We start from the raw sequence: 144,179 nt of genomic DNA, 5'->3' as shown, positions 1-144,179 counted from the left end.
GCCAAAGCCAGGAGTGGATTGAGCAGAAGATAGAAGTATAAGAGCTTCCTATATATTACTCATTCCTTTAGAAGCCATTCTTGGCTTTGTCTCAAAAAACCACTCCAAAACTGCAACAAAAAAGTGGTGTTTCCACAACGTGGGGCCTTAGCTTTATAAGCAGACCAAATTATGTTTCTTGGGAATAGAGTATGATTAAACCTTCATGTTTGGTATGCTTGGGCTTGTAAAAGTTTGTGATATCACACACCATTCATATCAAACCTATATGAGGTACCCACCTATGCTGAGTTCACACAGAGTTTTTTGGACCAGATTTTGACGCAGAAGCCGCCTCAGAATCCGTGTCCAAAAAATGCCTCCTGTGGCTAGCCGCAACTGGATGCTGATGCAGTACACCAGCATCCAGTCGCGACATTCTGTTCCGGATTAGGCCCAAATGAATGGGCCTAGTCGGGAGAGAGTCTCGCGCTGTTTGCTGGTACAGGTCTTTCTTATTACATCATTTTGTTAAGCATTGTACTTTTTATACTAAAATGTAATATGGTTGTCTTTGGCTCTAAACAGCCTCACAATTCCAAGTAAATATTGCTTATTAGAAATAAGGAGAAACAAAGTCCACAGCGCAATATATGGAATTGTGCAAGGGGATATGTATGAGTCCTGGGCCTCTTGCTGCACGAACAAAACCCTTCCGGTCTAGGCAAGTATGCATGCAAATAGAAAAAAGAAATTCCTGCATGTCATGGTTCACCATGACTAAGAAGCAAGAGCTTTGAAACGCATAGGTGTTTTATCCTTGTGTGTCTCATCCTGTGCTGTCATCCATCATCATGTCTCTAAGTTTTTTCATCCATTTTGTATTTTTTGTATCTAGTGCCACTTTCATGGACTTTTATGCATTTTATTAAAAGCTAAGTTTTCATTTTGACCCGGACCATCTGTTCCTGGACTTCCTTTTTTCTATTTGCAAATATTGCTTAGGCTTGTTTTCTTTTTAGTTGCAAGTTGTGCATGGTTTTGGTGTATCGTTGTCACATGTACCATAAAGTGGCTGGTGGTGGTAGTTATTTGTGTAGATGAGGGATTGTAGAGGTAACTTCACTGCTGTGTAGCCTAGTGTGATAGATGAGTTGGAAGGGAATGTGGAAGCTGAGTCTCCCTTTTATGGTTGTATCCAGGGTCACACATGCTTATGTCATTCGAAGGGTTTATGGATCCTGACAGAATTGGTCAGTATCAAGTTACAAATATTTGTTATTGTAGTGATACATGACAACGTTAGACATTTTTCTCTTCTTTATGCACCTCAGTTGGGAACTTTAATGTAACTTAATGGCGCATGTCATGTTTTACAGTGGCTCATTTTATTACGTCACGTACTTGCTACGACTTTTCTAAACACTTTTGAAAACAATACAGTGAAACATAAAAAGTATCTAGAGCTAATGCTTCATGTAGTTAAATACAGCTAAAAACCGCTGTGGAACAAAACTAAGTGAAACCACACTGCATTTTTATCTCAGCATTTGTCTTTGAATTTCTGTGCTTTTTTTTTTCCCACATGTTAGGGCTCCTTCACACGGTGTAAGCACTCGGCTCATTCCGAGCCGTACACGCGAGCGCTTCTAAACACTTCCCATTCATTTCCCGGGTTTACGCGCGCTCCCATTGAAGTGAATGGGAAGTGTTTAGAAGCGCTTGTGTGTACGGCTCGGAATGAGCCGAGCACTTACGCCGTGTGAAGGGGCCCTTAAATATATAGGGAATGCTCTCTCAATTCCACAGCTAAAACTAACATGCTGTGTGTTTAAAAAAATGTGTGTATTTTTGGAAATGCAGCTTTTCCACAGTTTTATTTTTCCACACTGTGGATGAAATTAAACAAAATCTCATTCAGTTTGCAAATACCGGAAAATATACTTTGTCCCCACAAGGTGGTTGGAAGTTAGAGATAGCCAACCGCCGCTGTTAACTGAGAAGTAAAAAAAAGTCGGAAGGCGAGAAGTCAAAAACAAAAATTGAAAATCGAAAAAAAATGCACTTTTTACATAATCTAAAAATCTTTTTTGAGCTTAGAATAAGAAATTCACTTTTTATTATTTACCATGGAAAGAATCCAAAGAGAGCGATTCATGAAAGACAAACCTTTAGACCTGGTCACAAAGCACAATTTTTATGTAATATAAACCATATGACTATAAAAAAGCAATAGACGTTTTATCATTGACCACAGAAAGAAGCCAACAACAATATTCACAGGAAAAAAAACATTATTTTTTGCTTTCAAGAGGCCTGCCCTAAATGTAACCTGCACTTTGATAAATGAAGGTAGTTCTGCTGATCCCAACATACATGTCAACTGTGATTGCCAGGGAGAATTAAAGGAGGTTACTGATGCAAGAAAGAACAGTCATGTGGAGAAATATTGAGCAACCTGTACAAGAATACAATCCAATAAGAATATCCTTAGTTTTTAATCATTATATATGATCTTCATGCAGTCATTGGACTACTGATTAAAAAAGAAAAGGAAAATGTATTCTATCAAACTCATTTCCATAGCCGTCTTCGATCTGCTGCGAAAGATCTTCTGGGGATCCGTCATATTTCCATACTCTCAATTAAAGTAGTCTCCCAGGATTTCTCTATATTGGCATTTATTCATCAATCAGTTTAATTTATCACATTTCATATTAAGCAGCCAAAGATAGAATAGGAGTTCTCATGAGGACGACATCAATTCTAAGTATCTCCAGTGCCGCTCATTCATTTACATTGCAAATTGAAATAGAGATATTTGGAATTTTCTGGATCACGTCTTCTAGTATATATGATGATTAAATTCAGGATAGTTCTCTTGTACATGTATTATAAAGGTCTGCTTGTGTGTAAGGGAAATAGGGCCCCTAAGTATAAAGTCATTGTTCTATAAGGATAGTACAGTATGTCGACAATTGGAATGTTTTCCATTTATCTGTAAAGTGACGGTCCGTTAGAACTTATGTCCGTAACTTTAAATCATATCATAATACATTTTTATCAGTTAAAGAGGACCTTTCATCAGATTGGGCACAGGCAGTTCTATATACTGCTGGAAAGCCGACTGTGCGCTGAATTCAGCGCACTATCGGCTTTCCCGATCTGTGCCCCTGCTTTACAGTCAGAAGGGCGTTCCTGACAGTGAGTCAGGAACGTCCATCTCCACAGCAGCGCTGTACAGTGTGAGCGGGGAGGAACGCCCCCTCCCTCTGCTCACACAGCTTGTCCATAGACGAGTATTATCAGGAGGGGAGGGGGCGTTCCTCCCCGCTCACACTGTACAGCGCAATAGGCGCTGCTGGGCAGAAGGGCGTCCCTGGCTAACTGTCAGAAACGCCCTTCTGACTGTAAAGAGCTACGGTACCAGGACCAATAGCGCTTTACCCGGGGCACAAATCAGGAAAGCTGATAATGCGCTGAATTCAGTTATTACAGTAATGTAATATTTTATTAAGGGAGATCTGTTTCCGTCACCACTTATTAAGAATCTTTCCACCTTCATATCTTCAATATGACTACTGTTTAGATTTCATCTTCTTATCACGCCTCACACACAAAGCTATGTAGAGAAGGGAGGGGTAGAACAGGAGGCTGCTTATGACTAGTTAATTGATTTACTGCATTATTCTGTGCACTATAGGGAAAAGAGGTATCATGAAATCCCAATATCCAGAAAAGATCCTTTTATTAATCTTCAAAGTCACTTTGCATTTTGGGGATGACCCCCTTTATCATGTGTATAGGTGCACTAGTAGCCTGTTATCTATAACCTAGTAGTGTTAAAAGAGCACAGAGTAGCAGATCGTAGCAGCAGAAATTACTTGAGTGTCTTTTCTAGGAGCCACTTCTCTCCTTTCCTTTCTTCATAGACTAATATGTAGAAACTAATTCTGCATGAAAAGTGAAGAAGAAAACCTATTTCTATAAAAAGATTACCATTTACAAATGCAGTATTACAAAGTTTCATTTATGTTCTGTTCATTTATGAAAACTTGTTTATAACTAAAGGCGTTCTTTACTTTTATGCAATTCCCTCTGGAACGTGTTTGTTGGGATTAATATGAACCCTCATTGCCGTAATAGTATGGCGCTGTAATGCCACGGGCACAGGAGCTGTACCTGTGGCAATACTCCCAATATTTGTCTGTATTGGACAGCTGAGGTTTTAAAAACCCACCTTTTAATTGAAAAGATACATAACATAAACCAAAAAAATTAAAGGGGCTCTATCATTGGGAAAACTCATTTTTAACTAATCCCATACTTGTATAGCCTTTAGAAAGGCTATTCCACACCTACCTTTTGTACATTAATCCCCTCAGTAGTTTTTGAATGAGCCTGCTTTAATTCATATGCTAATTAGCCAATAACGAGCACTGGAACGCTTTCTTTACTGCCCCCTCATACCTCCATACAGTATGTGCCCCCTTTATTGGTCCCCACACAATATACTGCTCCCTTTACTGGCTACCTGCGAGTGACTGTTCACTTACTCATCCCTGCTCCTAGCCATACACAGGAGCCTGGAAGGGTAAGTGAATATTGGCCATTACCTGCTGGGGTTATTCAGTAGGTAACACTAAAACACAAAGCAGTGGCGGACCAGGCCCCCTAATTTTGTGGGCTCTATAGCAGTCCTAGCAGTAGTTCCACTCCTGATATGGTATGAAGTAGTTACAGTGCAATTGGTGTTATGTGCTTGATGATGTAACAGCACTGACAGAAGGGTGAGGCAACCCTCAGTAATGTAGGACCATGCCGACATGACATTAAGTAAGAGAAAGCTATATTGCTTCCAGCACCACATGACCAAGTTTTGCATCAGCAATTTTCTACACATCTAAAAATAAAAGTTTATTAATGGGTGACATATTTTTAGATAGAAAGAAGAATAATTACCATTTTTAGGTCTCAAGATAATACTTCCTTTTTTCAGCTGTAGGGGACATTAAATGCCCTAACCCTAACCTCCCGCTAGTGTTGTCTGCAGACAGCCACAATTTTATAATTGTCATGCAGAAATATGGAACTATGGAAATTCATCCATTATAAAAATAGATACTAATAAGTTACATTAGGAAATAATAAGCATAACATTTTAGACCTATTTTATAGTAGAAAATATTGCACAAGCTGTTCTGTAGACCATAACTGTATCCTATATACATCATAATCATATCCAGGGGTGCCTTCACAACAGGAAAGTACAATACCCCTATTGAACTCTTTAGAGTGATCTGTATTTAACATTGTTACGATTCAACAGGCAACAATTATAGTTTGAATTTTCATTGATTCTCAAAAAAACGAGTGAATGTAAACAATATTAATACAACTAATCTATTCTTAATTATTAGCCTCTGATTTAAAGGCTATGGTCACATTTGTGCATGAAAATTCAATAAACTTATATCCTGCTAAGTTCCTGGAGTAAAAAAAAGTTACATGTATTTGTTGTTTTTGCATTGAACATCCCTTCAGTAGCTCCTATTTACAACGTCTTCTATGGTCAGATCTTTAGCTCAGGAGCGTTCCCTAGTACTGGTCACTTGATCTCTTCTATGTTTCCATTTCAGTTCCACAGTTTCAGCTCAGCTCATAACCATGTGTGCACAGCTTTATGTGACCGCACACTGTCAATTGCAATTGTGAATCTTCATTTTTTCTTGTCAGCAGTGTCATTTCAACTGCTGCTTCTTTATACCTGTTTACCTGTATACCTGTTTACTTACCGTATTTTATGGACTATAAGACGCACATTTTTTTCCCCAAAATTTTTGGGGAAAATGAGGGTGCATCTTATAGTCCGAATGTGGAGGCTTCCTGCAGCGGCAGGAGCGTGGCAATGCTGCAGGCCCCGGCACCTGTGCCGGCGTCATAACACTTCCCGGCATCCGCCATTCTATTGCCAGGGAGAGTTTGATGCCGGGTCTGTAAGAATAATGGCGGCTGCTCTGCTGCAGAGCGGTCTCCATAGCAACCGGGTCTCCGCTATATGTGGAGGCCCAAAGCTAATGCCCGCAATTAGAATGCATTCTAATTGCGGGCATTAAAACTTAATCCCCCCTTCCCCCCAAAGTGTAGAATACCACCCGGGGCCGGTCCCTACTGGTTCCATACCTTTAAAGTTGCAGGTCGGCTCCTGTGCGGCGAAGTCGCAGGAGCCGACCTGTTCTGGTGACAGCCGGGAGCCTACAGAAGGCTCCCAGGCCTGTCCTAGCTATATTACTATTGCAGCTGGTCTATGACCAGCCATAATAGTAATGTAGAGAATCTCCCATAGACAGCAATACACTTGTATAAAAGGGAAGGAGGAAGGTCCCAACTGCGTGAGGTCTTCTGACAAACTGTGATGAGAACAGGACAGAGCAGCTTGCAGTGTATAGTAACACAGGCAAGCTGCATGAGACAAACTGAAAGAATTTTGTTATGCAAACCAATCTGAAAAGTGATATTTATTAAACGGTAGGAGCAAAAAGAAAAGTAGCTGGTAAAGGTGTGCATAGCCTTTAATATCTCTATAACTATAAGAGATCGATCAGGTGTCATTTTACCAGAAAGAATAGAGCCTTTTTAATGTAGCATTTTAGATCAGCGGTTCTCAACCTGTGGGTCGCGACCCCGGCGGGGGTCAAACGACCAAAACACAGGGGTCGCCTAAAGCATACCTCCCAACCATCATGGTCGGTGGGAGGTATGTCTCGGTTTCAACTTATCAGCGCTCGGAGAACGCTGCGCTGCAACTTCTGCAGTATAGCCGCGATGTGATGACGTCATATCGTGGCTACAACTATATGAGTAAGCGAGACTGAGCGGGGGAGCGTTGGAAGGTGAGTATAAGAGGTTTTAAACAGTAAGGTGGAACATAATGAAGGAGCAGATGAAAAGGGGGACGGCATGACACTGGAGGCAGAGATGGAGGGACATGAAACTCTGGGTAGATGAGGGGGGGGGACGGCATGACACTGGAGGCAGAGATGGGGGAACATGAAACTGGGGAACAGATGGGGACATGAAACTGGGGGAAGAGATGGGGACATGAAACTGGGCAGATGAAGGGGGGGTACAGCATGACACTGGGGGCAGAGATGGGGGGGCGGACATGAAACTGGGGAAGAGATGGGGACATGAAACTGGGGGCAGATAAAGGGGTTATATGAAACTGGGGGAGAGATGGCGAGGGGACATATAATGTCCGGGTGACTGTAGAGGATTATACTGTGTTGGAGCACATGAAAAATTTATGAGAATGGGCGGAGTCAACATAAAAGTGGGCAGAGCTAAATTCACCGCTGCGCGCGCCACATATTTTCTCCCTCTTTCTAATCTTCAAAAGTTGGGAGGTATGCCTAAAGCCATCAGAAAATACATATTTCCGATGGCTTTAGCCACTGAGAAGCCACACTACTGTCTGCAGCAGCGCTATTCAGCTGGAACACACACCGTTATGGACGCGTGTTCCAAACTGAATGGAGTCACCGCAACATGAGCAACTGTATTGCGGGGTCACGGCATTAGAAAGGTTGAGAACCACTGTTTTAGATGGTGTCGGCATCACAGGTTGCACACGGAAATGTCAAATTTAAACACAACCTTACCTTTATTTAACTGTAAAAGAAATTGCTTACAATTCATGTTGAAACCAGCAGAAAATACACTCACCGGCCACTTTATTAGGTACACCATGCTAGTAATGGGTTGGACCCCCTTTTGCCTTCAGAACTGCCTCAATTCTTCGTGGCATAGATTCAACAAGGTGCTGGAAGCATTCCTCAGATATTTTGGTCCATATTGACATGATGGCATCACACAGTTGCCGCAGATTTGTCGGCTGCACATCCATGATGCGAATCTCCCGTTCCACCACATCCCAAAGATGCTCTATTGGATTGAGATCTGGTGACTGTGGAGGCCATTGGAGTACAGTGAACTCATTGTCATGTTCAAGAAACCAGTCTGAGATGATTCCAGCTTTATGACATGGCGCATTATCCTGCTGAAAGTAGCCATCAGATGTTGGGTACATTGTGGTCTTAAAGGGATGGACATGGTCAGCAACAATACTCAGGTAGGCTTTGGCGTTGCAACGATGCTCAATTGGTACCAAGGGGCCCAAAGAGTGCCAAGAAAATATTCCCTACACCATGACACCACCACCACCAGCCTGAACCGCTGATACAAGGCAAGATGGATCCATGCTTTCATGTTGTTGACGCCAAATTCTGACCCTACCATCCGAATGTTGCAGCAGAAATCGAGACTCATCAGACCAGGCAACGTTTTTCCAATCTTCAATTGTCCAATTTCGATGAGCTTGTGCAAATTGTAGCCTCAGTTTCCTGTTCTTAGCTGAAAGGAGTGGCACCCGGTGTGGTCTTCTGCTGCTGTAGTCCATCTGCCTTAAAGTTCGACGTACTGTGCGTTCAGAGATGCTCTTCTGGCTACCTTGGTTGTAACGGGTGGCTATTTGAGTCACTGTTGCCTTTCTATCAGCTCGAACCAGTCTGGCCATTCTCCTCTGACATCTGGCATCAACAACGCATTTCCGCCCACAGAACTGCCGCTCACTGGATGTTTTTTCTTTTTCGGACCATTCTCTGTAAACCCTAGAGATGGTTGTGCGTGAAAATCCCAGTAGATCAGCAGTTTCTGAAATACTCAGACCAGCCCTTCTGGCACCAACAACCATGCCACGTTCAAAGGCACTCATATCACCTTTCTTCCCCATACTGATGCTTGGTTTGAACTGCAGGAGATTGTCTTGACCATGTCTACATGCCTAAATGCACTGAGTTGCCGCCATGTGATTGGCTGATTAGAAATTAAGTGTTAACGAGTAGAGATGAGCAAACACTAAAATGTTCGAGGTTCGAAATTCGATTCGAACAGCCGCTCACTGTTCGAGTGTTCGAACGGGTTTCGAACCCCATTATAGTCTATGGGGAACATATACTCGTTAAGGGGGAAACCCAAATCCGTGTCTGGAGGGTCACCAAGTCCACTATGACACCCCAGGAAATGATACCAACACCCTGGAATGACACTGGGACAGCAGGGGAAGCATGTCTGGGGGCATAAAAGTCACTTTATTTCATGGAAATCCCTGTCAGTTTGCGATTTTCGCAAGCTAACTTTTCCCCATAGAAATGCATTGGCCAGTGCTGATTGGCCAGAGTACGGAACTCGACCAATCAGCGCTGGCTCTGCTGGAGGAGGCGGAGTCTAAGATCGCTCCACACCAGTCTCCATTCTGGTCCGACCTTAGACTCTGCCTCCTCCAGCAGAGCCAGCGCTGATTGGACGAATTCCGTACTCTGGCCAATCAGTGCTGGCCAATGCATTCTATTGGCGTGATGAAGCAGTGCTGAATGTGTGTGTTTAGCTCAACTACACCGGTGGAGTAGTTGAGCTAAGCACACAGATTCAGCTCTGCTTCAATCAGCGCTGGCCAATGCATTCTATTAGCTTGATGAAGCAGAGTGTGCACAAGGGTTCAAGCGCACCCTCGGCTCTGATGTAGCAGAGCCGAGGGTGCACTTGAACCCTTGTGCACCCTCGGCTCTGTTACATCAGAGCCGAGGGTGCGCTTGAACCCTTGTACAGCCTCGGCTCTGCTACATCAGAGCCGAGGGTGCGCTTGAGCCCTTGTGCACACTCTGCTTCATCAAGCTAATAGAATGCATTGGCCAGCGCTGATTGAAGCAGAGCTGAATCTGTGTGCTTAGTTCAACTACTCCACCGGTGTAGTTGAGCTAAACACACACATTCAGCACTGCTTCATCACGCCAATACAATGCATTAGCCAGTGCTGATTGGCCAGAGTACGGAATTCGGCCAATCAGCGCTGGCTCTGCTTGAGGAGGCGGAGTCTAAGATTGCTCCACACCAGTCTCCATTCTGGTCCGACCTTAGACTCCGCCTCCTCCAGCCGAGCCAGTGCTGATTGGCCGAATTCCGTACTCTGGCCAATCAGCACTGGCTAATGCATTGTATTGGCGTGATGAAGCAGTGCTGAATGTGTGTGTTTAGCTCAACTACACCGGTGGAGTAGTTGAGCTAAGCACACAGATTCAGCTCTGCTTCAATCAGCGCTGTCCAATGCATTCTATTAGCTTGATGAAGCAGAGTGTGCACAAGGGTTCAAGTGCACCCTCGGCTCTGCTACATCAGAGCCGAGGGTGCGCTTGAACCCTTGTGCAGCCTCGGCTCTGCTACATCAGAGCCGAGGGTGCGCTTGAACCCTTGTGCACACTCTGCTTCATCAAGCTAATAGAATGCATTGGCCAGCGCTGATTGAAGCAGAGCTGAATCTGTGTGCTTAGCTCAACTACTCCACCGGTGTAGTTGAGCTAAACACACACATTCAGCACTGCTTCATCACACAGTAGAATGCACTGGCCAGAACTGATTGGCCAGAGTACGGAATTCGGCCAATCAGCGCTGGCTCTGCTGGAGGAGGCGGAGTCTAAGGTCGGACCAGAATGGAGACTGGTGTGGAGCGATCTTAGACTCCGCCTCCTCCAGCAGAGCCAGCGCTGATTGGCCAAAGTACGGAATTCGGCCAATCAGCGCTGGCCAATGCATCCCTATGGGAAAAAGTTTATCTCACAAAAATCACAATTACACACCCGATAGAGCCCCAAAAAGTTATTTTTAATAACATTCCCCCCTAAATAAAGGTTATCCCTAGCTATCCCTGCCTGTACAGCTATCCCTGTCTCATAGTCACAAAGTTCACATTCTCATATGACCCGGATTTGAAATCCACTATTCGTCTAAAATGGAGGTCACCTGATTTCGGCAGCCAATGACTTTTTCCAATTTTTTTCAATGCCCCCGGTGTCGTAGTTCCTGTCCCACCTCCCCTGCGCTGTTATTGGTGCAAAAAAGGCGCCAGGGAAGGTGGGAGGGGAATCGAATTTTGGCGCACTTTACCACGCGGTGTTCGATTCGATTCGAACATGGCGAACACCCTGATATCCGATTGAACATGTGTTCGATAGAACACTGTTCGCTCATCTCTATTAACGAGCAGTTGGACAGGTGTACCTAATAAAGTGGCCAGTGAGTGTATATTGTATACTTCCACAGGTACAGGTGAGTGTATAAAGGTCTGTAGATGCCATATTACAGCTTATTTCAACGCAGAGTCACATGGTGTGGTAATACTCTTATGTGCCAGAGGCATTATATAATAGTCTTTTCTGTTATTTCTTTTTCCGCAATGTGTGGATGGGATTAGCCAGAATCTCATTCATTTGCTATAAAAAGCAGCATTTTTTTCTGGCACATTTCTGAAACAGCCAAATACACTGCGTTTCTGTAATGTGGGGCCTTAGTCTCAGTTCAACAACAATAAAATGGTACGCTGCACAGCCACAATCTTCCTTGTCCAATATTGCACTTTTACTTTTCAAATTTGCGATTGACATAACATAAAAGGGACATTTGCTCAATGTGTATTCTTGGTCCAATATAATCCTCCATAAGATTCAGGAGTCACGCTAGAAATGAAAGGATGTCTCATGACCTAATGACTCAGAACTTAATAGGTTGCTATATATATATATGCTGCAAATTAAACAAAGGTATCAAGAATAGACGATTTTATGTTTTATGTCCTTGATATAGACATCATAAAGAAGTAAATACTCGTAGAATGAAATCTTCAACTTAATTAATGAGGAAATTCACGGCAGCTTGTCTGGGATAGAAACAAATAGGTCGACCTCTTCAATTTGTAGCATTTTCTGCAGAGCTAAACAACACTTCTGGCCCGAGACATTAATGTCAGCAGAAAGAAGCAGGTTGATAATGTGCATTGTTTTTTCAATATTACAACAGCCATAGGGCAGACAGCCCCTTCATGTGACAGACTTGAGAGTGTTGCAGAAAAGTAATTGAGTTCAAATGATAAATTGGCTTCATGTTTCAAATCAACTTGTCGTCTTGTTCTCACCAGCAAGGTGTGGGAGTCAGAAAAGATTGTTTTTATTAAGCAGATCTATTATTACTTCCTACACACATATGCCCAACCCGACTTTATATTATTCTAGTATTCTGTGTCAGGGGTACTCAACATGTGGCTGTCAGGCACTATCTGACAACTTCACTATTTTTTACTTTTCAGTCCAAACTTTCCTTGGCTTCCGTGACATTTTGAAATCAGTTTTTCCATTGACACTTCTAGAATGTGGTGTAGAAATAATTAACTGTGGAGCAAATGTATACGGTACGTAATATACTGTAAAAACGAGGTCGCACACGGGCAGTTTAGATGTAGTGTTTGCATTATTTTCTAAGAAAAAACAGCAGTGGGTCCTAAATAGAAGAAAGGTATTAAATAAAGATGCAGCAGATTTGATGCAGAAATTTTAGTGACTGTCACATATCATAGATGAGGTTGGCAAAAATCCAGGGACAGACATTGCAGTGTGCTCATTGTTATCCAGTAGCTCATCATAAAACACATACAACTCCCCAAAGGTCTATTCACCTGTTGTAGTCATATCACAGTTTCAGAATTTTTATCAAATCACAAAACCGTAAATTTAAGACAAATGTTTGAGACCAAAATACACTTTTAGGTTAAGGTCCCACGTAGCTGTGGATAAAACCACAGTGCTTTTCACAGACTTGCTGTGACTTTCTGCTTTTGTAGGTATACTTGACATGTTGCAATTTCCAAAACCACAACAGTTTTGGAAATCACAGCGACTCTGCTGCTCATATTTTTCTGCACTGTGTGGATGGGATTTGCTTGAATCCAAATGTAAGTTTCATGGAATTATATCAGTCTCGACAGTACACTTATCAACACTGTCCATAAGATAGAGGATAAGGGTCAGATTACTGGGAAGGGGGCAATTGCTGGGGAAGCAATTAGGAGAATGGCCCCTTCAATCCTCTTATGAATGACTACCGTATTTTCCGGCGTATGAGACGACTGGGCGTATAAGACGACCCCTGATTTTTACAGTTAAAATACAGACTTTGGGATATACTTGCCATATAAGAAAATAATGATTGGTCTTAGTTTGGTGCCATCAGCTGTACATGCTAATACCACTGTAAAACTGGACTTCTCATGCCCTGTTGTTTTAATTAAAATTGTTTCATGCACTTTGTGCACAGGTTTGGCATCCATGGATGGAAAGAGACACCCACAACATGCTGGATTTTTCATTCTGATGTTGGAAGGCATTCAAGGTCTAAACTAATGTGATGGATGTCAGAAGAAATACTATAGAAAGAAATAGGATCAACTCGAATTTCAGATCTCGCTCCTGCAGTGAAGCTATGCAAGAAGAGAAAAAGGGGCGGGCCAGATGGGTGAAGGAGGCGTGGTTTTCTAAGCAAACTTGAAACCACACCTCCTTCACCCATCTGTCCCGCCCCTCCTTCCCTTCCTGTGTGGATTCTTGCAGAAGCGAGATCTGAGAGGCAGTGAAGGAGGGGAAGGTCAGACGCGAGAAGGAGGCATCGTTTTCTCGGCAAGCTTGAAACTACGCCTCCTTCATCTGTCTGGCCCGCCCCTCCTTCCCTGCCTCTCAGATCTCGCTCCTGCAATGAAGCCACACAGGCAGGGAAGGAGGGGCAGGCCAGACAGTAGAAGGAAGTGTTTTTTTCTCGGCACAGCGCTGCTCTCCTTTTGCCATCCCCCAGGCTTTCAGGACACCTCCAGTAATAGGATACAAGGGACAGAGGGATTTCGCTCTGACTAGACCCGGCGTATAAGACGACCCCCGACTTTGGAGAAAATTTTCAGGTGTTAAAAAGTCGTCTTATACGCCAGAAATTATGGTGTATATATCCACTACTAGCTTTGGCCTCAAAAAATCAACAAAATTGGCAAAAAAAAAGCAGCCTTTCCAAAACGTGTAGCCTAAAAGAATTTTTCTACCAAACTAACCATATATGCATTTTAGACAATGAATGTAAAGTTTTTTTGCGAATATAAATATTTACAAACATTGCAGTTTTATATATTTTCTCTTAACCATCTGAGTGGTCACAGTCTTTTGTGTTGATCGGTTCAGAGTGAATGTGACCATGAATGCAGGAACTCTCTATAGTCTGCCACTTATCAGAATCCCAGCCATGATTTCCTTATTGTGCTGCCAGGATATCCTATCATGCCTGAACACAGGAACAGACAGGAATGCTGCATGCATGAGTAGATAACCCGGCCACAATAGGAAAGTCATGGCTGGGTTTCTGACAAGTACCAGACCATAGAAAGTTTCTGTATTTATGGTTGTATCCATTGGCAGCCTCAAGACTGTCACCACTAACATGGTCAGAGAGGAAATACTTAATTAGAGAAAAAAAAAAAATTACTTATATTTGCAGAAATGTTTACCTTTATGTCTACAAATTTAATTCTGGTTATGTTCATGGGAAAATCCAGGTAAAGCTAAATTTACAGTTGCGTATTCTGTCATGTACTACAAACTAAAATGAATGTATTTTGTATTGCAAACAGTAGACTGCTTTGATGCTTTTCAATACAGTATGGTATCCTAATGTATACTAGCCTAATATGCAACAAAAATAAATGTTTTTGGCATACATTTAGTATAAGGAAAATTGACATTTAGTTATTTAAGTTTAATAGGGATGTTGACACATTCTCTGAGAGATTTTACCAATGAGTACATGGACAGTACACCAAAACTTGCAGTCCATGGTCATGTGATTTATGGTCCATGGTCATGTGATTTATGGTCCATGGTCATATGATTTATGGTCCATGGTCATGTGATGAGTACATAGGTGCACAGCTAATTATAGTCACAGCACAATAATCAGACATCTGCCTGGTAATGAGCTGTGCACCTGTGTGTGTCACATGACCATGGACTGTATATCACATGACCATGGACTGTATATCACATGACCATGGACTGTATATCACATGACCATGGACTGTACATCACATGACCATGGACTTATTTTTATCTAATGGAAGTAAGCAGAATAAATGATAGTAAGAAGAGATCTAGAAAACCGTAAGGAATTGATACAGAAAGTATATTGGAAAGTTGTACAGTTTTTATAACACAAACAATAAAATTTGTCTCTCAATATTGAAAGTGGCCACTTCTTTAATAATTTACTGATAAATGCCTCCAAATTTTGTGTTGTAAATGGCATGAAGCATTGTATAGGGGATCTAATATACGTCCCCGTCTTTCCTAACTCATTCTGGTTTTAGCACCACACAGCTTTTCCTTCCATTTTTGCTAACTTTTCTTTTACTTATACCCTTGCTACATTGTTGTTGTACAAGCCAAAATATGTTTCAAAATAGACCTTGGCCTCCAAACACAGAGATAAAAGAGATTCTATCAGTTTACATTATTAGTATGGAGTCAGATGACAGTGAGTAATGTCGGCTGTTGCCAGAGGAATTCTTCTGTGTATAAATTCTATTTTTCTCCTTGAATGTGCTGTGCGTTTATTCTTAACATTCAATGTTATTCAACAAACTGAAACTTTTTCCTTGTATGCAAAGTAGCAATATGTCATGATCTATTATTATAAGCAACGGATAATTTATAACATTTGATGAAAAGAAGTTGTAACCTTTCCCATTGTAAACGGTAACATGTTCTGGATTTTAGTGGTTACTGGCAGTGGAAATGGAAGCTAATTTCAGTTATTTATATAGTCCTGAAATATGTGCTACCAATTTATTGCCATCTACCATAGACGTATTGGTTAAGCAAATGATTCTTTTTGGAATCAGCAGCCCCAAATTTTCTGGATGCAAAAAACAGTCCATGGTCATGTGATGGACACAAAGGTGCACAGCTCATTACAAGACAGATATGGGAATACTGTGCTGTGATGGTAGTGAGCTGTGGACCTGTGTGTCCATCACATGACCAAGGACTGTATATCACACGACCATGGACTGTATGTCTATGGACTGTATATCACCTGGCCATGGACTGCCCATCACATGACAAGGGACTGAGTTTTATCCAAAAAGTAAACAATGAATGACAGCAAGCAGGGATCTAGTTAGTGAGGAAATTAAGTTAGTTAGTGAGTAAAGTAAGTAAATTGTAGAACATTTCCATAATATTCCTTTATTACAAAAGATTAACCAAGTCTACTATTATGGTATGATTTTTTTATGCAGATAATCCTTCAAAAGACTACCTTCTTGAGAGCAACACCCCTAAAATAGACCAGATTTTCTATAATAAATGTTTAGTTCTCATATTTGCTATATATTGGCAGCCATATCTTAACCAAAAATAAATTGCAATTTTTGTTGGTCACCGTAAAGAGCTTTCACTGTATTATGTAATATAGAAGACATTAATGGAAATGCTGGCCTTTCTTTTTTCACATATTATATGAACAAGCCTTTATAGGTAAAAGGGGACACGAGTTCAATACATCATTCTCGGGGCAGAAAGGTTCTTCCAGTTGTTATATTTGCTGAGCCTGCAAAATAGTTTTGAAGATTCTGGCCAAATTATACAGAGAAATGAAGAATATTACTGCTATCTTATTAGAAAAATCCAGGGCTACTGTTTTTCCAGCTCTATGAAGTAGAATAGGCCATTGATATAGAATGGTTAGGGAAGTAACTCTTGACACTCCCACCAATATGAAGAAGCTCCAGTGCCCAGGTGAGAGCTGCTGCCTCTAGATTGCTTAGACTGCTCCATAAAGCAGGATGCCATACATATAGTAGTCCCGTTATGCAGGATACTGCGCTCATCTGAATAGGACGAGGCTGAACTACCCAGCCAGTGCTAAATGTATGCTGTGGTGTGGTACGGAGCAACGTAAACCATAAAGAGCCCTCAGAACAGGACTTTAAGTGGAACCCTAAGAAGTTTGAATAAGCCATAAGCCATATCATCTGTATTTCTGTCTAATCATTCTAGTTATTGGAAATCTTAGACCTTAGATCCTCTTGAGAAATGGCCACAAGAAGTTATGAAAAAACAGAAAACATCAGCAAAATTGGCCTCTATCCCAGAAAAAGGTTCCAGTTGCCAACATTTCTCATTGTATCTAATTTTTCTTCTGAAGATTTATTTTTTAACTTCTAAATTACTTATGGATTTTGGCATGAATTTTTGCACCTGTTTTCTAGGAACAGCTTGGCTTACCTTCACAGTCATTATATGCTTTGGATAAGGGTTGTTTAGCCAAGATTTCTCTGTTTAGATCCAGACGTTTTCAGTATTAATGTATTCACTGTTTATTATTGCAGAATGTATATGGAAGTTGTAACATTTTATCGAACCCCTAAAAATATACTCTGAACAGCATAAACAAGAACAATCAAATGGCAAACAAAGCTAATGGAGTGATAAAAGAACAAGCACCAAGCCTCAGTAATCTAACTGTGGAAAATGTCAGCAAACTAGAGCTGGAATACCATTCTTATGATGGTGAAAGACGCAAGGTAGAGGAATACATCAGACAGAACCAGGAGTTAAAGGAACTAAAGAGGGGTACAGGACTCGTCTCTCCTAAAACCCAAGAGCAGGATTTGGCAAAAAGTGGCACTAGCACAACAGTGGAAGACCCTTGTGGATACGGTGGGTTACGTTTTGCTACATAATATTTCTAAGTGTTAAAATTCATATGTTCCATATAAAATCAACTATTAATATAGCCCTTAAAGAGGTATTCCCATGAACATAATCATATCTATATTTGTAGATAATTAAAAGTTAAACATTTTTGCAAATAGAAGTAATTAAAAATTCTGCAAAGTTTTAAAGATTTACTCTAACTTAGGGGCCACACGGTGGCTCAGTGGTTAGCACTGCAGCCTTGCAGCGCTGGAGTCCTGGTGTTCAAATCCCGCCAAGGGCATAAAACCATCTGCAAGGAGTTTGTATGTTCTCCCCGCGTTTGCATGGATTTCCATCCCATATTCCAAAAAAGACATAATGATAGGGAAAAATGTACATTGTGAGCTCTATGTGGGGCTCACAACCTACATTAAAAAAAAAAAGATTTTCTCTAACTTTCTTAGTGGTGACAGTCTGTTGTCATGATCAGTTGCCAATGGTTATGACCACTAATGCAGAAACTTTCTATGGTCTGGGACTTGTCAGGAACCCAGCCATGATTTTCTTATTGTAGCCGGGTTATCATGCAGGGACACTACATGTATCAGAAGATATCCCGGCCACAATAAGGAAATCATCGCTGATTTTCTGACCTTAGGGCCCGTTCACACGGAGTAAACGCGTGTGTATTGTGGCAAAATACATGTGTAAAAATAACACTCCCATTGACTTCAATGACATTTTTTTACACGTGTAAAAAAACACGTCAAAATACATGTGTAAAATGTCATTGAAGTCAATTGGAGTCTTATTTTTACACGTGTACTTTTTACACGTGTATTTTGCCAACATACAAGCGTGTTTACTCCGTGTGAATGGGCCCTTAGAAAGTTCCTGCATTCATGGTCGTATCCATTGGCAACCGACCAAGACAACAGACTGTGACCACATGATATTTAGAGAAAATCTTTAAAATTCTGCAAAATCTTTAATTACTTATTTGCAAAAATGTTTAACTTTTAATTATCTACAAATTTAAAAAAAAACTATGTATATGAGAATACCCCTTTAAAGATTGCTCTATATCTTAGATAAATGTATACCAAACCCATTGATTTTAGGGTGATCAGCAGGCAGTATGGGCTCTCAAAAAGTGACCTGAATTAAACATAGAACATAGAAATTCAGTATTAACTATAATAATAATAACCTCTCCATTTTCTGACCTATTTGCCACTTTTTATAAGATTAATTTATTTATTAAGATGCAATAAATAGTTTTGTAAGTATGGTGGGTATGTCCCTTTAATGGCTACACAGATTCATAAACGCCTCCCTAACCCTTATCCATGTATGCCATCATACAGCATATTTTAGAAAAAACACTTTGAACAACTCCTGCATCTTGTATAGAATAATCTGACTCCCATTGGGCATTTCTTCAGCATCAGCAGGCAAATGTTCTGTGATCGTGCAGTCATTGCCTCCCATGTAGGCCAGATCGACATCTTTGCTGCCAGCCGCCGATTACTGTGTATGCACGTTTACTGATGGCACATATGGATATCTCCAGGAAGGTCTCCTAGCACCTATATAGCAGCAATAGTAGTTTATGGGGTCAAAACCACTGTTTGGTCCGCTTTAACACACGGCACATTGAAAACTATCCCACATTACTGTATTTTAACAAATATGCTGTTCAGCTAAAATATATAGCACACGCTTAGTTCAAAATAGAATATTCCATTAAATACTTTGTGTGACTGAGCGAACTACTGTAGCAAGTTTTATAAATCACCCATGTGACACCAGCCTTGAGGCAGAGCTGTGACCTACAGTAGTCCTCTAGTATTATTTTACTGCTTAGTGCCTCATGTACTATGCACTGATAAAATAAAGGTTTCCCCAGGGGAAGGCTGTCAAGTAGTTAGAGGCCGGTTGCCCTGGGGCCACTTGATTTTACAAATGAGGACCTGCTCTTCCAGTTCTGCGTACTGTCTAAGCCTGCAGGACATACACATTTGAATGCTTTATAACTAGCTATATCTAAAATTTTTCCAAAAATAATATATTATTCCAAATACGAAACCAGTCCCACAGTAGCATAGACCACAATTTTCCACAGATGCTCTTTGCCAGCCATGTCTCCTTCCTTAAGCCTACACAGTAGTACTGTATATCAATGTATTGTCTGAAGACTTAAGTTCATTCAGACGACCGATGGTGAAAACGGCTGTGAATTACGTCCATTTTTCATGACCGTTTCACACCCAAGCGACAGCCTTATTCACGGCTCATCATTTTCATGTAAGGAGGTAGCCATAAAAACAAAAATTGAAGAAAGAATATGGAGCATGACCCATATTTTGAAGGTCTGTTACAACAGACTGCCTAAATATTGGTCATGTGAATATCCCCCATTTACATAAAAAACGTCCGTCACACAGCAGATTATGATGTTCGTGTAAACATAGGCTAAGAATATGTCCTTCCATATATTTTCTCTTGGGTTAGGAATCCCAAAATTTGGTCATCTCAGAATGTTAAAATAGTTTAAAATATTAACAATGACATACAAGACTGTCCACAACTTGTCACCTTTCTGATCAATCTTCTTATACCTCCTCACATCTCCCATCCTTACAAAGCCCTCCATCATCTCCCGCTACTATAACTCATCTGACTGTCCTCCATGATTGCAGCCACCAAGAGCAAACTGTAAAACCAGAAAGTGGGCATGCATCTTTTTTTACATGATGGTTACATCTATTTGTATTTTTGCCCAGGTGACAGAAATGAAGAACGAACAGAATTTCTACCACCTAAGTGTAGGTATGTATATTACTATACTACTATATTACTATGTATATTATTCACTTTACATGAAGTATGCTCATATTGTAAATAACCTTTTATACATTATTGGGTGAAGGAATATTTACATAATCATTCGTTCCTGTGCCCTGTGTAAGTAAGTATGGAGACATTTTACAGACAGAGGCCAGAGATAAAACACCATGGATTGGGGTGTCACTATGGGGCTGATTTATTAAGACAAGTAATGTCAGCACAAGAAATACCAGTCCAATGATATCACAGCTATTCAGCCAGTATGGATGTATTACATTAAACATAAAACAGGCCTAGACATACAGCATCAGGTATAAACTGAATTGTACCTAACTCAATGACAAGTACCTGGACTTGACTAGGGTACAATTCAGTTTGTATCTCATGCTGTATGTCTAGGCCTATTTTATCTATTCTTTTACCCCTTTTATTACACCTGTTATGGTACTGAATAAATGTTATGTTTAATGTAATATATCCACTGTGGCTGATTTATTAAAACTATTGCTTTTAGTGCCAGAAGTATTAAGAAGATTCAGCCTCTAAATTATACAGGAAGGTTCTGTGCACCAGAAATGTAATCTATGCCAATAATGAGTTACAGTAAATCTGATGGGCCAAGGTTTCCCCTCCAAGGCCTGCTTTAGATTGCTACCCCGTTATACCCACTTATTTTGAAAGTGATGAGCAGTGCAAAAGTGATAAAAGCCCCACTTTTTTCACAGAAAAATCATGTGCATGTTAAAAAAAACTTGTGACTTTTCATGCCTTGTATGCAACAAAACTGGTGTTCAGGGTTTCTCTCTGGAATCTCCTAAATGTGCAGGTCATTCATAGTCTTTCAGTAATTTGGGATTGACTTACCCTTTGTTCACATCTGTGTTAGTATTCCGTCTGGGGGAGTCTGCATGGGGATTCCCCCGAATGGAATACCAAATGCAATTGCAAGTGCTGTGCAGTGAAAGCACATGGACTCCATAGACTATAATGGGGTCCATGTGCTCACCATGCCCTGGCTGCACGAGTCATGTGGACAGGAAAGTAGATTGTGAACTATTTTCCTGTCCACATGTTCTGTGTGGAGATCTGGTGGCAAGCACACAGACACCATTATAATCTATGGGGATCCGTGTGCTTTTACTGCACAGCACTTGCAACTGTGTTTGGTATTCCATTGGGGGGTCCCCATATGGACTCCCCCGGACAGAATACCAACGCAGATATGAACCAACCCTAAGCGGATGATGTGTTAACTCTCTGGAGGGAAGTGGGGAAGGAATATGGTGATTTTCTTCCTTTTTAATTATTCTTTTTATTGCATCTTATTTTTAGATATGTCATTTACCCTGTTTTGTACTAGTTGTACCTTTAATGTCTTTTCATTAAAATGTGTTCAATAAATAAGATCTGATTTAAAAATGTAAAAAAAAAAATAGTAAGCCTGAAATCTAAAATAAGAGACACCCAATCCTTCTCTGGGAGACATTGGGAAAGACCCCCATACACATTAGATAGAGTAGTCAGCCAATCACAACTAACGGCTATCTCATGTATGGCCAGATAAACTTTGTAAGATTTGATTCTTGTAATTTAAGAAGCTTCTGTAACTATATGAAGAACATATTTGAAGGCTAGCTACAACACTAGTGTTTCCAAGCAGCAAGAAGAAGCATACTGTGCAAATTCATTATATTTTCTGCTTCATATATATATTTTTTCTTGAAAAACAGCACCAATGATAACAATGGGATTGGTTGCCATTTTTGTTAAAATTGATATTTTAACAAAAATAAGGCAGTAAAAACCACAAATAGATTATAAATTGAAGTTGTCTTATTACCGACAAAAGACTAGATGCACACATGCTGTTCTTATTGCGTTTTTTCATAAACACACATAGAAATTGCTAACCAAAATACGCCTCTATAATAGTAATTCTAGAACAGGTTTATACAAAGCAGTTCTTTACAATTTTACTATAGTGTTGAACAAGGTTTCTAAAAATCCATGGACACCATTCAGAAACATTACTAATCGTATGTATGAGGCTAAAGCCACGTCAGAGCCACTTTAACTATGGTTGTAACACTGCAGCCGCACCGGGCCCTATGGTTACAGGGGCCCCCCTCAGCTGCCTAAGGTCAAGCGAGACAGTCACAATTTTCAGGTGCTGTCCCGCTGTTTCAGGCGTCAGGCAGTGATTTCACCTCAATCTGTGTCCATGACACAGATAGAGGTTGAATACTGTAGTGGAACACGGAGCTATCAGCTTCATACTCCATCATTCAGCCTTCACTGATAATATTTGTGGCGGGGACAGGGAAGCGCAAAGATTGCCGAACATTGCAGTTGGAGCCTGCAGGTCCATGGGAGTGCAATTCAGTGAGTATTCATTTTTTATTTTTTATGTGACATTGGTGGTTGAGGGGGGAAAGTAAGTTATGCGGGGGATTATTGGGGGGCCCACTTTCAAAAAGTTTGCACACGGCCCCCAATTTATTAAAACGTTCCTGACTCACATTGAGGAAACACAGCATTTTTTGTTGCCGTTTTTGCAGCAGTCTTTTGAGTTAAAGTCAGGAGTGGCTTGAAAAGTATAAAGGAAGGAAGCACTTAGACATTTCAATTCTGTTAAATGCATTCGTGGGTTTGGCTCAAAAAAAAAAATAACACATCTGCAACAAATAAACTGCATTTCCGCATCATGGGGCCTTAGGGTCAGTGCACACAGAGTTTTTTGGCGCTGATTTTGAGGTTGAATCCGCCTCAAAATCAGCCTTCAAAAAAAGCCTCCCAATAGAACTCCATGAGCAATTTGCAGCATGTCAATTATATCTACGGAAACACCGGCGGCTTTCCCATAGATATGTTAAGAGAAAGTCCGCAGATGAAAACTCTGAACTTTCTCTTAAAAGCGCTGCGGAAAGAAGCGCAATGCGTTCACGCAGCGGTTCTTCCCGCAGTGCTTTAGTGCTGTGGATACGGCCGTGGGACCTTAGCCTTAGGAGGCTTTTTTTTGGAGGCTGATTTTGAGGCAGATTCAGCGTCAAAATCAGCAACAAAAAGCTCAAAGTGCACTGACCCTTAGCCTGAATCTGGTAGCCTGAGTAGTGGTTGCACTTGCCTCTTCAGTTAGTTATTAGAACTAAAAACAGCTGAGAATTTGCTGAACAGACTTTTTGGCCACAAAAAAGTGCAACTCAAGAATCTGTATTATCTCTTTATATAATGTTGAGTTATGTGAAGTGTTCCATAGTAATTGCAATGTTGCTGTTTTTTAAGAAAGGAAACCTCTCCAAAATCTGAGAAAAAACTGATGACAGATGTAAGAAAATTTCCTTGCAAAAATGTACAGACACAGACAGAGGATGATAGGCATTATGATGCAAGCACTAGTGAGAATGGTGAGTGGGAACCCAGAGTATTCGTTATTTCATTCTATGCATTTATTGCAATACAAGATGGTTAAACTATTCTCGCCTTACATTACAATTTACAGGTTTTTTTTTTTGGTTTTTTTTTGCGCCTGCCTAGTGTGTGGCTGCATGTGTTTACAGCTGCTGAAAACTAAACTGATCTTTCTCTATCCCGTCCTTTTTTCTTCACTTTTTTCTATTACTATAAGGAGTATTAGTATAAGAACTTACCATGGGCTGGAATTTGATGCAGAAACTCTTATAAAGAAATCCTTTTTGAGCCTTTTTGTCTGAAGCATGCCTCCACACAGACAAGGAAGACTGATTTACACTAAGGAGACACTATTACATCTTAGAAGCATGCTGCAGGACAAGCTACAGGGCAAGCAAGCTCTTACCATCCCCCACGAACTAATAAGGAAACTTAGAAAACGCGGAAAACGAGCCGGCATACTGAGACGCGAAGGAAAAAAACGCAAAAAGCATGTGATCCCGTCCATCATTATGGGGAATGTGAGATCAATTGTGAATAAGATGGATGAACTGACAGCACTGACCAGACATCAACAGGAGTTTCGTGAGTGCAGTATGATGCTGTTTACAGAGACTTGGCTTACTGAAATCACTCCGGACATACTTGCCTCCGTGGAGGGCTTCAAACTTCTTCGGGCGGACAGAACACTGGAGAGCGGTAAGCGAATAGGCGGAGGGATTGCAATATTTGTCAATGAGAGATGGTGTAATCCAGGACATATTGTGGTTAAGAAACAATTGTGTGGAAAGGATATTGAACTGCTAGCCATGAGCATGAGACCTTTTTACCTGCCAAGGGAACTATCACATGTTATCGTACTAGCTGCATATGTCCCCCCCTCTGCTAAAGCTGACGCTGCCTGTGAAGTCCTCCATGCTGTTGTGAGTGAGCTGCAATCATCTCACCCCCATGCCCTGCTCCTAGTGTCTGGAGACTTCAACCATGTCTCAGCATCCACTCTACCAGGCTTCACACAGTATGTAACCTGCCATACAAGGGACAACAAAACACTGGACTTGCTCTTTGCTAATGTGAGGGATGCATATAACTCATCTGCCCTACCACCCCTAGGCAGATCAGATCACAACCTGGTACATCTGCGACCCACATACATTCCACTGGTGCGCAGAGAACCGGCAGTTACCCGTACAGTGAAGATTTGGTCAGAGGGAAGTGTCGAGTCTCTAAGGGACTGCTTTGATATAACTTTATGGGAAGTGTTTCAAGACTCATTTCCAGAGGACATTGAGGGACTCACACATTGCATAACGGACTACATTAATTTCTGCGTGGACAGCACGGTACCAACTAGAAAGGTGAGGTGTTTCTCCAATAACAAACCATGGATCAACTCTGAGATTAAAACTCTCCTCAAGGAAAAAAAGAGAATTTTTAGGTCTGGGGACAAAAATGGCCTGGGGGCGGTTCAGAAACAGCTAAGACAATTGATCAGAGAAGGGAAAGCCAACTACAGGCGGAAGATGGAGCTACAGATGGGGGAGGGTAGAATCTCTGAGGTGTGGGACAGCCTTAAGGCAATTTCAGGACACAAGGAAAAGACATGGCATCGAACAGTAGGGGACAGGAAGTGGCTTAACGAGCTTAATCTATTCTTCAATAGATTCGACTCCAAGCAAATGCTCCCTCCACCAGCATGTCAGCCAAGCCCCCTCTCCTCACACACCAAAACCCAACCCCCACCGAACTGAGGTCAACTGCAATCTGACTATCTGATCCTGCAGGAGTCTCAGGTGTGTAAGGAAATGAAGAATATTAGAGCAAACAAAGCGGGGGGACCTGATGGTATAAGCGCAAGAGTTTCTTAAAATGTGCAGTGACCAGCTGGGTGGCATTATTACACACATGTACAATATGAGCCTGAAGCTGGGAGTAGTACCTCAACTGTGGAAAACATCTTGCATGGTATCAGTCCCAAAGAAACCCAACCCGATGGGCTACAATGACTACCGACCAGTAGCACTGACATCACACCTGATGAAGGTCCTAGAGAGACTGGTCCTGACACACCTACGCCCCCTAGTGAGCTCCGCTCTGGACCCCCTCCAGTTTGCCTACCGGCCAGGCATTGGGGTAGATGATGCCATCATCCACCTTCTTCATAGAGCTCTCTCTCACCTGGTGAAACCCGGGAACACTGTGAGAATAATGTTCTTTGATTTCTCTAGTGCTTTCAACACCATTCAGCCAGGGCTACTGAGGGAGAAGCTGAACCTTGGTGGTGTGGACCATCACCTGTCCAACTGGATCCTAGACTACCTGACAAACCGCCCTCAGTATGTGAGAGCCCAGGACTGTGTGTCCGACACTGTGATCTGTAGTACGGGGGCACCACAAGGTACAGTTCTTGCCCCATTCCTCTTCACACTGTACACTGCTGACTTCAGGCACAACTCATCCAGCTGTTACTTACAGAAGTACTCCGATGACTCTACTATAGTCGGCCTTATCACTGATGGCGACGATAGGGAATACAGAGACTTAAACCGGGATTTTGTTGAATGGTGCCAGCAGAACCAGCTCAGGATTAATGCTGGGAAGACCAAGGAGATGGTGGTGGACTTTAGTAAAAGGAGAGGTGCTCCGACCCCGGTGGAGATCCAAGGAACATGTATTGAGATAGTCAGGACCTATAAGTACCTGGGCGTGCTCCTCAACAATAAACTAGACTGGGCTGATCACCTGGAGGCGCTGCACAAAAAGGGCCACAGCAGACTCTACCTGCTCAGGAGGCTGAGGGCCTTCGGAGTCCGGGGGACACTTCTTAGGGCCTTCTTCAACTCTGTGGTTGCCTCTGCCATCTTTTTCGGTGTGGCCTGCTGGGGAAGCAGTATATCAACCAGGGACAGAAATAGACTTGACAGGCTGATCAGGAGGGCCAGCTCTGTCCTGGGGAGCCCCTTGGACCCAGTACAGGTGGTGGGTGACAGAAGGATACTGTCTGTGGTGACCTCCATGCGGGAGAACAAATCCCACCCCATGTATGGGACCCTGATGGGACTTGGCAGCATTGTAAGCGACCGTCTGCTTCACCCCAAGTGTGAGAAGGAGCGCTATCGCAGGTCCTTCCTTCCAACCGTGACCAGGCTGTATAATCTACATCAGACCAAACGAAGATCACTCCGCACAGAGAACTAAATGATTATGACGATGACCATGAGGTCTTCCTCTTTCTCTTCTGTTTTTCCTTAGCTGCCAGGGACTCCTAGTATATCTTCTCTTCTCAGCTTATCTGTGTCTACGTCTGTAATATATTACTCTGTATTATCCTGTATCTGTATTACTATGCTGCTGTAACACGCTGAAATTTCCCCAATGTGGGACTATTAAAGGATTATCTTAATTTTATACTCAGAAAATTCTTCAAATGGTGAAAAATAAATTGACTGTGGCAAAATATTTCTTAAACATGCCACAAACACCCCATATCAGTCACTCCTTGTGCAAAAGGTTGTAGGCTAGGACACACATACAGTAGCTATTTGAGGCCTGGTTCACATCTACGTTCGGTATTCCATTCTGGGAATCCATTTGAGGACTCCCCCCTGAAGAAAATACTGAACACATTAAAAAGCAGTGAGCAATAAAAGCACATGAATCCCATAGACTATAATGTTTTCCGTGCAGTGGTCGCAGAAATCATGCAGAGATAAAAGTGCTGCTTGAAGTTCTTTTGTCTAGGCATGATTCGTGCAGACACTGCGCGGAAAACACAGACTCCATTATAGTCTATGGTGTCCGTGTGCTTTCATTGCTCACCGCTTTTTAATGCATGCACTATTCCTTTTGGGGGGGTCCCCAAGCGGACTCCACAAACAGAATACCGAACGCAGATGTGAACCAGTCCTGAGTTCTATGTGGGATCATTCTTTACTACTTTCTAATGCTACACTAGGTACACTAGCATCACCTAACTGCTGTTCTGGTAAGTCAGAGGCAGAGCCAGAACAATGGCTAGTCGGACCGCAAATGGCACGTGTGTAGTGTTTCCATCACTTTGTAACTGTAACCGGTGGAGGAAAAAGTCTGATTTTCATTTGGAGACTGCAACAGAGTCTGAACCCGCTATAGATGTGAACATAGCCTAATACCAGCTACAGTATAAGAACTATGTTTAGACATCAGAGGAACTCAAGTAAGGATTTTGTCTAGTCAGCATGAGCCTGAATAAAACTGCTACTGAGTCTTATCCGAGTGAATTTTTAGTGGAAGTCTTCTAATATGTGATAAACTGTAGAGGAATTGCATACGTTTATAATTTACATAGCATATATTTATCATATGTGTTACTATATTTTTTCCTATTATTCCTGCTTTTTGAGGTATGTGTGATGTTTAGTTATGTGTAATATTCTCTGTGTCCTTCATTTAATGAAGCAGAAAATGTCATTTCTCTAATGGAACCAATTTAAGCCTATTTACCATTCCTCGCTTTCTCAGGAGTTCAGTGGCCCAGCCAATATGAATAATATTAGTCAATGTCAACAGTTTCATTTTATTTGAAGTACATTTGGCTGCACAGTGAAAAATTTTTGGCTGTGTACCAAATGTCCCAACTACATTGTTTGTTTAGTATAGCATAGTACTAAATTGTATAGATTTCAACACCTGGCTGTAATCTCAAGTAGTACACAATACACCAAGTACAACCAAGGCTATGGACCCACAATGATGCTTTTTTCTGTCTCCTGGTTATGACGAAGAAAAAAAAAAAGTTAATCTGCAACAACAACAAAAAAAAAGCAGCCGTATCAGAACTGGACCTCAGCCTACGGCTAAGGCCTAACAGGACAATTCACAGTTATAAAGCGCTGCAGGATAAACCGCAGCAGGAACGCATTGCGGTTCTTCCCACAGTGCTTTAAATAGAAAGTTCACAGAGTTTTCCTCCGTGGACTTTCTGTTACAATTATATCTACGGGGAAGCCATCGGCATTTCCGTAGATATAATTGACATGCTGCAGTTTCTAAAAGTGCGCTGGTTTTGGAAATCGCAGCGTGTCCGCGTTGTGGTTTTTACTGCAAAGTGGGCGTGGGAATTGCATGAATCCCATCCACTTTGCAGCTATTGTAAAATGACGTGATTTTTCCCGTGGCGTTTCCTCCGTGTTTAAATCGTGGCATTTCTGACCTATGGGGCCCTGACCCAAAAGTTATTTTTTTGGAACTTTTATATTAAGCTCCACTTTCACTTCTCAGCTTATTGGCATCATGTTCATTGGTCATATGGACATGCTTTAGCTTAGACACATTCAAATGAATGGGCCTGAGCTGCAATTCCAAGCACAGATTCTATACAATGAACGGCTCTGTGCTTAGTAAGTTGTGACGAGGCCACAGCAATCAATATAATAGTCCCTGACAACCCTTTAAGAAAAAAAATTACCACATTTTTGTATTTCTTAACAGATAAGAGTGTAGATACCATGCCAAAGGCCAAAGGATGTGTGCCATCTCTCACTACAAACTGTAATATTACCTAACAAATAAGGGATCATATATCCAATATAGGTTATGTGGGTGTACTGGAACTAGAATCACAAGCAGGGCCAGTGTTAGACAAAAGTGTAGCCCTAGGTAAAATTAAAAGCAGGGCCCCAAATGCTAACATACCAATAACAATATTATATTGAGTGAATTATGAAGACAATGATGCACTTCCAGGGTAGGGTCTTAAAAGCTCACAGGAACAAAAAAGATTAAAAAAATAAATAAATGTTACCACTATACACACAACTACTCAACAAAACATATAATATATATATACCACTAGTATCAATAATGCACAATATACAAGTCTCAGATAGTAAAGTACATCCACATCGTGGCTATCTCCATTACCACTACATAGAACACAACAAAATAAAAATAACCCCACGTTTACACAACCAAGTTTATTCTGGGATTCCTAGCATTATAGCTATTCATTGCCTTACTATATTCACTACAGGACACTATGTCACTGGACAGCAGGGACACTTAGCATCATAAATAATTATAATACTAAGAGTCAAACTCCCGGCATAATGTTCAGGCTGGTAAATCCACCCAACACACGGATAGAGCTTCACGGGTAAAATTCAGTCATGTGAATGGGGGGGGGGTGTCATAGATTTCAATAGTATCAGTGTGCAGAGTATACAGTTGCAAGCAAAGTCCCCAAGCTGAACCATCAGGCCACAAGCCTGGTGCTCTGGATCCAGGGGGTCCCTTTGGAGATAGGGTCCTTCGTAGTTGCCCAGGTCGTCCCTCCCTTCCTCATACATACACGCACACAATGTCGGCCCTAGCCAATGATTTACTTATGTAGATTGTATGCTTTGTTAAAGCTAAGAATTTATAACATAATAATATGCATGATGCAACTGGAAGTGACCACTTGGCTAAGGCTTGTTTTTCCCTTCACTACATAACAAAAAATCAGACATCTCTACAGGAAGAAAAATAATTAATTATATGTTTCACTTCATGAGTGTTAAAGACATATTATTTAGCCTCTACTCACCTTCAACGTGTACACATAAAATTAGGCTTCTAAGGGCAGCTATGAATATTCATGAGCGTTAATTGGGGAATGAATATCATCATTACTGACATCAATTAGGTTTTTGCTCAGTAATTGGCTGTAAGTAATCATATACCATCAGTAGTGTTACAATAAACTGTGAAAGAGAAAATATAATAACATGTATGACCCAGGAGAAAGAAATGTGCATATGAAATATCCTTATATATGTGTTTCTAAAAGTTTTTATTCATTTTTATTAATAAAGTTTTGGAAAAAAAATTATTTTAAGTATATATATATATATATATATATATATATATATATATATAATTTATAATATAATTTGTATTCTTTATACAATCGTTTGGATGAAATAATGAGGCTAGGCTAGGTTCACATCTCCATACGAGACTCCACTGCAGATTCCACTTAAAATCTGCAAAGAGAAAAGTCCTGCAAGGAGGAGCCTATAGTCTATAGTAGAGATGAGCGAATCAATTCTTCAGAAGAGGTATTCGATCCGAATTTCAGGAAATCTTCGATTTACGTACATCTAATCAGCAGCCGGCCCTGTGATGTCACAGCCCTATAAAAACCAGTGGCCATTTTAGGTACAGTCGGATACAAGTTCATGGAAAGAGGATTAAAAGTGTAGGGAAAGCATAGAGAGGAAATAAAAAAAAGAATTTGGTGGGTGGGAGTACCAGCAAGAATCTGAATACACATTGCAGTGCTCACTGCTGCTATACTGCTGCTCATTACTCATACCTGTATGTTCAAGGTGGAACACAACAAGCCTTTTACAGTGCATTACAGCAAAAAAAAAAACAAAACTGTGAATTATCATCCACTAATATCTGCACTTATCTATTCTCACACCTTTTTATAGGTGTTTATTATATGGGGCTTATTCACTGTTCATTCAAAACATAACATTACAGGCCATTTTTCAGTATTACTGTACCAAAGAAAACAGAATTCTTATCCAGTAATCTCTGCAAGTATCTATTAGAATGCATTTTTAAAGGTGTTTATTAGTGGGATACGAAATTGGTGGCATATTAGTCATTGTGTTCAGAGTATACAATTACAGGCCATTTCTCAATACAGTTGTGGCAAGAATCAATCATTCTTAGCCACTAATCTCCACAGTTATCTGTCATTCTTGCACTTATTTAAAACCTTAGGAGAGGCAGACATTTTTCATTTTTGTGTTTTCGTTTTTTACTCCTTACTTTCCAAAAGCCATAACATCGCATAGTGAAGAAGCAGCTCATCAGCAACTAGACACAGAGCAGAACTTAAACCAGCAGGTGGTGGCATACTTAGAGTGCGCCCTGCCACCTGTCGTGGAAGATGCGCTGGTCTTCTGGGTAGCCAAACTGGATTTGTCGCTGCAACTGGCCGAGTTTGCCCTGGAAAAGCTGTGCTGCTCGGCCAGTAGTGTGTCATCAAAGTGGATGTTTAGTGCAATGGGGGCCATAGTTACCCAATGAGAACTCACCTGTCCACCCAAAATTTGGAGAGACTTATCTTTGTGAAGATGAATCAGGCTTGGGTCAGCCAGGATTTCCACCCACCAATGCCTGATGCATCAGATGACTTGATCCATGCTGCCTCACCACACTCTGTCACTGTGTCACTATATTGCCTCCTAAGGCTGTTGCAACCTCCACATTATATCACCTTGCCACTCTGTGGTCTGCTCACGCTGCTGCCACCTCCGCACTCTGCCACTGGGTCACTGTATGGCCTCCACATGCTGCTGCTGCCTCCTAATCTACCATTGGGTGACTTTATGGCCTTCTCACGTTGCTTCCACCTCTACACTCTGCCACTGGGGTCACTGTATGGCCTCCTCATGCTGCTGCCACCTCCACACTCTGCTACTGGGTCACTGTATTGCCTCCTCATGCTGCTGTCACTTCCACACTCTGCCACTTGGTCACTATATGGCCTTCTCACACTGCTGCCGCCTCCTCACTTTGCCACTGAGTCACTGTATGGCCACATAAGGCTGCTGAAATCTCCACACTTTGCCATTGGGTCACTGTATGGCCTCATCATGCTGCTGCAATCTCCACACTCCGCCACTGGGTGACTGTATGGCCTCTACACGCTGCTGCCACCTGCTCACTCTGCCACTGGGTCATTGTATAGCCTCATAAGGCTGCTGCAATTTCCACACTCTGCCACTGGGTGACAGTATGGCCTCCACACACTGCTGCCGCCTGCTCACTCTGCCACTGGGTCATCATATGACTTCCCCACTCTGCGTCACCATGTCACTATGACACCCTCTCCTCTCTATCAGGGGGGTGTACTTGTATAAGCATATACTAGAACAGGTTCTGTAGACATCTGTGTGGAATCAGCAGACAAGGGTGTCAAAGGAGTGTGCTATTTTATGCTAAAGTAGGTTCTTGAGCCTCTGCATGGTTGTTTATACCTGGCTCTAACATCAACGTGTAAGGCTGAGTTCACACTTGAGTTATTTGGTCAGTTTTTGCCCCTGTATCTGGCCAAATAAATTAAGAGTTCTAAGAGCGAAGCCTGTCATATGCATGTCATACTGATTCACTGCGTTGTTTGACTACCACAGCAGACTCTCTATGCGTGTTACTGCAAAGCACAGTGTCCTACACCACTGTATAGGCTCTCTGCAGCCAGGAAATAATAGTTTTTTTACCACTATTCACTGCAACTTAATTCGGATAGACTCTGGGGAAATCTGGAGAAGAGGCCAAATCAAATTTTTCCAAACTGCTCACCTCTAGTCTACAGTATATAGTCTTTTTAAGTGGCCAGAGTCTCCATCTTTCAGGTTCCCATACGCACCCCAACAACGGAGAACCAAACAATAGTGTGATGCTAGCATAATGCCTTCTCTGTTTTCAGGTAGAATCCTTATAAGGGTAAGTTCACACTGAGTTTTTTGGTCAAGGTTTTTAGGCTGTATCCGCCTCAAAACCCTGACCAAAAATACGGCTCCCATTAAAATCAATGGGAGCCACTCAGGTCTTTTTTCCAGGAGCCGTTTCTCCCGGCTGCCAGAAAAAAGAAGCGACATGCTCATTCTTCAGGCCGAGTTGCCTTGCGATTTGGCCTGAAGAAACTCCCTCCATTCATTGGGACTAATCCGGAGTGGAGTGCGCGGCTGGATGCCGGTGCAATGCACCAGCTTTCAGTCGCGGCTACCCGCCTCAGGTTCCGATCCAAAAAAAAAACCCATGTGAACTTACCCTAACTTCTTTCTAAAAGGCTCTCCAGGTGTCTGCTCTTAAAGCAGCTCAACAGCATAACATCCCATACACCTGAGACACTGTGAAAGCTGGAACTTAGAAATAGTGTCAAATACTAAATATCTACTCTCCATAGAAGACTAGGATCGCCTGGAAGGAAGTGTTCCAGAGCTAAATGGTGTCTACAACCGTCCTTGAAAACTGTTCTCATCATGCAAAATGCATTCATCAATTTACCTTATTAGACAAATATATACCATAGGAGCGTCCTTTTGGTCTGGATACATAATGATATCTTTATTTTTGCTCATAACTGACTGTACTGTTCAGTAAAAGGGAACCCCTCATAAAATTGTTCTATGCATACATTTCCATACATCTGAGCCATACATTGGGTAACATTGGCAGTACGCCAAATGAAAAGCTTTCACCTCCAAAGCTTTAGCATGGCAGAGTGGAGACATCCACAGTTGCCTTAGCTATTATTCCATCTTTCAGTAGAAAACAGTAAAGTCCTCATTATTTCTTTCCTATTTTACATAAAAATTGCCTCGGAATGTGTTATATTACTGTGGATTTTTTTTTTTCCCTGTACCGTATGCAAATCCAAGAACCATGGCTTTTGCATTTATCAGCAGTTATCCCGTCACTAAACTTCTTCTGTCATGTACAGTTTGTGCTGTGGGACAGAAAGCTTCCCCTGGGAGCGCCATTGAGAAGCCTTACCTCATTGACACACACTTTACATTACGCATAGCTCAACCTGATCAATTTACTCTCTCTTTTCCTGGTCCAATAATTTTCATCAAGCACTACTAGATAGAAACTCCCTTTGGGAAGCCGACTTAAAAGAAGCCCTTATTTATTTTATTATGCAATGGTGAATAATGCATTTGCGCTATCATATTTGGTGCTGGCTCCGCTTTTTCTAAGAAGTGGATTTTCTTCAAAGCATTTTTTCCTCTTATCTGTAAGTATAGCAAACAGAGCTAGTTTTCTACAATGTCTAATAAAATGATAGTTGTTTTTTTCAAGATGATAGGATTCTGCCTGCAGAAACACGACGGAAATGTTTCCCAAGACCTCAGTAGTTGAGTGTAGGAATGCTGATAAGCTTAGCTCCTGAATCCCAATGCTGTTACATGGCTTAACCTATGCTTGGCTTCCCGTGTGTCACACTATACTCACAAAGCTTGTTCCGCTGACCTAAGTAACCTGAAGATATTTTCTTGATCTATAGTTTTATGCCTGGATGTTTCCCAGCTGCCGGATTCCTCTTTTTATAATGACTTCCCTGATGTTTTAAGCCTACAAAACCAATATCCCTCCGAGGATGCAAAATCTTAATTCACAGCCGTAGATTTTTACTCAGCTCCCTGAAGTGTCCAAAGTGTTGACCTAACAATATCATAAAATAGCAAAAACTATTCTAGTACCAATAAATGTATTGCTGGTATGCAGTTAGACATCTATAATGGATGCATATGCTGTTGTGGCTTTACTTTTTCATCCAGGGAAGCAAACTTTTATCATTGAACATATACAGTAGATGTATTTATAGAGGATACCTTAGGATTGAGAAATGTTATTTAAAAGAAAGGGGAAGAAAACACAAGTAGTATAAGAAGCTTCCAATATATTTACCATTCCTTTTGTAGCCATTCTTGGCTATGGCTGAAAAAAATGGCAGAATCTGCCAGAAAAAAAAGTGTTTTTCCGCAACGTGGAGCCTTAGCCTTAAAGGGTTTGTCCCGACTTGCTGTTTTTTCTCTCCTCCCCGCATGTCTCTCTTCTGGCTCTGATGCTCGCCTTTCAGGTTTACTCGACCCTTTCGAATTTTAAAATCAACTTTTCGAAGTCGGAAGCCCTTAATGTGACCCTTTCCTCCTCGGCGGCCTCCTCCTTGAGTCAATCTTTCCCTTTTCATTGGGCCCCCACGTCTCTCAAATATTTAGGGGTTTATCTTACTCCGAACCCAAAAGATCTCTTTCGTTGCAACTTCCCCCCACTTCTGGCGTCTATCAGGGCTGATTGTACTCGATGGTCCGCTGGAGCCTTTACTTGGTTCGGGAGATGCGCGATTTTTAAAATGAACATTCTCCCTCGTCTTCTCTACTTGATGCAGGCGCTTCCCATTCACATCCCTCTGTCTTTTCTTAGATCCCTCACTTCCGTTCAACTGAAGTTCATCTGGTCGGGCAGACCCGCCCGAGTGAGCAAGGCTTTTCTCTTTCGTCCCAAGAGTTGCGGTGGTTTATCGCTTCCGGACCTGAAGTCCTATTACTTGGCTACCCACCTGACTCGTGTCGTGGACTGGTGTAGGCATGCTGTTTCTAAACCTTGGGTCTACATCGAACAGGCATTCTCTCCGATCCCTTTGCAGGTTGCCCCATGGTTGGACTCCTCCTCATTGTCGTCTCTCTTTTCTCACCCTACCCTTGGTCCCACGCTTCGGATTTGCTCCAGGGGCCTTGTTCGCTCCACTCTCCTCCCTAAGGATTCCGCTCTTTTTCCAGTGCTGGGCAATCCTGCCTTTCCACCTGGAATGTTTGACCGAGTTTTTCGTAATTGGCGCCGTCATGGGATTTTCCGTGCCTGTCACTTCCAGGACGCAGGGGGATGGACTATACTCCTGAACTCCCAGGCCCCTCCTGAGCTGCCCCCTTTGGATGCTTGGCGGGGGATGCAACTTCGTCACTTTTTACATTCTCTCCCTGCTCCTGCAGAGTTCCGCGTCGAACCTACCCCCTTGGAGAGGATTTGTGTTGGTGCTGGCCCCCTCCGCCACTCCCTCTCGCTTGCTTACCGGATCCTGGTTGAACCTCCGGAGGATTTTGTTCCGCCGTTCTTGCTGAAATGGGAATCTGATTTGTCCCTTTCCCTCTCTCAGGAGCAGCGTAAGCGCATTTTTCGCCTTTCTCATGCTGCTTCCATCAGCTCTCGCCACCAGGAGGCCAGTTACAAAATCTTGTCCCGTTGGTATAGGGTTCCTACGAGACTCCATGCTATGTTTCCTCAGGTCTCCCCATTATGTTGGCGCTGTGGCGACGAGGAAGGCACGCTGCTACACATCTTTTGGTCCTGTCCTGCCCTTTCGTCCTTCTGGGAGGGGGTCAAACGGATAACCCTCCAGCTTACTGAAACTTCTCACCATTTGGGCCCTGCCCTGTTCCTTCTTAATCATTGTGAGTCTTCTGTAAAGGTCTTTAAGCGTTCCCTACTTAGATTCCTGATCCTCGCTGCCCGGGCTTGTATCCCCCTTTTTTGGAAACGAGTGGATCCTCCTCCTCTCTCCCTCTGGATTTCGAAGGTCAACGAGATAATGCGCATGGAAAATCTCACGTCTTTCCTGCATGGCACGACTGAGGCGTACATCAAAACCTGGTTCTACTGGTTCAGGTTTCAACAGTCTGCAGAGTACCGGACGCTTCTGGGCTCTGACCCCTCCTCTGATTGATACTCTTGTTGTTCGTCTCATGTATTTGACCAGTGGTTGCTCCCGAGCCCTTCCCAACTGGCTGTGGTATGGATGACCTGGCGAGTGCTCTCACTGGTTTCCTGGCTGCTCACACTCACCCCTACCTACCCTTTCTCCCCCCACATTTAGTCCTCTCTCCCATCCATCTGTCCCACTAACCCCCTCCCCCCTCCCTTCTTTTTTTTTTTTTTTTTTTTTTTTCCCTTTTTCTTTCTTCTATGTTGTTTTCTTTGTCTTTAATTTTTTTTTTTTTTTTTTTTTTTTTTTTTAAATTGTATTTTGTGTTGCACTGTGTGCTTTTCCTGTTCGCAGGGCGGGTGTTCGCCCTGTACCTTGTACTTGTTTTTTCTTTTCTTATTGTAAAAAATTTTCAATAAAAATTTGAGTTACAAAAAAAAGGGTTTGTCCCATCACAAGGATCCTATCTATGCTGCTTGTTAATGTGGATGTAAGACTTTTCCTAAATACACTGCTTCAGCAAAACCTGCTTTGTTTGTCCACTATCTTACTTTATTCAATTCATTGTGGACAGAGCCCTGACTTATCTGCTCAAAAGTCAAGTGATATATCTGCTGCTCTCAGGGGCTAAGTGCACGGGAGCCAGCCTGTGTTTCTAGCTATTCCTGTGTCTGCACCACGTGACCTAGCTTCCTGATCTCAGATAGAGGAGAGGAGCTGCATTCATTTCTGAACTCGTCTTCTGTTCTCCCAGTTATCAGGCTAGCTAATTCAATTGTGTTCATTATGGCAGAGACAGGCAGTCTCTGTATGTAACACAGAATGGAGTTGCTCCTGCCTGTACTTCATAGTCCAATATTATGCATATAGTGTTGTTTGAGGACCTTTGATGACATCACAGGCCCTTCAGCCGCCCCATAGGATCACGCTATTCGGTGGGCAGAGCTACACGCTAATTTGGAGCAGAGCTAAACGGTAGGTTGCATATGAAACCCTGCCCACCAAATGACACAAGAAACCAGGAAGAAAGAAGATTTTACAGCAGTGAAGACTGGTGAGTATGCAACGTGGGAATACCCCTTTAAGGAGCTGTCCAGCAATTTTTGTTTTATGGCCTCTTTATGATTGACCATAATTATATGTTTGGTGGGGGGCCAACAGACAGGTCCCACGCAGATCAGCTGCTCGGAGGTCCATCCAGTCTGTTTGCTATACAGTGCATGGAGCCTAAAGCAGATAGATATGGTCACTGCATAATGGTTTTACATTCCCTCATAAAATCATCACTTACGTTTTGAGAAGTGTAACTTGAAGCTCCCAGAGTTCCAATTCAAAATCGGTATACTGGTATCTTCTTCTGTAACATAAGGCAGGCCTTTGGGATCCCCATGGTAATACGGGCTTGGAAGTGACTGCTACTTCTACATCTCCTCTAGGCATACCTTTACTGTTAGAACCCTAGCAAACAAAATCAAGCTCTCTCAAAAGACTTTGTTAAAGCATCTATAACAGTGTAGCAAATCCCTGCTGAAAACGTATACATTTTTCATGCAGTGATACATGAGGGCAGTGAAATATTTTTGCTATTTGATTTATTTAGCCCCAGAAAATTGCTTAGACTAAATACAACTTTAGCAGACAAAGTTTGTTAGAAAGTTTCTTATCTCTGCATTATACAGTATAGAGACTAATATGCACATCCCAGTATGAACATCATCTAATTTTAGGTTCAGGCTTCTGTGCACATTAATTTCATAAGATATCTTCATGCAGGTAGGAATTTTTTGTATAAGGAGTTCCAGATCCCCTGATTTAATTCAACCAGCTATAAAGATATATGATTAAGGGGCAACATGGTGGCTCAGTGGTTAGCCAGGAACAACAACAACTGCAAGGAGTCCAACGTAGTCCTACAGCATCTGACGGGCTCTTGGTCACATCAAGAAAAGTGCATGACTGGCACATAGTGGGGGAGATTTACTGAGCAAAATGTGCCAGAGTTTTGGTGCAATTCATCTACCTTGGCTTATGCCGCATTTCTTAAGCGTTTTAGAAACTTTTCAAACGCTTTTATAATTTGTACAATAAAGAGGGGTGACTTGCCAGGAAGGGGAGATGGCTTCTCAGAAAGTGGGTGTGGCCTAAGTTTGGCATAAAGTAAGCCATCTAATAGGAGGTATAATGTTAAACTACACAGTCTAATATTGCGTTAGGTTTATCAAGCAGCAAACATTTTCAGAAACGTAGCACAGCTTAAGACTATCTTTATATTAATAACTCTGCTTCTTTGTGTCAATGTCACAGAGACAGGGCAGGGCTGTAACAAAAGCAGATACCGTCCACGGGACAATTTTCATGAGCCAGTTCAACTGAAGGTCAAAATATAAAAAACATGCTTTAGGCTGAGTCCCCACATTGCAGAAAATCTGCTTTTTTGTTGTTGCAGTTTTTGGCGGGGTTTTTTTTTTGTGGTTTTTTTTTCCATCTAAAGTCAGGAGCAGTGGTGAACCTAGCCTCTCTTCTGCCTGAGGCGAACGATGAAAAGACACCCCCCCCCTTCCCGACTAAATACCGGGGAGGGTGTTCATCTTTTGATCGTCCACCTTAGGTAGTGGAGGTAGGGGGGTGCTAGTGGTAACATTACAGTGAATACAATGCAATAATATTTTGTACAGTAATACTTACAGGAGACGTCTCCCCACATTTCCCATCTCTTCCCTTTGGACCGCCATGACTACTTCTTCCAGCTATGACTTGACTCTGTAAAGTTTGCAACACAGACATCTTTGACCCCTCACTTCTCCACGCATCCAACTATATAAAGAGAAAAACATGGCCTGCACATACCAACCTTATATATTGATCTAGTGCTTCTCAGCAAATATTACAATACCGAACATGAGGTTCTTAGTATACATATTGATCAATGTGCATAAGCCCACTAGCCATTTCACGGCAACCTCTTTATAGTGGGTCCCTACACTACTGGGCGCAGCGCTGCACAGCGACCGCCACAACCGCAACACAGCGCCCGCAGGGCAAGTGACCCAGTGGTCTGGCAACACCACTGCCACCAGACCAAGCCCCCAGGCTCTGGTCCACGCCACCCCATGGGCACAGCGCCACAGGAGCAGCAGACACCACGCAGCACCGCACTGTGTGAACAGATCTCAAAAATTCAACTTACCATATTGCCCCAGTCAAAGGACTGAGAGCTAGTAGGTGGGTCCCTTTTTGCAGTCTCCTGCTAATTAAAAACATCTGGGCAAAATGGGCCCATCGGGAGGGTGGGTGCTATGTCAAAAGTTCACCACGGCGCCCAGCCATTCCTAGTTATGACAAGTTAATCAGATATTGTGTTTGTAAGTTTCTGTGGGACACTCACTGAGCTCTGAACTTGCGGCTTCATTAACAACCATGTCTTAGAAAGGAGCACAAAAATCTTGAAAATAGAACTTTTTGGAATAAAAGAATCAATTCCAAAATCAGTCATTTACCTAGTGCAATACAAGCCTCTCTAGAAACATAGACACGTGATTGATTCAAAGACAAGGATACTAAAGGAGGGGGTCAAACTATATTAGCCATGTAATATGTTTTTGTTTATTCAGTGAAAACAAATTATTTAAAAAAAAATACACAATGCCTTTCATTTGACCATATATGAATAATATAAAACGCATATAAAACATGTTCAAGTACTACACTGTTTCATGTATAATGCAGAATTTCCTTTGGATGTTGTTGTGTGACTGAGCCATCATATCAGTTTGTCATATGTGTCTTGTGGCCTTGTTGACCTCAGCCATGGTAGGGTAATGTCTAGAACTGTCAGATTTTACTGCCTGTTGTGCACCAACAACCTCTTTCCCTTGAAAATTGTTCCATTTATCCTGGATCATCCATTATATGTATATTCAATAAATGTCTACCCCTGAATGTCTGTACGGTATCACCTTCATTATTATATCTGCTTATGCTGCATAAGGAGACCTGACATAAGCACTGATCCGCGTGATATAGTATGATGCTCCTTGTGACCTTTAAACATCTTGTGCCTCAGAAAACCACAATTAGGTTTGGTAATAATGATAGTTGGATATCATTGTTATAAAGAACTAATATTATGGATGCTGCATACATTATGGAAATGCATTTTACACTCTGTTTTATGCTACAGGAGCAAGGATTCCTGAACAAAATGACTCGGACACAAAAATATATCCTTCAAAAGCAATAGAAGAACGTAAGTGATTGTCATTTACAGTGACGTCGGGGGTGAAACGTGTTGGAGTTGAGGATTGGAGGTCATGACTGATATTCCTGCTGTCAGTGGGTATTGTACAGATTAGTTTATATAGATAATCTTGGTTGTTATTTTCCCCATATAGACTTACCCCATATCTATTAACACTATGCATTTTTATTTATGAATTGTGGATATCTCTCCTAGTATAAACCATAATTTATTATTGTGGATCACGAATATAAATTTGACTCTGTATATTTAACGCATAATCCATTTTCACTCTATACAATACCTATCTTCATATGTATAATTTATTAATGCTCTGTATTGTTTATGACCTATTGATATTTATTAGAGATGAGCGAGTAGTGAAATATTCGAAAACTTGATTCGAGTAGACCTCAATATTTGACTCTTCGTTTGAATATCGAATCCCATTATATTCTATTGGAAAAACATGCTCGTTTCAGGGAAACCAAAATTCGACCAATTGGAGTCACCAAGTCCACAATGACACCTCTGGAATGCAACTGGGACAGCAGGGGAAGCATGCCTGGCGGCATCTAACACGCCCAAGTCCCAGTATTATTATTATTATTATTACTGCTACGACTACTACTGATTTAGCTAGCCAATGCCTGTATACGTTTTTTTTTTTTTCCAATGCCTATGTTGTCCTAGTTCCTGTCCCACCTCCCCTGCATAGTAATTGGTGTAAAAAAGCGCCAGAGAAAGTGGGAGGGGAATCGAATTTTTACTGTGTTTACCGCGTGGTATTCGACCGAGTACGAGTATCTTGAATACCATAGTATTCGATGGAATACCTACTCGATTGAATACTACTCGATCATCTCTAATATTTATCTACTATATATATGGACAAAAGTCATTAATTGTTTTAATACAGTAGTTTATGGGATTTGTTAGCCATGACCTCCTCTCTGTCTCCAGCGTGTGTGTTTTTAACATTTTTTTTATAGTCATTTATTTTGTCCTTTTTATTAGTATTTAATAAACATGATGAATTTTAACAGCGAAAATGTGTAGTTGTTTTCGTACTGATGGGATTTTTCGCTGGGACATATACAGTATATATAGGAAGATATTGGCTTTAGGCTAAGGCCCCACGGGATGGCCAAAAAGCGCTGCGGGAAAAACCGCTGCAGTAATGCATTGTGGTTCTTCCTGCAATGCTATAAACAAAAGTTTGCATAGTTTTCCTCCATAGACTTTCTGTTAAAATTATACCTATGGGGAAACTGCCAGCATTTCTGTATGTTTAATTGACATACTGCAATTTCCAAAACCGCACCAGTTTTGGAAATTGCTGCGCGTCCGCACCATGGTTTTTACCGCAAAGTGGGGATGGGATTCACTAGAATCGCTTTGCCATTACTGTAAAACGCTGTGATTTTTCCCACAGCATTTCCGTCGCGAGCAAATTGCAGCGTTTCAGTCCCGTGGGGTCCCCGGCCTGAGGCTAAGGACTAACCTTGTCGAAATGCAAAGGTTTTTAGTGGATAAAACAGTATGTTTTACAATACCAGCAAAGTAAATATGATTTTGAGCAATATCATCTACACACTGCAGAAAAAATGCTGTGGAAAAGTTGACTTTTAAGAGTTCACACTGAATTTTTTGGTCCATATTTTGATGCAGAATCCGCCTCAAAATCAGCCTCCAAAAAATGCCTCCTAATAGAACTCTATTGGGAGGCTGATTTTGAGGTGTATTCAGCGTCAAAATCAGCTCCAAAAACTCCGTATGTACTCACACTAAAAAACACATGCATTTTTGAAATATACAGCATGTCAATTTTACATCTGTAAACAGAGGGCTTTCCCTATGGATTTAATATGGAAAGAAAAAAAGCAATAAAAAATGCTACAGAAAAACCATGTGATTTGGTTCGCTGCATGGGGCCTTAGCTTTAATTTGTCTGTTCCCTATATGGGGAGATCAGTACTATAAACACATTGCAGTTGAGGGAGTTTCATACAGGTTTTGCACTGTATCCCAGAAGCTTTATGTTATGCCTCTCCATGCGCCCAATTTAATTTCATCAGAAGACAGTCAATGCACAACATCTAGTAATTGTAGGTAATAAGTAGATAATAGTAGAATGTGAAAATGAGAATACATTCCCTACAGCCTCCATTTTCTCTGCAAAACAGATAGATTATCTCTCGATGAATTACTGATGATTGTACTGGCCAAAATATCTGTGCAGGTGTAGCGAGTATAATACAAGTACTTATGAGGGAAGAGAGATGTCATTTCAGGTGCAGGGTAAGGCAGCTGAATGGTTTGGCACACTTCTGATTTTAGCTATTCATTTAATATGAAATAGTTTGGAGTTGACCTTCATCATGTGAATCATTCATTATAATAGACCCTGGCAAAGCGCCAAGAGCCATCCAGCCGAGTCTTCTGACTACACATACATTATTGAAACATTTACAGATTGATGTTCTAGAGAAGATGTCCATTTTTTTTTTTTAATTTTCTATTAAGAATGCTGAGCACAAACGCTCTTGGTCCAATATTGAAGCCTTAGAACATCTCTGCTGTCTGATCATTCCTATAAAAGTGAATATTGATACATACAATTGAAAGCTGACCACTAGCGAGGAGTCAGAGCTTCCAGCCATCTCTCAGATCATAACAATCTAGATCACACATTTGTAAAATGCCTCTAAAGCCTCACAATGTAATATATATCCACTATATGACTTTTATTTATTTTCATACCTTTTATGTCCCCTAGGCTCAGTCACCAGTGGACACACAGTAGAACAAGGGGCTTCAGGGTTTGAACATGACGGTACTAAGACACAGGTGAGTGAATCACCGACACAAGCTCTTAAGAGTGGATGCCCAGTTAACCTCATTTGGAAAGGTTGTGCATATACCCTCACTGCCTACATGAAATGTGTGTATATAAATACACAATGTTTCAGCTGTTTACCTTCTCCTTCCTTCCCTACTATGGTTAGCTTCACGTCTGCATTCGGGAATTCAGTCCGACATTTTTTCAGGCGTTAACCAGGCGGACCCCATTATGGTCTATGGAGTCCACAGGTTTCTGCAGGTAACAGTTTAAGGCTAAGGCCCCACGGGAAGGAAACGCGGCGTGAACGCACTGCGGTTCTTTCCGCAGCGCTTTCAACAGAAAGTTTGCGGAGTTTTCCTCTGCGGACTTTCTGTTACAATTATATCTATGGGAAAGCCTCTGGCTTTTCCGAAGATATAATTGACATGCTGCGATTTCCAAAGCCACAACGGCTTTGCAAATCCCAGCATGTCCGCACTGCATTCTTTTCTGCAAAGTGGGCATGGGATTCGCATGAATCCCATCCTCTTTGCTTGCACTGTAAAACGCCGCGATTTTTCCCGTAGCGTCTCCACTACAGGCAAATCGCGGCGTTTATGTCCCATGGGGCCCCGGCCTTAGTGGATTGGATTTCTGTTTTTTTGGGTCCACAAGAGGAACCAAAGAATAGAAAACCCAACGCAGGTCTGAACCTAGCATTAGCATTCACTCTGAAATCTCTATGTCCATCTTGATATGGACTACAGACTACACATAGTTATAGAAGTCTACATATAACAAGGAGCTGAGAGAGACTAAGGGAGAGACTAGGTTGACACTGCACTTACAATTGTGTCACACAAAGATTTTTGTGGCAGTTTTTGCTATCATAATTTGAGTCAAAGCCATAAGTGGCGTTAAAATAAAAGGGAACTACATATATAAAGGAATACTGTATAAAAGAAGGACTAAAAGATTGGAAAAAGCATAGCAGTTTTCTTTTAAAAACAACACTACATTGTCTACAGGTTGCTTGAGGTATTGAATCTCAGCTCATTCATTTCAAGGAATCTCAGCTCCAATGACGTACACAAACCATGGATAGAGGGAGTGCTGTTTTTGAAGAGAACAGACAAGTTTTTCTATTTCTGGACATCCCTTTAGCTTCTTCTTACTGCTGGATCAATACAGGTCAATACTTCCCAATATACGCCATGAGTGATCCTGGGACTGTTTCTATAGGAGAGAGAGTATGACGTACTGTGTGCAATGTATGACCACCAGTTTCCATCCATCATCTCAGGGTGAACTGCAAACCAGATTTGGTGGATAGAAGTTGCAGAAAAAAAAACTATAAAAAAGAAAAACTATAGAATATAAGAACCACACACAGCAGCTTACCCTGAGAAATCACTTGAAGAGATAGGTACGCTTTAACTATTCAACTATTGACATTTTATAGAGATTTTTTGCACACATCTGCTTTAATTAAGGTCTTATATTTCACCATAATATTAACCACTTGGCAACATGTGACTTAATAGTATGGTACAGCTGCAATCTGCCATACTATTACATTCAGCTAACACCCTGCTCTAGCACTCACGGTTGGAAGTGAGCTTGGCATCTAAGAGGTTGTTCTGACTATTACACCCCTGATCAGATCAAAACTCTAACCCCTCGTTCACATCTACGTTTGTATTCCGTTTGGGGGAGTCCGAACGGAATACCAAACGCAATTGCAAGCGCTGTGTAGTAAAAGCACACAGACCACATAGACTAGAATGGGTTCGTGTGCTTGCCGCTTGCTGCCCGCACAAATCATGCGGACAGGAAAGTAGATTGTGAACTACTATGCTGTCTACATGTTCTGTGTGGAGATCTGGTGGCAAGCACACGGACCCCATTATAGTCTATGGGGATCTGTGTGCTTTTACTGCACAGCGCTTGCAATTGCGTTTGATATTCCATTTGGGGGGGGTCCCCATGCGGACTCCCCCGAATGGAATACAAACATAGATGGGAACCAACCCTTAAAAAAATACATGATTAAATTAAGCTAAAAAATACTTCTTTCCTAAATAAAATTAAAGAGGACCTTTCATCAGATCGGGCACATGCAGTTTTATATACTGCTGGAAAGCTGACAGTGTGCTGAATTCAGCGCACTGTCGGCTTTCCCGATCTGTGCCCGGTGTAAAGCGCTATCGGTCCCGGTACCATAGTGCTTTACAGTCAGAAGGGCGTTTCTGACACTTAGCCAGGGACGCCCTTCTGCCCAGCAGCGCCTATCGCGCTGTACTGTGGAGCGGGGAGGAACGCCCCCTCCCGCTGCTCACACAGCTCGTCCATAGCCGAGTGTTATCAGGAGAGGGAGGGGGGAGTTCCTCCCCGCTCCACAGCACAGCGTGATAGGCGCTGCTGGGCAGAAGGGCGTCCCTGGCTAAGTGTCAGAAACGCCCTTCTGACTGTAAAGCGCTACGGTACTGGGACCGATAGCACTTTGCACCGGGCACAGATCGGGAAAGCCGATAGTGCGCTGAATTCAGCGCACTGTCAGCTTTCCAGCAGTATATAAAACTGCATGTGCCCGATCTGATGAAAGGTCCTCTTTAAGTATTATGTACAATGAAACTGTACAATGGAACTAAAACATTATTAATTCCACACGGTGAACACATTTAAAAAAAAAAAAGCAATGTCAGAATTGATTTTTTTAACGCCATGTATTTAGGGTTCATAAACTCAATAACGTATAGATAAATTAGTATGATGGTATTAGATCATCAGAAAAGTATGAAAATACAAAAAAAAATTGCAACCTGTTAAGGTCAAAACTGGCTACAGTAAGAAGGAAAATATGTAAACTGTGCATATCAGCATATCAGAATACATCCAAATATAGAGATTATCAGGAAAAAGACCCCAGAACTGACCCCCAGAACGTTTCAAAAACCTGGAAAAGTAGTGTGGATTGTGTGTATCCAATATACTCCTCACAGCTTATATATTCACTTTCACCATCTGCTATGGATATAATTCTAGAAGAATGCTCAATATGCCTTTTGATAAATTCTTTAATGGGTACAGTTTTCAAAATACGGTCAATTCCTACGGGATTCCACATTACAGGCACATTAGGGGCTCTTCAATGTGACATGGTGTCCAAAACCAAACTAAATCTGTGCTCTAAAAGCCAAACAGCGCTCCTTTATATCTATATCCTCCTATATACCCAAACTGCAGTTTATGCCCACATAATGACATTGTTGTACACAGGATAACCCACATAACAGTGTTGTATGGGGGAATAAGCTGCTGGTTGGGCACAGGAGGAAGCGCAGTGCTATTTCGAGAGCAGATTTAAAGGGTTTGATGTGTGGATGCCATGCCACTTTTCCTGAAATGCCAGTAAAGTGAGTACCTGGGGTCTCCCATTTCGGAAACTACACCCCTCAAGAAATGTATCCAGGAGTATAGTGAGTATTTTTAACTCCCACATGTTGCATTAATATATTTTCAGAAATGAATTTGCAGCTGGTGGTGAAAAGTTGAAAATGTGCAATTTTTCCAAAAATATCAGCGCAATATATTGTGCCCAACTTGTGTAAGAGATGAACACTCCAAAAGCTATTATGTTAGGGATAATCTGCTTAACAGATTTTGGAGTGTGTGTCTCTACTAACATAAACTGGGGACATCATATTGGGCACTGAAATGGTGTATCATTGTAAAAATTTCAATTTTAACTTTTCATTTATCTTCTGCGCATTCATTTCTGGAATCTAAATTAATGCAACAAAAGCATGACACTTAATGCTTGCTACACACCTTGATACATTTTTGAGGTGTGTAGGTTACAAAATGGGGACATTTTTTGGGGAATTCCACTTTACTGGCACCTCCTGTGATTCTGCAAATGATTAGTTTGGGACTGATACAAATTATTAACATCAACTAATTTGAGTGGTATTTTCCTCTTTTAACCGCTTGTGAAAATGAAAAATTGTGGCTAAAGTGACATTTTGTTGGAAAAAAAAGGAAGTTTTCATTTTCACATCTCAATGTTAGGGAGCCTTCACATGGAGTAACGACGGGCTCAATGTGTGCTTACTTTTACTGCCATAGAAATGCGAGGGCAGCGTTTACGTCGCTTTTACGTCGCGTTTACGCTGCATTTTTTTTACTATGAGCGTTTACGCGGCGTTTGCGGCTGCAAATGTAGCCTACTATATTAATTCTTAGAAACAAAAAATGTGAAGCCAATATAAGGAGTGACAAGAAATAGTTAAAAGCTACTAACATCTGAGTGCACTATCAGTGTACAGCAGTCAATTGCACCCAATTTAGCTATCCTAAAAAATTGTTGGTGCTTAGTATCTACATTAGAGATGAGCAAGTACTGTTCGGATCAGCCGATCCGAACAGCATGCTCCATAGAAATGAATGGATGCACCTGGTACTTCCACTTTGACGGCGGCCGGCCGCTTAACCCCCCGCGTGCCGGCTACGTCCATTCATTTCTATGCGAGCGTGCTGTTCGGATCGGCTGATCCGAACAGTACTCGCTCATCTCTAATCTACATCTGTGGTCTCCAGCCAGGGCTTTCCAGCAGTTGCAAGACTACAACTCTTAGCATACCCTGACAATTGTAGGTTGTAGACTACTGGTCTAAGATAAATCTCACATGCAGTGATCCATTTATTTTGATATAGAATTACAGAATATAACATTCATGATACATTTCATATATAAAAACATTTTTTATTTGATATAAATTAGTGAAAGTATCACATATTTCCTATAAGATAAACTTACTGTATGTTATATATGTAGATTTTGAGTATTTATTATATATTAAGGGGAGTCTACAACCTCCCCCAGAGCACATTACAGTGATATACCATATATATATATATATATATATATATATATATATATATATATATATATATACCTTATACCATATATACTGTAAAGTACAGTGCCTTGCAAAATCTTTCACATTTTGTCACTTTTCAATCACAAGCTTAAATGTATTTTATGGAAATTTTAAGTGATAGACCAACACAAAGTACCAGATAATTGTGAAGTGGAAAGAAAATGATACATGGTTATTAAAATTGTAATAAAAAAAAAATCTGAAAAATGTGACTTGCAAAAGTCTTTAGCCCCTAGATCAATACTTTGTAAGCCACATTTCGCTACAACTACAGCTGTAAGCCTTTTGGGATATGTCTGTACCAGTTTTGTTCATCTAAAGACAGAGATTTTTTTCCCATTCTTCTTTGCAAAATAGCTCAAGCTCAGCCAGATTGGGTGGAGAGCGTCTGTAAACAGCAATTTTCTTGTCTTTGATCTAAACCATTCCACTGCAGCTCTGGCTTTATGCTTAGGGTCATTGCCTTGCTGGAAGGTGAATCTCCTTACCAGTAGCTTCAAATAGGTTTTCTTCCAGGATTGCCCTGTATTTATCCCCATCGATCTTCCCATCAGCTCTGACTAGCTTCCCTGTCCCTGCTGATGAAAAGCCTCCCCACAGCATGATGCTGCCACCACCATGCGTCACAGCGGGGTTGGTGTGTTCAGGGTGATGAGCAGTGTTATTTATCTGCCCCACATAGTGATTTGCATTTAGGCCAAGTAGTTCAACTTTGATCTCATCTGACCAGACATTTGCTGTAATGACAAAAAAAAAAAAACACGGCACTGAGCCGATCCTGGTGTTATACCCTTAATAAAGGGGAAAATATTAAGATTAGACAGGTGACTGCTCACCTGGTTTGGTTGTGTGAAACACTACAACCAATGTGCATATCAACCAATATGGTTAGGGAGGGCAGCTGCTAGTCTCTGTCACTGGGATGTCAGGACAAATGGAAAGGATGGACCGGCCTCCAAGGGGACAGCCAAAAAAAAACAGCCCTCACCTGGATAGATGTAGAAGGCAAATTTATTTGGTCATTGGCCCACCGAGGCAGGATTTATATTGCACTTGAAAAAGGGCAATAAGGCCGAAAGTTTCCTTCTACATCTATCCGGGTGAGTGTTGTTTTTTTTGGCTGTCCCTTTGGAGGCCGGTCCATCCAGACATTTGCTGTGTCCTGTCCTGTTCTGGTCATATGGCTTGTGGCAAACTGCAATTTGCACTTCTTATGTCTTCCCTAAAGGCCAGATTTGTGCAGTGAACAACTTATAGTTGTCCTGTGGACTGATTCTCCCACCTGAGCGGTGGATTTCTGCAGCTCCTGCAGAGTGACCATGGGCCTCTTGGCAGCTTCTCTGACCAGTGCTTTCCTTGCTCAATCTGTCAGTTTAGGTGTACAGCCATGTCTAGGTAGGTTTTGCAGTTGTAGAATACTTTTTCCATTTTTGGATGATGGATTGAACAGTGATCCTGTGGATGCTCAAAGCTTGGGATATATTGTATAACTTAACCATTTAAACTCCTCCACAGCATTATCTCTGAGTTCCTTGGTCTTCTTGATGCTGTTTGTTCACTAGTGTTCTCTAGCAAACTACTAAGGCCTTAACAGAACAAGTGCATTTATACTGAAACTAAATTACACATAGCTGGACTCTATTGACTAATTAAGTAACTTCTGAAGACAATTGATTGCCCTGGATTTTATTTAGGGGTATCAGAGTACAGGGGGCGAAATACTTTTGCACTTCACACTTCTCGGATTTTTATTTGATTTAAATTTTGAAAATTATGTACCTATATCGTTCCATTTCACAATTTCACAATCTGCTACTTTGTGTTGGTCTATCACTTAAAATCTCAATAAAATACATTTAAGTTTGTGGTTGTAAAGTGACAAAATATGTGAAAACGTTCAAAGGGTATGAATACTTTTGCTGTTCGAGTAGGAAAGATGATGTCGTAGCCTGGATGGTAGGGGTCTGATTGGCAATAGCAGTGCTCCAGGAAGCCAAAGGCCCGTCCTAAGAGCACTAAGTGCCTCATTGTATAACACTTCAAAGTTGTTTTTCTGTAAATCTAATCTCCGAAATTGACATACATAAGAAAGGTATGTTGTTTATCACTGAGATGTTCTCTGTAACTCTACAGTAAGTGGTGGCAGTTGAATATGTTTGGGGGAGGTGATAGACTCCCTTTAATGTTGATGCTAGCTTTATATGTACACTTGACCTGATATTCAGTTGGATGTTAAGAATGCATGGAGGGAAACCATGGCAAATATAATGACTTTTAAGAAAAGCAGCTAAAAGGGAATGCACATAGTGTAGCTGTATGTTAAATTATACGTTCACTTGTAAAAATCATTTCAAGGTTTATATGTAATATTCATAATTTGTGAATTCATTACATTACTCAGATTGGACTGATTTCTACTTACCATTTGTATTACAGTTTGAAGTTTTCTATTGAACTGGTTTCTGGAAAATCAAATTGTAATTACAGTATTTTTATTAACCTCGGATTCACAGTCCCCGTTTGCACTATTACAACTACCAAACCTATGAAGAATAATAGGTAGAACAAATGATAATCAGCTTTATAGTATAACGTTATTATAGCATAAGCATTTTAGTGTTGATCATTTTGTGCAATCAAAATGAACAATTTTTGCAAATATTGCTCCTAAATTTTCAAAGTCTAAGGCCACATACATCAGAAAGCTGTGTGCTTTTGTTGCAGAATTTGCTGTATTTCATCAATGTGTGGCCTAATATTGGGGTACCAAGTAGCTAATCCTACTCACACACTGCAGAAAAATATTTGCAGTGGACAGACTGAGATTTCAAAAACTGTTGTGTTTTTGTAAATCGCAGCATGTCAATTATACCTACAGAAATGCTTCCGTTTTCCGTATAGGTATAGTTGAAGCAGAATGTCTGCAGAGTTCTGTGGCCTTAGCCTAAAGAAGCCTTCACATATGCGGTGTTGATGCAGCTTTTAAAGCCAAAATTAAGACAGAGGGAAGAAGTTTTTGAGTCTTTTGGCTTCAAAAACTGTATCAAAATGGCTCATGAGAAATTAATTGTTTGTATATGTATCTTCAAGTCAGCCATACATTATAACAGTCAAGACAACAGTTGTTTTTTATTTTTTAACTTCCCTCCTTCATTCCAAGCACCCAAGAGTTTATTTTGCCAAGAATAGTGGACTATGCTGCTACCATATGTCTTTGGCAGTAGTCTATCTCCAGTGAGAACAAGGGATATGGCTTGTAGCAATCCAGCAAACTATCAAGAAACAGTCTGGAGGCTCCCATGCAAATAAGATTGTTGGCTGATCTAGTCAAACTTGACAGGTTCTCCCAACCAGCTTTTAAAAGGGTTGGACACTTTCAGACCAATATTGAGAGATCCATTTTATTGTTTGTATTATAAAAAGTTGCACAATTTTCCAATATACTTTCTGTATCAATTCCTCACGGTTTTCTAGATCTCTGCTTTCTGTCATTCCCTCTGCTTACTCCCAGTGGATAAAAATCAGTCCATGGTCATGTGATTTACAGTGCATGGTCATGTGATTTACAGTCCATGGTCATGTGATGAGTACACAGGTACACAGCTCGTTATAGGCACAGCATAGTAATCAGACATCTGCCTGGTAACGAGCTGTTCACCTGTGTGTCTATCACATGACTATGGACTGATTTTTACCATAGTACATAGAGGTTGAATAAAGAAGATGTATACAAGCATGACTAGATACATAATGGGGCTAAGGTATATACTCAAATTATATTGTGTGCCCAACTGAATGTTTATGTCTATTCATCTTTTTTTTATATGTTTGTCTTTATCCTAGGCCCCACTAAGTTGTGAAGATGATCCTTTGAGAGAAATAGAAGCAGTCCCCTCAATATGTGAATTCTGTCACTTGCCTAAAAAAACATTTCCATCCATTGAACAACTTGCTTCAGAACCTGGCGGCATGGTAATTGTAGATGTAGATCGTGTTGGGCAATGCCACATTTTTTCCATATTGGCCTTTTGTTGTTTCATAGGTAACAGTCATCAAATAACCTTTGTAATAGATGACAAATGCCCCTACTGGTGTGTAGAGCTGCCTCTCATATATAATAAATAGAGATGAGCGTGTAGTACTCGATCAAGTAGGTATTCGATCGAATACTACAGTATTCAAAATACTCGTGCTCGATCAAGTACCACTCGACGTTCGAATGTAAAAGTTCGATGCAGAACCAGCATTGATTGGCCGAATGCTATACAGTCGGCCAATCAACGCTGGTTCTTCTCCTACCTTTAGAAGTCTTCTCCGTGCAGCTTCCCCGCGGCGTCTTCCGGCTCTTCATTCACTCTGCCAGGCATCGGGCCTGGGCAGAGCCGACTGCGCATGTAGTGCGGGCATGCGCAGTCAGCTCTGCCCAGGCACGATGCCTGGCAGAGTGAATGAAGAGCCGGAAGACACCGCGGGGATGCTGCAAGGAGAAGACTGCACGGAGGATCCAGCCCGACCCTCACTCATGGACTTGGTAAGTATAATTTGATCGAACGTTGCCTACCCCTGAAACGAGCATTTTCCCCCCATAGACTATAATAGGGTTCGATATTCGATTCGAGTAGTCGAATATTGAGGGTCTACTCGAAACGAATATCGAACCTCGGACATTTTACTGTTCGCTCATCTCTAATAATAAAGAGGCTAAGGGTGATCCCATACCAACCAATCACATTCCAGAGAACCCTGGTCGCTGCGGGGAACTGCTCCGCTTTTCTTTAGCACCAATTTCGATAACCTTCTTCCCTACTGACTAGCCTTTTCTGGTGACTGACTAGGTATTGTATTCCATCAATCCCTATTTACAATGAAGATGATGCAGTTCACACTTCACTGCTCCAGCCTATACCATGCCTTTCAGGGACTATGCATATCTGATGTGTACCAGTATACTGATAGGGTACTCTGTTGGCATCTGTAGTATACCTTCATTGCCCACTTAGAGAGTCTATAATTAGAGATGAGCGAACAGTGTTCTATCGAACACATGTTCGATCGGATATCAGGGTGTTCGCCATGTTCGAATCGAATCGAACACCACGTGGTAAAGTGCGCCAAAATTCGATTCCCCTCCCACCTTCCCTGGCGCCTTTTTTGCACCAATAACAGCGCAGGGGAGGTGGGACAGGAACTACGACACTGGGGGCATTGAAAAAAATTGGAAAAAGTCATTGGCTGCCGAAATCAGGTGACCTCCATTTTAGACGAATAGTGGATTTCAAATCCGGGTCATATGAGAATGTGAACTTTGTGACTATGAGACAGGGATAGCTGTACAGGCAGGGATAGCTAGGGATAACCTTTATTTAGGGGGGAATGTTATTAAAAATAACTTTTTGGGGCTCTATCGGGTGTGTAATTGTGATTTTTGTGAGATAAACTTTTTCCCATAGGGATGAATTGGCCAGCGCTGATTGGCCGAATTCCGTACTCTGGCCAATCAGTGCTGGCCAATGCATTCTATTAGCTTGATGAAGCAGAGTGTGCACAAGGGTTCAAGCGCACCCTCGGCTCTGATGTAGCAGAGCCGAGGCTGCACAAGGGTTCAAGTGCACCCTCGGCTCTCCTACATCAGAGCCGAGGGTGCGCTTGAACCCTTGTGCAGCCTCGGCTCTGCTACATCAGAGCCGAGGGTGCGCTTGAACCCTTGTGCACACTCTGCTTCATCAAGCTAATAGAATGCATTGGCCAGCACTGATTGGCCAGAGTACGGAATTCGGCCAATCAGCGCTGGCCAATGCATTCTATTAGCCCGATGAAGTAGAGCTGAATGTGTGTGCTAAGCACACACATTCAGCACTGCTTCATCACGCCAATACAATGCATTAGCCAGTGCTGATTGGCCAGAGTACGGAATTCGGCCAATCAGCGCTGGCTCTGCTGGAGGAGGCGGAGTCTAAGATCGCTCCACACCAGTCTCCATTCAGGTCCGACCTTAGACTCCGCCTCCTCCAGCAGAGCCAGCGCTGATTGGCCGAATTCCGTACTCTGGCCAATCAGCACTGGCTAATGCATTGTATTGGCTTGATGAAGCAGTGCTGAATGTGTGTGCTTAGCACACACATTCAGCTCTACTTCATCGGGCTAATAGAATGCATTGGCCAATCAGCGCTGGCCAATGCATTCTATTAGCGTGAACTGAGTTTGCACAGGGGTTCTAGTGCACCCTCGGCTCTGCTACATCAGATTGCTACATCTGATGTAGCAGTGCCGAGTGTGCATCAGATGTGTAGTTGAGCAAAACTGACTCAGCACTGCTAAGTCTGCATTCGCATAGGAATGCATTGGCCAGCCTTCGGCCAATCAGCGCTGGCTCTGCCGGAGGAGGCGGAGTCTAAGGTCGGACCTGAATGGAGACTGGTGTGGAGCGATCTTAGACTCCGCCTCCTCCAGCAGAGCCAGCGCTGATTGGCCGAATTCCGTACTCTGGCCAATCAGCACTGGCTAATGCATTGTATTGGCTTGATGAAGCAGTGCTGAATGTGTGTGCTTAGCACACACATTCAGCTCTACTTCATCGGGCTAATAGAATGCATTGGCCAGCGCTGATTGGCCGAATTCCGTACTCTGGCCAATCAGCACTGGCTAATGCATTGTATTGGCTTGATGAAGCAGTGCTGAATGTGTGTGCTTAGCACACACATTCAGCTCTACTTCATCGGGCTAATAGAATGCATTGGCCAATCAGCGCTGGCCAATGCATTCTATTAGCGTGAACTGAGTTTGCACAGGGGTTCTAGTGCACCCTCGGCTCTGCTACATCAGATTGCTACATCTGATGTAGCAGTGCCGAGTGTGCATCAGATGTGTAGTTGAGCAAAACTGACTCAGCACTGCTAAGTCTGCATTCGCATAGGAATGCATTGGCCAGCCTTCGGCCAATCAGCGCTGGCTCTGCCGGAGGAGGCGGAGTCTAAGGTCGGACCTGAATGGAGACTGGTGTGGAGCTATCTTAGACTCCGCCTCCTCCAGCAGAGCCAGCGCTGATTGGTCGAGTTCCGTACTCTGGCCAATCAGCACTGGCCAATGCATTTCTATGGGGAAAAGTTAGCTTGCGAAAATCGCAAACTGACAGGGATTTCCATGAAATAAAGTGACTTTTATGCCCCCAGACATGCTTCCCCTGCTGTCCCAGTGTCATTCCAGGGTGTTGGTATCATTTCCTGGGGTGTCATAGTGGACTTGGTGACCCTCCAGACACGAATTTGGGTTTCCCCCTTAACGAGTTTATGTTCCCCATAGACTATAATGGGGTTCGAAACCCATTCGAACACTCGAACAGTGAGCGGCTGTTCGAATCGAATTTCGAACCTCGAACATTTTAGTGTTCGCTCATCTCTATCTATAATAGAATCAATATGTAGATTCTTCATCGTCCACTGCTACCTGACCTAAGACATATGCATCTTACATTTAATCCTCCTTTGTATTGAGGCACGCTCTCCTCTAGCGCTGTACACATGACATCATGTATCCTTCACTTCATCAGTAATGTTCATTTCCAGCCTGACAATTATACTGGGCTCCTCTCCACTGAATTGCTATAGAAACCAAGCACTTACAATGATGAGTGTAGCTTAGTTTTAGTTAATGCAGTACTAAAATGATCAGTCAATGTGAGCTCCTCTCATGGGAATTATTATATTTCCACACCAATATTCCAAGCCTTTTGGATTACACAAAGTACAAATGTTCAGATTCATTTTTGTTCTACATTTCTGATTACTACTTTAACTTTATGACTTGCACTTTAAAGATCAATTTTCCAATCTTCCTTACTGTATATGGGCAAATTGATTCTACAAATTTTTCAGGTCAAAGATGGCTAAGTGACTCTCTAAACTGGTGATTCACCCAAATCTACTAGTGGATAAAAATACTAAATCTGTTTAATCAATTTCATCATCTCTAATATCTGACCATAAATGTCCTGTTATATGTCAAGCTTGTCTGTTACTTCCTGTAGCTGAATATCCCAATACAATATATTAGACAGCAGAGATTTATCAATGTGTTTCTGCCAGTCTGGTGTAAATGCATTGAAAATATGGTGTTCAGAATGAAATCACCTGGATGAGGTGGAGTGTGAGTTTTTTCTTATTTAAAAAAAAAATCCTTGACTTCATTGACGTCATAAAAACATCACTGGGGGTTTTATTACAATTTGCTATGGGCCCTATGATTCCTTTGTAGACCACTACCTGCATTGCAATATTAATGTCAGTTTTCCCTTCAGAGGAAACAACATATTCTGTCAATCCATGATAATAAATCTAAAAAGATACAACGGGTGGTTTATTATTGATGGACTTTACATTAACCACATGTGAACAGAGACTACCTACACCTTTTACACACAGACATATGACGGACCTGTGTTGTACAGCTCCTAAAAGGGAGTCTGTTGGGTAATTTTGTGATTCCCAGCTCATAGTTGGGTGCTTAATATGTACAAAGATACGTTTGTTGTCATTCACCGCATCCACTTTGGAACATGGCTAGTAAGGTGTAAATAGGGAAAACATGAGCATATGGAAGTGAAGTGCGCCATGATGCCTGAAAGGGCACTGGAACAAGTGGGACTATAATTGCCAAAAGTGGGACCATAATTGCCAAAAGTAGGATCATAATTGCCAGAAGTAGGATCATAATTGCCAGAAGTGGGACCATAATTGCCAAAAGTAGGACCATAATTGCCAGAAGTGGGATCATAATTGCTAGAAGTGGGACCATAATTGCCAAAAGTAGGACCATAATTGCCAGAAGTGGGATCATAATTGCTAGAAGTGGGACCATAATTGGACCACTTATAGTTGGGTATATCTGCAATGAGAATGTAGTGAACAGCAACAACGGTATCTCTGCACATGCAAACCACTTCTTAAATCTCTAGCCAATAAGCTGCCCATATGAAACTTCTGTGTGCTCCTGATTTTATACAGAGTCACACTAAGGGGCAGGGTCGGACTGGGATGTCTAGGGCCCACCAGTGGAATTGTTTCTAGGGGCCCACCGCCAGGACCCTGCAGATCAGCGGTACCGAGACAGGGCGGTTAAAGGTAATAACATGTTGGGAGCCATGCTACTCACGCACTATAACATGCGCACTACATATACCTACTGCTACAGTCTGTATGGCAAGTGAACAGCATGGCTCCTACAAATGTTACCATTACCCGTAGCTGAAGTGTCCTGGAAAAGCTGATCTGCAGAGGTCCTGGCTGTTGTATCATCGCAGATGTAATATTGATGGCCTATCCTAAGGACAGACCATCAATATTAGAAAGATGGATACATCCTTTAAAGTGGTTGTCCAGGAATTGGAGCAACTCATGAGGTGGGAGGGAGGTGTAAAATAAAAAACTAATAAATAAAAAAAGAATACTCATCTGTCCTTAGCAGTTAAACGGTTTTGCAGCGGAGAGCATAAAACGCTCACCGCCGCACCCGGTCTGACAGCTTTCTGTCTTCTACATGCAGAAGACGGAAAGCTGAGAACGGACTGCCGAACGCTAGTGCGAACCTAGTGTCAGGCTAAAGCCCCATGTAGCAAGACAAAGCAAAAAGCGCTGTGGGAAAAACCCCGGCGGCAACACATCAGTTTTTCCTGCAGCGCTTATTGCAGAAACTCCGCAGAGGTTTCCTCTGAGGACTTTGTTTCCTTTAGGGTAAGTTCACGCAGGGATTTCTGGTCAGGATTTTGAGGCCGTATCTGCCTCAAAATCCTGACCAAAAAGATGGCTCCCATTGAAATCAATGGGAGCCGGTCAGTTCTTTTTTTTCCGGGAGCCGGTTTGTTCCAGCTCCCAGAAAAAGAAGCGTGGTGCTCATTCTTCAGGTCGTTTCGCCTCGCGATTCAGCCTGAAGACACTCCTTCCTCCCATCTAGGCCCATTTATTGGGCCTAATCTGGAGCAGAGTGCGTGACTGGATGCCGGTGCATCCAGTCGCGGCTACCCGATTTTTGGTCCGGAACCTGAGGCGGCCTCTGCCTCAGGTTCCGGACCAAAAAACCCCGTGTGAACTTAGCCTTATACCTATAGTGAAACTGCAGGTGTTTCTGTAGATATAAGTGACATGCTGCAATTTCCAAAACCGCAACAGTTTTGGAAATTGCAGTGTGTCCGCCGTGTGTGTTTTTCTGCAATGTGTGGATGGGATTGCACTCACTATATACCTACACACTCAGGCCTGGTTCACATCTGCGTTCAGTAATCCATTCGGGGAGTCCGCATGGGGACCTTCCCAAACAGACTACCGAACGCATTAGCAAGTGGTGTGCAGTGAAAGCACACATAGACTATAATGGGGTCCATGTGCTTTCCGTGCGGTGTCTGCATACAACATGCGGACAGAAAAGTACTTTACAATCTACTTTCCTGTCCACATGACTCATGCGGACACCGCGTGGAAAGCACACGGACCCCATTATAGTCTATGCGGTCCGCGTACTTTCACTGCACACCGCTTGCTAATGCGTTTGGTAATCCGTTCGGGGGGGGAGGGGGAGGGGGAGGGGGTTCCCATGCAGACTCCCCAAACAGATCACCGAACGCAGATGTGAACCAGGCCTTAAACATATACCATATACAGTCCTATGAAAAAGTTTGGGCACCCCTATTAATCTTAATCATTTTTAGTTCTAAATATTTTGGTGTTTGCAGCAGCCATTTCAGTTTGATATATCTAATAACTGATGGACACAGTAATATTTCAGGATTGAAATGAGGTTTATTGTACTAACAGAAAATGTGCAATATGCATTAAACCAAAATTTGACCAGTGCAAAAGTATGGGCACCTCAACAGAAAAGTGACATTAATATTTAGTAGATCCTCCTTTTGCAAAGATAACAGCCTCTAGTCGCTTCCTGTAGCTTTTAATCAGTTCCTGGATCCTGGATGAAGGTATTTTGGACCATTCCTCTTTACAAAACAATTCAAGTTCAGTTAAGTTTGATGGTCGCCGAACATGGACAGCCCGCTCTCAAATCATCCCACAGATGTTCAATGATATTCAGGTCTGGGGACTGGGATGGCCATTCCAGAACATTGTACTTGTTCCTCTGCATGAATGCCTGAGTCGATTTGGAGCGGTGTTTTGGATCATTGTCTTGCTGAAATATCTATCCCCGGCGTAACTTCAACTTCGTCACTGATTCTTGAACATTATTCTCAAGAATCTGCTGATACTGAGTGGAATCCATGCGGCCCTCAACTTTAACAAGATTCCCGGTGCCGGCATTGGCCACACAGCCCCAAAGCATGATGGAACCTCCACCAAATTTTACAGTGGGTAGCATGTGTTTTTCTTGGAATGCTGTTTTTTTTTTGGACGCCATGCATAACGCCTTTTTGTATGACCAAACAACTCAGTCTTTGTTTCAACAGTCCACAGACTTGTCCAAATGTGCTTTTACATACCTAAGGGGGCTCTGTTTGTGGCGTGGTTGCAGAAACGGCTTCTTTCTCATCACTCTCCCATACAGCTTCTCCTTGTGCAAAGTGCGCTGTATTGTTGACCGATGCACAGTGACACCATCTGCAGCAAGATGATGCTGCAGCTCTTTGGAGGTGGTCTGTGGATTGTCCTTGACTGTTCTCACCATTCTTCTTCTCTGCCTTTCTGATATTTTTCTTGGCCTGCCACTTCTGGGCTTAACAAGAACTGTCCCTGTGGTCTTCCATTTCCTTACTACGTTCCTCACAGTGGAAACTGACAGGTTAAATCTCTGAGACAACTTTTTGTATGCTTCCCCTGAACAACTATGTTGAACAATCTTTGTTTTCAGATCATTTGAGAGCGGGCTGTCCATGCTCAGCGACCATCAAACTTAACTGAACTTGAATTGTTTTGTAAAGAGGAATGGTCCAAAATACCTTCATCCAGGATCCAGGAACTGATTAAAAGCTACAGGAAGCGACTAGAGGCTGTTATCTCTGCAAAAGGAGGATCTACTAAATATTAATGTCACTTTTCTGTTGAGGTGCCCATACTTTTGCACCGGTCAAATTTTGGTTTAATGCATATTGCACATTTTCTGTTAGTACAATAAACCTCATTTCAATCCTGAAATATTACTGTGTCCATCAGTTATTAGATACATCAAATTGAAATGGCTGTTGCAAACACCAAAATATTTAGAACTAAAAATGATTAAAATTAATAGGGGTGCCCAAACTTTTTCATAGGACTGTATACTCACACATATACAATACAATATACACATACAATACTATAGCACATATACATTTATATACATTCATATACCATATAAGTCATATATATACACTTGTATGAATACTATATATACACACACACATATATACATAAACATTATTATAGCATACAGTATATACTCACACATACCTGTATACAAACATACAGTACTCACACAGTATACAAGACACATACTTTACACAAATGTACATATATACATATTAAACATACAGATTTTACAAAGAGTTTACTCACCTATTCCAGCAGCAGTCGGCTCCCTGTCCTCCCCACACGCTGCGATGTAACAGGACTCAGTGTGAGGAGGAGGGGGGAGGGGGAGGAAGTGCGTGCGTGTGTGCAGCAGGGGAGATCTCACAGGAGAGCAGCTGCAGGTAAGTGAAGGCAGAAGCCATTAGCTGATGCTGAAGAAAGACACGTTGTCCTCCGATGTGTAATTCTTCAGCATCAGCTAATGGGGGCCCCTGTGTGTGGAGGCAGATGCATTGGCCAGGAGCCCGGTTGGGGCCCCTGGCCATCCCGATCGGGCCCCGACCAATGCATCTGCATTGGTAAAAATCAAAACTAAGCCAGGGCTCGGGGGCCCACCGGGGGATTCCCCGGTACACCGGTGGGCCAGTCCGAGCCTGCTAAGGGGCATTCTTTGTGATGTCACAAATACCCGCAAACTCTGAGAGAAAAGTAGCACAAAAGTTTGTAAATTTACATTGCGATATCTTACATCTGTCACCAAGACCATGTATGGATTCTAAGTGACATGTACATCAATATTCACTTGTATATGCAAAAACATTTGTTCAAAAACTGTTTTCATATCATAATCTCGGCCAGCAAATGTTTTATATATTAATTTTAGTTTGGTCTAAAAGGAATTGTCTGTGATTCAGAGAACATACTGCACATCTTGCATGAAAGGAATCAACATCGACTGGCTGTTCTATTATCCTGAGAGCTGCTCCTCGCTGTCTGTATTACTTATCTTGCGAGAAGTTCTGTTGATGCGATTATTTTCTTGTAGTTCTCACCGTTGTGTTTTACCCAGTGGGACACATTAGACATTTTTGTTACCGTAAAGTAAATTTTAATATGTTGCTTTTACAAATGTAAACATTAGTATTTGTTTGCCTCCAGCTATTTTGCTGTGTGAAAATCCAGGAACTCTTTCAGTACATGATTATGGATACTATTGAGTCGTATACACCTGAGAAAACTGAAGAAGAGACTGAAGACGAACAAACACTGGCTCACATTTCTGATGAGATGAAAGCTCTATGTGAACTCCGAGAACAGTAACTATTATATTTAGGACCTTGTTCATAATCCAGAAAATTTTGCTAATTAGACTCTTGATGTGTGAATTTACCTCCTTGGAGGATTCCCTGGGAATCTTGTGAATATTTTGTTGTTTATGTACTGAGATGATTTGAAAAATAATACAAATATGTATAGATTAGACATAATATTTCATAGAGGAAAGTCTACTTTTTCACAAATTGGAAAGAATTTATTAACCTTAAATGCCACTTTGTCCATTTACCCACCTGCTCACCACTTTGAGAAAAGTAGGCATGGCAAGGATGCCTTATTGGACAGTATTATTATAATTCATGATGAGGGTAGGTCATCAATATCATAGAGATGGAAAACCACTGGCCGTGTGACATGATGTTCATTGGTCATATATAGTGTTGAGCAAATAGTATTCGACGAATACCTCGCTGGCATAGGAATGTGTGTAATTGGCCGAATACCAAGGGGTTAAACACATCGAATCTTCGAAGCATTTAACCCCTTGGTGTTCAGCCAATTACACGCATTTCTATGCCGGCGAGATATTCGACGAATACTATACGCTCAACACTAATCATATACCCTTATGGCTTATATTGAAGTGAATGGTCTAGCTGTGATACCAAGCACAGCTACTGTATAAATGTGCCATGGTGTGCTTGGTAGGTTCTGAAGGGGCTTCAGCACTCACCTAATGCTGTAGAATCTTCAAACAGCTGGTGGTCTGGGTGTCGCACCCCTATCAGATCCATTAGCGACATTTGAGAAATTTGGAACAAATTATGCCAATGCAGACTCCAGCAAAAGTGACTTTCATGATAAATCTCCCTAATTGGATGTAACAAGAAACCTATATAGAAGCAATTTATTGAGATTTTAATGCAACTACAAAATGTTACACATACATAGGGTGAAAAACGCTACACGCGTATCTTGCAAGACAGCCAGAATGTGCAAGACATAAGAATGTGAATTCAATTAGAAGACATTGAGCTGCATGTACATGGAAATCATAGGACATTTTCATTTTCTGGACAAAAAACAAAAAAAAAGGCATAAAAATTTTGAGCAAGTGGGACAGAAAATGTGTAGCAGTGGGTATTATTGGATCCTGCAGTTGAAATTGGAGCAATTATATTCTGGCTTTAGAGTGATGCTCTATGCACCAAGCATGTAAAGTCCATGTAGCTCTATGCCACTCAACCCATATACACTTAGGCACTGATTAATCATGGCTCATTCACCAGAAAAAATGATGTACAAGCCAGGAACAAAATTACAATTTTCTTTTTCTGCAAATAAGAATTTTTGGGCAAAAATTGTACTATTACAAGGTATATGCCTCGAATACCACATTCCTCAAGGGGGAATTGCAGGGGATGTAGTGGAGGTAGAGCCGTTCTTTCCAATTAAATTTATTCTGTTTATTTCTGTTTTCTGGCATAAATGATGCCAGAAATCTATGCCAGCAATGATCTGGTTTAGATTTCTGTTTGGGTGCACAGACTCCAGAGGATGGGCCTGATTTTTGATGGATACACCTTATTATAAGTCCAATGCAAACTCTGCCACGGCAAGGATTATAAAGACCATCATGAAATCACGGTCTTAATGAATCAGCCCCTAACCATGCGATCACTTGGTGACTTCCATATGCCACAATATTATAGCAGTATTCTTCTCTAAAAACAATGCTCCTGGGTGAGAATACCTAGTAGTAAGGCATCTGATGGGGTAGTCCATAATTCATTTAAATCCCCCCCAAAAAATCTTTATAAGGGAGATTTATCAAGACTGGAGTTTCCTATCCCAGTCTTGATTTCTTGTACGCTGGATAAGATTCTCTTAATTTATTAACAGGAAGGTGCAGGTCCTTATGACGCATTAGTTTAGGGTCCTAAAAATTACTATTTAAAACCTGTCTGTGTCTGGGCTGTTTTATTGATTTATTAAAAAAATACTCATATTCACAAAGAGATGAGTCCAATCTTTTCATCAAATACATCTCTGATGATCCCAACGCATTCACATTTCTTCAGTGAAGGCAGGACAGTATACATGAGCTTCACTGTGCATTGCCAGGAGCTCCCATCACCTAGTATATATAAGCTTTTATGGAAGCACGCAGGTCATGGACATACGTATTACAGGGATATTTAGGGCACTAAATCTTTGGACCTGCTACAGGCACCTGACTGGTTCCTTTTGTTAAACTTTGTTTTTTATGTGTAAACAAGGTAAACCAATATGCATAGTGTCAAAGACATGATGATTCGATGAATGTCATCCCCAGACATATTGTTACAAATCTAGTAAGTGAAGGCACTATACATTCATAGCTGAACACAGCAAAACACAAAAAGATGTTATACACATCCCACGGCATCATATTGCAATAAAATGTGCTCGGGTCAGCTCCTGAAAAACGTTACTTACAGAGGGTAGATTGCTTCCGAATAATAGCCAGCATGTTGTATACGGCATAGACAGTCATTTACCCTAAACAGGAGAGGTTTTTCCGCAATCTCTATAAATGTAAGCATTCTATGGCACCCTTTTAGTTCCTCTGTATTGTGCCATTGTGTGACAAGGTCTATATTTTGTGTTTGGTTAAGTGCATTCAGATAAAGCTTTCAACTTTCTAAGATACTTTTGCCTGCTTTTCTTTAGGATCATAATTTCTATACTATCTGTTCTCATCATATATCTTAGCTATGTGGCCACTGCTCTAATGCTGGGAACTGAGGGAGTAAGCCAATTTTCCATCAGGCGGCGTTCTGTGATTAGGATGTATATCCTGTGATGTATATTCTGCGACATATTGGGTGGATGAGAATGCATCACTCATCTGAGCCTCGTAATAAAATACATTTAGGGTCTAGTGGTAGGGAAAAGTTCTATTTAACCCCTTCCCTCTCTGTGCCATACTATTACATCAACTCCTGTGCCTGTGGCATTACAGTGCCATACTATGGTAGTGCTGAGCAGTAACTGTGGTGCTGCAGCATTACCTCCATCTATTCAAAATATTATATATACCCCAAAATGGTGGCAAAAGAAAGTACAAGTCATCATGCAAAGAATAAGCCCTCGACAGCTATGTCGACAGAAAAATAAAAAAGTTATGAATTTTAGATGAAAAATATGGAAAAGTCACCAAGCATTATTGTAGAAACTGCCCTGCATCCTTAAGGGGTTAAAGATTCTCTCATTTTACAGACAGATCACCTTTGACCATAAACCATAAGAATTAGAATAATACCAATACTTCTTGTAATAACTATGCAATGGCTGCCTGCCATTAGGATTATTAGTCTATCTTTTTAATAGGATCATATACAATATGTTAGGAACCTGATACAGCAAATAACTCAGTAAGTCCTGGGCAACTAGAATCCCCAAGTGCTGAGGCAAAAACAGTCCTGGGTGTACCCCGCTCTCCTAACCGGAGTGGAACTAGGCCCCGGAGTTCGTCACCAGAGCTCATGATGGTGGAGTTGGACTTGGTAAAAGTCAGAGGCCCGGATCCACAACTGCCCAGAGAGCGACACACACCCAGCGAACCCCAAGAAGGAGGACCTGGACACTAACCTTAGAGTGAAGTCCAAGGAACCAGGAAGGAATGGAGTCGCAGATAAGCAGGAGGGTAATCCAGGGAATACACGCAGTTATCTGAGGAACAATTCCGTGGTCAAGTAAGCCGGGTCAATAACTGGAGGTTACGTGGTAGCAGAAGGCAGAGGCAGAAGCGTAGTAAGGGAAGCCTGGTCATACACAGGAGGTCAATGGAGTAGGCAAATCAGTATCCAAAAGAGAGGTCAGGTGGAAGCCAAAGGTCATACAAAGGAGGTCAGGAAGGTGCCAAATCAGGATCACGGAGGAGAGGTCTGTAAGGAAAGCCAGGTCAAACAATCCAGGGAATCCCAGAGCAGGGACAGGAGGCAGGAGAAGGGTTAGAGGTGACAGGGAGAAGGAAGGGAGCAGAAGAGGCTTTGACGCTAGGGAGCTGATACCGTGAGTAAACAAATACCTGGCAGTGGGCCAGAGCCAGAATGAGGCCTAAATAGCCTCTGGCCCACCGCTGACCCTCTGAACCTGGAAGTGCCAGTCCCAGGGACCAGCTGCGCCATTCCGGCGCCGGACACAGAGCGGGGTGGGAGCCTCCACAGAGCACAGCAGAGGCCACGGCCCCTCCTAACACTATATCTTCATAATATTATAGTGAAAAATAAACATTTCACTGTTTTATATATTAATAATCTGATTTGTGACAATTTTTTGTTCAGGATGAAGAAGACAGATGTTAAGGAATACATTACATATTTGGCAAACCAGCTAAGCACATATGGATGTAAGTATGATATTGTACATAGGCTTTAGAAATATTCAGCGCCGCTAGTAGTGCAACCTTTGCTTCAATTGACATGGCCATGGAATTTTTTCATAAGCATTTATTATATAATAAGAAATGTAAACAACTTTGCATTGTTCTGTCTCTTCACCTTGCTGACTGCCTCCATACTGCAGAGATAACACAAGTTACAACAGTAGCTCATATGGGCCAGCAATTGTTACTGGAAAATATTATAACTGTAGACTCTATGGAAAAGTTGTGCTTTGCAGTGAAGATTAACCCCTTAAGCAGGCGGCCTAGTTTGATATTTCAGGACGCTTGTTGTTGTTTTCTGCTATCACATTTTAAAAGCCATAACCTTTTCATTTTAATGTTGACATAGCCATATAAAGGCTTGTTCTCAGCATGGCCATGTGACCAATAGACGTGATGTCACTTCCTGAGAAGAGGAAGGGGAACTCATTTTCATAGTCTTGTATAGCCCCTTAAGTGTAATTCATTCTCGCATGGGTAAAGAATAGTATATAATATAGTTTACAGATTTAGGGTATGTTCACACGGTGGAAAATGGTTTCCGCCGTGCAAACTTCCACACAGCTAGCCACGACGGGATGCCGATGCATGAATCCGCGGCAAGATAGGGCATCTTGCTGCTTTTTTCCGCTACTAGCTAGCAGACAAAAAAAAACTAGCGGCTCCCATTGAAGTTAATGGGAGCCATTTTTGCTGGTGAATTTTGAGGCAGATTCCGCCTCAAAATCCACTGGCAAAAAACTCAGTGTGAACACACCCTTACAGTACAATATTAGTTGTGAGAAGGTGAAAGGCAAAGTGCTGCAGTCCCGCTATATCCGCCCCAGATTCCTGACTTAGATGTAGTCCAGTGTAGGTCTGGAGTAGGCCTCAGCCCAGGTGTGGGTCATAGCCTCATTACTGGGCCATATAAGGCTGCTGAGCCTACACTTCAGGACAGATCCTGAGAGGAGAGGAAGCGGCTGGGTCTGTCCTGACACTGAGAGCCTTGTGTATCATACAGTGTTTTTTTGGTTGATTTTGTGTGGCTGGTAGTAATCCACACATACAGTTAGTATTTTCTCTGTTTAGTTAGCGCTCAGATGAGCAGGATTTTTGTTGGCCATTATTTTGCCTGAAGTTAAGGTTGTATTTTATTTTGCTCATTTTCTGCATTTGACATAAAGGTTTATTTATTTAGCTGTTTTTCTTAAATAGACCTGATTTCTGCAAGATGTGTGTCCCTGTCTCTGACTGCTTGGGCCCACACCACTACTTCTACTGAGCTACCATCTCCCCATGGTATACCGAGTGATTATGAAGATAATCTTGTTTCCCTTAGTCCTAACAGCGGCACAATGTGGGGTATTTCTGCCCCTGTGTGCTGGTAGGACAGGCGGATATTTAATTAGCCAATCAAATGCGTGGCAGGCCCTATAAGAGGGCACAAGAACCTCCCCTCTGCGTGTAAATACAAAAGTACCTCCATTACATTTATATACAGTTTTATACATAAGATATGATTCCCAGGGTGGGAAATCTTGTGCCGCTGTTAGGACTAAGGGAAACAAGATTATCTTCATAATCACTCGTTCCCTGTCGTCCTCAACAGCGGCACAATGTGGGGATATAGCAAGCAGGTCCCCAAGATGGGTGGGACAAACCCATGACCGAACTTAAACTGGTCTGGGCAAAGGCAGTGGAATCTGCCACTTGGTCCTTCAGGCGGTAATGCCGAATGAAGGTGGATTCAGATGCCCAAGAGGCAGCTGCATATATTTGGTCCACAGACAAAGCACTTCTTTCTGCCCGTGAAGTGGACACTGCCCTGGTTGAATGGGCATGAAGGAAAGATGGAGCCGACAGCCCTTGGGCGGTATAGGCGACTCTAATAGTCTCGGTAACCCACCGGGATATTGTAGCTTTGGCGGCTTTGGTGCCCTTGTTTTTCCCCGTGTAGCTGACCAACAGGTTTTCAGTCCACCTAAAGGGGCGAGTGCGCTGCAAGTAGATCTGCAGGCATCTAACCACATCCAGCTTGTGCCATCTTTCTTCTTCAGCAGAAGAAGGGAACGGAAAAAATACTGGAAGGGAAATCAGTTGGTTCCTGTTTACAGCAGATGGCACCTTGGGACGAAACCCAGGGAGGAACCTAAGCTGTACATGGTCAGAGAAAAAGGTGGTATATGGCTCCTCAGCGGACAAAGCTTGTAGTTCACTAACGCGTTTGGCAGGTGTGACTGCCAATAGCAGCGCCATTTTGCCGGTTAGCGACTTGAGGGAGACCTCTTCCAGAGGTTCAAATGGCTGGCCACATAGGGCGTTCAGGACCGGAATAAGGTCCCATTGGTGGACAGGGGTGTTTACCACCGGTCTCAGCCTAGTTGCCCCTTTAATAAAGGTGCTCACTAAAGGATCCTGAGACAAACGCCTCCCCAGATAGGCGGACAGGGCCGCTACGTGTACCTTGAGTGTGGCCGCAGCAAGACCTCTGTCTAGTCTGTCTTGAAGGAAGTCCAGGATCGCCTCCGTAGGGGGATCGGTGGAGTCCACTTGATGCTGCAGACACCAGGCATTAAAGATGTTACCTATTCGACGGTAGTTCCTGTTAGTCGAATCTGCTCTGGCGCTGGATAGGGTCTTTGTGAAGAGGTAAACTATTTTGTGTTATGTTTCCATGTGATTTCTTCTTTGTAACCTTAGTGGTGGTACATAAGTCCCCAGATCTGGTAATATCTCTGTGTGAATGTTCTATTACTGCTTCTTATTTCTTTCTTTCCTCATTAGGCTGGCCACCTAATGCTCTATTTTCCTACTATTTCTTGTCTTACCATCTGGGAACCATATACTAACACTAAGGAACTGTTCACATTAACATGGATTTATAAAGTGTTTTTTGTATATTTACCTGCAGTAGTGGAGTTGCACTGGGTGTGTCCGCCCTGATCTTATAAGAGGCAAGTCTGCAGCAACTCCAGGGTTTTATAGGGAAAACTGCAGAGTATTATGGGAAATGTCTAAGGTATAAAATGATTCCAATTCCCAGAAAGCTGGGTGTGTGTTGGTGAAGTTCACATGATGAATTGTTTGTGAGACTACAGCAGCCTGAGGTACAAGGTGTTTGTTGTATGCATTATGGAAATTTTCTGAAGAATTATTTTTTTTGTTAAAACTGGACTTCCTGAAATAAACTCCTTGGATTCTTTTCATCAATCAAGGTCCGATTGTTTTTTTGAAAAAAATCCCATGCTTCACATATGGTGTCAGAAGTGGGATGATTTTTGGAGTATTGCTGTAAGTACTCAAGCCTAAAGAAACAAAGGAGTTATGTACAAGACACGTTCCTGGCGTATTAATGCAAAGCCGCCAACTAAGTCTGCAAAGCGAACTGTTGCAAGGAAACTAGTGAATATGGAAAGTCAAGGTGTCAGACAGAGAGCACTGCTAGAGGAGGATGCAGAAGTGCAAGGAGCCACAGCTGCTCCATTAACTCCAAGTGTTGCTGAGCCTTCTGAAAAGACTTTACCAGAGAGCATTGCTGAGCTTATGAAATGGTTAACTGTGCAGCAGATCAATGCAGAAAAAAGGCAAATGGAGGAAGCCAGGAGAAATTGCGAGGAATTGCGACGTCAGGATGAACGCTGGAGGGAGCTGTTTCAAACCCTGAGACCGCCTGTTGCTTGGAAAGACCCTCGCATGACTAAACTTTCTCCAGAAGATGATATTGAAGCCTATTTATCCACATTTGAAAGAATTGCACATACCTGTCAGTGGCCTAAGGAACAGTGGGTGGTAAGACTGGCGCCATATCTTACTGGACAAGCCCAACTGGCATATAGCCACATGAACATGAATGATGCAAATAACTATGACTTGGTTAAAGAGACTATTCTAAGGCGATATGACATCAGTGAGGAAACCTATAGACAGAGGTTCAGAGAACTCAAGTACAGCTACACTGATGGTCCAAGGGAAGTCTTTACTCGCCTGCAAGACTTATACATGAAATGGATGAAACCAGACAACAAGACGACTGAGCAGATTAGTGAAGCGATCATACTTGAACAGTTTCTACAAATTCTTCCAGCTGATGTTCTTGCTTGGGTTAAAAAACATCGGCCCAAAAATGCTGACAAAGCTATTTCTTTGGCAGAGGACTTTATCCTAGCAAAAAGAGACCTAAGCAGGTCTGCAACTGGCCCAGCCAAACCATTCAGAACTTTCTCTGGAGGGAGAGGTCAAGAAGCCAGAAGTCCATTACAAACTGTCACCAGTGAAAAAATGTGCTATATTTGCCAAGAAAAGGGACACATAGCTAAATTTTGCCCCAGAAAAAGCACTAAAGGCACAAAGTCTGGATTGTTTTTTGCTAGCAGTGACTTCATGCTGCCAATCCAAGTTAATGGACAGAACGTGGATGCTTTGCTTGATTCTGGCAGTAAACTAAGCTTGGTAAAGGAGAACCTAATAACTCAGAAGATGGACTCTCCCAAAGTGCCAATTACTTGTGTTCATGGAGATACAAAAAAATACTCCACATCAAATATTGACCTGCAGTTGGATGAAAAATGTTTTACTATGCCAGTAGTTGTTGTTCCAGAACTACAAGTCCCAGTGATCCTTGGAAGAACCACACCCGGATTCAAAGATTTGCTAATGGGGAAAAGCCAGCTGTCTGCTGTGACTACCAGAGCTAAAGCAAAGGCACACAAGAGAGGTGAGACTTTGGAGGACATTTTCCCATTCCATGAGGACATCATGGAGCCGCCATCATCAAAGCCTCTGAGAGTTCCAGGACAGCAGGATGTCTCTAGGAGAAGAGTTTCCCTGGATGGCAAGTATAAAAATGCTGACTTGTGGGACACTGATATTGCATTTGAACAAAAACAGGACATTGACTTATATGCATTGTATGAACACGGTTTAACTAACAGTAAAGTGGTTGCAGAAAGTGGTAAGCAGCTTGTTACACCCTATTATCTGGTGGAAAACAATATTTTATATAGAGTGTGTAGTCACCCAAAAACAGGAGAACAAGTGCAACAGTTAGTTGTGCCAAAAATGTTTAGACCAGAAATTTTGAAATTAGCGCATGATATTCCTGTTGCTGGACATTTGGGTTATAAAAGAACTTTGGCCAGAGTACTCTATCGGTTCTATTGGCCTGGAGTTTATGATGAGATCACTACTTACTGTCGTAGTTGCCCAATATGTCAGTACACTGCTTCAGCTCCTCCCAAAGCAGAGCTTATACCCTTACCAATAATTGATGAACCATTTAATACTGTGGGTATGGATATTATCGGTCCACTAGAAAGAAGTTCCAAAGGTAACCGTTTCATTCTTACAATTGTTGATTACTGTACCAAGTATCCTGAAGCCATACCTATGCGCACAGTTACTGCTAAAAGAGTTGCAGAGGAAATTTTGAAGGTGTTTAGCAGGGTTGGATTACCTAAGCAAATCCTTACTGATCAGGGGAGTAACTTTACATCTTCCTTTCTGTTAGAAGTTTATAAGCTTCTTGGTATACAGCCTCTCAGGACTACCCCTTATCATCCACAAACTGATGGGTTGACTGAACGGTATAACCAAACCTTGAAAAACATGCTTAGGAAATTTGCACATAACGATCCAAAACTGTGGGACAAATGGTTGCCCTTTCTATTATTTGCCTATCGTGAGGTTCCACAAGAGTCTACAGGGTTTAGTCCTTTTGAATTGTTATATGGGAGACGACCCAGGGGACTCTTGGATGTTATTAAAGAGGTATGGGAAGGTAAAGATGGTCATCAGAAGAATGTGGTGGAACATGTATTGGAAATGAGAGAAAGATTAATGAAATTGATTAAGGTATCTCATGATAATGTCCACAAGGCAAAAGTTTACCAAAAGAAATGGTATGATCAACATGCCAAAAATAAATCGATTAAAGTTGGGGATAAGGTTCTTCTCTTACTTCCCAGCAGTGAGAATAAGTTGTTGGCCAGATGGCAAGGGCCATATAAAGTGGTTAGACAAACAGGTCCTGTTGACTTTGAAATTGAAACCCCAGATAAAAAACAAAAAAATAAGGTTTACCATGTAAATTTATTGAAACGTTGGATTGAACCAGAGGTTGGTCCTAAAGATAACACTACCTGTAATATTGTCTCAGAGTCTTCACAGGATATGTCTGAAGAAATCTATGATTTGTTGAAAAATTGTGCTCACTGGTCAGAGGTAACATTGAATCCAAAGTTATCTAAAGAGCAACATTGTGATCTGAGGAAGATTATAGGGTCTAGTTCACATATTTTTGGAAGTAAGCCTGGCCGTGTATCATTAGTTTCTCATACAATAAATACTGGAGATCATCCACCTATTAGACAGAGACCTTATCGTATACCTGAAAAATTAAAGGGTAAGGCTGAAAATGAGGTTCAAGAAATGCTTAAATTGGGAGTTATTGAACCCTCTAAAAGTCCTTGGTCATCACCTGTAGTGATGGTTGGGAAAAAAGATGGGACAATAAGATTTTGCATAGATTTTCGTAAAATTAATGCTATATCTAGTTTTGACAATTACCCAATGCCGCGTATTGATGAGCTCATAGATAGATTGGGGTGTGCAGAATATATTTCTACCCTAGATTTATGTAAGGGGTACTGGCAAATTCCGCTTGATGAGAAATCAAAAGAAAAAACTGCTTTTGTGATGCCTAATGGTCTGTATCAGTTCAGAAACATGCCATTTGGTCTTCATGGTGCTCCAGCCACGTTTCAAAGAGCCATGGACTTACTCTTGAAGAATCATACGGAGTACAGTGCTGCTTATTTAGATGATGTGGTAATCTTTAGCAAATCATGGGAAGAGCACTTGTATCACTTGGAAAAGGTGATAACTGAAATTGGGAAAGCAGGATTTACAATTAATCCACGTAAATGTGCTTTGGGATTCCAAGAAACAAAGTACCTTGGGTTTATTGTGGGTAGTGGTAAAGTAAGGCCAGAGATATCCAAAGTACAAGCCATTCAATCTGCGACTATTCCAGCCACAAAGAAAGAGGTCAGATCCTTTTTAGGTTTTGTTGGCTATTATAGACGTTTTATTCCAAACTTTGCTACTATCGTTGCTCCCTTAACCGACCTAACTAAAAAGAACAGTAGAGAGGACGTGATATGGACAAGAGAATGTGATTTAGCTTTTGAACAAATAAAAGAAATTTTGTGTAAAGAACCAGTCTTACAAAGCCCAAACTTTGACAAACCATTTATTGTACAGACGGATGCATCTGAGGTGGGACTTGGGGCAGTCCTGAGTCAAGAGATTAATGGTGAGGAACACCCTATTCTTTATCTAAGTAGGAAACTTTTTCCCCGTGAACAAAAGTATTCTACAATCGAGAAGGAAGGGCTGGCGATAAAGTGGGCATTGGAGGCATTACGCTATTATTTATTAGGAAGAGAGTTTACTTTAGTGACGGATCATCATCCCCTCACTTGGATTCATACCATGAAGGACAAAAATGCCAGAATAACTAGATGGTATTTAGCATTACAGCCATTTAAATTTGAGATACAACATCGGTCAGGGTCCAAGCACCAAAATGCCGATCATTTGTCTAGGTATGGTGCTGAAGTGAAAGCTGTCTGAAGAAGGACAAGCTTCTTCTTAAGGGGGGAGGAATGTGAAGAGGTAAACTATTTTGTGTTATGTTTCCATGTGATTTCTTCTTTGTAACCTTAGTGGTGGTACATAAGTCCCCAGATCTGGTAATATCTCTGTGTGAATGTTCTATTACTGCTTCTTATTTCTTTCTTTCCTCATTAGGCTGGCCACCTAATGCTCTATTTTCCTACTATTTCTTGTCTTACCATCTGGGAACCATATACTAACACTAAGGAACTGTTCACATTAACATGGATTTATAAAGTGTTTTTTGTATATTTACCTGCAGTAGTGGAGTTGCACTGGGTGTGTCCGCCCTGATCTTATAAGAGGCAAGTCTGCAGCAACTCCAGGGTTTTATAGGGAAAACTGCAGAGTATTATGGGAAATGTCTAAGGTATAAAATGATTCCAATTCCCAGAAAGCTGGGTGTGTGTTGGTGAAGTTCACATGATGAATTGTTTGTGAGACTACAGCAGCCTGAGGTACAAGGTGTTTGTTGTATGCATTATGGAAATTTTCTGAAGAATTATTTTTTTTGTTAAAACTGGACTTCCTGAAATAAACTCCTTGGATTCTTTTCATCAATCAAGGTCCGATTGTTTTTTTGAAAAAATCCCATGCTTCACAGTCTTCAAGACGGCTTGTGACAGTCCTCTATTTCTCAATAGGGACTGGTCAACCTCCAGGCTGTCAGGTTGAGTCTCCTCAGATCCTGGCATCTCAGCTCTCCTTGGGTTACCAGGTCTGGGAGTGGGGGAAGCCTCCAATATATGCCCTGACTCATTTGTATGAGCTGAGCAAACCAAGCCCTTTTTGGCCAGAACGGGATTATGGCTATTCCCGAGGCTTGGTCCTGTCTTATTTTTATCAATACCTTCGGTATGATTGGAATTGGAGGGAATATGTAAAACAGCCTGAACCTCCATGGGATGGACAGGGCATCCACCGCCAAGGGATTGTCCTCCTGGTACAGAGAGCAGAAGGTCCCCACCTTGGCGTTGAGTCGGGTAGCCATAAGATCGACCTCCGGGAGACCCCATCTCTGGACGATCTGTTGAAATACGTCTGGATTGAGAGACCATTCTCCTGATACGGTAATACCCTGACTCAGCTGATCCGCTACTATGTTCAGGGAGCCCTTTATGTGAACAGCGGATAACTGGACCAGATTCTTCTCCGCCTAGGCAAATATGAGATTCGTCTCTCTCAGCAAGGTTGGTGACCTGGTGCCCCCTTGTTTGTTTATATAGACTACCACCGTCATATTGTCTGACCGGTTTTTGACAGACTTGCCTTTCAATTCTGGGGCAAAGTGTACTAGGGCCAGGTACACTGCTCTGAGTTCCTTGAGATTGGATGACCCCAGCTCCGGACATCTCCATCGTCCTTGTACAGTTTTGTCTTGACAATGGGCTCCCCATCCCCACTGGGATGCATCTGTTGTCAACAGGGTCCACACTGTCGGGACCGTGGACCTTCCGTCTTTCAGGTGTATCCACCATCTGAGGGAAAGACGGGTAGCGGGAGAAAGGCAGATCTTCTTGTGCAATCCCCGTGGAGACCTGTTCCAGGTTCTCAACACTTCCATCTGCAGGGGACGCAAATGCCATAAAGTCCAAGGCACCGCCCTGGCCGAGGATGACATCAGGCCCAGGACTCTCATGGCGGTCCAGATGGTTACCTGCCGAGTGCGCAATAGGAATCGTGCACTGGCTTGGATTCTTTCCTTCCTTGGACTGGAGAGGAAGATCTGCATCGCTTCTGAATCCACTATAAATCCGAGGAATTTTCTTCAGGTGGATGGAACGATTTCGGACTTCTCCCAATTGATAATCCTAACTCCTGTAGGAAGTTGATGGCAAGGTTGAGCTGCTGGAGGAGGGCAGCAGGAGACTGAGCTTTCAGTAGGCAGTCGTCTAGATAAGGGACGATGAAAAGACCCTGAAGTCTGAGGGCCGCGGCGACCGGAGAAATCACCTTGGTGAATACCAGTGGGGCGGATGTGATGCCGAATGGCAGAGCTGTGAATTGATAGTGCTCCCTGTGGCCGGCCATAGCGACGGCAATCCTGAGGAACTTCCTGTGGAAATGAGCAATGGGGACATGTAGATAGGCGTCCTTCAAATCGAGGGTAACCATCACCTCTCCTGGCTGAAGAAACACAGCCACGGAATCCACGGTTTCCATTCGAAATGACCTCTTCCTGATAAACCGATTGAGGTACCTCAGATCTATTATCATCCTCCAGCCCCCGGTGAACTTGGGGACCAGAAAGACGGGGGAGTAGACTCCCAGACTGAGGTCTGAGGCTGGTACCTTCTCCAGGGCGCCCTTGGTAACATATTCGGCAACCAAGGCTTCTAGACTGGCCTGCTGAGAAGGTGGAAGAGTTTGGGTGGAAACGAACCGATCTGGAGGTGGAAGATGAAAGTCGATGTGATACCCGTGTTGTATGATCTTCAACACCCATGGGTCTTGGACATGGGTGAACCATGCTCTGGAAAAGGAGGAAAGACGTCCACCCACAGGAAGGGGGGCCACAGGGAGCTGCCCCACGTCAAAACTCAGGCTTCCTCTTGGTGTCCTCCTTGGAAGCGCCACGACCAGCTCCCCTAGGGCGATATCTAAAACGCCGTTGTTGGGAAGGGCGTCTATAATTAGAGGAAGAACCTCTGCCTCTAGGGGGAGCACGTCTGCCCCTGGATGCTTGAGGTAGGGACCTTCCCCTACCTTCAGCTAATCCCTCCATAATGGCGTCTAAGCTTTGGCCAGACACCCTTCCCGGCTCAAAGGGGAGAGCACAGAGTGCTGCTTTAGACGCAAAATCTGCCCGCCAAGGCTTTAGCCAAAGGGGTCTACGGGCCGCAGTAGACAACGCCATAGATTTGGCGGAGATTTTAAATTGATGGCAGGAGGATTCCGCCAAATAATCTGCAGCCCTATGAACTCTTTTCATAGAGGCCAGAATCTCATCTCTGTCTACGCCCAAGTCTATATCCCGCTCCAAGGCGGCTAAGCGGTTGCGCAAAAAGTCACCAACCATAGAGGAGGCTATGGCCACAGAGGCTTGCGCGGAGGAAGCTGAGTAGACCTTCTTCAGAACGGAGTCCGCCCTATGATCCAGAGGGTCCTGAAGATTTGAACCATCTTCCAAGGGCACCAGGGTTCTGCGGGACAGCTTTGCTACGGCCAAATCCACCTTCGGGGGAGGCCCCCAGGAATCCCACTGGGTAGTGTTAATAGGAAACAAACTCTTGAAGATCCTGGAAAGCGAATGTCCTTTCTCTGGCTGTTTCCACTGCTGCACCATAAGGTCGGTCAGCGTGGCGTCCGCATGGAAGGCAATATGTCCCCCAGAGGCAGACGTGGAGGCTTCCCCGTCAACATCTCGGCCCACTGTAGACCGGATGGACTTCAGCAGCCTGCCCGTTTGTTCATAATGGAACGCAGTTCTGCTGGAATAACTGAGTCGTCCTCGGAGGAATCATCCTCTGCCACCCGCAGGTGTTACAAGGGGGGGGGGAGAGACGAGGAACGGAGCTCAGAGCATGGTCTCCTCGTGAGCTGAGACAAGGTGCAATGGATCCCTTTGAGGGAATCATCCTGCAAAACAAAAAGGAGAGTACAAGCAAGGGAAAAACTATTTACCCAAGCGATGCCCAAACTCACCATCTCCTTGACCCATGCATCATATCTCTGGGAGAGGGCTCCACAGGTGGAGGACCTCTGCACCCGCGACAATGGGCCCACTCATAGCCTGAAAATAGGCAAGTTATAGGACCAGTAGTACCCCGCAGGGCACAACCTTTCAAGCCGCTACCTACCATCAGGGAGCGGTGTGTCGCAATCGAAGCAGGAAAGATGTTTCCTCTTGGAAGAGGTTTTCCTCCTACCATCCCCAGGAGGGGTAGTAGAGGATGACATATCCTACAGAGAGAGATAATAGACCATGCAACACTGTCACCATGACATCATACCAGCTTTTAAAAAAAAAGGGTAAATCTTACCAGGTCCTGTAGACCGGACAGAGAGGTGACTTGGCGCCCAACGTGCGACTCGAACCCACGACCTTGAGATTAAGAGTCTCATGCTCTACCGACTGAGCTAGCCGGGCTGGCGCTGTGAACAGGATCTGAACCTGTGCGGGGAGACCCCATTGGATTTCGAGTCCAAAACCTTAACCACTCGGCCATCACAGCCGGTTCCCAATAAAGTTTGCAAACTGGAAAAGAGTTCAAGATCAATGAACACCACAATCGCACGCCTTCAGCAGATACTGCAGGAAGGTCTCTGACACCAGGCCAGCCAGCCTCTTAATTCTGGCCGGCTGGAAGTGGGCGGAGCCACAATCAAAGCAGGTGAGGCAACCTGCCCAGACAACTAACCCTGTAATCAGGAGTCTGCAAAGATATACATTCCCCCCCACCAAGAGGCCCTTAACACGGGCACTTACCCCCACATCTCCCCGTCTTTTCCGGCCTTTAATAAGGCCTGAATCTTCCCTGAGTGAGCGGCCGCCAGCGCCAGGCCGTTGCCATGGCGCTATGATACTTCCGGCGAAACCGGAAGTGCGCGCTTACAGCGGCCGGCGGGGAACAGGATACACAATAGTGTGGTTCCACCCGCCGGCAGTCCGCGCGGCCACCAGAGGCGGCATGCGGAGTCCCCGGACTCTCACCAAAATGTCAGGTAAGTCACAAGGAGCAGGGGAGCGGAGGAGAGGGGGGGCAGGGGGGATAGAGGGGGGTAGCCACACATGGCTAACAAGCACCTTCTCCCCGCAGGGCACAGAAGGTGACAAGAAGAAAACAACCGCTCAGGAGGTGAGTGATCCTGCTGAGCTTCTCAAAGAGGACACAAGTCCTCCCACCTGTCCTCTGTCCACACAGGACAGAAAAAAACACGCAGAGGGGAGGTTCTTGTGCCCTCTTATAGGGCCTGCCACGCATTTGATTGGCTAATTAAATATCCGCCTGTCCTACCAGCACACAGGGGCAGAAATACCCCACATTGTGCCGCTGTTGAGGACGACAGGGAATACGTGTTACAGATTTAGGGTGGTATAGTAAATTTATTACAGGTAGAAGGCAATATGGATTGAGAAAAGTACTTATAAATGAGGAAAACAGTATATATGACTAAAATGTAATAACTCATTAAATTCATATTGTATTCATTTTTATTTTAGCTCTTTTTTTAATGGAGAAAATATCTTTTACTCTGGCATCAACAAATGACACTATCACAAGCAACGTACAATCAACTAATTCATCTTCTGATCAAACCCACAACATTGACAACTATTTTCTTTCAATTGTGGACAATGACATAATAAACGTAAGTAATATTAAAACTACAATATCTTACCCTCAGCAGAACTTGGGGAACTTGGTTGTAAATGATCAGTTCCCCTACAGCGCCGTCACCAAAATGAAATATTACACTATTCGCACTGAAATCAAAGGATTGTCTGTAAATGAATATATAAAATGTTTTTCCTAAACCAGAATACGGCTTTAGATGACATTATCAATGCTAGGCAGTGTCAGGCAGACGTCATACTGCTCCATATGAGAGCTACGTGTTTTATACTAAGAAGCAGATCACATTCTGTCAGATTTATTAGGCTTCTCTGCTATATTTTCTGACTGAATCCAAAAGCCTCCGCATGTAAGAATGTAAGAAAAAATTCTCTCATTCAATTCCAGTAAAAAGAGATGGTAATAAAAGATACAGTTTGTTAGGCTGAAAATACTCATCAATCCATTCAATTCAGCCTATTATCCTGTAGTGTTGATCCAGAAGAAGACAAAAATCTTATAAAGTGGAGGCCAATTTTTTCATAAATTAAGTTAAAAATTATTTCCCGACTCTAATCTGGTGAAACTAGCCCAAGAATTGTGACATCTTTGTTCTGTTCAGGTGCCCCAAAACCATACACAATATTCCATGGGCGCTCTGACAAGTGATTTGTATGGTGGCACAACTGTGTCACCTTTCATGCACCTCATGATTCTATTTGCCTTAGCAGCAGCTGCCTGTCACTGGTGGGTACTTTCAACTTAGGCTACATTCAGACGACAGAAGTGTAAAACGGATGTAAAAAATGGATGTTTTTCATGGCCGTCTTGCACCCGCTTTCACGGATTCCCCATACATTTGCATGTATGGAAGGATCCGTGAAAACAGTCAAAATTAGCACAAGACCTATATTTTGATGGTCTGTGACAATGGAAGATAACGGTGATGTGAATAGCTCCCATTTACTGACATTGAATTAAATTCTCCTGTGTGACGTCCATTAAAAAAACGGACATCACACAGCTATTAATCTCTCTTGTACTATTCATCTACCAAAAAAAATATTTTCCTGTGAAAACTTTCTACAAAATTATTTATAAACCTCTGGGGTGCTCCGACCCCGGTGGAGATCCAAGGAACATGCATTGAGATAGTCAGGACCTATAAGTACCTGGGTGTGCTCCTCAATAATAAACTAGACTGGGCTGATCACCTGGAGGCGCTGCACAGAAAGGGCCACAGCAGACTCTACCTGCTCAGGGCCTTCGGAGTCCAGGGGCCACTTCTTAGGGCCTTTTTCAACTCTGTGGTTGCTTCAGCCATCTTTTTCGGTGTGGCCTGCTGGGGGAGCAGTATATCAACCAGGGACAGAAATAGACTTGACAGGCTGATCAGAAGGGCCAGCTCTGTCCTGGGGAGCCCCTGGACTCAGTACAGGTGGTGGGTGACAGAAGGACACTGTCTGTGGTGACCTCCATGCGGGAGAACAAATCCCACCCCATGTATGGGACCCTGATGGGACTTGGCAGCACTGTAAGTGACCGTCTGCTTCACCCCAAGTGTGAGAAGGAACGCTATAACATGCTGAAATTTCCCCACTGTGGGACTATTAAAGGATTATCTTATCTTATCTTATTAAAAAGAACAGGGTCCAATACTAACCCCTAAGGAACCCAAGTAGTAATGGTGACCCAGGCTGACTATGGACTGTTGATAACCCACAGTTTTCTATGACTGAGATGGTTACTTATCCACTTACAGTCTGAGAATTCTCGTTTTATGTACCAAAGCTATGCAGTACATTATCAAATGCCTTTGAAAAATCAAGATATACGATGTCCACCGCCTCACCCAGGTCCTGTCTAGTATATACCTCCTCATAGAAGCTGATCAGATGAGTCTGACAGGGCTGATCCTTCATGAACCCATGAAAATAGAGAGGTATACTTTTATTAAACTTCACATACTCCACAATAGTATTCAGCAAACAATTTACCCACAGAACATTGTGAATTAAATCACATGTATTAAAGGGTTGCATAATAATGTTTTATAATGTAATAAAAGGGGTCTGCCTCCATAACCCAGCAGTTGGATAGGTCATAGTCACCTATGGCCAGTGTTTTCCCCTTGTGATTTGGTACCTCCATTGCCAAGTTATCATTTTTTTGCCAATATGCAAATCAACACTTTAAACCAATAAGGATACAGCCAATGCACCAAAAACATCATAGGGATATCTTAGCAATGGAAGCATCGATACACAAGGGGAAATCAGCACTTTATTCAAGTGACACTAACCTATCTGTGGGTCGGCTTGATATGCTGTGTTCTGGAGACAGACTCCATTTACACCTTATTAAGATATAATACAGACAATTTGTTCAAAATGGTTGTATCATGAGATACTGAAAGCCAACTTGGCTATAGGGGAAATGTAGTACAACCGTTCAAGAGAACTATTATCCATTTAATGCATGATGTCTGGAGTCAGGAGACACTGCGGAAAAAACCTCTGCGGAAAAGCTGCGTTTTTGAAAAATGTTCACGTTTTTGAAAAACGCAGCATGTCAATTATAGTTGCGGAAACGCTGAGTTTTTCCCTGCATAGATTTCTATGGACAGTGTGAAAACCGCAGCACAAACGCAACATGATAAATATGTTGCGGAAACTCCGCAGAAACGCCTCAGAAAAGCATCAAAACCCGCAGACATAAACTCATTGTTTTGCTTTCAACAGAGTTTTCCTCCACTGACTTTCTGTTATAATTATATCTACGGAAAAGCTGCCGGCGTATCCGTAGATATAACTGACATGCTGCGATTTTCAAAACCACGACGATAGCAGCGTGTCCGCACTGGGATTTTTTCCGCAAAGTAGGCATTGGATTCGCATGAATCCCATCCACTTTGCAAGTACTGTAAAACGCCACAATTTTTCCCCGCAGCATTTCCGGCCCGTGGGGCCCCAACCTAAATAACAGAGGACCATAATTCCTTAGGATTTTCAACATAGCCTTTTAATTACCTTTATTGCACATGAGAAACTCGAGAAAAAAAGCAATGAAACACTCAATATAAAACTCATGAATTTCCGCAGCACAAAACTGAAAAACGCATGTACATGCGCGTTTTTTTCCGCGACAGAAAATGCAGCATTTTCTCTGTGTTTTTTTACGCTGCGGCTTTTTTGCTGCGTTTCTGCAACGTGGGGCTGCGGAAATGCAGCTTTTTTTTCTTGCAGATTTTGTTGCGTTTTTTTGAGCCAAAGCCTAGAATGACTACAAGAAAAATGGGAGATATATATAAAGTTCTTATACTTCTCCCTTCTGCTCAATCCACTCCTGGCTTTGGCTTAAAAAACCACAACAAAATCTGCAACATCTGAAACTCAACATGTGTAATCCTTTTCTCCCGTCATTTGTATCAAATGAAGATACCATACATATAAGCTGGTCAACTGGTCTTACTGATTCGGCCAAACTTCACCTAATGTGTATGGTTAACTTTTTACATACAAATTTTACAAATTTCACTATAACTTAGGTTCAGTCAAGTTGCTGAGAACTTTGAATCCTCAGATAAGGCCTGGTGTGACCGCCAACTTTTCCCAACTGCCGCATGCTGTGTATATATGCTTGAAGAAATGTCTTTTCTATAGCATTCTGTCTTCAGAAAAGAATCTTCATGGGTTCAGACCTGCGGAGTTCTCTACACAATGAATCTACAGCCAGCTTGTCATAAAAAAGTGTCTCTATGAGCGATAGAAGGTTATTTCAAATGCCACACACCACACTTAGATATGAAAGATGTACTAGTTGTTTTGGGGGCCGTGCTTCTGTTCTCGCTTTCCTGATTTGATGATATTTCATATGGCCCCCTGTGTCAGTATCACTGTAGATTGAGACAATAAAAAAGATTTCTATACTATGGGCAGAGGAATATTTTAACTGAGTACATAAAATATGAATTCTTCTGCTTGTTCACAACCTTCATACTTAAGGTAAATCAAACAGATTGGGTCAGAGTGACACATTTTATATGTCCCTGGGGTCAGGAGGCAGTAAATAACCGACTAAGACTAGTTCATTCCCTTTAGACCAGAGTTTTTCATTTTTAATGTGCGGATCACACTGAGCTTCTGAAAATAAAATGCTTTGGTAATAATATTTTTAGTACTATTTCTTTCTCTGCTGTTCTGAAGAATGAATGCATAGTATATTCACTTTATTTTATGAGTGCTCCTTAATCCTATTCTCCTAGAGGGCTTTCCAGGAGCTCCTGCAGTATATAAAATATTTAACAATGAAGGTTATTATAAAGCGCTCCTGTGCACTGCTTACAATGAGAGGCTTCGGTATTTACTAGATAGACAAGAAGCCGTAACTACGTGACTTGTTATGCAATACTATGAATTGCTGCAATATTATATGCTAGAATTGGGCCAATTTTCCACCCCCTTGTTTGCTAACAATGCCATTTTTCTGTATTGGGAAGCCTTATGCTGTGGATAAGTTAATCCAGGGCTGCATACCCTTTCTTCAGGGGCCCTATAGACATTGTATGGCTACCTCAATGGTACTTACACATGCTCATATGCACTGTTATACAGTCCTATGAAAAAGTTTGGGCACCCCTATTAATCTTAATCATTTTTAGTTCTAAATATTTTGGTGTTTGCAACAGCCATTTCAGTTTGATATATCTAATAACTGATGGACACAGTAATATTTCAGGATTGAAATGAGGTTTATTGTACTAACAGAAAATGCGCAATATGCATTAAACCAAAATTTGACCGGTGCAAAAATATGGGCACCTCAACAGAAAAGTGACATTAATCTTAAGTACATCCTCCTTTTGCAAAGATAACAGCCTCTAGTCGCTACCTGTAGCTTTTAATCAGTTCCTGGATCCTGGATGAAGGTATTTTGGACCATTTCTTTCTACAAAACAATTCAAGTTCAGTTAAGTCTGATGGTCGCCGAACATGGACAGCCCGCTCTCAAATGATCTGAAAACAAAGATTGTTCAACATAGTTGTTCAGGGGAAGGATACAAAACGTTGTCTCAGAGATTTAACCTGTCAGTTTCCACTGTGAGGAACATAGTAAGGAAATGGAAGACCACAGGGACAGTTCTTGTTAAGCCCAGAAGTGGCAGGCCAAGAAAAATATCAGAAAGGCAGAGAAGAAGAATGGTGAGAACAGTCAAGGACAATCCACAGACCACCTCCAAAGAGCTGCAGCATCATCTTGCTGCAGATGGTGTCACTGTGCATCGGTCAACTATACAGCGCACTTTGCACAAATAGAAGCTGTATGGGAGAGTGATGAGAAAGAAGCCGTTTCTGCACGTACGCCACAAATAGAGTTGCCTGAGGTATGAAAAAGCACATTTGGACAAGGCAGCTTCATTTTGGAAACAAAAATTGAGTTGTTTGGTTATAAAAAAAAGGCGTTATGCATGGCATCCAAAAAGAAACAGCATTCCAAGAAAAACACATGCTACCCACTGTAAAATTTGGTGGAGGTTCCATCATGCTTTGGGGCTGTGTGGCCAATGCCGGCATCGGGAATCTTGTTAAAGTTGAGGGTCGCATGGATTCCACTCAGTATCAGCAGATTCTTGAGAATAATGTTCAAGAATCAGTGACGAAGTTGAAGTTACGCCGGGGATGGATATTTCAGCAAGACAATGATCCAAAACACCGCTCCAAATCCTCAGGCATTCATGCAGAGGAACAATTACAATGTTCTGGAATGGCCATCCCAGTCCCCAGACCTGAATATCATTGAACATCTGTGGGATGATTTGAAGCGGGCTGTCCATGCTCGGCGACCATCTAACTTAACTGAACTTGAATTGTTTGTCCAAAATACCTTTATCCAGGATCCAGGAACTGATTAAAAGCTACAGGAAGCGACTAGAGGCTGTTGTCTTTGCAAAAGGAGGATCTACTAAATATTAATGTCACTTTTCTGTTGAGGTGCCCATACTTTTGCACCGGTCAAATTTTGGTTTAATGCATATTGCACATTTTCTGTTAGTACAATAAACCTCATTTCAATCCTGAAATATTACTGTGTCCATCAGTTATTAGATATATCAAACTGAAATGGCTGTTGCAAATACCAAAATATTTAGAACTAAAAATGATTAAGATTAATAGGGGTGCCCAAACTTTTTCATAGGACTGTACATATCCTCTATACAACTTTGTCTTATATTTCATTTGTCTACACTGAACAACTTCCATCTGCTCAGTATATACTCCTATAAGCCAGAGTGGATAGATACTATATATTTGCATGACCACGATATAATAGCACTAGAGATGAGCGAGTACTGTTCGGATCAGCCGATCCGAACAGCACGCTCGCATAGAAATGAATGGACGTAGCCGGCACGCGGGGGGTTAAGCGGCCGGCCGCCGTCAAAGCGGAAGTACCAGGTGCATCCATTCATTTCTATGGAGCGTGCTGTTCGGATCGGATGATCCGAACAGTACTCTCTCATCTCTAAATAGCACATTTCCTTTGTTCCAGCCACCCAAAGCTTTACCTGCCATTGTCAGACAATTGACAGGGGTTTTAGCAAAGTTGATGGTCACTAGTGTTGAGCGAATAGTATTCGTCGAATACTTCGCCGGCATAGGAATGCGTGTAATCAGCCGAACACCAAGGGGTTAAACGCTTTGAAGATTGGTGTTCGCCCGTTTACACGCATTCCTATGCCGGCGAGGTATTCGACGAATACTATTCGCTCAACACTATTGGTCACCCATTAAGGAGGATGTCATGTCAGGATGACTTCATTACATTAGGATGTTCTCCACGTAGCATGCTTAATCTCTTCTAGCTAGTAGCTTAGAAATACTATTAGGGCAAGAGGACTGACACTAAGGGTAGAATTGGAGCTACTATCCCCATCAAATAAAAGCACAGCAGCATCCAGAAATAAATCCAATTCTCATGGCCTTCTTATAGTCAAGTCTTCCCCTGGTAATATTGTTGAGCCTCTCTTATCCAAAGACATTGGGGCAGAGCTATTAAAGAAATACAAAAAAAGAGGAACCAATCAGGTGACTGCTTATATTTGAAACTGGTCTGCTGCAAAACATGAAAGCTTGATGCTGATTGGTTGATGTGGGGAGCCGGGCGCCACCACTTTTTCTGGGAATCCTCCTATATTCAAAATTGTTTAAATTATTGCAAATTTTCTATATTCTGCAGTTGCCCTTTCAGTCTGTAAACCATGTCATTTTAATCAAGTGTAATTGGTTTCTGAATTGCTTTGAAATCTTTTAGTGTAAAGTGCTGTAAAAGTGCAACATTATTATTAATAATACAATTAATGAGACTGCTTCTTTTTATAGTTTTGACCTTTCTTTTAATGTATTCAATATAAAATTATCTTCCTCTAGCAACTTTGCATTGGAACAGGCATTCTTAAACTTAGATTTACTTTGAATAAAAAAATAGATTCCATATTTAACAGATTTATAGTGTTAATATTAATGGCTGGAGCGCTTCCATGTCCCAGCACTTTCACATATAATTAATATATTCATTTAATTTTAATTGCTTAATTGTAAAGAGATATCACAGCAGAAGATTAAAGTGTAGTTGACCTTGCAATGATTTGATCCTTTAACCTCCACGGATTTTGGCAATAAACCCTCTTAAAACACAGGCGTGACATATTTCCCTGTGGTCTCCCATCTAAGTTAACAATATCCTAATATGACCTTCAAATAACAGTTGAAGGAGTAAGACACCTGTATAATATATGATTTTATAGTTGTCCATAGCTATTAGTATTACATTTAGCAGAAATTCAAAAAATAACATTTTTATGAGGATATTAATTCATGTTTTTCTCCTGAGAGATTATGTAAAACCTTTGAATTTCACTTACAAGTATCATAATATAATTAATAAAACATCACTATAATTTCCTACTGCTGCCCTCTTACGGCAGTGAACTCATTCGGGAACCTATACCAGTGTTAACCCATGAGCCCCGGAGTAGAGATGAGCCTAATTTTGCCCTCTGTGCCCCAAAATCTCTAATCTGCACCATCTAGGAGATGGCATTGATATAAAATTATCACTTACACCAGTTTTTAGCATAAATGATAGTAAATCTTCCAGGCTAGACATTATTCATATCTTTCTCTTTTTTAAGCATTCCCTGGGTTAAAGGGGTTTCCCATCTCACTGTTTCAGCTTTGCCTGCAGTCTCTTCTTCTCACTTCCTGGATCTCCCAACCACTCCCCCCACCCCAGCCTGCTGAACAACACTATGAGGTATCACAATACTTATACAGATCAGATAATTTGCAGATTCTTGTACAGAACGGATTCAGTGTTATCTGTGTGTTTACATAGAGAGATGATATACCAGGCTTTGACAGCAAACTGCAATTAGCTGAGCTGATTGTCCTGCCTGCACCGAGTAACTGCAGGGCAATCAGCGTCACTCATATGTCAGCAACAATCATACGTCACTTTCTCAGTGACGGCAGGACAATCAGCTCAGCTAATTGCAATTTGCTGTTAAAGCCTGGTCTATCGTCTCTCTATGTAAACATACAGATAACACTAAGTCCGTTCTGTACAAGAATCTGCAAGCAACACAGGTCCGTTGTTATAGCAATGCTGTGTACACAATGGGAGGAATAAGTTCACATAGCAGACAAACAAAGCAGCATTTCTAAAGCAATATATTTAGGAAAACTCTTCAATTTACTTAAGCTACCAATATAGATTCTTGAGATGGGAAAACCCCTTTAACCACTTCAGTACCGGGCCAATTTATGGTCCAGGACCAGACACATTTTAGGTTTATTTTGTATGTGCAGTTTAGAGGGCTGTAACATTTTTCTCATACGTCTCATTCAACTAATTTTTGAGTCTTTTTTCGGGGACGCATAGGGCTTTATTTTTATGTTGTTTTTATTTTCGAATGTGTTTTAATTTTTTTTATATCGGGGAAAATATAAACAAAATAGGAAGGAAATTGTGTCTGGTTTTCATTTTTTATATTTTTTTTTATTTAATAACATAAAGTGTCACTGAAAAACTTTATAAAATAGTTTTTCCTCTCCGTTACAGTAATTATTTTATATGGAGTTGTCGGGGGAGGGGCTATAACCTTTAATAACGGCATTTTATTGGGGTATTATTTTACTTTTTTTATTATAATTATTATTATTATTATTATTATTTTATTTTAAAAACATTTTTTAACTTTTTTATTAATTTTTTTATATTTTTTTTTTTTCAGATGGTGTCCCCATAAGGTCATAAGAGACCTTTGGGGACATCTGATCACTTTTTTCTTTGTTAAGGAGGCTGATCTCTCCTATAACTGGGGCTGGTACATTACCACCTCCTGCACGCTGGATACAGTCCTATGAAAAAGTTTGGGCACCCCTATTAATCTTAATCATTTTTAGTTCTAAATATTTTGGTGTTTGCAACAGCCATTTCAGTTTGATATATCTAATAACTGATGGACACAGTAATATTTCAGGATTGAAATGAGGTTTATTGTACTAACAGAAAATGCGCAATATGCATTAAACCAAAATTTGACCGGTGCAAAAATATGGGCACCTCAACAGAAAAGTGACATTAATCTTTAGTACATCCTCCTTTTGCAAAGATAACAGCCTCTAGTCGCTACCTGTAGCTTTTAATCAGTTCCTGGATCCTGGATGAAGGTATTTTGGACCATTTCTTTCTACAAAACAATTCAAGTTCAGTTAAGTTTGATGGTCGCCGAACATGGACAGCCCGCTCTCAAATGATCTGAAAACAAAGATTGTTCAACATAGTTGTTCAGGGGAAGGATACAAAACGTTGTCTCAGAGATTTAACCTGTCAGTTTCCACTGTGAGGAACATAGTAAGGAAATGGAAGACCACAGGGACAGTTCTTGTTAAGCCCAGAAGTGGCAGGCCAAGAAAAATATCAGAAAGGCAGAGAAGAAGAATGGTGAGAACAGTCAAGGACAATCCACAGACCACCTCCAAAGAGCTGCAGCATCATCTTGCTGCAGATGGTGTCACTGTGCATCGGTCAACTATACAGCGCACTTTGCACAAATAGAAGCTGTATGGGAGAGTGATGAGAAAGAAGCCGTTTCTGCACGTACGCCACAAATAGAGTTGCCTGAGGTATGAAAAAGCACATTTGGACAAGGCAGCTTCATTTTGGAAACAAAAATTGAGTTGTTTGGTTATAAAAAAAGGCGTTATGCATGGCGTCCAAAAAGAAACAGCATTCCAAGAAAAACACATGCTACCCACTGTAAAATTTGGTGGAGGTTCCATCATGCTTTGGGGCTGTGTGGCCAATGCCGGCATCGGGAATCTTGTTAAAGTTGAGGGTCGCATGGATTCCACTCAGTATCAGCAGATTCTTGAGAATAATGTTCAAGAATCAGTGACGAAGTTGAAGTTACGCCGGGGATGGATATTTCAGCAAGACAATGATCCAAAACACCGCTCCAAATCCTCAGGCATTCATGCAGAGGAACAATTACAATGTTCTGGAATGGCCATCCCAGTCCCCAGACCTGAATATCATTGAACATCTGTGGGATGATTTGAAGCGGGCTGTCCATGCTCGGCGACCATCTAACTTAACTGAACTTGAATTGTTTGTCCAAAATACCTTTATCCAGGATCCAGGAACTGATTAAAAGCTACAGGAAGCGACTAGAGGCTGTTATCTTTGCAAAAGGAGGATCTACTAAATATTAATGTCACTTTTCTGTTGAGGTGCCCATACTTTTGCACCGGTCAAATTTTGGTTTAATGCATATTGCACATTTTCTGTTAGTACAATAAACCTCATTTCAATCCTGAAATATTACTGTGTCCATCAGTTATTAGATATATCAAACTGAAATGGCTGTTGCAAATACCAAAATATTTAGAACTAAAAATTATTAAGATTAATAGGGGTGCCCAAACTTTTTCATAGGACTGTATATAGTATACAGAGCTGATCTGGGTCCTGTAGGACCCAGCAGCTCTTGCAAGACACTAAGCCTGGCGGATCACGTGACCGCTGGGTCAGAGGGCAGCCCCATCATGGTGGCACGCATAGCTGTGTATACAGCACTCATTGAGCTCTGTATACACAGCGATCGAGAAGGCAGGAAAGGGAATAAACCTTCCCTGTCTTCTCTGTGGAAGCTCCGGCTCCCAGTATCAGCAACTGCACGATCTCCGTGCAGCTTCTGTGTTCTGACAGGACGTACTGACATGTCCTGTCAGAACAAGGCAACCACTATTTGGATGTAAATAGTCTATGGGTGTACCGGAAGTGGTTAAAGATAATGTACCAAACTATAGGACTCTATGCTTAGAACATATGCCCCTGGTTTACTTGCTAAGCATATTCATAGCACTACATTGCTCCAAAAGAGGCCAAATAGCTTCTTTTGACTTGTCCAGTTGGTATTTATCAGTATGGCACAAAAAAAAAAAAAAATGGAATAGTGTAGTAGAACTATTTCGTACAGCGGTATACAGTTAATGTTCTTCCCTTCATGCCTATATAATGAGATAGGTCACAGGCCTCTGGTGGAGGCCATGTAAAATGGAGGCCATTATGGAGATGTGAAGACGGCATACAATTGACGGAATAAGAAAATATTTGGGCACTTTAGGTTATACCATTTTTCTCCCACTTGAACAACTAAGGGCTCGTTCACATCTGCGCCTGAGAGTCCGTTTTGCAGGTTTCGGTTTCCTGCACAAAACAGAGCAGGAGACGGAAAGTTGCAGGACTCTTTCAAACCCATTCATTTGAATGGGTTTGAAAGGTGTCCGGCTGTGAGCGCCGGTGAGCGTTTTATGCTCTCCGTGGCAAAACAGTTTTTTTTTTTTTTAAATGAACACAGAGTTGGACGTGCAATACTCTGTGTCCGGTTTAAAAAAAAACGGTTTCGTCGCGGAGAGCATAAAACGCTCACCGGCGCTCACAGCCAGACTCGGCATGACAGGTTTCCGTCTTCTGCATGCAGAAGACGGAAACCTGAGAACGAAGTCCGGGCGCTAGTGTGAACCCAACGTAAGACTATTTTTTAAATTGTTTATTTAATGTATGTTTCACTAGTGGTGTTATACAAAAAATGATGTCGTATGCATATGCTGAAAGCTTGAAAACACAGAAGTATGCTGTTTTTCCTGAAGGCATTAGGTGATCTTTTTCTCTCAATATGTTCTATTCTCCTCCAGGTATCTGTCAAACACAACAATACTAAATGACCATATGGTTGTACACCTTATGGCTTGGTGCGGACTCAGCTTGTGACACCAGTCTCATAACCCCCTGCACCTTCCTTACAATTAATTGACAGGGTTGGCACTGGATATAACAGTGACTTCCAGATAATGTATCCCTCCGGAGAGTAAAATGACGGCTATTTTATCTGTATGAATGAGCTGAGTAATGATTTGGACGGCTGGCCTGACACTGTAATAAAAAGATGTCAAGCTCAGTTCTATGTCACTGAGCCAGGATGGGTCTTATCTAAGACTACAACTCAACAGACCCAGAATTACTGAGCCCTAGTGTAGTCAACTGAATAAACCTTCAGGCTTTGCATTATAAATCTCTGCTGTGTGTTTAGTATCTTTATTCTCATGCAATCGGTTTCAGGCTATATCACTGGTAAACACAGATTACATCCTATATAACATTCGCAATTAGATCCAATACGTGGATGTCAGTCTCCATATTTTCATGTATGGGTATGCAGCATTCACCTAACCCTGTACATGCTATAAACATGCAAATAGCATACTTTAAAGGGATTCTACCACTAAAACACTTTTTTTTCTAGTTACCACGTCGGAATAGCCTTTAAAAAGGCTATTCGTCTCTTACCTGTGGAAGTGCTCTCCGCCGCGCCGTTCGTTCAAAATACCGGTTTGTACCGGTATGCTAATTAGTTCTCTCGCAGCGATGGGGGCGTCCCCATCGCAGGAGCAGCGATGGGGGCGTCCCCATTGCAGCTCGAAAACCGACCGCAGCGCCGCCTCTCTGGTCTTCGGTGTCCTCCCCTTGCCTCTTCAGCGTCTGTCGGACGCCTGCGCAGTATGCTCTCTGTTCGGCGAAGATTGCCGAACGTACTGCGCATGCGCGAAATTGCGATCCCAGCCATAGTGCGGGCACCGCACTTTCGCACATGCGCAGTACGTTCGGCAAGCTTCGCCGAACAGAGAGCATACTGCGCAGGCGTCCGACAGACGCTGAAGAGGCAAGGGGAGGACACCGAAGACCAGAGAGGCGGCGCTGCGGTCGGTTTTCGAGCTGCAATGGGGACGCCCCCATCGCTGCTCCTGCGATGGGGACGCCCCCATCGCTGCGAGAGAACTAATTAGCATACCGGTACAAACCGGTATTTTGAACGAACGGCGCGGCGGAGAGCACTTCCACAGGTAAGAGACGAATAGCCTTTTTAAAGGCTATTCCGACGTGGTAACTAGAAAAAAAAGTGTTTTAGTGGTAGAATCCCTTTAAAGGGATATTCTACATGCAATCCCAGGTTTTCATGTTGAAAAGAAGATGGATATGTGTGACCTGATGCCCCTTTCATACAGGACACAGTGGTTGGCACTCAACATATCAGACAGTTATCCCCTATATTGTGGACAGCTGATAATTGTAATTAGTGTAAACTAATACCCCTTCATATTAAACTTGGCATAATTAATTAATAATACCCAAAGGGGTTTTTTTTATTATATTTGATATTTTTATGATTTACATATCGATAATCTTATAAAAGGATAGGTCATCAATATGCAATGAATGGGGGTCTGACACCCATAACCCTCACAGATCATCTGATTGAACAGCGTGCAGTGTTCAGGTGAGCACTGCAGCCTTGTCACTGAATACCAAGTACAGCACCATACAGATCATAGGGACTGTGCTTGGTATTGCAGCTCAGCCCCATTCACTTGAATGTGACATGATTGTCACAGAGAAGGGACCTCAGCAACCATGTCAGAGCATACATTTTTGCCTGTTTTCAGAATCTAAGGCACAATGATTGGCAAGTCCTGTTGTGCAGTGACTACGGGTTGAAACAGGGGCACTGGTAGACATGGCCCAAACAATTCATTTGCATGGAGTATAAAAGTTCTCAGAAGCAAGATTGCACTTTAATCCAAAAAAATATATGTTGACTATACCAGTATGCTGCTACAGAGCCGCTCAATTTCACACCCATCAGTAGTAGTTAAAGGGGTTGTCCACAAAATTTAGTACCCAGGGTGAAAGCTGGTGAAAACAGAAAACCATTCTCACCGTCTCCTGGCGCGTTGGTGTCCACGGCCACTGTCTGGTGTGTGCTGTGGAGTTGCCACCAGAAGTTCTGTGAGGTCAATCAGCAGTCTCAGTGGCCACAATAAAGAAACTGGTGAAAAATGTGAGTGGTATTCTGGAGCGCTGGAGACAGGTGAGTGTGTGTTTTTTTTTTGTTTTTTTTTTCTGTTTTCCCTTCCCCTGTCTTCTCCATGGGTCCTGAAATTCATGGAAAAACACTTTGAGTTCTTCACCATCCAACCCTATCACTCTGCTGTGATTTTTTTTTCTTGTAGATTGTGAGCCCCACATAGAGCTCACAATGTACTTTTTTTCCCCTATCAGTATGTCTTTGGAATATGGGATGGAAGTCCATGCAAACATGGGAAGAACATATAAACTCCTTGAAGATGTTTTTTTGCCCTTGGCGGGATTTGAACACCAGGACTCCAGCGCTGCAAGGCTGCAGTGCTAACAACTGAGGCACCGTGTGCCCCACTCTGCTGTGATTGATAGTGCTCAATCCTGCTTATGTCCACTGCAACTGCTGGACTAGGGATGAGGGATGTCAATAAGATTGGGGGATCTGGTTTGGGTCATGGAGAGCTTGACTTTTATCATTCGCTCTCCACCTCTTTGACTTGAAGGGCTTAATTTGCAGATATACTAAAAGTTCTGTTTTTGTACATGGCGGCTTAAAACATGAGGGGTAATGTAACTTATTGATGGTGGTTTGCGGGAGTGAAAAGGATCTCACAGGTTTCTTTAACGCCTTGCCGACATGCACAGTAATAGTATGGTATATGTCGGCACTTTAAATGTGACCCCTACCTTTGCCATAGCCACAAGGTGGGTCTATAAATAAAATAAAAAAATAATAAATAAAATATTACATGTAGGGTAAGTGGTAAGTGAAGTCATTTTAGGTGCATTTGATGAATACCTCTCCACACACACACGATTGTGTATCTTCATATACAAAAATGGCCAAAATATAAAAATATAAAAATATTTATTCCATAAAGAAAATACCATAGCAGGAAAAAAAAAATTTAAATAGCTGAACTGCATTTTTTTCTTGCTGTTTTGCCTTGATGAAATACTTGAATAAAAAGCAATCAAAATGTCATACGATGTCATCCCTAAAATGGTCCAAATAAGCACAACTTTCTCCACAAAAAAGACATTTTATACAGTGTCACACCATGAAGTTAAAAAAAATATATATTATTATTATTATTATTAAAATAGGCTAACTCAATTTTTTTTTTATCTTTCAAAATTTTGGATTATTGTTAAAGTGTTATAACAAAAACTACATAAAATTTGGTATTGCTGTAAGCATACCTAGTAGAAGATAACTAACATGTGATTTGGTTGTACAATGAACGCCATAAAACCAAAACCTATGAAATAAATGCATAATGTTCGTTCTGAATTTTTTATAGCTCCCAGTATATAATACATAAAATTAAATGGCACCATTATGAAGTACAATTTGTCCTGCAAAAAATAAGCCCTCATACAACTCCGTGAACTGAAAAAATAAAAGAAAATAATGGCTTTTTAGAAGGTGAAGAGCAAAAATGAAAAAAACAACAATAGCTGTGAGGTTTACAGCAAGGGGTTAAGCCTTGTATAATGGTAGCCAACATTCTTTAAGAAAGTCTTATTTAAAAATAGGGATAGTACTCATTTTGTATGACCATCACTTTTGTAATGGAGTCAAATAAAGACTCTCTTGGGATCCCTTGTATCCAGGTATTAGTAGTCATAAGGTTTTCATGCTTGTGTAGTAAATATCCCCCCTCCCCCCCTTCCTAAATAGTATACAGTTACTGTAGCATTTGAACCCAGATTTCCTGAAATGTGTCAGCTTAATACATGCCCCGATGTCTCCGGTTAATAAAACCTCCTCCATTCCCAGATGAGAGGTGACATAGGACTTCCAATACACAATCTGGAAAGCATTTGCTGGGTAAGCAATTTCCAGATCCTTTACTTCATACAATTATAGAGCTAGATCCCACACCCCCAACAGATAAGAAATTATCCGCTGACCCTATTTAGAGATTTTAGCTCTTACATTAAAGTCAGTCATAGCGAGGGCCATGTCTTCACAGCTGCCATGTATTAAGGTGTCACTTTGTGATAATTCCTCTTGTGAAGATGGTTCAGATTATCTTTTTTTCAACAGCCTCTATTTTGGCCTTCCAACTTCGGTCTCTTTCACATATTATTAGATTCACACATTTTCCATTTGAACAAAAGATCTGCGAAATTGGATAAAAGATAGCAATCTTGTTTTATGATTGAAACTGACACAAGGTCACATCTCTGAGATTTAAGAGCTGGATCAACTGTTCCCACAATTTCATCATTTCCACTGATCGCCATTTCTTGTTGTTGTCACTTTCTCTTCATTGCTATACTACATGTGTTCTTGAAGGTGAGCCCAGGTATAGAAACTATTGATTGCAATTTATTACAGCATTAGATGGAATATATCCAATATCTAGTGAAATGTACACGATTATGTATAGCGTTGAGTAATCTATTCTATTGGTATGCTACTTCATTCATTTTCTAGTTATATGAGCTGTTCCGTTATACGGTCAAATTTATATATGGGGGAGCTCTGGCAATTGAGGACAAGCAGCAGAAAAAACATATTTGATGTGTATTTTGTGAATTTTCAATGGTTAAATCTCCGCAGCAACTTTTGTACATGCAAAAGTCACATTAAAATTGTTGGCTGCTGAGAATGTTATGTCGTTTCAGTGGTTCCCTCTCTTGGACTGGTTGGAAAAATTCTTGCAAGTGTCATGAATACACTGCCTGGTCAAAAAAACTTGCGAGTGTTAATATTTAGTTGGGCCACCATGAGCACGAATAACAGCACGCATCCGTCTCGGCATGGAGTCTATAATGTTCTGTAGTGTAGACTCAGGGATTTTGATCCAATTCTCGAGTATCAGGGAGCCCAGGTTACGCAGATTCGTTGGGGGTGGTGAGTGACAGCGCAGGTTCCTTTCCAGCACTTTCCAGTGTTTCGTGTGCTTCTCGTCACACCCGGACACGACCATCACTCTGGAACAATGTGAAACGTGATTCATCTGACCACATGACCTTTCTCCACTGCTCTAGGGTCCAATCCTTGTGGTCTCTTGCAAATGACAGGCGCCGACGTCGGTTGGTCTCTGTCACCAATGTCTTTTGTGTTGAGACCCATTCCTTTGAGTTCTCATCACATTGTTCGCTCCGAAATGTGTCTCTCTGTCGAGTTGAACATCTGTGTGAGCTCAAAGGTGGTTTTCCGGCGGTTATTCTTCACCAGTCGCTTTAGGGACCTACGACCTCGAGTTTCGAGTATAGTCTTACGCCCACACTTTCCACGGTTGGAGGGGGGTTCTGCACCATCTCGCCATGCTCATATGATACGCTGAACAGTTCTCTGTCCGATACCAGTTACTTCGGCTATCTCCTTGGTCAATTTGTTGGCCTGATGCAATCCAATGACTTGCCCCTTCTTGAAGGCACCAACATCTCTTCCTCTGGTAGCTCTTCCGTTGATAGACATCACTTCACACCTTTAATTATGATCTGCACTTGACAGGCTACAGCTCAATTATATATATTCAAGAATATATGCAAATTCCTGACATTAACAGTTCAAAATTATATCAGGGGTGGAACGGTACCTTGTTGCACAAGGCAATTTTTTTTTTGGCCAGGCAGTGTATATTACGTTGAAAGTCGCATGACCAAAAGTTAAAAACTGAGTCTTATTCTTATTAGAAAGTGGGATGTGTAGACCCAAATTGCAGATTGTTCTGTTGAAGTCAATGGATACATCTTTGATATGTGAAATGGATGTTGCCTTGGTTGGCCCCTTTCATCTTTTTTACAATATTTGGGCTTGTATACTGTATTACTTATTGTACTTTTGGACAGATTTAGCATAATGGTCTAAAAGCAAAACTATTTTAGTTGGAAATAGTAACCAATCACAATGCAGCTTTCTTTTCTCAGTAGCAGAATGCAAAATGAAAGTTGCGCTATGATGGTTGCTATGGGCAACTAAAACAGTTTTGCTTTTAGACCCTTTTAATCAAATTAAAATCTCCAATTGTATTAAATTAATAAATCTGCTCTAGTTAGACTTACAGATTCTTATTACCACAGTACAGTCTAGAATGCACACCAAGAACAAACACTATTCACTTACAGTTTATGATATTTTATTTCTACAGAAACCCAGGGAGACCATCAACCAGTGTTACAATTCTGGGCAGAATTCCTTCATCCTCTTTCCAGATGGAACAGGACAGGTTCTGTATCCCACCCCCAAAAAAATAGTGTTGTTTACAAGCTATGTGTAGTAAAAACCTTTGTACCCATATAGTTCAGCCTGTGGTGGTGCCAAATCCTTGCCGCACTGTGCACACTACTATCTACTACGGTCTTTCTGTAAGGGTAGGTCCCCCCTATGGAGGCTGGGAGAGGGGACATTATACCATGTGGTGGCCAGGAAAGGGGGTGTTATACCATATGGGGGCATTACATCAAGTGGGAACCAGTAAGAGTGCTTTATATCATGTTGATGCCAGTAAAGGGGGCTTTACATCATGAGGGATCCAGTACAGGGTGTGTTATATTGTGTTGGCCCAGTACAGGGTGTGTTATATTGTGTTGGCCCAGTACATGGTTTGTTATATTGTGTTGGCCCAGTACATGGTGTGTTATATTGTGTTGGTCCAGTAAAAGGGGCATTATACTATATGGGAGCCAGTAAAGGGCTGATCAGCTGGTGAAATGAGGCACATTCTACATGGTCTGTGTCCCTAAACAGAACTCCACACCAGCTCATTGCTAGCGTAGACTTCTGCCATCATCTATTCCAAATAACTGTTATAAAAGATGATAAATCTGACAAGACCAGGAAAGTGGCGTGACTTTTTTGCTATAGCTTGTACACTAGTAGTGATAGGGTGGGCCTTAGACATCTAAGCCCAACACTGTTCTTTACTCTGCTACAGTTAATGTTTGTTGCTGTCACCTTATAATGGATGACACTGATGGACATTAGTAATGTTCGTATGAACATAGCCTAAGACTACAGAAGCAACCCTTTACTACAAAAAAACCCCAAACACATGGATTCAATGGGTCATTATATATTAACAGGAGCCAGCAATCCATAGAAGCATTCTCAATAAATCTATTTTTACCAAAATAGTTTACACTTTTTTTTAGCTTTAACTTGAATAGATTTTGTAAGTGCAATTTTTTGTATTTTTCTTTGTTATTCCATTTTTACTCTTTGAGCTTCTGCAGGAATATATAATTGGCTCAGTTTGCCACATTTTAATGATGGTCCTGGTCACGGGAAACACCCAAAACACATGCTGTTGGATATTTCTAAGTATAATGGCCCATGTTTACCATGAAAAGCTTTGATGTAAAATAATCCTTTATCTTTACAATGTACTTGGCTGTTGTGATGCTGTCGCACTGCCATAGAAAAATGTTTAATAACTGTGTTTATTAAAATGTGAATTACAATTGTAGTCATCCATTCAGCCTAATACAAAGCCAAGCATACTGTCATGTTACCACAATACATTGTGATATGAGGCAGTAAGATATGGCAGCTGTTTATGAGCATTAGAACGTATGCAAACAGGCATACTAGTGCAGAAACCAAGCTCCTTGCTGTAATATAACACGCAAACCATATAATGGGACCTACTATACCCGATGTATGTTTAAGATAGATCATGTGTGGCATGTTCAATATAAAGCTGCATTACATAGACATTTCTTACTAAAAGCACAACCTAATAATGCATTTTAATGCAGAGATACCATACAGTTGCACAAGAAATGCACTATAGCTACATAGTATAGCACTATAGGGATTATTCTGTGTATTTTATATTTGATATAATCAAATGGTTCATTGATCATTTTATCTGATAACATTTTATTTGCACCCATATACAATTGATAAAACCATGACTGTGACCACTGCTGAAAAAAAAAATAAATTGTAATTTATGTAGAAAATGGGTGAACCATGATGCCATTCTCTTTGGCCCCAAACCATCAGGTGCCAGTCCAGACATGTTGGTCTGTATCTGGTGCCAACTCACATGTATTTTCCATTACACGGAATGGCAAGATCAGGGACGGGTAAGTACTGAGGGTACATGTTGTGACTATTTCTGGGGTCCCATATATTCAGAAAAGGGGGTCTCATAACCTCAGTGTGGTACTCTAGCAAAGAGTACATTATGTGAAGATCTGGTCATACATGTAGATATCTCTCTGTAGTTCTATGAGAGTAATGAGACATGACAATTTCAGCAGCTTTCATAATTTACAATGTAGAGAGACACATGCAGGTCTTACTCCTACCTGGTGTGTGATCAGGGAATAAAGGGTCCCCATTCTTACAATAACTGGAAGCCTTATATAGAGAACCACAACCTGTCAGGCGTTTATGTCATATACATTCAGTATTCGAAAAATGTCTCAGATGGTAATATATTTTTGTACCCATACTCTGGAGACATTAAGAAAAGAAAGACAAAAGCTTGTCTTTTCCATCTTTTCATGTTCGTCATTTCTGTTTGCTGCCAATGCTTTCTATACAATCTCACAAGAAAGTCCTTGACATATAGATTTAAATACAGACATAGATGCTTTCTTGTTTGGCAAAGACATCCAATGTGAATGCTTGTCTCTCAAATGTTTCTTCTATTGAGCTTCTAATGAATATATATCTAAGTCTAGTTCAGTATTTTATATACTAGAAAGATCAAATTCTGACATCTGATGTTTTCAGGAGGTATACTTAGAGAGTTACGTAATCAAGAAAAAACCTGCAATATGGACATCCTATGGGTTATATTACAGGAATAGGTTTTTGGTCTGTGGTTTGTATACAGTGGGGTCTGTATACAAAATAGGTTTGTCCTTTGCATGTCCTTTATAAATTGAAATGGCATAAAGAAAACTTTTGCATGGTGAGCCAATTTTTGTTCCCTCTCCAGAATCTGATGTCCCTTTTATACGCTGGCAACTGGATTAAACTGACATGACGGTGACAGACAATATGGAGGCTCTCCTAGCTGCCACTTTTACAAACATGTCTTAGAGGGAATATAACATTTTTGTAAAGGACAAATAATTGCCAGATTTCAACAGATTTTCTAACTTCAGATTTACTAAAATGTGGTCAGTTATATGTTTTAGGTGGAAACCATAAGGGTCCTTTAGTATTAGGATACATTGTGAGTGGATACGGCAAAAAAGAGAAAATAAATATAAGACTGCAGAAAAAGCCTGTTGAAGAAAAACTATCCATTGCATCACAATCCATCTGATAAATATAATACATATTGCTTTTCCATTTAACACAGATGAGGATCTACTGCCTCTGATCCATACAACTCCTCTAAATGCTTTACTGGCATGAGAGCCTACAAATCCATATAGTCATTAGTAAATTCAGGCAAATGTAAATTATTACAAAGTCTTACACCTTCTATAATTTGAAGGTTTGTTATTTTATGGTCTTTTATGCATTTCACTTTTTTTAATATTGCAGGTCTGTGACTATATGATGTGTAAGTTTTTTAATACTAATATTCTTCTGCATTTATCACTACACCTTGGCTTCTACGTCTTACACTGAATGATTTACATTACAGGCAACAAATTATGTTTTTCTGGGTGCCTTAAATAATCCTTCTTCCTTGACTAAAAATCAGATATCCATCAGGAAATATTGGTATCTTGATTGCCTGCTCAAAACCCACCCAGTTTATCTTTATCATCTTGGAGGATGCTGAAAATAAACCACAGATCCAAGCCATTTTCATGAGTAATGGCCATGCTGCCTGCTACCATCATAACGGAGAGCTTTGGTAAGTTGAATGGTATATTAAAAGACAATTTAAAGCAAGGCGCTGGAGAAAAGTGAGTCTTATATCAAGCAGGGCTGACTGGCAAATCTCTGAGTTATCATTCTTTGAGTTACCTTGTAAAGACTGCCATGTATCAGGAATAAGTACATAGTGTAGTAGAGGGGCTGAAATGTTACATGCTGATCACATTGCTTGGGCTAGATGAATACAGGATATATTGAGAATTCACAAAAGGTATTATAATACTTACCCTTTGAATTTTACACATACAAAAAGGTTAATAAAATGTACTAGGACTCTCCTAAAAGGTAGAAATCAACAAATTTAAGAAGGACCACTGTTCACTAAAGAGAATAACCATGGCTGGTACATCAATATTAGACTGGTGGAGGTCTGACACCTAGCAACCCCACCAGTCAGCTGTTCCAAACCACAGTGACGCTTGGGTGTGCGCTGCTTCTACTTCACAGGCCATGTAAATTCACTTGCATAGGTCACATGGCTTATTTGTTGCCCCCATTCAAGTAAATAGGGCTCAGTGTAGCTGCTTGACTATGTTTAAGCAATGAGGAGTTTACAGCATTTACATTTACATCATTTACAGCATTTGTCTGAATGCTGCATCCTCTTAGAACAGCTGATCGGTGGGGGTTCCAGAAGGTTCTTCAATAAATAAAAAGGTGTTCCCATTAAAATAACCATTTCCAGATTTGTAGTCAGTTAAAGGGATCCTATCATTCAAACTCATTTTTTGAAACTCAGTTGTGAAACTGTTTTTTTTTTTTTTGCAATACTGTGCAAGCGGCCATTTTCTTGTGGCCTGTGAGCATGCGCAGTCTGCTCTGCCCAGGGCTCGAGGCCTAGAAGTTACAAGCCACTGCCAGAAGAAGAGGCTGAAGAGGACGCTGCTGACGAAGATGGAGGTGCGCTGGAGAGAGTTCGAAAAATATAGGAAGTAAGGTGGCACTACTACATTCTCTCGTAGCATTGGGCACACCCCCAGTGCTGTTTTAGCGCTGGGCCCCACCCCCAGTGCAGCGAGAGAGCTCATTTGCATACTGAAAAAAAACAGGATTGTAGGCGAACGGCAGCGCAGAGAAGACAACGAAAGGTAGGAGACAGCCTTTTTTTTAAGGCTATTCCGACGTGGTCCTTAGAAAAAATAGTGTCTGAGTGATGGGATCCCTTTAAAGATTACCTCTATAAATCTTAGCATTGACAATCTTTTGTCTTGATCAGTTGCTTATAAATACAACTATTGGAATGCAGAAACCCAGCCAAGAATACTACATGCACAAACAGGCCACAATGAAGAAGTCATGGCTGGGTTTCTGACAAGTTCCAGACCATAGAAAGTTACTATATTTATGGTCATATACATTGTCAATTGATCAAGGAAAAGGATGTCTGTAACATCTCTGCCTGTTCGGGCCTCTGCGCCACCCTCTGCTCGCGTCCTGCGGCGCAGGAGGCGTGTGCAGTTTGATAATCTGCGTAAAGTTTTTAGTCGCACTGTGTGAACTCAGCTCTAGTTCTGTGATTGCATTTGCACCACACCCGTCTTCTGCCAATGTTGCCTCTGTCCATTAAGTGTTTGATTTTGTCTTGCCTGTGATTGACAGCTTTCCTTCCTATCAGGTTCAGGGCGGGTTCTTCCTCCCCTATTTAGTCTTGGCTCACAGTCACACTGGTGCTGGTTATTGCCTCTTGCTTGCTGGTATCTCTTGCTGTTTAGTTACTTGTATTCTGATCCTTGACCACTGGCTTCCCTACTGATTATTCTTTTGGATTCTGATTTGGCACTGCATCGCTCTACTGTTACCGAACCCTGGCTAGCTGACCTCCCTTTGTTGTTGTTCGTCTTGTCTGCGTTTTGTGTTTCAGGTATTCAGGGAGGGACTGTCTTCGTGGTTGTCGCCTATTACCTAGGATAGGGTCTGGCAATAGGAAGGGAAAGTGGAGGGCTTCAGCTTAGGGCTCACTGTCTCTTGTGCCCCTTCCTCCAGGGTTCACCAGCAGCTTCTGGGGAATTATCATCTGGCTATTCCCTAACAATGTCACTGCCAAGATGATTAGAGAGTATTTTTAAAACTGCAACATTTTTAATTATTTATAATTGCAAAAAAATTATATACCATTTTTAATTGTCTACACATTTAATTACGGTTATGTTCATGGATAAACCGATTTAAGTTCTGGAAATAACTTTAAAAATGGATAATGTTTTAGATCAGAAAGAATGTATGAGGATAATTTAAAAAAATAAAGAATATACTGTATTTCACATGGAATCCAAAGATGACAGGACAGGATAGCCTCTGACACAACACAGAGAAAAATATATGCATATATGAAAGAATTATCCCATATTAATACATAAGGATTTATGCAAATATTATATGATGGCAAAAAGTGGAGTCCACTGAGCGTTCGCAAAGGGTGTTGAGGAATAAGATAGATAGATAGATAGATAGATAGATAGATAGATAGATAGACAAATAACCCCATAAAGTGAGATTTGATTCACATAGCCATTGTGCATAACTCCCCAAATAAGAATATTGAGAATATATGTAATATGAAACTCTGACACCTGTTAAGCAGCACTACCACAACTACCAGCCAAACATGCATGTTTATTTAAAATCGGAAGAGGGAGAGAAGCCAGTGCCGGCGTTACGAGCGCTCCCATTGAAGTGAATGGGAAGTGTTCGGGAGCCGTCCGCAGCGCTCGCGTGTACGGCTGTGAATGAGTATTTTTACAAGCCCGGCGTAACTCCATGTGCATGCAGCCTTACAGTGATTTTTCACTCAGCAGAACAAACAAATCCGGCATGTTGAAATCCAATATGTTCAAATCCAGTGGCGTAACAAAAGTCTTGTGGACCTGGGTGCAAACTTTTTCCAGGGCCCCTACCCCCTCCCTACAGCAAATTTTTAACAGTTACGGGTGCAGCGGTATCTCAGATACTTAAAAGGGATACAGCTGTAGTACCCATAACTGCAGTCATCAAGAATATGATGAGCGAGCAGCGCCTGGCATGTAAAAACAATACTGGGAGGTGCGTGCTTTGGGAAACAGTATTATAGTCCAAGCAGTGTCCGCCACACAGTATTATATGCTCCCAACAGCCCCCCCTCTGCTCCAGTGCTATTATTATACTCTGAGGTCTACTCAGACCCAGAGTATAATATTCGGTGGCCCAGGAAATGTAAGTAAAAATAACAAACACTAATACTCACCTTGCCTCACCTTTCCTTGGCATCCTGGCTCAGTCAGGCTGTCTTTGGCATCTTCAGCCATCTTCAGACGTCCCTGCTGAAGCCTGTGATTGGTCCTCAGTAGTCACATGTGGGTGTACTGACGTCATTATGGCTCTGCACCCCATGTGACTTGCTGGGGCAGAATCACAGGCCTCAGTGTGGCCTCAGTCACATGACGGAATGGCCCTGGAAAAAAAGCTGAATTCAGGAGAAGTGAGTATATGTATTTATTATCTTCAGTCACCTCCCCTGGGCTACCATCTATTGGAAATGGGCCTGACGATATTCCAGTGCCCCTTTCCAATAACAGTATGTATAGCAGTCAGGGAACCAGGTTTTCCCCAACTGCTATAATATTGGTCTAGGGCCCCGGCCATCTCTAGATGTCCGCAGGCCCCGTACCCCACCGGGCCTGGTCACGGTTGCACCCCCTGCGACCATGATTGTTATACCACTGCTCAAATCTAGTTCCCCCAAGCATTTAGGAGAAAATCGGTGAGCCCATATATACATTAAATTGTGTATGTGCACCATAATTTCAATGGAAAACTATAGGGAGAATTTATTAAAATAGATATGTTTATGGGGCAAAAGTGGCACATTTGTGGGTCACAACTGTTTGCATCAAAATTGCGCCAATTTCTTTATTTTTGGACATGCTCAGCACTTTTGAGAAAAATGGACAGAGCAGGGAAGAGATTAAGATGGGCCACAGCAAGGACGCCATGGCCAGATAAATTAAATTTACTATAACTCACCCTAGATAAATGATCTAGAAGCTATATCCGAAATCTGAAATCCAGTCCTGAATGTCATAGATTAACATTTTGTTGCATGAGAGCTCCCTAATTGTGCCAGAATTATTAAGAGGTTGGAACTTTTTAATAACACAGATGCTTCTTATGCTGGCAGGGGAATTAGCTAAGTCTCGCAGAGAAAACCTTAGTTTTAATAGATTCTCACCGGTTGCTTCAAATCACATTCTCGGACAGTCTAAGGACTAAAGATAAAGTATAGATGCCACTAACATGTCAGGCACATTTAGAGGTCACGTGTGTTAAAGCCCTGATGTGGTATTGGCATCTATACTTTATCTTCAGTCCTTAAACTGCCTAAATGTAAAATAGTGTAAGGCTGAGGCACCACGGTGCGGAAACGCAGCTTATTTTGTTGCAGATTTTGTTGCGGTTTTTTTTAGCCAAACCAAGAATGGCTACAGAGGGAATGGAGAATATATATGAAATTCTTATACTTCTCCCTTCTGCTCAATGCACTCCTGGGTTTGACTCAAAAATCCGCAACAAAATCTGCAACAAAAGAAGCTGTGTTTCTGCACCGTGGGGCCTCAGCCTGGTGGTGTTTTAGAGTCAATATAAAACTGTATAGTGTGGTGGGGTATTCCACAGGAAAACACCAGTCTCTAAAGTGGTGGTTCACTTTTTCATGTCATGGAAGTAATATATGAAAATACCAATCCTAATGGCTCTGTTCTCCATGTAGGGAAGGAAATATGGTCATAGATTGAAATCGCTTTATTGTAATGACTGTATAACATCTTTCGGTACTTGAGTATGGCCTTCATCAGGTACCTGTAGAAGATTCTAATTGTGGCCAAACCGCCAGACCCTCATACATAAGAGTTGTGCCCATAAGTTGTATAACTGATGTAGATAAGAGTGCGCCTTTGTTCTGATATCAGTGTTACTTCTTGTCTTTCAACACAGAATCCCTCTCTCTAGTTCACCCTTTCTCTCCCTTCTACAATTAGGATACATTTTTTTCCCCAGAATACCACTGTCTCACTACACAGAACTTAGTCATCTTCATTTGGTACCGTTCATAGATACATTTGTAGAGTCACTTTTTGTACAGTCCAAGACTCCATTTAGACTTATGCAATATATCATTGTGCAATCTTGGTATATCTATTTTTTTTTTACTGTAATTTTTATAAAATTTTTCAACAATAAGGCATACAACAAAGAAAAAATAACCACATTATGTGGTGTAATAAATGAGGGAACCACAAGATTATCACAAATTACAAAAAAACATGGGGAAAAGACCAAGACAGACAAACGACACAACATAAAGGATAGGGAAGGAATGGAGATAGAGAATGAGGGTACAAGGTTTGAGCAACATCAAAGACCATGCAATGCACAGTAGGTGTCCCAGGATGACCAAACAGACTTGGAAGCCTCAATCGTGTGGTTTAATGTAGCAGTCAAAAACTCAAGGCTGCGAATATCCCTCATACGGGCAATCACCTCAGATCTCATGGGGGGAAGCGCATCTCTCCAATGGCGGGCAATAAGAGTCTTCACTGCAGTACATAAGTAGAGAAACAAACGAGACATCTTTTTGCCCAAATGCCTGGAGATAATTTAAGTAAATAAGTCATGGGATCCAATGGGACCCCCTGAATGGTCAATGATCTGTTCCTAAATTACAGTCTAGATAAATGCCACAAAAAGGCGTAAAGGCTGGACATATAATACTAAGCCATTCGCCCTCTCTATTCATTGTTTACTTGTGTAACTATGTACCTCTCTGTGTACAGTGTAGCACATTAACACTGTAAATGGCAAAGTGTATGACTAAATATTCTTGAATCCTAATCCCATCGACCTGATGAAGCACATAAATAATCTCGATGATTCACAGTATTCTAAGAGATTAGAAGATGGTCCAATGTGAATTGCTGTGATGCTTGTGTGCTACTTATTTCCAATGTGAAAATTGGATTTTTGCAAAGCCTGGTTAATTCTCTCTGGGGTGTACTACCGAGGCAGGCGCTGTCATAAACATAACCTTTTTTCTTCTTATGATCTGTGACTTTCAGATGCATATGAATTGTTTTCTGAATAACAACAAATAAGTGAAATGAGATAAAGAAAATATGAATCAGTAACTTGGAATAGAAAGCCATTTTTGAGCTAAAACTGCAGTGCTTCTCAATGTCTTGAGATTTGCCCCAGAGGCACAAAGTGCCAATTGCACTTAATCGAATTCCACATGGCGCTAGCAGAATAAATTTAACCTGACATATACTATTCCTGTGTGTTCATTCACAATGGAAAGAGAATACAAATTAGAGAGTTAAAACTCTGTAAGTACTATGTTGGCAAGAACAAAAGAGACCTTGTTAGAAAACCAACAAAAGTATTTTTGATGAAGCGTTAATCAGAGATTTAACACAACATGTAAAGATGTGCTTCATTCTTTCAAACACAAAATCTTGAAGGGAATTGTATTTCTCAAAGAACTCTATTTTTACAGATTACATTGACGTCCTGAAGTTACAGAGACTATAGAGTCGTGGGCAGTCATGTAATGTATAGCCCAGTTTCTATATCATATCTTATCTCACAATGCAGCTTATAAGTCATAACTAGAGATGAGCGAATTGAAGCTGACTAAGTGGAATTTGATCCGAATTTCAAGAAATATTTTTTCATAAAATGGCTGCTGCAAATGTTAGGACATGGGGCAAGGAACTCTGGAAACTTCGGATCACCCACAATGTCATGCGTGCAACCAATCAGCAGCCAGCCAACCCTGTGATGTCACAGCTAGGGTTGAGCTGATCTTGACTTCTCAGGATCGATTTTGAAATCCGATTTCCGATCATTTTTCATTCGAACCCGATCTCGATCCCAATTCCGATCCCAATGCAAGTCAATGGGATTTTTTTTACTAATCGGAGATCGGATTTTAAAAACAATCCTATTCACTATACAGCATGGAAACTAACAATTGAACGCTTTAATTGTTAGAATCCATGCAGGGTAGTGATTTTTTTTTTAATCATTAAGTAGCCAGAGGATTTTTTTTTTTTAATCCTCTGGCTACTTAGTCCCCCCTGGTGTCCACTTACCTGCAGAGATGGCTGGTCCGGTGCCCGGTGTTCTCGTTCTTCTTCGCCTCGCTGCCCCCTGCCTCCCAGGTTAGGAGAGTGTGGGCGGGTTAGGAGAGTGTGGGCGGGTACTGGGAGGGGAGACGTCACTTCTCCCCGCCCACACTCTCCTAAGCCACAAGCACCACCTTTTTCCTAGCTCTTTAAACACTAACCTGGGAGGCGGGGGCAGCGAGGCGAAGAAGAACGGGAACACCGGAAACTGACCCATTCTTTTCTTTGGGCCTGTACACACAACCGTGAATTTCACAATCTCGTATGCAGGCTGACACTCCAGTCCACAAAATATAGAAAAGGTCCTATTCATGTCCTATTTTGCGACATGTACTTCCATGGCTCCAATTCATTTAATGAAAGGAGCCACGGAAGCAAGGCCCATTCATGGGACACACATGAGCAAAATCCGTGTCCCCCGTGCTTTTAATTCATGGCACAGCACGGCCGTCTGCATCCGGTCTAAGGGAGGTTTTGAATTTGAAGGGGTAAATGCTACTGGATGCCTTTTCAGTCATTCAGCAACATTTTTGCTGTGTGTCTTACCCAAAAACTGTTTTTCAGCATTTTTAGGCAAAAGCGTAGTCTAATATATGACAATCCACACCGAACTACACAATCCAGTCTTATTAATGTGACCACTGCCTACTTTTGACGTCAACGTTAAATAACCAATCGCAGAAGACACGTGTCATCAGCCATCTGGGTGCACTCATCATTGTGGAAGATGGATCAACACAAGTATGCATCTATCCTTGTGGACCATGTTCACCCCTACATGCGAAATGTTTTTCCTCAGGATGATGGTATCTACTGTTGAGGGAGAATCCCCGCCAGAGTACGGGTCACTTACAGTGGTCAGTCACCTGCTCCAAATCAATCATGCATGTGCGCGCTGACTAGAATGAATTCTGACACATATGTCAGGGTTAATCCCAGTCCATGCAACGAGCGTGATGCCTGTTCACACAGAACTGAGGTTTATTGAGGAAGTTACAGTTTTTATACAGGAATGCAAGAAAGATAAGATAACGGCAGGCTGTAAGCATATACGTCTTTTATCCGAATACACTGGCGATCAGTCATTGGCTCTTAAATTTCAACATCTTTTAGCTTTCGAGTTCCCAGGAAATGATACTGTCTTTCTTGTAAACCACATGACGATCATGTGCGTCAGCATCTGGGTGTGGTACCGGATACAGGCGCCATCTTAATGTATAAACGTTGCACAAAGAAAAATATAATTTCTTAAGCAGTATAAAGCATGTATAAAAATAAGAATAGACATGGTCTACCTTCACATTCCCCCCTAAATTATATTTTTCTTTCCCTGAAATTTCTACACAGTGCTATCTGGAATGTGAGTACAACATTCTTCACCAATCATGGAGCAGACTCCACCTCTTTCTGCTGTGATCATATCTATAGCTATTCGGTTTTGGAGAGAGGAGGAGGGTGTGGTAAAGTTTTTCATGCAGAAGTCAGAGCCAAATATGCCTAGTTTGACTCCAGATGTTTCATTGGCAGTAAAACAGGTATAGTTACCAGCATGTATATACACATGACCTTAATAGTCCCCCCTTGAAACAGCTCCAGACAAAGGGAATGCAGGGTGGAATGTCTGTCCCTATCTCTCACTACCGGACTGTAAGAAAATACCCTTCAGATCTTATAAAAAGCATATACATTGACTATTGTCAGACCTATAAACAATATGAATATAATAACTATAAAAACATAACAGAAGTATAAGTTCAGATATATCCAACAGTCTTCAAATTTCCTCTTCTCAAGGTCCATATCCTCTAACAGTTTATTGTCCCATTTATTTTTAAGAACATCATCAAGTGGGCAAAGGTTTAAGGTTTTCCTTATACTCTCACAGCTGTACTGGCGATCAACAGGAACCGGAAGTGACCATTGAATCTCCTATATCTCCTTATCACCATCCAATCTTTGGGTTTTAGTTTATAGGTTTCTTCCACTGACTTAGAATCTGGAGGAAAAAGGGAAAAACTCGAGAATATACATTAATCATATGTCTTTGATGATTCGTCACATAGTCAGTCAGCACAACATATTACATCTGGAACGTTTATAAAAATACAATCCAAAAACAGGGCTAAATATCAATTTTCCTCTTTTCAACTTAGTGTGAAACACACCGCATACTTATGGACAATAGATTCAGGTAACCAATAATGACACGCGTAGACACGTCTGCCCCAGAACTAGTGGACTTTGTACACGGACTGTTTGTGATGGTTTTTCCTCACCAGATATGCCCCAAGCCATCCTGAAGGGAGACAACTACACACAAGCACGTACTCATACCGTCTCACTGTATATACTCAACCTGCAATCTCTGGAACAGGTACAAGGGCTTCAGGCCTGGCTCTCTGGCCTAGCACATGCCGTGCGGGCTCACATATATATCTGACTATAGTGATGCTAAATCCTGCAGCTGCCCATCCTCCGCTCACCAGGTCACACATGGCTACTACTAAACAGTACACTTAGTAAGAAGCTGCTTATGCCATAAGTGGGAACAATGTTCTCAGTACATACTATCTTACCACCAGACACCAGGACTTGTACATCCTCTTTCCAAGTCTCCTCTCCTCCTGGACCATCTTCGGTCTATCAGTGTCATAAAACCTGAAAAGAGAGCTAAAAGGTTTGGGTCTTATCAGTAAAACATGTCCCCTAGGCTTCCGCAGCCGGGCTAATGGCAGTGTCTGCCCACATGCTACCTCTACTTTCTTTCGTATCAGCCTTGGTGTGTGCCATGACTTCTGACTATACCAACCTATGAGCAGCTGCAGGGTCTCCATCACACAAAAGTTCTTGCCCTCCAGATCGGACCATAATTCTACTATATCCAACACCTACCCTCAGACATTGTACCATGTTCAAGCGATGGCTTCAAGTTCACCTGAGACCCGTGGAGTCCCATAATAGGTCTCCTTACGCTTGGTTTACCTCATATACGGTGGCTGTGGCATATCTGATGCAGGATTCATCATCTTTCCCAAATATAAGACCATCTATAATAGAGCTCAATCAAAAAGTTATCAATAGATTCATATCAGCAAAATTTCCTTAAGTTATCAGTTATCTTAGGCTTCTTCACCCCCCCCTGAAGATATTGACAACATCACGGTTCGGTTGTGTCAATGCCCAAACAACCATATACTGAATGCTGCATGCACCTCTATGGGAATGGGGTAGGAAAACTCTCCCTGGCGCTACTGGCTGACTAGGCCCTGCCTGCGGGTGTTGGTCAGCTGTTCCCAAGCTAAACTTGGCCCCGACAACTTCTGGCTCTCTAAACACGAAGACCTAACAGACAGGTGGGGTGAGAGCTGAAAGAGGCTAGGGACTGGGATACTAAAGATGGTCACCCCTAATGAAAGAATAGGTGCAGCTGCCAACGGTAACAAATAGGATGGGGCGTGCAGGAAAACAAACAACAATGGCTGTGCTGTCTTTCCCCCCTGGAAAAAAAAACAAAAAAAAACAAAAAACCCTCCAATGCAGCAAGCAAATGTGACTTGTCAGAGAAATGAACTTTAACACAATCTTAATGTTACGTGGACTGACTGGACCTGAGGAAAAATAACATTTAATTTCAATATTCATTAGCAATGGCTTTTGGTCTTCCGTTTTTTTTTTTGTTTTTTTTTCCAAAAGTACAAGTACTTCATGTTCTGTGAGAGAGATATACAGCAAGGTCAAAGCTAGACAATACAAGAAGAGCCAATATTATCTTATCATGCTGCAGCTCACATAGCTGCCTATCCCACTCATAGCTGCGGCTGGGTATCCTCCCCTGTATCTCATAGCTGTGTCTTGTGTAGGACTACAGACTTCAGCAATCTCTCTTAAAGAAACAGAAACACATTTGTACAATCTCATAATATCAATGCAATAAGGTTAGGCACATATTCAGAACATATATATATATATATCAGCAGAGAAAGCAGGAACATTAACGGAGGGATCCAATCAATCTCCTGGTCACACAACACAATCATACACACAGAACATTACACAACAGGTATGGGAGTGACTTCTAATTCTCTTCGTATAGACTCAAAGGAATTTTTCTCTCTTTTTTTCCTTTTTCCTAAAATCAAAACATCATGACAAAGATAATCTGTGCTACGTCTTTTTATCAATCAACATACACACACACACGTTTTCAAATTCGGACACCTTACTAAGTTTCTACGTTTTAATAACGGTTTTCCTACAATGGGGACAATCCTGGTTTCAATCAGCTTATCTCAACCTATGTTCACTTTCTTGCACAATCCTTTCCACTTGCTTCACCCTAAAATCTGATACCCATCCTATTATGTGCATATTATCACATCACTTTATGTTTCAACATTCCAAGTTCCATCTCTTTGACATCCTAAACTTAGGCAACATACTTAAACCTCCTGTTTCCTGCCACTTTCTGGCACCTCTTCATTACATCAACATTTTTCAACCATTCATTTCACGATTCACATAATCTAACACATTGTGACCACTCATTGACTAAAATACATGTTTAACACAATTTCACACTATATTCCGGATTATTGGATGGACGTCTCAAAATTCCAGATTATCAGAATTTACCTAAAATTTTACTTTTAAGATCAAAATGTTGCTAACAACACAGTCCTAACAAGAAAAACCTTCTACCGTACCCCTCTTATAGCACTATATGTTTTTCCAACTATCTTAAGGGGTCGGGTACGGCTTTAAAGAAGGCAACACCAAATGCTTTACTAAGACAATTCTATGTCGGATCAGTGACTACAAAAAAAGAGAACGGAAGCTAGTGTGATATTGTGCACACTTCTGTATGATACAAATTATAAAGAATAATATACAAAGATTAAAATACGGCACAGACCAGATGAGTTACCTTCCCTCATAACCGTGATCTGAGTCAGCTCAGGAAAAGGATTCTGGTCTCTTATGGTAAATTTTTAGACAAGAAGAAGACACGTTAGAATAATTAGCATAACGGGATATAAAATTCCAACATAAGTTTCAACACATAACTATGGGATAAGACACAAAGAAGAAGTTTCATCTCATTATTCCTAGAGATGAGCGAACAGTGTTCTATCGAACACATGTTCGATCGGATATCAGGGTGTTCGCCATGTTCGAATCGAATCGAACACCGCGTGGTAAAGTGCGCCAAAATTCGATTCCCCTCCCACCTTCCCTGGCGCCTTTTTTGCACCAATAACAGCGCAGGGGAGGTGGGACAGGGTCTACGACACCGGGGGCATTGAAAAAAAATGGAAAAAGTCATTGGCTGCCGAAATCAGGTGACCTCCATTTTAGACGAATAGTGGATTTCAAATCCGGGTCATATGAGAATGTGAACTTTGTGACTATGAGACAGGGATAGCTGTACAGGCAGGGATAGCTAGGGATAACCTTTATTTAGGGGGGAATGTTATTAAAAATAACTTTTTGGGGCTCTATCGGGTGTGTAATTGTGATTTTTGTGAGATAAACTTTTTCCCATAGGGATGCATTGGCCAGCGCTGATTGGCCAGAGTACGGAACTCGACCAATCAGCGCTGGCTCTGCTGGAGGAGGCGGAGTCTAAGATCGCTCCACACCAGTCTCCATTCAGGTCCGATCTTAGACTCCGCCTCCTCCAGCAGAGCCAGCGCTGATTGGCCGAATTCCGTACTCTGGCCAATCAGTGCTGGCCAATGCATTCTATTAGCTTGATGAAGCAGAGTGTGCACAAGGGTTCAAGCGCACCCTCGGCTCTGATGTAGCAGAGCCGAGGCTGCACAAGGGTTCAAGCGCACCCTCGGCTCTGATGTAGGAGAGCCGAGGGTGCACTTGAACCCTTGTGCACCCTCAGCTCTGCTACATCAGAGCCGAGGGTGCGCTTGAACCCTTGTGCACACTCTGCTTCATCAAGCTAATAGAATGCATTGGCCAGCGCTGATTGGCCAATGTATTCTATTAGCCTGATGAAGTAGAGCTGAATGTGTGTGCTAAGCACACACATTCAGCACTGCTTCATCACGCCAATACAATGCATTAGCCAGTGCTGATTGGCCAGAGTACGGAATTCGGCCAATCAGCGCTGGCTCTGCTGGAGGAGGCGGAGTCTAAGGTCGGACCTGAATGGAGACTGGTGTGGAGCGATCTTAGACTCCGCCTCCTCCAGCAGAGCCAGCGCTGATTGGCCGAATTCCGTACTCTGGCCAATCAGCACTGGCTAATGCATTGTATTGGCGTGATGAAGCAGTGCTGAATGTGTGTGCTTAGCACACACATTCAGCTCTACTTCATCGGGCTAATAGAATGCATTGGCCAGCGCTGATTGGCCGAATTCCGTACTCTGGCCAATCAGCACTGGCTAATGCATTGTATTGGCGTGATGAAGCAGTGCTGAATGTGTGTGCTTAGCACACACATTCAGCTCTACTTCATCGGGCTAATAGAATGCATTGGCCAGCACTGATTGGCCAGAGTACGGAATTCGGCCAATCAGCGCTGGCTCTGCTGGAGGAGGCGGAGTCTAAGATCGCTCCACACCAGTCTCCATTCAGGTCCGACCTTAGACTCCGCCTCCTCCAGCAGAGCCAGCGCTGATTGGCCGAATTCCGTACTCTGGCCAATCAGCACTGGCTAATGCATTGTATTGGCGTGATGAAGCAGTGCTGAATGTGTGTGCTTAGCACACACATTCAGCTCTACTTCATCGGGCTAATAGAATGCATTGGCCAGCGCTGCTGGCCGAATTCCGTACTCTGGCCAATCAGCACTGGCTAATGCATTGTATTGGCGTGATGAAGCAGTGCTGAATGTGTGTGCTTAGCACACACATTCAGCTCTACTTCATCGGGCTAATAGAATGCATTGGCCAGCGCTGATTGGCCGAATTCCGTACTCTGGCCAATCAGCACTGGCTAATGCATTGTATTGGCGTGATGAAGCAGTGCTGAATGTGTGTGCTGAGCACACACATTCAGCTCTACTTCATCGGGCTAATAGAATGCATTGGCCAATCAGCGCTGGCCAATGCATTCTATTAGCGTGAACTGAGTTTGCACAGGGGTTCTAGTGCACCCTCGGCTCTGCTACATCAGATTGCTACATCTGATGTAGCAGTGCCGAGTGTGCATCAGATGTGTAGTTGAGCAAAACTGACTCAGCACTGCTAAGTCTCTGCATTCGCATAGGAATGCATTGGCCAGCCTTCGGCCAATCAGCGCTGGCTCTGCCGGAGGAGGCGGAGTCTAAGGTCCGACCTGAATGGAGACTGGTGTGGAGCGATCTTAGACTCCGCCTCCTCCAGCAGAGCCAGCGCTGATTGGTCGAGTTCCGTACTCTGGCCAATCAGCACTGGCCAATGCATTTCTATGGGGAAAAGTTAGCTTGCGAAAATCGCAAACTGACAGGGATTTCCATGAAATAAAGTGACTTTTATGCCCCCAGACATGCTTCCCCTGCTGTCCCAGTGTCATTCCAGGGTGTTGGTATCATTTCCTGGGGTGTCATAGTGGACTTGGTGACCCTCCAGACACGAATTTGGGTTTCCCCCTTAACGAGTTTATGTTCCCCATAGACTATAATGGGGTTCGAAACCCATTCGAACACTCGAACATTGAGCGGCTGTTCGAATCGAATTTCGAACCTCGAACATTTTAGTGTTCGCTCATCTCTAATTATTCCCCATTCCCATAAATAGAACATAAACACATAGATATATAAACAAACAAGTAAAAATCAGAATATTCTCTGTAATACATAGATGATACCAGTAATCCAATCTCTGTGTGCCTTGAACTCTTGCACAAAGATTTTAACTTGGGGTAAAACCCCAACTTGTAGGTTGGTGAGGCGACAGAGGGTGAGTGGCCGTCTCCCCCTCCGTGACCTCCCATACCTACGCTGTGAAGATTCAAAACTTTTCACTATCACCTTTTTGCTCTTTTGTGGATACAACAGTTTGAAAGACAATAACAGACAATAATTCAAAACATAACCATTACATCATATGCTTGGATATCCCTATATACACATTGTCATTATACGTTACTCAGGTTAACCTTTTTGTTTGTACCAAATCACTTCTTTTGATATAATACATAGACTGTCTCTGGTGCTGGCACAAAGCCAAGTTTCGTCTTCTCTGCGCGTCCTCCAGCATCTGGCAGTCTATGAGATAAAACGACCTTGAAGCTCTTGGCAGTCAATTAAAATGCTTTGATTGCCCTCTACAGAAATAAAAATAGGAATAAAACTCAAACAGCAGTTAGTATACTGACACCAAAATTACACATTAATATTTTTGCACAATTTTTTATTTTCATAGCAAACCTCACTCTAGTAATTACCACAAGTGTTCAGAATCTCTTAAACTATAATTGACGTTAAGGGAAATTTCCTTCCTTCCCAATTTTCCTTTTCTTTACTAGATCCCAACCAAAGTTTTGAACGGATAATCCTCTAAACATCATAATAATGGTATACAGTGAGGTCTTTTATAGCTGAACTGGGCATAGACACTCGGAAAGGGGGCTACCGGGGGTTTGACCTCTTCCGGGCTTGAGGGTTTGTGATAGGAACTGGATGTGGCTATCACTGGAATCACCGGATAAAGGGGGCATGATCTGAGGGACGGTGGGGGCCAGAGATGTTGGTCTGGGTGTACTAACATGGCTGCCAGTGGGAACAGCCATAACCTCACTTCCGCCATCCCTGGGCGTTGGTCCGGAAGATGAGACAACAGGGGCATGGGCGGGGAGATCCACAGGCTACACAGACATCTTGCAAATCAGGATTCAGCTGCCTACAGACGTCACAGATCCACCCATCTCCACTACTCTCGGCGCCATTTTAGGGCAGTGGCGCACAAGCAATTATACTCGGCATATTCTTTTTATCATTAAGTTTCAGATAACCAAACAAAGAAACAAAGGTTCAGCCTTTTCATATCCCTCACGTTCTAGAGTCCTTGCGACCCTGTAATGAGCTTGGGCGGCTTCCAGCAAACCTTTATCTTCTAACACTCCCCGTGACTCTTCTAACATTTTTCTCCACATACTAGGTTGCAATCGGCCCGTAGCAGTTTATACATTCTCAAAGCTTCTTTCACATATTTCTTGCCCTCCCTGACTCGAACTAAATCAACAGCAGTCTGTGCCCCGTCAGGCAGAACATGTTCCCTCTTGAACAACCGCAACATTCTTACGGTCCCAATATTGCTTATCTGCGTGCGCACGGCAGATATGTGACCCCACAACCACCAACAAAGTCACCTTTACCGGTCTCAGACTCTTGCTGACAGGTCCTCCGCTGACCAAAGGTTGCAGTCACTGGGCAATATCAGAAAGGAAAGAATAAGGAGAATAAAGCAATCCACCAGCACCCGTCTACTCCCTGACGGCCTTATGCTAGGGATCAATAAATAAATAAATTACAGCACCCGTCCTCTTTACTGACGGCCCGTGCCCAGACCAAATGCTGCAATCGTCCAAAAGATCACATGCACTACTCTACATCAAAGAGGGCAAGAAATTCACTCCCTGGAATCTGCAGCACCACAGGTGACTGAACACTCGGTGATATATATATACCGTGAGGAAAAACAAGTTCAGACTACGGCTCTAGGACCCACCCATCCGTATCACTCGGACTGGACAATCGATCCAACTGGATCACCTGTCAGCCAGACAACGACACACCGACAGTCACAAGCAAATGACACATATTCATATGAATATGCATACACTTACCGTGACTCTAATGAGGGTGATCAGGCCTCGGGTCGGTGAGACGCCGTCCGACGTCCAGGGTCCGGCGCGGGTCGGTCATCCGCGGTGGTCCTATGGCCGTAGTCCCGGGTTTCGGCACCACTTGTTGAGGGAGAATCCCCGCCAGAGTACGGGTCACTTACAGGACAATGCAACGTGACATAAAGCTCGCAGTGTACGTGCGTAGTTCGAGGAGCACCAGGATGAGTTTACCCTACTCCCTTGGGACCACCTCGATCGGGTTGTTCGTGCCATGGATGCTCAACTGCATAACCTAGCCACGGCACTGGAGTCGGCATGGCTCAACATCCCAGTGAACATCATCACAACATCCCCTCTCTTCCTGCACGTCTTGCAGCGGTCCACTCTGTGAAAGGTGGTTATTCTGGATTTTGACAGGTGGTCACATTAATGTGACTGGACTATGTATATGGCCTTCAATATGGAATTTAATTTTTATCACATGGGTCAAAGTAAATAGTAGATTATGGCAAATACTGATGTAGTTTCCATATTGTGCAAGAAAACAAAGCAGCAAAGAAAAATTTACATTTGCAGTTTCTAAGAGATTGTGAATATTGAAGTATCATACCTGGAGACTGTAACCATTTATAACCACACATGAATATATACAAGTATCCCTTGTCGAGTGATTTACTTAAAAACAAAAAGACTATAGTTCTGCTATCGGGGAACCGCAGGAAAACGTTTGGAATCTCTTGTGAAATTGTGTTCCTGACCGACAAAACAAGTAGCGCATTACGCCATTAATTTGTAACAAAAAAAGTTAATCTAGTGCTATCCATATTTAAATGAAGAAAACAAACAGATATCATCAATTTTCAATGCAGCATAACCTAATTGTGTGCCGTGCGTCTGTGTCTTACAAATGACATTTTAATGAAATAAACCAGAATTCAATTAGTTTTGACTTAGTGAGATTCTGGAGCCAATTTCTGCATGGGTGAGCTGGTGTAGGAACACTCTAAATAATGAATACAATTAGAAAAGTTCCAATATATCTCCGTTCTCGGAGCCTTGTGCACTGCATCAATGCCTTTAAAAATAAACGTGATTGACACTTGATGCCCAGATTAAAGGTGATCTAAAATGAGCCGCATTATATAGCAAGAGAAAAGTAATAATCTGCTAGAAGATAAAAGTACAAGGAGAAGACTGGCAGCTTTTTCCACATTGATTATTCTCTATGTGTGAAGTCTGATCATTAAAAAGATTCAATTTCAGCCCTAGCAAACAAATCCCATATAATCCATTATTAGTTTTTTTTTTTTTTTTAAACTGAGCTTCTCTTTGAACGTGGTCATTTAGAAAAATGGACACCAGTGGCATGGATCTCTGGACACAAACCGGAAACTTGAGCCATGACAAATGCTTGCCCATGATGGTCTCTGTATAAGATAAGAGCTATTTAGATATTGAGAAAGTCAGATTTGCGATCACAGAGATAGTAAATGATGGGATTTCCTGGACTATAATAGAAAATAAAGTGTCTCAAAAAATCTAAAAGGCTATTCACAAATCCATGTTCCAACCATGCAACATGGTACATGTGTCAAACTGTATCTCCCAAACTGACCATGGCCATGACAATGGAACTCATTGCATCATGACTTGTCATGCAGTGAGATCACAAATGGCTTTGTGGAAAGGTGGACTTACAAATAATAAAAATTAAAATGTAAATTTTTAAGCGAAAAACAGTAACAATGCAGTTACTTGGCAAGAATCTGTTTAACTAACCATATGCTAAATAGTTGCAAGTCAAATTTATGTATAAGATAGCCAAGATTATTGTCTGTAAAATGATGGTAGTCCCACATTGGAAGCTGTAGTGGATGGTGAAAGTCACATCTTGGTAAATTGCTACCTTCTGCACTGTCTCCAGAGTCTTCATATTTTGTTCATGATCAAAGGCACTCCATTCCATCAGACTTAGGGAGGCTTACTACAGGGACATGTCCTGAGGGAATACTACTACCACTGTCTTTCACACTTCAGGCCCCTTCTTCACTACACCAGCACCCCTAAGAATTGCTGGGGACTCTGGTAGATGTCGCCACCTGCACTTTAAATAAAAAGGAGCAAAAATATTTCTACTAATACTTGTACATCTACCAACATACAAAAGCCAGCATCTCTCTTGTTTGCTGTTCTGTATGAATAGTCTACTAACAGTAAAGTAATTTTGGAATGGTTAATAAAGGGCCTTTAAATAGGCTGAGTGGTTAATGGATTGCTGGGAGGTAAGCCAGACACTCGCCATTACTGCTAAAGTGTTACATTTTCTCTACTCTCATTTCTGACCATCAGAAAGTGCGCAGTAGCTTTCAGATATTAATGGGGATACAATTTTTGTGACATGCACCACATTCTGTATTGCAACCTCTAGTTTTTTTCAACATCACCATAAACTGGAGCTTTAAAAGGATTAACAACTGTGTCTACTGAGAAACTCCGAGACATAACAACACAAGTAACAAAAACATTTTTGAGAGTCTTCAGTAGTTGATACCTTTTTAATGACTAACCAAAATGATGGGTAAAAAATATATGCAGATCTATTTTCAAGGATGTAATTAGGAGAACAGTGCCTCTGTATGCCGCCCTCTAGAGGGCAGCATCCTTAACATCATGCATGACTTAGTTAAAAAGTCTACTGTCATGATGCGGTTTTAATTGCCAAATTAGTATTTCTGTTCCAAAAGGAACAGATTCCCAGCTATGGACAGCGCTGTTTCGGCCTATTGGGCCTCCTCAGCATAGCGCAGGGATACTGATTTGGCAGAGTGAGAGACTATAAACCAGGGTCAGGGGATAATCGTACACATCAGGGAGAGTGTGTGCCTACATAGGCAGTACGGAGACTTACAAGTCATTCCTGCTCCGCTAGGGATTCTGGGTAAAAAAATATATGCAAATCTATTCTCCAGGATGTAATTAGGAGAGCAGTGCACTCTGTATGCCGCCCTCTAGAAGGCAGCATCCTTAACATCATGCATCACTCAGTTAAAAAGTCTACTGTCATGATGTCTAGAGAGCAGCATACAGAGTGCACTGTTCTCCTAATTACATCCTGGAGAATAGATTTGCATATATTTTTTACCCAGAATCCCTAGCTGTTTTCATGATTTAAAATTCCCTCTTAAAATCAAAATTTTCATGTCATTGGTGATATTATGATCTTCCTGGCAGAAATGTTTTGGCACGGGAAGATCCATTCTCTGTTGTTTAATTGTATGGCGATGTGAATTAATTCTCATTCTGAGTTTCCGTCCGGTCTCTCCAACATACAGATTTTCAGTGGAACATTTGGTGCATATTATATACACTACATTAGGTGTGTTACAGGTGAACCTGGTACCTGGGATTTTATATTCCCTGTTAGAGTTTGGTATCTCTATCCTGTCAGTGGTCAGTATGTGAGGGCAGATGTTGCACCTTTTCTGTCCACATGGAAATGTTCCTGTGTAAGTTGGAGGTGACAGTGAGCTGCTAACAACCATATTCCTGAGGTTTGGTGGCTGTCTATAGCACAGGAGAGGGGGGTCTGGAAATATTGATTTTAGACAGTGGTCTTTTTGCAGTAGTGGATGTAATTTGCGTGTGATTCCTCTCAGTGTCTCCAGGTGTAGGTTATATGTGACGACCAGGGGGCCCCCGATTGTTTTCCTTTTTGGTATTGTATTTTAATAAATCCGATCTTGGTATTCTGGTGGCCCTGGTGAATTGGTTATCAACTGTTCTTGGATGGTAACCCTTCCTCAAGAATGTGTTTTTGAGGCCTCCGAGGTGTTCGTCTCTATCTGCAGGGTTTGAACATATGTGATGATATCTGATGGCCTGGCTGTACACAATAGAGTTCTTTATGCACTTAGGATGTAAGCTATCCCATCTTAGGTACGTAGGGCGGTCAATTGGTTTCCGATACAGTGATGTCTCAATTTTGTTGTCCTGTATCTTGATGACTGCGTCCAGGAAGTATTTTTAGATATTTCTGAAGAAGCCCAGAGTAAGCTTCGAAATGTCATATTCTGTTATCATTATGAGTTAGATATTAAAAAAGGTATCACCCACCGAAGACTTGCAAGTTTTTTGTTTTTTTTTTATATTTCATAACCACTGGCTAACATGGTACGAGAACAAACATTTTCTTTATACTAGGAACAATGTTGTGAGTTACAGGTGACGTCTCTGATTATTTACAACCACAGCTGGAAGAAGTGGTCATGGCAGTAAAATTTTTAACACAGACATTTTTGGCTCTTCACTTTCCAGGCACCTAAACCACATTGTCCTCAATGACATAAAATCTCCTTCCTGCTTCTACCCCCAATTAGAAAATATTCTACTAATATTATAAATATGAAAGTTTGGATGTTTGTATATTTGTTACTTGATCACGCAAAAACAGCTGAATGGATTTGGATGAAATTTGGCACATAGATAGTTTGTAACCTGGATTAACACATAGGCTTATATCCTGGTAAATGAGATGGCTTCACGACTGTTATGAATTTATGTTCACGTGCTATATTACACTGCTCTTGCCCGCAGCACTATCTCAGCTAATTGGAGTTTGCTGATAAAGCCTGATCTGTTATCTCTTTATGTAAACAAACAGATAACAATGAGTCCATTGTGTACAATTATTTGCATATTATCTGATCTGGTCCAGTGCTGACACACTGAGATGAGAAAATATCTTTACTCCAAATTGGCAGTTTGCCAATTTTATACATGCTGGGAAAAAGAAAATCTAATTTGTCACAAAATTCTAAAATAACGAAAGCTATGAAGGTAGCCAGAAATCAACAGAATTCTCCTCAAGCAGAGCTCAGGAAGATTGAGCAAGCTAGGCATGAAGCTAATTAGCTTCTTTGTGCACGGGAAGTCTCATTGTGTACTCCTCTCTGCTATTCTCTTTGGGTACATAAAGCAGAGGCTGCTGTGCTGATGACTAGGGTTGAGCGATCGGGATCGGAAAAGATCGGATTCCGATCGGCAATCGAGTAAATTTCACGATCGCGATCGGAATTCCCACCCGATCTTTTCCAGCGGGATCGAGATCGGAGGTTATCTCAAGATCGGCTCAACCCTAAAAGTGACTTTTCCCATAGAGAAGCATTGACTAGGGTTGAGGATCGGGATCGGAAAAGATCGGATTCCGATCGGCGATCGAGCAAATTTCACGATCGAGATCGGGATCGAGATCGGCTGGAAAATGATCGGAAATCGGATTTTAAAATCGATCTTGAAATCTCAAGATCGGCTCAACCCTACTGATGACTCATCTCTGCTATACGTACACATAGAGCAGACGGTGATCACAGACACTTCCTCTGACTGGAATGAAATGGGCCATCTTTGTGAGTCGGTCTACAACAACAAGAATGGTAGTCATTTCCTTAGATGGGGGAAGGTCTACAATAAAATCCATGGAAATTGATCCCCAAGGCCTAGATGGAACTGGAAGTGGTTGAAGAAGACCTAGAGGAGAAGATCGCGGTGTCTTATTTCGTGCACATGTTAAACAGGAGGATACATATTTTTTAACATCGTTCTTACAGTTAGGCCACCAAAATGAACGAAGCAATAAGTCGCAAGTTTTCATCACTCCAAGATGCCCTGCAAGTTTAGAATCATGGACCAATTTGAGGACTTCAAGTCGAGCAGTTTCAGGAACATATATTCTGTGTTCCTGCTTCCAAAACCCCTCTTTAAAACAAAGGTCCACATCTTTAGAAGGATGGTTGAGGAAGGAGTCATTCTGATATCCTTCTCTGAGCATGGTTAAAGATCTTTGGAGTCCAGTATTCCTACAAAATTTTTGGAAGATAAAATAGTAGACTCTGGTTTAGACCCCTCCTCTGGTTCGGCAAGATTCCTGGACAAGGCATCAGCCTTGCCATTTCTTGAACCTGGACGATAAGAAATGATGAATTTGAATTTAGAGAAAAACAAGGCCCATCTTGCTTGTCTTGCTGACAATCTTTTAGCTGTACGGATGAACTCTAAATTTTTGTGGTCAGTAAGGACAGTTACTGGATGATTAGCTCCTTCCAAAAGATGTCTCCATTCAGTGAACGCAACTTTAATAGCCAATAGTTCTTTGTTTCCTATGTCATAATTTCTTTCTGCTGATGTCATGGTATGAGAAAGAAAAGCACATGGATGGAGTTGCATCTTGTCTCCAACTCGTTGGGACAGGACAGCTCCCACAGCATAATCTGAGGCGTCCACTTCAACCACAAAAGGTAATTCAGGGTTTGGATGGACCAGTATGGGCGCCAAAGTGAAGAGAGTTTTTAGTTTGTCAAAAGCAACTTGTGCCTCTGGGGACCATAAAAATACTTGTCTTTTCTTTGTGAGTAAAGTGATTGGTAAGATGATTTTAGAAAAGTCTTTTATGAATCTCCTGTAGAAATTCGCAAACCCTATAAATCGCTGGATATCTTTAAGATTTCTTGGAGTGGGCCAATCCATTACAGCTTTGATTTTACTAGGATCCATACTCAAACCTTCTGGAGAGATGATATATCCAAGAAATTGGATCTTTGTTTGTTCGAATTCACATTTTTCCAGTTTGATATAAAGATTATTCTCCAATAGACGTTCCAAGACTAATTGAACATGTCTGCGATGTTCCTCCAAGGTGTCTGAAAATATAAGGATGTCATCAAGGTACACAACAACAAATTGGTCCAAGCAATCCCGAAACACATCGTTCACAAAATGTTGAAAGGTTGCAGGGGCGTTACAGAGACCGAAAGGCATAACCAGGTATTCAAAATGTCCATATCTAGTTCTGAAAGCAGTCTTCCACTCATCCCCTGGACGAATGCGTACAAGATTATAGGCCCCTCTTAAATCTAGTTTGGTAAAAATGTTAGCAGAACGGAGTCTTTCCAGCAACTCCGGAATTAGAGGAAGAGGGTAACGGTTTTTAATAGTCATCTAATTCAGTTCTCTGTAGTCAATACATGGTCTCAAAGTTGAGTCTTTCTTCTCCACAAAGAACAAAGGTGCCCCAGCTGGGGATGAGGAGGGTCGAATGAAACCTTTCTTTAAATTCTCATCCAAGTATTCTCTGAGCACTTTTAATTCTGGTTCAGAGAGATTGTAAATTCTGCCAAAAGGAATGGTAGCTCCAGGCAGCAACTCAATGGGACAATCATAAGGACTAGAGATGAGCGAACACTAAAATGTTCGAGGTTCGAAATTCGATTCGAACAGCCGCTCACTGTTCGAGTGTTCGAATGGGTTTCGAACCCCATTATAGTCTATGGGGAACATAAACTCGTTAAGGGGGAAACCCAAATTCGTGTCTGGAGGGTCACCAAGTCCACTATGACACCCCAGGAAATGATACCAACACCCTGGAATGACACTGGGACAGCAGGGGAAGCATGTCTGGGGGCATAAAAGTCACTTTATTTCATGGAAATCCCTGTCAGTTTGCGATTTTCGCAAGCTAACTTTTCCCCATAGAAATGCATTGGCCAGTGCTGATTGGCCAGAGTACGGAACTCGACCAATCAGCGCTGGCTCTGCTGGAGGAGGCGGAGTCTAAGATAGCTCCACACCAGTCTCCATTCAGGTCCGACCTTAGACTCCGCCTCCTCCGGCAGAGCCAGCGCTGATTGGCCGAAGGCTGGCCAATGCATTCCTATGCGAATGCAGACTTAGCAGTGCTGAGTCAGTTTTGCTCAACTACACATCTGATGCACACTCGGCACTGCTACATCAGATGTAGCAATCTGATGTAGCAGAGCCGAGGGTGCACTAGAACCCCTGTGCAAACTCAGTTCACGCTAATAGAATGCATTGGCCAGCGCTGATTGGCCAATGCATTCTATTAGCCCGATGAAGTAGAGCTGAATGTGTGTGCTAAGCACACACATTCAGCACTGCTTCATCAAGCCAATACAATGCATTAGCCAGTGCTGATTGGCCAGAGTACGGAATTCGGCCAATCAGCGCTGGCCAATGCATTCTATTAGCCCGATGAAGTAGAGCTGAATGTGTGTGCTAAGCACACACATTCAGCACTGCTTCATCAAGCCAATACAATGCATTAGCCAGTGCTGATTGGCCAGAGTACGGAATTCGGCCAATCAGCGCTGGCTCTGCTGGAGGAGGCGGAGTCTAAGGTCGCTCCACACCAGTCTCCATTCAGGTCCGACCTTAGACTCCGCCTCCTCCGGCAGAGCCAGCGCTGATTGGCCGAAGGCTGGCCAATGCATTCCTATGCGAATGCAGACTTAGCAGTGCTGAGTCAGTTTTGCTCAACTACACATCTGATGCACACTCGGCACTGCTACATCAGATGTAGCAATCTGATGTAGCAGAGCCGAGGGTGCACTAGAACCCCTGTGCAAACTCAGTTCACGCTAATAGAATGCATTGGCCAGCGCTGATTGGCCAATGCATTCTATTAGCCCGATGAAGTAGAGCTGAATGTGTGTGCTAAGCACACACATTCAGCACTGCTTCATCAAGCCAATACAATGCATTAGCCAGTGCTGATTGGCCAGAGTACGGAATTCGGCCAATCAGCGCTGGCCAATGCATTCTATTAGCCCGATGAAGTAGAGCTGAATGTGTGTGCTAAGCACACACATTCAGCTCTACTTCATCGGGCTAATAGAATGCATTGGCCAGCGCTGATTGGCCAGAGTACGGAACTCGACCAATCAGCGCTGGCTCTGCTGGAGGAGGCGGAGTCTAAGGTCGGACCTGAATGGAGACTGGTGTGGAGCGATCTTAGACTCCGCCTCCTCCAGCAGAGCCAGCGCTGATTGGCCGAATTCCGTACTCTGGCCAATCAGCACTGGCTAATGCATTGTATTGGCGTGATGAAGCAGTGCTGAATGTGTGTGCTTAGCACACACATTCAGCTCTACTTCATCGGGCTAATAGAATGCATTGGCCAGCGCTGATTGGCCGAATTCCGTACTCTGGCCAATCAGTGCTGGCCAATGCATTCTATTAGCTTGATGAAGCAGAGTGTGCACAAGGGTTCAAGCGCACCCTCGGCTCTGATGTAGGAGAGCCGAGGGTGCACTTGAACCCTTGTGCACCCTCAGCTCTGCTACATCAGAGCCGAGGGTGCGCTTGAACCCTTGTGCACACTCTGCTTCATCAAGCTAATAGAATGCATTGGCCAGCGCTGATTGGCCAATGTATTCTATTAGCCTGATGAAGTAGAGCTGAATGTGTGTGCTAAGCACACACATTCAGCTCTACTTCATCGGGCTAATAGAATACATTGGCCAATCAGCGCTGGCCAATGCATTCTATTAGCTTGATGAAGCAGAGTGTGCACAAGGGTTCAAGCGCACCCTCGGCTCTGATGTAGCAGAGCTGAGGGTGCACAAGGGTTCAAGTGCACCCTCGGCTCTGCCAGAGTACGGAACTCGACCAATCAGCGCTGGCTCTGCTGGAGGAGGCGGAGTCTAAGATCGCTCCACACCAGTCTCCATTCAGGTCCGACCTTAGACTCCGCCTCCTCCAGCAGAGCCAGCGCTGATTGGCCGAATTCCGTACTCTGGCCAATCAGCACTGGCTAATGCATTGTATTGGCTTGATGAAGCAGTGCTGAATGTGTGTGCTTAGCACACACATTCAGCTCTACTTCATCGGGCTAATAGAATGCATTGGCCAATCAGCGCTGGCCAATGCATTCTATTAGCGTGAACTGAGTTTGCACAGGGGTTCTAGTGCACCCTCGGCTCTGCTACATCAGATTGCTACATCTGATGTAGCAGTGCCGAGTGTGCATCAGATGTGTAGTTGAGCAAAACTGACTCAGCACTGCTAAGTCTCTGCATTCGCATAGGAATGCATTGGCCAGCCTTCGGCCAATCAGCGCTGGCTCTGCCGGAGGAGGCGGAGTCTAAGGTCGGACCTGAATGGAGACTGGTGTGGAGCGATCTTAGACTCCGCCTCCTCCAGCAGAGCCAGCGCTGATTGGTCGAGTTCCGTACTCTGGCCAATCAGCGCTGGCCAATGCATTCTATTAGCCCGATGAAGTAGAGCTGAATGTGTGTGCTTAGCACACACATTCAGCTCTACTTCATCAGGCTAATAGAATACATTGGCCAATCAGCGCTGGCCAATGCATTCTATTAGCTTGATGAAGCAGAGTGTGCACAAGGGTTCAAGCGCACCCTCGGCTCTGATGTAGCAGAGCTGAGGGTGCACAAGGGTTCAAGTGCACCCTCGGCTCTCCTACATCAGAGCCGAGGGTGCGCTTGAACCCTTGTGCAGCCTCGGCTCTGCTACATCAGAGCCGAGGGTGCGCTTGAACCCTTGTGCACACTCTGCTTCATCAAGCTAATAGAATGCATTGGCCAGCACTGATTGGCCAGAGTACGGAATTCGGCCAATCAGCGCTGGCCAATGCATCCCTATGGGAAAAAGTTTATCTCACAAAAATCACAATTACACACCCGATAGAGCCCCAAAAAGTTATTTTTAATAACATTCCCCCCTAAATAAAGGTTATCCCTAGCTATCCCTGCCTGTACAGCTATCCCTGTCTCATAGTCACAAAGTTCACATTCTCATATGACCCGGATTTGAAATCCACTATTCGTCTAAAATGGAGGTCACCTGATTTCGGCAGCCAATGACTTTTTCCAATTTTTTTCAATGCCCCCAGTGTCGTAGTTCCTGTCCCACCTCCCCTGCGCTGTTATTGGTGCAAAAAAGGCGCCAGGGAAGGTGGGAGGGGAATCGAATTTTGGCGCACTTTACCACGTGGTGTTCGATTCGATTCGAACATGGCGAACACCCTGATATCCGATCGAACATGTGTTCGATAGAACACTGTTCGCTCATCTCTAATAAGGACGATGAGGAGGTAGTTGATCAGCTTTTTTCTTGCTGCAGACATCACTGAACTGTTGGTACTGTGGTGGCAACTCATAATTCTGGTGAGGAATCTTGGAAAATTTTGTTTGCTCTTGGATGGCTAAACACATATAACAATTGTCCTTACAGTATTCAAAAGGAAAAGTAACAGTCCGTGATTCCCAGTTGATAGAAGGATTATGGACAGCAAACCATGGAATTCCTAAAATCACGGGAAACTTGGGAGAAGAAATCAAATGAAAACTAATAGTTTCATGATGAGCAGGTTCTATACAGATTCCAAGTTCCATTGTTTTGTGAGTTACAGGTCCAGATGACAAAGGTGAACCGTCAACAGTTTCCATATCAATTGCCACGGATTTTATTCTACGTGCAATGTTATTGTCAAGCGCAAATTGTAAGTCCATAAAATTTCCCCCTGCGCCGGAATCTAACATGGCAGAACACTGTATTTTATGGCTCCCAACCATGACCTGAATTGGAATGACAAAATGAGAGGATGCCGAATACATTTTGTTTTCATTTTGGGTCACAGATGAGATGGTCTGCATAACTGAATCCGGCAGTTCAGAGAGTTCAGGATTGCTGTCTGCCTTAGCACTGGTGCAGGCTATAGACCTTTGAAACTTGTTGGGACAATTAATGGTGTAATGTCCTGATCCCCCACAATAGAGGCACAGATTTGCTGTACGGCGCCTCTCTTTCTCAACGGCACTAAGAGGTTTTCGGATTACATCAATCTGCATAGGTTCTGGTAAGGGTTCAGTCTTTTGCTGAGTGTTCAATTCTGAGTGACTGAAAGAATAGGTGGGTTGGTTTCCAAATATACGCAGTCTCTCTTTTCTACGTTCAGTAAGTCTCTGATCAATCCGGATACTCAATTGTATAAAATCCTCCAGACCATCAGGAGCCTCAACTCTGGCAAAGCTCATCCTTTACAAGCTCTGATAAACCTCGTCGAAATTGACTCTTTTGGGCTGCTGGATTCCATGTGGTGTCAGCTACCCAACGTCGAAATTCTGCTGTGTATTCAGCAACTGAGCAACGTCCTTGACGCAGGTTATGTAATTTTGTCTCAGCTGTAGCGCAACGATTTGGGTCATCAAAGACTTGATCCATAGCAGTGATAAAGTTTTCAAAATCATTGAGGAGCTCAGAGTTCTTTTCCACATAAGGGGATGCCCATGCTAGAGCTTCATCTGACAGCAGGTTAATGATAAATAGCACTTTTTTCCTGTCACTAGTAAAAGGAGCAGGTTGCATTTGGAAGTAGATACGGCATTGGTTAAGAAATCCTCGGTAATGGTGACGGTCCCCACTGAACTTTGATGGCAGAGGCATACGAGTATTTAAATCTGAGCCTGAATTGCGCATTTCCAGGAGTTGTTTTTGCAGTTCCATGATATCTCGTTGTTGATCCAGCACAAGCGTTTGTAACTTACAAAATTTTTCTTGGTAAGTAGAACCAAATTCTTGAAGCTCAGCTACTTGCTGCCTCAAGGTAGTCACAACAGACTCCATTTTTGGGCGAGATTATTCTGTAACGGTTTTGGGTCTGGTTTGGAGTCTAAGGTTGCTACCACCTGGATGGAGACTTACTTGTAAGGCTGGAAACGTGGTCGGGAGCTAGCCAAGGGTTCAGTAACAGTCGAGCGGTGAGGTGCCAAATCAAAGTCCAAGGGATCGTCAGAAGGGAAAGCCAGAGGTCGGTACATGAGGTGAGCGTCAGAGTTTGAGGAGAGAGCAAATACCATGGTCAGGGGCAAGCCAGTAGTCAGTACACGAGATGAGATGAGATGAGCGTCTGGGTTGATAGCAGGGCAGTAAGGCAGCTTGATCATATGCAGAGCACAATAATCTCGCAAAGCAGGAAGTCCAAGACTGGGCTTAAATAGGAAGCACAATCAGAGAACAGGGTGGAGCAACCCAGAGAGGCAGGAACTAGAATTAGAGCCAGCGGGAACTAGGCTCGGATCAGCACTGGAACTGTCCAGGAGGCTGAATAGCTCAGTTTGCAGAGTTACCGCCTGGGACACTGCAGTCTCTAGGTTCAAATCCTGACAACAGACTTATTAAATAGCTACAGTCCTATGAAAAAGTTTGGGCACCCCTATTAATCTTAATCATTTTTAGTTCTAAATATTTTGGTGTTTGCAACAGCCATTTCAGTTTGATATATCTAATAACTGATGGACACAGTAATATTTCAGGATTGAAATGAGGTTTATTGTACTAACAGAAAATGCGCAATATGCATTAAACCAAAATTTGACCGGTGCAAAAGTATGGGCACCCTTATCATTTTATTGATTTGAATTCCCCTAACTACTTTTTACTGACTTACTGAAGCACAAAATTGGTTTTGTAACCTCAGTGAGCTTTGAACTTCATAGCCAGATGTATCCAATCATAAAAAAAGGTATTTAAGGTGGCCAATTGCAAGTTGATCTCCTATTTGAATCTCCTCTGAAGAGTGGCATCATGGGCTACTCAAAACAACTCTCAAATGATCTGAAAACAAAGATTGTTCAACATAGTTGTTCAGGGGAAGGATACAAAAAGTTGTCTCAGAGATTTAACCTGTCAGCTTCCACTGTGAGGAACATAGTAAGGAAATGGAAGAGCACAGGGACAGTTCTTGTTAAGCCCAGAAGTGGCAGGCCAAGAAAAATATCAGAAAGGCAGAGAAGAAGAATGGTGAGAACAGTCAAGGACAATCCACAGACCACCTCCAAAGAGCTGCAGCATCATCTTGCTGCAGATGGTGTCACTGTGCATCGGTCAACTATACAGCGCACTTTGCACAAATAGAAGCTGTATGGGAGAGTGATGAGAAAGAAGCCGTTTCTGCACGTACGCCACAAATAGAGTTGCCTGAGGTATGAAAAAGCACATTTGGACAAGGCAGCTTCATTTTGGAAACAAAAATTGAGTTGTTTGGTTATAAAAAAAGGCGTTATGCATGGCGTCCAAAAAGAAACAGCATTCCAAGAAAAACACATGCTACCCACTGTAAAATTTGGTGGAGGTTCCATCATGCTTTGGGGCTGTGTGGCCAATGCCGGCATCGGGAATCTTGTTAAAGTTGAGGGTCGCATGGATTCCACTCAGTATCAGCAGATTCTTGAGAATAATGTTCAAGAATCAGTGACGAAGTTGAAGTTACGCCAGGGATGGATATTTCAGCAAGACAATGATCCAAAACACCGCTCCAAATCCTCAGGCATTCATGCAGAGGAACAATTACAATGTTCTGGAATGGCCATCCCAGTCCCCAGACCTGAATATCATTGAACATCTGTGGGATGATTTGAAGCGGGCTGTCCATGCTCGGCCACCATCTAACTTAACTGAACTTGAATTGTTTGTCCAAAATACCTTTATCCAGGATCCAGGAACTGATTAAAAGCTACAGGAAGCGACTAGAGGCTGTTATCTTTGCAAAAGGAGGATCTACTAAATATTAATGTCACTTTTCTGTTGAGGTGCCCATACTTTTGCACCGGTCAAATTTTGGTTTAATGCATATTGCGCATTTTCTGTTAGTACAATAAACCTCATTTCAATCCTGAAATATTACTGTGTCCATCAGTTATTAGATATATCAAACTGAAATGGCTGTTGCAAATACCAAAATATTTAGAACTAAAAATGATTAAGATTAATAGGGGTGCCCAAACTTTTTCATAGGACTGTACATACAAAAGGTAGGTGTGAAATAGCCTTTCTAAAGGCTATGTAAGAATGTGCTTAGCTAAAAATAACTTTTCCCAATGATAGAGCCCCTTTAAGACACATATTCCAGACCTCTCCAACACAGACAAAATGAGAACATAAAATATCTTACCTCTGCGGCGGCTAGTAATAACTAAATGTTCATTTGCACCTGGCTATCACTCTAAGATAAGTCATTTGCATCTCCTCGCAGTCTACTATGTACGTACCTTACACCCGCTGTAGGGAAAATGTGGCTGAAATTTTAGGGCTGTAGTTTTGAAATATTTTTAAGTTTTTATTGTGTTATCAATGTAAGCTTCCCAGAAAATACATTGGTTATTTTATTATCTATATCTATGGCTTTAATCCTAAAAATATTTCATTCTCGTGTAAGTGATAAATGGATCATACATTCATGCAACAATTCACGCAACTAAGACTGGGCAGATTTTAAATAGGACTTTTTTTCTGTAAGGAAACAGTGATCCTGTTGTACCTATGTGGTATTATCAGAAATGTGCACACTCAAAAATCAATGTCCATAACTCCTTTACTTACGGATTCATTTAAGATAAGACACTGAGGTCTGCAGGAAGGATGACCTTCACTAGTGCGTTGAAAATCACTTGTCAGTGTTCAGTCATCTCACATGCTTGTAGACATGGCTCTATATTGCTAGATATTAGTTAAGTTCATTACATGTCGCCTATCCTTACATAGCCAGATGCCAAATATTACATTTTTGCTCACTGCTCCACTGCTTTCACGTTAACCTTGTTTTTCTCTTTTCTTAAGTTGAAACTGAAGATAAATGGTGAAAATTTGTTAGAAAAAAAGTCCTGAATATATTGCAGGGGATCTAGACATTAAAGTCGCACAAAGGTCCTCTTAACTAAGGGGTACAACAGCTACATAGATGAGCCGTAGTTGGCACATGAAATTCATTTCGGCTGTCTGGCACCTCCTTATCTCATTGCCCTATTGAAATAATTTTATATTAGAGTTTATTTTATTTATACTGTGTGTATCTACAGTACATTCATTTTTAGGCAGAGGAACAAAAATGTGAAATAATCAAAAATATTCTAAAAAAATTTTTGAGGTAAATGTTTTGTCTTATTATTTAACTATTCCTCCAATATATATATATTCAGTTCTACGAGTATTGCCTTATTTTATTATCCCCTTCAATCTGAAAATTCATGGGATCCTTCTCTTCAGTTGGGTCATGTTATCTCATGGTGATACACCTGGGAATTACTTATCTTCCTGTTCTCTCCATCACTATCTCAGGCATCAGAACTTCCCATATGATAAAACTGCATAGACCATTCAATTTACGGAGGATGCAAACTCCGCATCATAGATACTATTGATCAGACTCAGCCCTGTCAGTAATGGAAAATATAGCGGGATACAGGGGAGAACTGTATTATTTTGGCTCTCGCTTTCCATGTGATGCTAAGCATAATGGGACTGATAGCAAGGCACAAATCATAAAAATCAAAATGGTGTCTGATCAGAACCAGTCGGGAAGCTAAACTGCAAGGACATAAGTACAATATATACCAAAGAAGTACAAAGTGTGATAGACAATCAGATAAGATGTGCAGTAATGGAAAAAGGTGTTTCCCCTGGATTGTTCCTTTAACCAGTTCCAGATCCCCCCTAGATTTTATACAGCTGGGTGATCCCTTTCTTATTCTGCAAGGACATACCCATACATCCTTGCAGTATTAAGAAGCTGCACAAAATCATACATATGCAGAACTGAGGAGCCAGTTGTATCGACAGCCGGAGCTTCTCTAGAGAATATTACCATCCCAGCCTTCCCATTTGCTGTATACAAAGCTATGAGAGCCACTATGATGTGGCTTCCCTCTGATTCGACAGTTACATGATCCACCGGGGATCAGAGACTGTTAGAGCTGCTGGGTGCTAGAGGGCCCAGGTCAGCACAGCAGATAAGGGCAAGGGGCTGCATTCCTCCTGTAACTGGGTACTATATCAGCCCCAGTTACAGGGAAAGTTAGCTGCCACCAAAAAAATGACTGTCAAAATTACCCCAAAGGGCGTGACCTTAATAAATAAATAGAAAAGATAAAAATGAAAATAAAATAATTAAAAAAAAAAAAAAAAAGCCAATAAGCCACTAAGTCCACATCACAGTTTCAAGCCCCACCCCTGACAACACCACACTAAATACAAAATATTGTAATGGAGAGGGAAAACTATTAGAAAGCTTTTTAGTAGCTATTTAAAAAAAAAAAAGTGAAACGTGAAAACCAAACATGTTTTACCTCTTTTTTTGTTTGAATTTTCCTGATTTATAAATAAATCACCCAACAAAGGGGTGGAATATAACACAAATGAGCCCACGGTGGGTCATCTAGGATGACTATTGACCCTCAAACTAACCTCTGAACCCCAGAATCCAAATACTCCTGCCCTCACAAGGGCAGTACCAAATTGTCCCTAAAAAATAGCTCTAATTATGGCCCATCCATCCAACACATTTTGACCAATGGATAAGGGTGCTCATCAGGGGATATATAGTAGATTTTAGGCAATCGAGAAGGAGGGTTCTCATAGTGTTCAACCCTGTCAAGCAGTGGAGCTCCGGCCAGTCCTGTGGTGACAGACTAACCAATTAAACTGTGTTTGTATTCCACCCGTTTGTTCTGCAATACACCACCAAAGACAGTTCAAATTTTTTTACCATTGGTATACCTTGTTTGACCTTTTAACTTTCTCTTATTAAAAGATATATTTTCTTTTTTTTTTTAAGTATTGGGAATCAAGCTGATCTGAATAACCAACGTGAAAAAAATGTTATAGCCCTCAAAACCACATAGACAAAAAAACCTGAAAAGATTTATTCTGACCATCCTAGTGGTGACAGTGCGTTATCTTGATTGGTTGCCAATGGGTACGACCAGAAATGCAGAAAGCTTCTATCATCTGGCACTTGTCACAAACAAAATACATAAATCAGATGAATCCTTATGATTTGTCACAAGAGCACAGCGTCATGTATTAAGGAAGCACTTGGCTCTTTTTACTAGGATATTCTTCCACTACTTACGCTTGGTTCACACCTGCGTTCAGGGTCTCCGTTCTATGGTTTCCGTCTTCTGCATGCCAGAAGACGGAAACCATAGACCGGGTCCGGCCATGAGCAGCGGTGAGCGTTTTAGGCTCTCCGCTGCGAAACCGGGTTTTTTTTATCCGGACACAGAGTACTGCATGTCTGACTCTGTGTCCGGATTATAAAACCCGGTTTCGCGGCGGAGAGCATAAAACGCTCACCACCGCTCACGGCCAGACAGCTTTCTCACCCATTCAAATGAATGGGTGAGAAAGCCTCCTGCAGGTTTCCGTCTCCTGCCTCTGTTTTATGCAGGAAACAGAAACCTGAAGTACGGAGTGCCGGGCGCAGATGTGAACGAGCCCTTACCTAAGCACCAATGCAGCCGTTTTTCTGTTGTATGTGAACTGAGTCTTCCGTATAGGTGCCAGTCTATTTCGCCATGTGAATATAATGTTATTATCGATACTAACAATAGCAAGCAAGGCTGTAAGGAATTTCAGATACCCTACAGATCCATCACCATCACTGGACTGCTTTAAGACGGTCAACTACCTGAATGCCATTCACAGACTATAGAATGCCGTAAAACGTGCCATTACTCTTTGCTAATGTTGCATTGTATCACATTGTATATGACTCATACAACCTTTATTTTTTATTACTTGAGGGAAAATAGTCCATAACTGCACAGACTCAATACCTGTTTACCTCCCCACATCATTAACAGTGTACGATGGCTCCCATGTGCAGGATCTGGAAACTTTTTATTGCTAATTGAAGCAGTTTCCCAATTTTAGAAATGACAACAATCGTGTTCTGGAATGAGAGGAAACCTTCCTTGTTTATGCCGGTGCTCTGCTATCTATAAAGTGGTTATTGCTATTGTTAGTTTTAGCTAATAAATTCCCAATATGCATCCTCTACTGATCCATCCTCAAAATGCTGGGGCTGAGCGCCGCTTATCTCAGTGACATCGTGCTTATACATATCCGTAAGCTTTATCAGGCTTGTAAAACAATTAGCAGCCATCAGTATATACAACTGGAAATAAGAACAATTACATTTTTTTCTCCGATTTTTCCATTGGATGAGCAATTGAAAAGTAATTGAATCTTTCAAGTAAAGCCAATTATATTGCTAAATTGGCTTCCTATATGTATTTATATAAAGACCATCCGTATGGTGTTTCCAATCCCTGAGCTCCCGTTTAATAGCTTTCCTAATAGAAATCGTTGTGTAAATGCTGCCAAGCACAAGACCTGCACAATATATTTATCTCAGCTTGACCCTCACTAGATGGAGAAGTCTCCTTTGCATTGGTAATAACTAGGAAGCGATCTTTTATTTTTGCGTTTAATAGAAGCCTTCTGTCACTGTTTGATCTCGGCATGCTAATGATACTTGAGAGTGTTCCCTATTAACCCATTACTGCTGCCAATGAGTGGGATCTATCACCGCATGCCACTGTTCCAATGCTTGGACTCATTGGAAGCAGAACAATCTTGTCAATGGCTATGGCTTATATTTTTGGGAAGAAAAGTAATAATTTCTGTATTTGTGTTATGTCAGGTGTTGGAGGCCCTTTCTGTAAGGTGACTAGATTCAGAATTGTGTATATAATAGGGTTTTTTATAATACATATGGCTGACGGAGACATCCACATTGTAGTCCCTATTCTACTCACATTTACAGAAAATGGTGTGCTAGGCACAGAATAGGCCGTGCATCAAATGTGTGCCACTAAAACTGGTATAGATAGGATGGTAAATTTCCCCCAATGAGGCAGATACTAATAGGACTGTGTCCATTACACTGGGTAAATGTTAGACAGCTTCAGAATATCTGCCCAGTACTGCGCCATGCAGCCATTACAGTACTTTTATAGGATCCTTATAACATGCTGTCCAAGATCAGTAGAATGTCTACATGTAGTGTCTCTATCTCCCTCCCCTATAGATTGTAAGGCCTTGTGGACAGGACCCTCTGTCCCATTGTCCCAGTTGGTCACAATGTTAGTCTATTGTACTTGTGTATTTTGTGTTTTGTACGTAAAACTCTCTGCAAATGTAAAGCGCCTTGGAATCAATGGTGCTCTAGTAATGAATAATAATATGGCATTGTATAAAGCAATTATATAACATATTTCACTTTTACAAGCAGCAATAACCCAATAAGAAAGCAGGGGAGCCCCTATAAATAGTTACTTATATTATGGCATGACAGTAACTTGCCTAGTTTGGACACATCCTACATGTCTTGTATTCACACTATAGATCAGTTCAGATGAAGGTCTACACGACTGAAACGTCAACTATTGTGATCTATCAGTCTTTTTCATATTACTGCGATCCCTATGTCCAAAGGCACAACAAATGATGTACACGGTGTTGTAAATAAATTTATTACTCTTTTTTGGCAACAAAACCTGTGTGTGCTACAACATTTTTGATTAATCGGGGTTATAATCCTTGTCCTTCAAACAAAAAGGAATAGACAAAAGAGAAAAGAAAACCATTTTAGTCCACTAGCATAGACATACCATTACATTAGACACTATGATAGTACTTATGGGTTAAGGCCATCAAGCTGATTATTGGATATAGATATATATCTCATAGATAACCATTTTAATATTATTCCAAAAATGTTGTGACTGATTTTGATTCTCCTTTGATATTTCTGCACAAGGACTGTATTAGATCCATGCGGGGGCTCTTACTTTGATGAGAAGGGGGCCCAGAAGAAACACTGGACTTGGTGGGATCTCAGCCAGCATGTGCATGCTCCTCCATTCCAACCAATCTCCTTTATGCTCAATTCCAACATTGAAGTGAAGATGTTGAAACAGGATGAAATCTTTCTATCATTCACAAAAGACAAAGCGAGAATGACTTTCAATGTTGGGTCTAAGCTTCTGGTAAGTCATTTCCCATCTTTAGTATGTAAACAACTAAGAGTGCAGACCAAGTGTCTTCAGGTCTTCTGTTCCATTCCAATATTTTTATATCAAGTCCTATTCAGATCCATCAGAAATATCTGAAGGGAACAGAGGAGAGTGCACACTTCGGCTAGGTATCCATTTGGTGCAAAAATTCTCAGACAAAATTACAGTCATAGGGTTCCCTTGGGTTCTATTGGTGTCCACTATTTTAGAGACAGACCAGAAGAATGGACACCTGCACTAGCATTAGTTGTGTGCATGAAGCCTTAGGAGTAATATTGATAATGCAGACATAGTAGTAATAGCAGAAAATCCCGTATTTTATATTTTACTTTGACCTATTATTATCAACTTAATCAAACTTTTGCTACATTCTCTTCCCCCTTCTTAGGAAGCCATAAATCCTTACATGATAGATGTTTTAGTAATGCATCTAATGGCTTCAGAAGCAAATCAAAGGCAATGACCTAAATGTTAATACAGAGCCCTAGGCACTCTATGCATAGCTAGGAAGCATACAGAACCATGCAAAAGTTTTAGGCAGCTGTGCTGTAAAGTAAGAATACTTTAATACTTTTGTTAATAGTTGTTTGTTTGTTTTTTTGTCAATTAACAAAATTAGTAGAATGAATAAAAGAGAAATGTAGATCACATTATGTACATATACAGTAAGGGTTCATAGCAGGCTATACACATCACTGATTCCTCAATGTTGACTGTTCTAGACATCAAAAACCATTTCACTGACTAACGCTCAGCTAGAAGAAATAAATGCAAATAAAACCTCACTTTTAATAAATATTATTTTAAAAGGACTGATATACAGTGGGGCAAAAAAGTATTTAGTCAGTGACCAATAGTGCAAGTTCCACCACTTAAAAAGATGAGGCGTCTGTAATTTACATCATAGGTAGACCTCAACTATGAGAGACAAAATGAGAAAACAAATCCAGAAAATCACATTGTCTGATTTTGTAAGAATTTATTTGCAAATTATGGTGGAAAATAAGTATTTGGTAACAAAATTTCATCTCAATACTTTGTTATATATCCTTTGTTGGCAATGACAGAGGTCAAACGTTTTCTGTAAGTCTTCACAAGGTTGGCACACACTGTTGTTGGTATGTTGGCCCATTCCTCCATGCAGATCTCCTCTAGAGCAGTGATGTTTTGGGGCTGTCACTTGGCAACACGGACTTTCAACTCCCTCCAAAGGTTTTCTATAGGGTTGAGATCTGGAGACTGGCTAGGCCACTCCAGGACCTTGAAATGCTTCTTACAAAGCCACTCCTTCGTTGCCCTGGCGGTGTGCTTTGGATCATTGTCATGTTGAAAGACCCAGCCACGTTTCATCTTCAATGCCCTTGCTGATGGAAGGAGGTTTGCACTCAAAATCTCACGATACATGTCCCCATTCATTCTTTCATGTACCCAGATCAGTCGTCCTGGCCCCTTTGCAGAGAAACAGCCCCAAAGCATGATGTTTCCACCCCCACGCTTTACAGTAGGTATGGTGTTTGATGGATGCAACTCAGTATTCTTTTTCCTCCAAACACGAAAACTTGTGTCTCTACCAAACAGTTCCAGTTTGGTTTCATCAGACCATAGGACATTTTCCCAATACTCTTCTGGATCATCCAAATGCTCTCTAGCAAACTTCAGACGGGCCCGGACATGTACTGGCTTAAGCAGTGGGACACGTCTGGCACTGCAGGATCTGAGTCCCTGGCGGCGTAGTGTGTTACTGATGGTAGGCTTTGTTACATTGGTCCCAGCTCTCTGCAGTTCATTCACTAGGTCCCCCCGCGTGGTTCTGGGATTTTTGCTCACCGTTCTTGTGATCATTTTGACCCCACGGGGTGAGATTTTGCGTGGAGCCCCAGATCGAGGGAGATTATCAGTGGTCTTGTATGTCTTTCATTTTCTAATTATTGCTCCCACAGTTGATTTCTTCAATCCAAGCTGGTTGCCTATTGCAGATTCAGTCTTCCCAGCCTGGTGCAGGGCTACAATTTTGTTTCTGGTGTCCTTTGACAGCTCTTTGGTCTTCACCATAGTGGAGTTTGGAGTCTGACTGTTTGAGGGTGTGCACTGGTGTCTTTTTATACTGATAACAAGTTTAAACAGGTGCCATTACTACAGGTAATGAGTGGAGGAAAGAGGAGACTCGTAAAGAAGAAGTTACAGGTCTGTGAGAGCCAGAAATCTTGATTGCTTGTAGGTGACCAAATACTTATTTTCCACCATAATTTGAAAAAAAATTCTTACAAAATCAGACAATGTGATTTTCTGGATTTATTTTCTCATTTTGTCTCTCATAGTTGAGGTCTACCTATGATGTAAATTACAGACGCCTCTCATCTTTTTAAGTGGTGGAACTTGCACTATTGGTGACTGACTAAATACTTTTTTGCCCCACTGTATCAAGCTATTACATAACTATAAGGCATAAATCTTACCCCACAATAAATTACATCTCTTCAGACAGGCCTATCATAATTCCTAATGTAAACCCTTCCGCAGTTAGAATTCCTAAAACTAACCCTCCTCTGTTCACTCTCCCACATTACCCCACATGATATGTTATATCGAACTGTAACTTTATATGTCCAGGAATCTTCTACAAATTCAAGGACACGACTGGTGATGGCTCATACAGCTTTATGTGTAATGACAGTAACCTCTATCACATAAATGGCTTCTCCACTGTATAAGTAATGCTATCTACAATGCTGCCCCTGCTACCTCTTGTGTCACCCCTTCATAGATTGTAAGCTCCTGCGGCACAGCCCTCAGCCCCATTGTCTGAACTGACTATTACTCTGTGTTGTCTCTTTTTGTCTGTACTTGAGCCCTACAAATTGTACAGTGCTGCAGAATATGTTGGCACTATATAAATAAAATGTATTATTATTTTTATGGTTTTTTTCAGTTGAAAGATCCTGAAAGAGGTTCTGAAATGAAGTGGAGCACCAGTGAGACTGAGCTATACTGTTCTTCTAAAAAACTTGAAATCTTCCGCCTTTTAAACAAGATCCACAGACTGGTGAGAATCTCAGCTATTTCTCAAGACCGAGAGAAGATGGTAGAAGACAACATTCACCAGCTACAAAAGTCTTTGAAGTTTATCATTACACTCACCAACAGACCAGAGAATACGTCCAATCTTCTCAAAGCAAAAGAAAAGCCAGAAAGTGGAACTGCTGTGAAAAAGAAGCCCAGAAGGACATTGTCCTCTAAAACTGAGTTACTTAAGGGAAGGGGAGGGAAGAAAAAGCCAATAGACAGCAGTAATAAGCAGGGAATAAAACTCCAACATTAAGGCTGGTATGACAAAGGACAAACGAAATACTGAGGACCAGGCATTGCTACATCTAGGAGAATCACAGTAAATGTCTTCTGTACAAAAATACAGGCTGTTCACATTTAGAAATAAACAGAAAAACTGCAGTAAATGTCATTTTACACAAAGTACCAATGGTTTCATACACAGCGCACTGACAGTATGAGGCTCTCTTGCATCCGGCATCAAGGAAACTCCTCTGAGATGGGAAAGAAGTGTAAGTGTCCATGTGAAACATACGCTTGGCAGTAATGGCTATTGTAAAAGTCATGAGTAGTATTTACAGGTTGTGCCACTAATAATATGAGAAGTAACAACAGTATTACCAGTATTCATAGTGCCCCGCCACAGTATGTACATGCAGTATGTACAGGTCCACAACACAAAGATCACCAGCACCTAGACAGTTCAGAAAATAGAAAGCTCATACGGTGTTATTTGATCTTTATGCTATCCCTTGAGGCAATGTCTAGTAACCTGTCTTTTCCCTGTATTTCATCATCCACTGCCCCATCCCTAACACATAGAAGAACACATCTCTAGAATCAGGTCTTCAGTTTTCTTCTGCTTTTCCTTCTTAGGCTGGTTTTACACGACCGTATTGAATTTACGGTCCACAAATTGCTGATCGGCAACATAGACTCCGCCGACATCCGTGTCCTGCCACACTCGCCCATAGAGTTCTATGGGCGAGTCCGTGCAGTGCCGCAATTCACGGCCATTACGGACATGTCCTATAAAATGCGGACCACGGTTGTGGCCCAGTCACACCACGGATAAAATATCCAGTGGTGTAAGAGGCCGCTTTGAATATAATGTGTCCGCAAATGGTCCGCAATTGAAAACCCTCAATTGCAGACCATTTGCGGACATACATTACGGCCGTGTTAGACCAGCTTTAGGGTCCATTCAGATTGAGTTTTTTGGCAAGGAGTTTGG

At 42.0% G+C, this 144,179-nt stretch overlaps 1 protein-coding gene and 1 non-coding gene across 2 annotated transcripts; one reads left to right on the top strand and one right to left on the bottom strand.

The window, feature by feature from the left end:
- The first annotated feature begins 41,125 nt into the window (after positions 1-41,125).
- Positions 41,126-143,228, top strand: ERICH6B (glutamate rich 6B). Its single transcript, XM_075263135.1, has 11 exons — positions 41,126-41,180; positions 41,279-41,344; positions 44,115-44,185; positions 52,946-53,074; positions 62,527-62,684; positions 66,972-67,036; positions 79,893-80,041; positions 98,595-98,677; positions 102,120-102,275; positions 139,645-139,873; positions 142,830-143,228. Exons 1-11 carry the CDS (start codon positions 41,126-41,128, stop codon positions 143,217-143,219), a joined length of 1,551 nt encoding a protein of 516 aa, XP_075119236.1. The 3' UTR covers positions 143,220-143,228.
- Positions 78,822-78,903, bottom strand: TRNAS-CGA (transfer RNA serine (anticodon CGA)). Its single transcript has one exon. It is a non-coding gene; the product is annotated as a tRNA-Ser (tRNA).
- Positions 143,229-144,179: the final 951 nt, after the last annotated feature.

The sequence above is a fragment of the Leptodactylus fuscus genome, chromosome 2 (assembly GCF_031893055.1).
Source record: "Leptodactylus fuscus isolate aLepFus1 chromosome 2, aLepFus1.hap2, whole genome shotgun sequence".
Classification (NCBI taxonomy): Eukaryota; Metazoa; Chordata; class Amphibia; order Anura; family Leptodactylidae; genus Leptodactylus; species Leptodactylus fuscus.
The sequence above is the reverse complement of the archived record's forward strand: the minus strand, read 5'-3'. Positions and strand labels throughout refer to the sequence as shown.

Bases quoted from the DNA above. Each gene is read 5' to 3' on its own strand.
- ERICH6B (XM_075263135.1), top strand. From the start codon at position 41,126: ATGCTCCTTGTGACCTTTAAACATCTTGTGCCTCAGAAAACCACAATT. The intron at 41,181-41,278 runs GTAATAATGATA...TTTATGCTACAG, and splicing joins GAAAACCACAATTAGGTTTG to GAGCAAGGATTCCTGAACAA. The intron at 41,345-44,114 runs GTAAGTGATTGT...TATGTCCCCTAG, and splicing joins TTCAAAAGCAATAGAAGAAC to GCTCAGTCACCAGTGGACAC.